We start from the raw sequence: 121,173 nt of genomic DNA, 5'->3' as shown, positions 1-121,173 counted from the left end.
AGACAAGAAATCTCCAACCTTTTAATTTTAAAAATTACACAACAGAAGGATTAAGGATTTTCTAACATATATCGAGGTTCTACATGTGAGTTTTTGCACCAGCCCGTGATGGGAGTAGTAATAAGTAGTAATAAGGCATGCGTACTCCCACCCCATGGCTTATGAGTGCAATACAAAGTGGAGGACTTGGAAAGACTAGTCAGCCCTCCTCATACTACAGTGTTCAGCCATGAAAAATACAAAAATGAACATTCTAAACATTTTTATTACAAATGGGATACCCAAATCTCCAAATGGAGAACACTCTCCTGAGAATGAATGTTTTCTAATAGTATATGGCTATTTGTGTGTATATGTAAGGCTATGTATGAGTGTGTATGTATATTATGTTCTGGGGTATATGTGTACTCTTGTGCAAGTATATGCACGTAGTTATTTATGAATGTTTATGGCCAGATATGGCCCTATATATGCATTATAAATTAACATGAACTTATGTAAGTAAGTTTTTTATAAGTAATATTTTTGTATACCCCCATCTCTCTCTCTCTCTCTCTCTCTCTCTCTGTGTGTGTGTGTGTGTGTGCGTGCATGCGTGCGTGCCTGTCTGTCTGTCTCTGTGTATATGTGTGTATGTTAGCGAGTGGGGACTGAAAACCCACTCTGAAGATGTGATTTTGGTGATACAGTTAACAAGTGTTTCAGAGGATCATATCTTGCCACACTTTGCTCAATAAATCCTCTTCGGTTTACAGTTTCACAAAGCTTACTGATTGGTTTGGTTTGGTTTGCTTGCTTCTGTTGTTTTGCTTTGTTGGCTGCCTATCTGCCCTCTGAACAAACTGGCAGGTGGGTGAGGCTGCTAGTACACTGGCAGCTGTTCAGTAGATAACTGCATATGTCACCAGTCCAAGGCGACAGCTACCACTGACTGGCAGCTCTCTTCCCAGGGAGCCAAAGAGTGTGTCTTGAGAAATTCTCTATGCCATTCCTCATGGAGACCTCCAGCTGGAGTAAGGAGCAGCGTCCTGCTGGAAAGCAGGCTGTCTTCACTCCTGTCTTCCTTGGGGAGAGAGAGGCTCCTCCTCGGTCACTGTTTCTTACCATGGTGACAAGGTGAAGGGCTGAATGACATCTTCTCAATCTCTGCTTCACTGCCTACAGCTATAACTGAACCCCTGAATATTAAGAATGTTTCCCTAAACCAAAAGCCAAAGAGAAATGTTTTAATCCATCTATGCTTTAATCATGAGTCAGAAGGTAGTAAGCCAGAGTTTATTGCAAATAGTACCAGCCAATCTGTCATGGCCATGACTCATTCTTTCTGTGGGGAGTTTTTTCCCTGTGATACAATCCATCTCCTAAAAATATCCAGTATTGACTGGCTGTGCTGTCACAGCTGGACCATCTGGCTGCTCCTCTGACATTATTATTAGGGAACTGATACAAGAATCTTCTAATTCAATCAGGGAGTAGTTTGAAGCAATGTCTATTGCCTGCCTTTCAGGGAATTAATAATCTTCAGAAGTTAATGTGAGAGATCTAAACAAACAATAAGCAAAATTAAATGGTAATAACAAAGACACACATGCACACACACACTCATGAGAAGGTACCAGTGTCCCAAATACAAAGAGTCATATGGCAGAGCAAAGTAAACAAGTCAGAATTATGTAGACAGTGATCCAGGTACAGGTAGCTGATGCATTGTCTGGAGACAATGAAAACAATAATAAAAACAGACTACCAGCCAGCCTGCTTCTTATTCTTCATTATATCAACCCCAAATAACTGCAGTGGTAAAACTGTCCTCCTTCCCAGAGGCATCATGTTTGCTTTGCCCTCATCACCATTTCTAAGCTTCCTGCCATGTTGGATAAGGTGTAGGAGAAACACAAATGAGTAACATGCATCAGCTACTATCACCTTTGCTCATCCGGCCAACCTAACTTTAAATGTTTATAGCATCTAATATCAACAAGGATGACAGCACATGGGCACACTCATACATTGTTGTTAAGGGCTGGGTCTTCTCTCTATTGCTTGTCCATTCCATATTCCTAAGCTGTTCATAATGTGTAAAACTGAAAATAACTTTGCATACAGTACATATATGGAATTTTCATTCCATCCTCAGAGGAATTCTTAACCTAGGATTTATTCAGTTTGAGTAGGACTGTCAATCACAAAGTCCCTCCCTCTCACCCATTCCCGGGAACAAGCAATGACTCACTCTGCCTCAGGGCCCTGGCTCCTGCAGCAGAAACACCTGACAGGGTGTTTCACTCAAAAATAGTGGTGACTGAATTCCTACAGGAAAGGTTCTGAAAAGCTCAGCTCGGGCTGGAGAGACGCCTTAGTTGTTAAGAGCACTTGCTGATCTTGCAGAAGGCCAGGGTTTGTTCCTAGCACCCATATGATGACTTACAACTGGCCATAACTCCAGTTACAAGGAATCTGGTACCTCATTTAGGCCTGCCACCCTGGCTGGCCCTTACATACACGCAGGCAAAACACTCTTAACTATATAATAAAAATAAACAAATCTTTTTTAAAGCTCAACACATTTGAAAAAGAAGCAGAAGGCTATTTGGTCTTTCCTGATAATGCATTGCTTTAAGATAACACATTGTTTTCATATAATCTTAAGTGATCCGGGGTTTGCAGGCACTTCAGTTAAGTATGCCTAAAGAGGCCAAGATTTCCATCTGTGCTACTTGTTGCTTCTTTCTGCAAAAAAATCTACCTGGCACTGGGTTAACCTGCAAGCAACATAAAATTGAAGAGAGGGGTAAGTGGAGCCGTAAGACCAGAGGAAGAGAAACGCAAAAGGGTCAGAGACAGGCCCCTTCTCCCACCATTAGTAGTTCCACAAGAACACCAAGCTACACAACCATAACATGTATGCAGAGGACCTATCACAGACCCACGAAGGCTGATTGTTGATTCAGCCTCTGTGAGCCCATGTGAGCCCTGCTTAGTTGATTCTAATGGTCGTGTTCTTGTGGAACTCCTAACCTCATCTGACTCCCACAATCAATCCTTCCATCTTCTGTTGGGTTCCCTGCCTCTTCTTAACCTTTAAAACTTGTCTTGCATAAGATAGGAATTTTTGATAAAAGTCTGATAACATAGGTGAAAACAGGCCTCTGTTTATTTATAATTTTAAGTGAAATTTTTTATTTTGCTATTAGATGGAATGTTTGATGTATAATTTACATAAATATTTTCTCTAAGATTAAGGATATAACTTCCTGTTCCTACTTTTTTTCTAGTATTTTTCATGATTAGATATGATTTTTTAAATCAAATATCTTTCTGCTTCCCTTCAATTACAACTGTTTTTATTTTTCTTCTGTGATATAGTCTAGTGACTGATTTCCAATTATTCATCTAATTTTACACTTTGGAATGACGTCAACATGGTTATAAAGTAATACCTCTTTTATGCAACTAGTTTGCTAATCTCTTGCTTAGCAACCTTGTATCTATGCTCATGGGAGATTACCTATAATTTTCTTTTCTTAGAATGCCTTTGTCATTACATGTTAGAAAGCATGCCTTTTTTTTGCATTTTAGAGGGAAAGTTTGTGTATGCTATGTGTTCCCTTATTTCTAAATATTTGGAGGAATTCTTTAGTCAAGCTATCTGGGCCTGGAGTATTGTAGAAAGGATTCAAACAAGGGATTTAGATTTCTAAAGGAAGCTTTACACTTTTTTTGTGTGTGAACCTTGTTATTTGTTGTATTTCTAAGGAAATTAATCCATTACATTTCAAAGTTCATGTTTATTAGCACAAATGGTTTGTTCTATGCTTTTAATTTTTAAAATTCTGTGTACCTACATTTGCCTCGTTTCATGCAGTAATGTTTGCCTCCTCCTCGTCTTTTATCACTATCAGATGATCAACAGCCATAGTACATTGTTCCCCCAAACAACCATTAACTGTTAGCTTTCTGTATTTCATTTCCTCTGTTGCACATTTGCTTTCTATCTCATCAATTTGTGTTTTATCTTGATGCGTAGCTTGTTTGGTTTTGTTTCTCAGTGCTAGGGAGTGAACCCAACATCTTCTACAAGATAGATGCAGGCTAGATGATAAGACACTATGACTAAGTTAGCTTACAGAAGAAAATAAATTATTGGGCGTATACAGTTTCAGAGGGCAAATCCATGACTACGGCAGCAGGCAGGCAGGCAGACATGGAGCTGTAGCAGTAGCTAAGAGCTTACAATTTAACCCACAAGCACAAGCCAGAGAAAGCCACAAGGGAATGGTGCGGGATTTTTAATCTCTGCCCCTAGCGATATACCTCTCCAGCAAGGACACATGTTCTAACCGTTCCCAGACAGTTTAGACAGGAGGACTAAGCTTTCAGACCTATGTGCCTATGGAGCCAGTCTCATTCTAACCACCACACTAGGGAAGTCTTTTCCCGCTGCACTAAATCCTCACTTCTGGTTTTTCCCCCTTTCTTCTTTCCTAGAACAGGTATTGAAGACTCCTAAAGAATGGTTTAAAGTATAACCCACCACTTCTAATCAATGTTATCACATCACTTCATTTAAATTCATAATCACATGATTTAAACCATGATTGATAAGTTTGCATTGAAATGATCATTTTATTATGTAATATCCTTTATTAATATTAGTAATGCTTGTTGCCTTAATGTCTACTTCATCTGATATAAATGTAAATAATGAGTTTCTTATAGTTAATACTTGCATGTGTTAATGCTTTCCATTCTTCTGCTTTTAATTTTCTGAATTCTTTTAATTTACAATGTAGAGTTCTATAAAACACAGAATTGAGTTTTATCCTTTTTTTGGTTTACCTTTATACAGTTCAACAATCTTTGTTTATCTGACTTTTTATCCATTTATACATAATATAACTAATATATATATTATATATGTGTGTGTAAATTACTAGCTTACTTATATTATAGCTGTCCCATCTATTTTGTGTTTCAACTTTCTTTATGTTCTTTTAAAACACCTTCCTATACTATTTTTATTGTCTTGCTCCTTCTCTGTTAACTATTTTTAGCAATAGATTTCCATTATGCTTTTGGGGTTACCATAGGGATTTCAACATTCATCTTTGACTTACTAATTGGCACACACCTTTAATCCCATCACTCAGGGCAGAGGCAGGTGGATCTCTGTGAGTCTGAGGCCAGCCTGGTCTACAGAGCGAGTCTGAGGATGGCCAGGGCTACACAGAAAAACCCTGTCTTAATGTTTAATGAACAGTGTCACCTTTGCAACTTTCTGTTCCAAATAAGGCCTCAGAGCATTTAAACTCCACTTAATACCTTTCTTCTATCTTCTGATTCATCATCCAATTAATTTAGGGCCCCTCATTCTTTAACTATTATCTAAGTCATTGTTATATAATCCTTTGAGCTCTTAATTTCATTTATCATAGTTTCCGGTTGTAGATATTCCACTTGACTTATGTTCTAGGTTTCTTGTCTAACTATCTGATTGAATGCACTAAGCACAATTATTTAAAAGCCATGACTAATTATTCTGATTGCTTGAGAAATTTTATGTTGGTTTTCAACAATTTTGCCTATAAGTATACCAGAAAAAAATTATTTGATTTCAGAGCTTTTTCCATTAAAAAAAAAAATCTTGGGGAGTGTGAACCAACAGACAACTAAGGTGAGCAGCTTACCCTGCCCAGTCATCTCAGAGCTGTCTGTCTCCTGTCCTGAACTCATTTTGGGATCCCAATTAAAAGCCTGGAATGTTGCTGTCTGGACCCTAAACCACTGGCTGTGTCTAGACTCCATTATTTTGTCCTTGGTGCTGCATGAAATTGTAGGAATCTTTGACGAGCTCCTTGACCTCTCAGTTCAGCAAAGGAGAGGGCTAGTCTGAAAATCAGTTCATTTCATTTTCTTCATCAACCACTTCCATCCATGCAAGAAGTAACCACAGAATCCCAAGTCAATATGTCTCCTTCTTTCTCTCCTTTCCTTCCTTCCTTCCTAAGACAGTGTTCCTGTGCTACTGTTTAGACTACTAAACTGGACTGGACCTTGCTGTGGAGACCAGGCTGCCCTCAGATTTATAGCTATCTTCCCAGTTGTGCCTTCCCAAGTGCTAAGATTACATGTGAGCACACCAAACCTGTCGCTTGAAGAGCCATTTCATCCTCCTAAAATTCTGATACTTCATCATGTTTTCTTTGAACTCAAATTAAATGGCTCCTCATTACACTGGCATGAATTCCTATTCTCTAAGAACCAACCAGGGTGCATGTATTTCACTGATTTAGCTAAGATTTTGATCTTTATTAGGACCTATTACAATGGAAATAACGTCATTACTGAAATCAAGCAATGAGTCTGAAGGCCCGGGTGGTTTAGAAGGAATGTGTACCATGATAAGTTAATACTGCCTATGATAAGGAGAAAAGTTGCAACAATATATATGCCAAGAATTTGTCCAACTCAATTGCAATAATTGACAAGTAGAGCATCTCAGCAATTCCTTTGTATTCACTTAAGTTTAAAGAAACATTTGTCAATAAGGCAGATAATTATTCCATAAACTAAGTGACTAGCAAAACCCAGATACCACTTATACTTTTCCATTACTTTATTTATGAGTTTGATAGAAGTTTGAATCAGAAAAAAAGAAAGCATACTGTTGATTGTTTTTGTCCCTTGGGGTACTGTAACAAAAATACCAGTGATTGTGTGTGGATTATAAACAAACAAAAAATATTGCTCACAGTTCTGAGGGCCAGAAAATCCACAGCTGATGTTCTGGAAGATTCATTGTCTGGTCAGGGTTACTTCTTCACCAACAGCCTTCTTCTTATTGTGATATCACACAGAAGAAAGGACAAGGGAGCTCAGAGGGGTCTCTTCAATAAGGATACTAGCCCCATGTATTAGGGCTCTGTCTTCATGATCTAACTCCTTCCCAAACACTCCATCCTCCTATACCATTATCTTGGAATAATATATTCCAATAATATAATATTCCAATAATAATAATAATAATATAAAAATTAGCAGTGAATCAAGCATTTAGTACATAACATCAATTGAGATGTGGCTGTCAGGAAAAACAGGATCTTAAGTGATAACATGCCAAGCAGAGACACTGACAGACAAGGCTTAATACCTTATACCAGAAAGAAAAATAAACACTAGAAATTAAAGTGACCAACAAGACAGAATTCTGAACCGATTCAAGACAGTCTAAAAGATTTTTTTCTAGCTTGATTCCAAGATGAGTCATAAGTAAACTGGCATTTTGATAAGATTTTTAAACTGAGGAGCCTGCCTGCTAGATCAGCTTCCCAGCCACTCCCCACCTGTCTGCAGGAAACCAGACATCTGATTTGTAACCTGCTTATTTTAGTCCCTTCAGGTCCCTTCCTGTTTTGACATCTCCAACCTCACTGTAGGACTCCAAGGCCCATCCTCTAAACCATCCTGCAAGCAGGGGCAGATAACAGTGCTTGCTGGCATCAGTGTGATGCCGCTTGCCTTATAAGGCTTCTCTGAGTTGCTTGCTTGCATTCCTGCCTGCCCAAACATAGTCTCTGCAAGGCGGCCACCTTCAGCACACAGAGAGAGCAGCAGTGCCACCTACTGAACCACTAGCGGCAGAACTGGGTTTGCAGCCAGCTCCAGAAAGATTGTCACTTAATCTGGCAGGACAACTGTACCTAGCAACAGGACTGAAACACAACTTTGTACAGCAATTAAGTAGGTCTTCTCTTCTGCCTGGGTCGTGAATTGTTTGATGCTGCCACACTGAAGAGGCCTGCAGGAAGGGTATTCCCCTCTGAACAAATGAAACCCAGTCATAGAATCTTGGGCAATATAGAGAAAAATATGCCCATATTCCAAAATATTGATTATAAATGCTTGTTTACACTTAAAGGGGGTATGATATAGATATGAATAATTTGCACTGGTATGGATGTTGTTTTATTGATACATATTTAAGGTCAATTTTGTTATATGTATATGTATTTCTGATCTTGATTAAGGTACTGTGTTTGTGCAGCTCATTTAAAAATGTATAATTAAAAAATATAAGTTAATAGATACTCATCTATGATAGTCAAGCTTGTAGTCATATTAGTTAGATTTTCTAAATGTATAGAGATATATTTTAGTTAGATAGTTATTTTTCAAATCTTTCAGAGACCTTCAGAATATGACATTTAAAATATTTTAATAACTTAGGACTTTTCATGACAATGAGACACATCTGTACCTGGAAGCACAAGCTACTTCAAGAGGATGATAGGCATCGAAGAGGCTCCTTATGGAGTTGGTTAGCCATATGGGCAAGAAATTGCTCTTGCCTGGACTTCTTCATAAGCAGAACATGCAGGACCCACAGAGAAATGACTGCTAAACTTTCCTAAAGGTGAGATGGTCCTTCAGGGTTCCTGCTTCATGAAAGACTCTGCTAGACATTCTTCAGGATACAGAAGAAAGTGAATGGCAAACTGCCAATACAAACAGAACTGTCTTTAAAATTTCTTATTTCATGGAAAAGTCTGCTGGATACTATGGGCATGTAGGCTGAAGATGAATGCCCCAATGGTACAGAAAAACTTTGGGTGACTGTCCAGGTAGAGAGATGTCTCTGTCAATTCTAGAGTTTTGAAAGTTGCTTATAATGCACTTGCTGTTTACTTAGGTAATATTACATCCTTCTGGAGTCTTTGATGGAGTTGAAAAATTTATAGTTAAAAAGTTTTCCTTAGTTATGAAAAAATAAAGTAGATATAAATATTGTAATTATAATTCTTGCTTGATACCTGTTTTGTTATATGTAATCTTATTATGTTAAAGTTAAAACCTTCCTTTTTGTTTAAAAAGAAAAGGGGAGGAGATGTGGGATTCCCCTCTGTATGCTGTGAATATCATTGGTTAATAAAGGAACTGCTTTGGGCCTATAGCAGAGCTATAGGGGAATAGAGTTAGGTGGGGAAAACTAAATGGAATTCTGGGAGAAAGGAGGCAGAATGACAGAAGCCATGACCCCGCTGGAGACCGACACTGATAACAACATCCATGTGGCCACACACAGATTAATAAAAATGAGTTAAATTAATATATAAGAGTTAGCTGTTGTAATATGAGCAGCTGGCTACCTCCTGCAGCCCAGCTCCCAGTAGCCTGGCTAGCTAGCTTATATCCCGAAATAACAACACACAAATTGTATTCATTTAAACACTGCATGGCCCATTATTTCTAGCCTCTTATTGGCTAACTCTCACATGTTGCTGTAACCCATATCTAATAATCTGTGTAACACCACGTGATTGTGGCTTACCGGGAGAGATTCAGCATGTCTGACCTGGCGGCTGACTCCATGGTGGCTCTCTCTCTCTCTCTGCCTCCTTTCTCACAGCATTCTTTTCTGTCTACTCCCCCTATCTAAGCTGCTGTCTTATCAAAAGGCCAGGCAGTTTTTTCATTTGACCAATGAAAGCAACACTTCGAAAGAAGACCCTCCTACACCAGTTAGTCAATAAGAAACTAGAGCTAATGGGTCCAAGTAGTGATTTAATGAATATAGTTTCTGAGTAATTATTTTGGGTCTAAGCTAGCTGGGAACCAACAAGTGGCCCTCCTCCAATACAATATTTCATCTCTCAGCAGCAAGACTTTGAATCAACATATATTTTTTAAGGATTCATTTTTATAAATGGACAACAAATGAGAACTTTTTTGTTGCCCAAATTCCAATAACAGTTTCAAAGTTGAGTTTTACCTGTGCTGAGGTCCAGATCACTACATTTGAAAGAGCAGAGTTAAAATATTTCCACAGAACTTTTTAGGGTGTCCTTAAATGACTATCAGAAGTCTGTTAAACACCTTTAGCCTACATGTGAGGAAAAGAGAATTATGAAAAGAGGTAACTTATATATGTATGGGTGCAAATACCCTGGATTGGAACAAAAAAAAGAAAAAATGAAATATCAGTCTTCTTACCTGAATGTCCTTGTTATGTATCCTTGTCTATGTAGACTTAAGGAAGCAGCTTCTCACACTTGCAGCCATACCATACCCTCTCTGTCATAATGAACTATGACATCAAACCATAAACCAAAATAAAATCCTTCTCCCTTAAACTGGGTATTTTGTCTTATTGATGAGAACTAATGCAGTATACCAGGGGTCAGTTCAGACTACCCTTAGTTTTTTAGCCTACGGGAAAAGCAAGCTCTCATTCATGCCAGAGACTCCACAGTTTGTAGTTACTGAGATGACTGAAGTTGAAGTCAAGGGTTCTCTCTCCAGTGTGGTGAGTATGGGAAAGACAGATTAATGCTGAGGTCTGTTACTGGAGGATGTCTCTTAATGCTTTTTGATCCTTTTACTACAGGAGGAAGGATTCTGTGGGGATTATATAATAAACTTGAGCTTTAGAGTTCTCAGTCCTGTTAGTAGCAAACCATATGAGTTACTGAGGAGTTTAAACAGTATCTTAGTTACTTTTCTATTGCTGTGATATAAAATCATGGTCAAGAAAACTTACAGAAGTAATCATTTACTTGGCTTACAGTTTCATCAGAGGGTCAGAATATGTACTGGCAGAGCAAAAGAATGGCACCTGAGAGCTCAAACCTTAAACTGCAAGGCAGAGGTCAATAGAGCACACTGGGAATGGTAAAAGTCTTTTAAAACCTCAAAGCCCACCTCCAGTGACATACCTCCTCCAACAAGGCCACACTTCCTAATCCTTCCCAAACAGTTCCATCAACTGGTAATCTAGTATTCAAACATACAAAGAATGGGGGCCACTATCATTCAAACCACTTCAAGCAGGTTGCTAACCCCTGACCCAGGGATATCAGTTTTCAAAGCAATTGTTCCTCTTCTCTGTCAAAGAGGGAGAAGCTACTGATCAATGATCCCTTACTACCCAACCTTCCTGTCATCAGAACTTTTCAAGTATTTACATTCAGCCCTTCCCCAAGTAGTGAATGCATCATGAAGTCACCTCTCAACCAGGGGTTGTGTCAGTTAATTTCAGACTCCCTAGCTTACGATTATTCCTTATCAAGTCCCCACAGTAGTTCAGTCTTAAACAAAAGGTTTCCTCTCAAATGGCAGGAAGCCATAGCCCTTTCACACAAGATGAGTACCAAAATGAACCTCTTCTCCATTGATGCCCATCACCAGAATTCCCAACAGGATTCTAACCTTAAAGAACTTTGAGCTTACCTCATTGGTAGGCTTACCATTGTCTTTTCACTAGGGCCTTTGGCTTACCTTTTGGATGAGAATTCAGATTCCTCTCCCACCAGAACAAAGCAGAGGCTGAGGCTAGGTGTCGCTTGTTGAGTTTTTTTGTTGCCTATTTCATGTTTTTAGCTGTCCAATCAAACCCTTTATAATTTAAAATATATTTGATTCTTTCTGTATTTGGAAGAATTCATTATTTGTTATACTAACTCTTGTCATTTACCATATCTCAACATTAATAGTTCCTAATCTGCATTTGACTCAGGAAGTCTTGGTCAAGTTTTATACTAATATAAACTAGTTATGCCTGAGAAACTTTTAAATGAAAATTTTATATTCTATGATGTCATTTTATAATCAAAATGAAACAAACAAAGCATGTCACTGTTGGAATCTTAAACAGCAGTTGTGATGTGGTCCCTATTGGAAAAGGTGGGTTACACTGAGAAAGACAAATCTGGTTTGCTTTGGCAGCCTCAGAATTAAGAAAAGGCTGACAGTTCTTTCTAATATGGTTATCCTGCATTAATTCCAAAATGTTTGAGTTAGTCAGTGCAAGGGAGTCATATTTTGTCTTGTATTTCTTCTCTCATGTACTAGGTAACAAATAAGTAAGCAGAAACAGGCAAACTAACAAAGTACTATGAGACCAGAAGAGAGGACGAAGGAAGAGTCAAGACAAACAGAATGTGATACACCAGAAGGACACAAGTGATAGGATATTCATGCTAGAGAAACAACATTTTAACAAGCTTAGTTAAATGAATTGATTGGCTTTTGTTTACAGCATATGAAACAGAGTGTGTCTCATTTAAAAACAGAAAAGTGCTAGACAGTACAGAACAGCAGCCTTTATAAAGGAGCTTGAGTGTGAACAAGAAAACAGCAATGGAAGCATTTCCCAGAGGCATTGCAGGTCCAGGTTCAGACAACTACAGTAAGGTACATGATATGATGAAGTGAGTCACATGCATTTCTTGGTTTCTCAATCTATAAAACAGTTTTATTTACTCTCTCATGTAACCCATTAAATGAACAATAACTTTGTATATTAAAAATGGACATAACGTATAAATATCATATGTGACAGAAAGACATAAGGTAAACATATACTACTGTAAAAAATGAAGGAGTAGACTTACATGATTCAGTTGCCCTTCAATATGAAAAAAAGAAAACTCTTAGGTATCAGAAAAAGAACTAAAGCACAATAAAGTAGGCTTGTACATAGAACAGACTTGTTGACACTGGGTTACCTTCCACATATGGATTGCAGCACAGAAGACATTTCTTGCTAGATGAAATTGGGAAATTTGGCTGTTGGCATACAAAAGAGTTCCAAAGAGTCTGGAATGGAGTAACAAAGGTTTATTTATATGGGGATAAACTCACAGAAAGAGTAGTGATCCACAGTCCTCTGGTGCACTGAGAATAGGAGCCAAAAGCAGCAGCCAAGAGGCCCATGCATGCTTTTCATTTGCATTTATTTATAGCACATGAGGCCACACCCAAAGTGGGCTGGTTCTGGGGAAGCACATTCTGCTCCTTCAGCCAACAGCATTCAAGGTGCTGTGGGAGTTCCTTCCACTCCTTCAGCCAATAGCCTTTAAGATAACAGCCCATTTGGGTATGGTCTCATACTATAAATGTAGCTGTAAAGCGTGTGCTCTCTTCCTTCTGGCTCTTGCTTCTGGCTGCTATGCTCTGTTCCTGTTTCCCGTTCATACAGAGGACTGTTATCTAGGACAGTGATCTATACGTCTCCTCTAAATAAATAGCCCTTTATTATTCATAATTCTGAACTAGTGTGGGATTATTTTGTGACTTCCTCCATCATCTGTGCCCCACTCTTAAAGGAGCTGCAGCATGCCACCAACAAACAGCAAGAAGCTGTGTTAAATTCTGTATTTTTGTGTCTAGAATTCCTTTCCAAGCCCTCTCAGGTTTTAAGTGGATTTTAGTCAACCACGTTGGGCACCAATTTGTAGAAGGAGGCTGCTTATTTATCCTATCCACCCAGAATCAAAATAACCCCACAGAAACTATACTAATTAAATCACTGCTTAGCCCATTAGCTCTAGCTTCTTATTGACTATTATATCAATTTAATATCTTTCTATTAACCTGTATATCACCATGGGGCTGTGGCTCACTGGATAAAGTTCCGGTATCTGTCTCCAGTGGAGCTATATGGCATCTCTCTGACTCTGCCCATCTTTCTCCCAACATACAGCCTAGCTTTTCCCACCTAGTTCTGTTCTTCCCTGCCATAGGCTCAAACAGTTCCTTATTCATTAACCAATGAAAGCAACACATAGACAGAAGGACTTCCCACACCAGGCTGGCATCTTAAATCCTATTAACTGAAAGAGTTTCCACAGTACCTCCTCCTTTTGTCTAAATAAGAGAGTTCTAAGTCTAAAACAAAACTATATACAATAAGAACAAATATCAAGTGTTGTCCTGGGAAAGAGGAGGCAAAAACATACACAAAAATTAGAATTACTAGCATGAACAACATCAAACATGAAACATATACTAAATGTTTCAATAGCTATACTATCCTAGGGAGGTTAAGTCTTATACTAAAAATGGCTTGACTAAGTCATGAAAGTAAAGTAACTATGACTATCTAGTCTTCAACCCCATCAAAGACCTGGGAAGGGAAATAATATTGCTTGAGTAAACAAGAAGTTCAATCAAACAACTTCCAAATGGTGTAAGAAATGACAGAGACAACTGACTACCTGGGCAATCACCCAAAGTCTCATTTGCAACATTTGGGAAACTAACTTTGTCTAAGGTCTACAGTATTTGACAGACCATTTTCAGAGGCAGGAAAATTTGGAAGACAGTCTTACCCTATCTTGGCAAGGTTTGATAGTCTTTTTGCTTGTATCCTGCTTGTCAAGACTGGACACCATGCATTTTGTTAGTCATTGAGGCAGGAGCAGTTCTTTACTCAAAGGCCAGTTTTGCCAAGAAGAAAACAAGCTCCAAGTGGAGTGTCTTCAGTTTCCAACATTCTTATGGAAATAGATTGGTGCTGCCAGGAGCAATCGTTTTTCATATCAACAAAATTCTAAGTTATGATAAAATCACCCAGCTCAGTCAGCTTGCAGGCTGGGACTGGGTGGGAAGTGCAACCTGGCAGGAGGGAGTGCCTGTGTTTCAATAGCCTGCCTGCCGGTGGTGAAAAGGTAGGCCCTGCATCAGCTCAGCAAGAATCCTGGCCACCAAGGAGCACTGATCCTCTTGCATAAGATTCATCATTGGGGTGAGTTTGCTCTGACCCACGGCAGAAGCCCGACAACGAGGAGCTCAGACATCCCCGGTCCCCCTTGACTCCCTGGCCACTCTGCAGGGCCTAAGTCCTCTCGCCTCCTAGCCCATCCCACCTTTGATCCACGAACCCCTTCCTTTATTCTTCCCTTCCTCATCGGGGCCATAAAATCACCCAGCTCAGGTGGCTTGCAGGCTGGGACTGGGCTGGAAGTGCAACCCTGCAGGAGGGAGTGCCTGTGTTTCAATAGCCTGCCTGCCGGTGGTGGAAAGGTAGGCCCTGCATCAGCTCAGCAAGAATCCTGGCCACCAAGGGGCACTGATCCTCTAGCAGAAGATTCATCAGAGGGGGGAACATGACCCAGTACCAGAAGATTCATTAGAGAACATTTGAAGGAAGAGATGGGCAGATGCCAAGGCAAGAATTCCTCCAACAATCTGAAAAACAACATGAAAACACCAGATCCCAGCGATCTTACTACAGAAGGACTTGAACATCCTGTTCCGGAAGAAGTGGAAAACAGTGTCATTATGAAAGCAATAGAGTCCCTTAAACAGGGTATGAATAACTCACTTAAAGAAGTGGAAGAAAAGTATAGCAAAAAGATTGAAGAAATGAGTAAAGAAATGGAAGAGAAATATAACAAAAGGTTTGAAGAAATGAGTAAATCCATAAATGACACCCTGGGAAACAAAGAAAAAACAATCAAACAGGTAATGGAAACAGTTCAAGAACTGAAAGCTGAAATGGAGGTAATGAAGAAAACACAAACCGAGAAACGGCTGGATATGGAAAATCAAGGTAAACAAACAGAGACTTAAGAAACAAGCATACCAATAGAATACAAGAGATAGAAGAACGAATCCCAGATTATGAAGACACCAGAGAGAAAATAAACGCTCTGACCAAAGAAAACAGCAAATACAACAAATACTCTTCACAAAACATTCAGGAAATCTGGGACACAATAAAAAAACCAAATCTAAGAATAATAGGGGTAGAAGAAGGAGAAGAATTGCAGATCAAAGGCTCAGAAAATATATTTAACAAAATTATAGAAGAAAACTTGCCCAATCTAAAGAACGATATTCCTATGAAGGTTTAAGAAGCATACAGAACGCCGAATAGACTGGATCAAAAAAAAAGTCCCCTCGCCATATAATAATCAAAACACAAAACATTCAGATTAAAGAAAGAATATTAAGAGCTGCAAAGGAAAAAGGTCAAGTGACTTATAAAGGTAAACTTATCAGACTTACACCAGACTTCTCTATGGAAACCATGAAAGCCAGAAGATCCTGGATAGAGGTACTGCAGAAACTAAGAGACCATGGATGAAAACCCAGACTACTATACCCAGCCAAGCTATCATTCACTATCAATGGAGAAAACAAAATATTCCAGGATAAAAACAAATTTAAACAATTCGTAGCCACAAATCCAGCCTTACAGAAAGTAATAGAAGGAAAATCACAACCCAAGGAATCCAACATTGCCATCACTGCCTACAATAACTCAGACAACTAGCGACCCTTCACAACCACAACTCAAAGAAGAGAAACACACAAACTCTACTACACACACACACACACACACACAAAATAATAAATGGAATCAACAACCACTGGTCATTAATATCACTTAATATTAATGGACTCAACTCACCTATAAAAAGGCACAGACTTAGAGACTTGATAAGAAAACAGGATCCATCATTCTGCTGTTTACAAGAAACACACCTCAACCACAAAGATAGACATCTACTCAGAGTAAAGGTGTGGGAAAAGATTTTCCAAGCGAACTGACCTAAGAAACAAGCGGGTGTGGCCATTCTAATATCTAACAAAATTGACTTCAAACTAAAATCAAACAGAAGAAATGGAGATGGACATTTCATACTCATAAAAGGAACAATTAATCAGGAGGAAGTCTCAATCCTGAATATCTACGCCCCTAATATAAAAGCACCCACTTATGTAAAAGAAAAACTTTTAGAACTCAAGACAGTCATCAAACCAAACACATTAATAGTAGGAGACTTCAACACACCTCTCTCATCAATGGACAGATCAATCAAACAGAAACTCAACAGAGAAATAAGAGAATTGCTAGAGGTAATGAATCAAATGGACTTAACAGATATCTATAGAACATTATACCCAAAAAGGAAAGAATATACCTTCTTCCCTGCAGCTCATGGAACCTTCTCGAAAATTGACCACATACTCGGTAACAAAGCAAACTTACACAGATACAAAAAAATATTAGTAATCACCTGTGTCTTGTCGGATCACCACGGAATAAAGTTAGAATTCAATAACAATTCGAATACCAGAAAACCTACAAACACGTGGAAGTTGAACAGTCAACTACTGAATCATCCTTGGGTCAAGGAAGAAATAAAGAAAGAAATTAAAGTCTTCCTTGAATTTAATGAAAATAAAGACACAACATACTCAAACCTATGGGACACAATGAAAGCAGTTCTAAGAGGAAGTTCATAGCACTAAGTGCCCATTTAAAGAAAACGGAGAAAGCACATATTGGAGACTTAACAGCACACCTAAAAGCTCTGGAAAAGAAAGAAGCAGACTCTCCCAGGACGAGTAGAAGATTGGAAATAATCAAACTGAGGGCTGAAATCAACAAAATAGAAACACAGAAAACAATTCAAAAAATCAACGAAACAAAAAGTTGGTTCTTGGAGAAAATCAACAAGATTGACAAACCCCTAGCCAAACTAATCAAACGGCAGAGAGAGAACACTCAAATTAATAAGATCAGAAATGAAAAAGGGACATAACCACAGACACAGAGGTAATTCAGAGAATCATTAGATCTTACTACGAGAGTTTATATGCCACAAAGTTGGAAAATGTACAAGAAATGGATTGGTTTTTAGATAAATACTATTTACCAAAGTTAAATCAAGACCAAGTGAACAATCTAAATAGATCTGTTAGTCGTGAAGAATTAGCAGCTGTTATCAAAAACCTCCCCACCAAAAAAAGCCCAGGACCAGATGGTTTCAATGCAGAATTCTACCAGAACTTCCAGGAAGAGCTAATACCTATACTCCTTAATGTATTTCACAATATAGAAACAGAAGAATCATTGCCAAACTCTTTTTATGAAGCTACAGTTACCCTGATACCAAAACCACACAAAGACACAACCAAGAAAGAGAATTACAGGCCAATCTCACTCATGAACATTGACGCTAAAATACTCAATAAAATACTGGCAAACCGAATCCAAGAATACATTAGAAAAATTATCCATTATGATCAAGTTGGCTTCATCCCAGAGATGCAAGGCTGGTTCAACATACGCAAATCTATCAATGTAATCCATCATATAAATAAACTGAAAGAAAAAAACCATATGATCATTTCAATGGATGCTGAAAAAGCATTTGACAAAATTCAACACCCCTTTATGATGAAGGTGTTGGAGAGATTGGGTATACGAGGATCATACCTAAATATAATAAAAGCAATATATGGTAAGCCGACAGCTAACATCAAATTGAACGGAGAGAAACTCAAAGCCATTCCACTAAAATCAGGAACACGACAAGGCTGTCCACTCTCTCCATACCTCTTCAATATAGTGCTCGAAGTTATAACAATAGCAATAAGACAACATAAGGGGATCAAGGGGATTCGAATTGGAAAGGATGTAGTTAAACTTTCGTTATTTGCAGACGATATGATAGTGTACATAAGCGACCCCAAAAACTCTACCAAAGAACTTCTACAACTGATAAACACCTTTAGTAATGTGGCAGGATACAAGATCAACTCCAAAAAATCGGTTGCCCTCCTATACACAAAGGATAAAGAAGCAGAGAGGGAAATCAGAGAAACATCACCTTTCATGATAGCCACAAATAGCATAAAATATCTTGGGGTAACTCTAACCAAGGAAGTGAAAGACCTATTTGACAAGAACTTTAAGTCCTTGAAGAAAGAAATTGAGGAGGATACCAGAAAATGGAAAGACCTCCCCTGCTCTTGGACGGGGAGAATCAACATAGTAAAATTGGCAATTCTACCAAAAGCAATCTATAGATTCAACACAATTCCCATCAAACTTCTTCACAGACCTTGAGAGAACAATAATCAAGTTTATATGGAAAAACAAAAAACCCAGGATAGCCAAAACAATCTTATACAATAAAGGAACTTCTGGAGGCATTACCATCCCTGACTTCAAACTCTATTACAGAGCAACAGTATTGAAAACAGCTTAGTATTGGCATAAGAACAGAGAAGTCGACCTATGGAATCGAATAGAAGACCAGGGTATTAACCCACAAACGTATGAACACCTGATATTTGACAAGGGAGCTAAAGGTATACAATGGAAGAAGGAAAGCATCTTTAACAAATGGTGCTGGCATAACTGGATGTCAACCTGTAGAAGAATGAAAATAGATCCATATCTATCACCATGCACAAAACTCAGGTCCAAATGGATTAAAGACATCAACATTAATCCGACCACTTTGAACCTGATAGAAGAGAAAGTGGGAAGTAGTCTACAAGATATAGGCACAGGAGACCAGTTCCTAAGCAGAACCCCAGGAGCTCAGACAATAAGAGAAGCAATGAATAAATGAGACCTACTGAAACTGAGAAGCTTCTGTAAAGCAAAGGACACTGTCAGTAAGACCAAAAGGCTACCTTCCAACTGGGAGAAGATCTTCACAAATCCCTCATCAGACAAAGATCTGATCTCCAAAATATACAAAGAACTCAAGAAACTAGACATTAAAACTCTAATTAACCCAATTTAAAAAATGGGGTACTGAACTGAACAGAGAATTCACAACAGATGAACTTCGAATGGCCAAAAGGCACTTAAGGTCATGCTCAACCTCCTTAGCGATCAGGGAAATGCAAATCAAAACAACTTTGAGATATCATCTTACACCTGTCAGAATAGCCAAACTCAAAAACACCAATGATAGCCTATGCTGGAGAGGATGTGGAGTGAGGGGAACACTCATCCATTGTTGGTGGGAATGCAAACTTGTGCAGCCACTGTGGAAATCAGTGTGGCGGTTTCTCAGGAAACTGGGAGTCATCCTCCCTCAGGACCCAGCAATTCCACTCTTGGGAATATACCCAAGAGATGCCCTATCATGCTACAAAAGTATTTGTTCAACTATGTTCATAGCAGCACTATTTGTAATAGCCAGAACCTGGAAACAACCTAGGTGCCCCTCAATAGAAGAATGGTTAATAAAGGTGTGGAACATATACACATTAGAGTTCTACTCAGTGGTAAAAAATAATGACATCTTGAAATTTGCATGCAAATGGATGGAAATAGAAAATGCTTTACTGAGTGAGGTAAGCCAGACCCAAAAAGAGGAATATGGTATGTATTCACTCATATGTGGATTCTAACCATAATTAAAGGTCTTTGAGCCTATTATTCGTGATCCTAGAGAAGCTAAATAAGAAGGTGAACCTGTTGAAAATCATGTAGCTATCTGCCTGGAGATTGGAAATAGACAAGAGTCCCAGGTAACCTCGGGTGCATGGGGGGGTGGGAGGGTTGTTGGAAGGGGAGAGGGTTAGAGAGAAGGGAGTAGGGGAGGAATGGGGAAAGCTAGGTGGACTGGGATGGGGGGAGGGAGGAAGGATGGATATGAGATCAGGGAAGAATATATTTCAACTAAGGGAGTCATTTTAGGGTTTACAGGAGACTTGATTATAAATGGGATCTCAGGTCCAAGGAGAGATCCCCAGACTGTTCTCTAGACAGAGGAGAGGGTGCCTGAACCGGCCTTGGCCTATAACCATACTGATGAAGATTTTGCTTATCACCATAGATCCTTCATCTGACGATGGATGGCGATACAGACGGAGACCCACATTGGAGCACCGGACTGAGCCCCCCATGGTCCAAATGAGGGGCAGAAGGAGGAAGAACATGAAAAAAACTCAGGACCGCGAGGGGTGCGATCACCCATTGATACAAGGGGACTGATCTAATGAGAGTTCACCAAGGCCAGTTGGACTGGGACTGAACGAGCATGTGATCCAACCAGATTTTCTGAATGTGGCCGGATTCTCTGAATGTGGCTGGCCCGGAGCCTTTCTGAAAAGCCACTGACAATGACACTGGGACTTGTTTCCTCTGTATATACTGGATTTTTGGGATCCAGTCTGTTCGGATACTCACCTTCCGGGACCTGGAAGGAGGGGGAAGGAACTTGAACTTCCCACAGGGCTGGAAGCCCTGACTGCTCTTAGGGATGGAGAGGGAGGAGGAGGGGGAGGGGGGAGCGGGAGGGTGTTGGGAGGAGGGGCGGAAATGGAAACTTTCATAATTTAATAAACTTTGAAAAAAAACTGTTTACAAATTATTTTTAACGGCTGTCTTACAAAATATTGGCACAGGGTGGAGCTATATACATTCCCTATGGGAGGACCCTTCATTGATAACTCTTAGTAGGCTGAGAATTATTATATGTAGACACTGTGAAGGCAAATTTTTTCTCTTTTTCTTATAAAGAAATAGTGAAGAAAGCAAAATTTAAAACAATAACTCTAAGAGGCCATCCTTTAGGCAATCGGGAAGGCAAAGGAATTCCATATTTTAGAAGACCCATTGGATGAATCACCCTATTAACACCTCTTAGATCTGTCACCATTCTCTATTTTTCAGATTTCTTTTTAATGACAAATACAGGAGAATTCCAAGGGTTGGTTGAATCTTCAATATGCTGAGCATCTAGCTGTTCCTGTACTAATTGTTCTAAAGCTTACAGTTCTCTTCTGATAAATGCCATTGTTTAACCCATATTGGTTCCCTAGTTAACCATTTTAAAGGTAGGGACATTGGTACCTCTGAAGGTTTACTAGTTGTTTTGTATTTTTGTACAGCCTGAATGGCTGGTGACTGTTTTTTTTATATTACCTTACAATATCCTTCCCAGAAATATGAGTTGGTTTATGTACAGCTTCTGAGATTGCGGAAATGTTAATCTGGGTATTCCATTGCTGCAGCAGATCATGACTCCATATATTCACTGCTATATTAGCCATATATGGCCTTAGCTTTTCTCTCTAGCCGTATGTATTCAACCCATCTCCTGCTTTGCTTTAGTTGAGAGAGGGTTCCAATTCCTAGGAATTGAACATCTGCCTCCTGAAGAGGTCAATTCGGATGCCAAGATTCTGGAGTAATAATAGTCACATCTGCACCTGTGTCCAGTAATCCTTCAATTATAACATTATTTATGCGTACTCTCAGTATTGGTCTTTGACTGTTTAAAGAAGTTTGTCAAAATATATGCTTCCTATTTTTTATTGGATTTTTAAATACATCCTCCATGATTATTCTATCATTCGGAGAAGTATTGTTTCTTACAACAGGCTCTGGATTTTTAAATTTTTCCTGGTGAGACATGTCCTCCACAGTGACAGGGAATGACTGGAACACGTTTGAGCTGGGGGGGGCTGCAAAAGCCCCTCAAGGAGCTTCCTGATGGTAATGGGTTGCCTTTTTTGTTTCTTGTTGATCTACATTCATTGGTCCAATGTCGTTTTTGCTACACCTTCTACATAATCCAGAAGGTTGAGACTTTCTAATTTGGCATTCCCAGAGGAAACATTATTTCGAGGAATGCCTTGTCTATAATACCTTTTCAGATATTCTATTCTACCACAATTGAAATATTTGGTATTTTGATGTCTCTTCATCCCTTTGAAAATTGCTTCTCCTACCCAGGCCTCAGTATTATAATCAAATGGTTCAACATTGACTGTTTGCAGGATCCATACAACCATTGGTGCTGATCTGACCTTTAAAGGCCTAAGTATCTTTTTGCATTCTAAGTAGGCATTTTCCAAAGCAAGAAATTCAATAAGCAAGCCAGGGACATCCACAGGAGCAGGCTCATGCCAGCGACCTCTGATGGAGCAGGCCTGAGTCAGTGACTGCTACCAGAGCAGTCTCGAGGCAGTGACCTCCATAGAGTAGATAAAAGGAAGCAACCACTGACAGAATAGACCTAAATCAGAGACCTCTGCAGGACTGGGCCTGAGCCAGGAATATCTTCAGGAACAGGCCTGAGCCAATGACTTCTGCTGAAGCCAGTCAGACCTAGCAATCTCCACAGGAGCAGATTCAAGCAAATGACCTCCACAGAAACAGGTACAATGAAGTGAGAGCAGAGAAAGCAAGCCTGAACCAGAGAGCTCCACCAAACTAGGTTCAAGCCAGGGACTAGGCCTGAGACAGGGACATCTGTAGGAACAGGCCTGAGCCAGCCACTTCCATGGGACCAGGCCTGAGCCAGTGACCTCAGCGAGAGTAGGCCCAAGCAAGTGACCTCTGTGGGAGCAGGCCTGAATGATCTCCATAATTGATGAGCAACACCCAGGAGGACCAAGCGACCTCTGGGGTGACTGGAACACCAAGTGACCTCTAGAAACCCAAGTGACCTCCGTGGCCCCAACTGTACCATGAGGAACAACTATAGGTCGGAGCCTGGGATCCACTGGCACCTAGAAGATTGATCACCAGAGACACAGCGTGAACTACACCAGTTAGAGATAAAGATGGGTAGACAAGGTAAGAACAAAGAGCAACATGACACCAATAAAAACCAGTGGCTCTATAACAGCAAGACTTGAACATCACAATATAAGTCAAACAGAAGAAAATGACCTAAGAAATTACTTTAGGAGAACGTTTCAGACCCTTAAAGAGGAAATGAAAAATTTCCTCAAAGAAATGGAGGAAAAGACAAACCAAAAAAAAAAAAATGGAAGAAATCAACAAATTCCTTAAAGAAAACCAAGAAAAAGCAAACAAACAGATGAAAGAAATGATTCAAGACTTGAAAACTGAAATAGAGACAATAAAGAAAACACAACCCGAGGGAATTCTGGAAACAAAAAATATGGGAGAATGATCAGGAACCACAAAAGCAAGCATAAACAGCAGAATACAAGAGATGGAAGAAAGAATTCAAGCACTGAAGGTACAATAGAGGAAATAGACTCACCAGTCAAAGAAAACATTAAATCTAACAAAAACTTAACCCAAAGTATCCAGGAAATATGGGACACCATAAGAAGTCCAAACCTAAGAATAATAGGGATAGAAGGAGAAGTTCAACTCAAAACGCAGAAAATATATTCAACAAAATCATAGAACAAACTTTCCCAACCTAAAGAAAAATATGCGTATGAAGATACAAGAAGCTTACAGAACATCAAATAGACTGGGTTTTTAAAAAGTCCCCTTGCCACATGATGATCAAAAGACTAAGCATACAGAATAAAGAAAGAATATTATGAGCTGCAAAAGAAAAAGGCCAAGAACATATAAAGGCAGGCCTATCAGAATTATACCTGAACTATCAACAGAAACAATAAAATTCAGAATGTCCTGGTCAAGTGTTATGCAGACACAAAGAGACCATGGATGGCAGCCCAGACTACTATATCCAGCAAAACTTTCAATCACCATAGATGATCAGAACAAGATATTCCATGACAGAACCAGATTTATCCAATACCTAGCTCAATACCCAACCCTACGTAAGTACTAGAAAAAAAACTCCAACCCAAGGATGTTAGTTACATCCACAAGAAGATAGACAACAGATGATCTCACAGCAGCAAATCCCAAAGGAAAAAAACACACAAAATAACATCAACAGCAACAACAAAAAAATTAAAATAATAGGAACTAGCAATCACTGGTCATTAATATGCCTTAATATAAATGGATTCAGCTCACCTATAAAAAGACACAGGCTAACAGACTGGATACAAAAATAGAATCTATCCTTCTGCTAAATACAAGAAATATACCTCAACCTCAAAGACAGACATTGCCACAGAGTAAATGTTAGAAAAAGATTTTCCAATCAAATGGATCTAAGAAATAAGCTTGTGTAGCTATCCTAATATCAAAAAAATAGACTTAAAACTAAAATCTATCAAAAGAGACAAAGAAGGACATTTCATATTAGTCACAGGAAAAACCCATCAAGAGGAAATCTCTATACTGAACATCTATGCTCCAAGTACAAGGGCACCCTCATATGTAAAAGAAACACTACTAAAGTTTAAATCACACATTAAAACCCACACACTAATACTGGGAGACTTAACTCTTACCACTGGTCAGGTCTGCCAGACAGAAATTTAACAGAGAAATAAGGGAACTAACAGATGGTAGGGCTCAAATGTACTAACAGATATCTACAGAACATTCCATCAAAACATAAAAGAATATACCTTCTTCTCAGCACCACATGGAACCTTCTCAAAAATTGACCACATACTAGGATACTAGGTAACAAAGCAAATCTCAGCAGAAATTAAAAAAAAATGGGAATAACCCCATGTGTCTTATCAGATCACGATGAATTAAAATTAGAATTCAATAGCAACATGGATTTCAGAAAGCCCACAAATACATGGAAATTAAACAATGCTCACCTGAATCACCAATAGGTCAAGGAAGAAATAAAGGAAGAAATTGAAAACTTTCTAAAATTCAATAAAAATGACCACACAACATACCCAAATTTATGGGACATAATGAAAGCAGTGCTAAAAGAAAAGTTCATAGTATTGAATGCCTACATAAAGAACATAGTGAGTTAACAGAATACCTGAAAACTATAGAACAAAAGAAGCAAACTCATCAGAAGAACTAGAAAGCAGGAAATACTCAAATTGAGAGCTGAAATCAACAAAATATAAACAAAGAATCAATGACACAAGGAGTTAGTTCTTTGAGAAAAATCAACAAAAGAGACATTTCCAAACTAATCAAAAGGCAGAGAGAGAATATCCAAATTAACAAAATCAGAAATGAAAAATGGTACACAGCAACAGAACAGAGAAAATCCAGAGAATCATCAGGTCATACTTTGAAAACCTGTACTCCACAAAATTAGAAAATATAAAGGAAACGGACAATTTTGAATAAATATCACTTACCAAAATTAAATGAAGACCAGATAAGCAAAATAAATAGAACTATAACTGCTAACGAAATAGAAACCATCATCAAAAGTCTCAAAAAAAAAAACCAAAAAAACAAAAAACAAAACCCAGGAACAGATGGTTTCATCACAGAATTCTATGAGATTTTCAAAGAAGAACTAATTCCAAGACTCCTCAAATTATTTCATACAATAGAAACAGAAGGAACATTGTCAAACTCTTTTTACAAGGCTACAATTACCCTAATACGCAAACCACAGAAAGACATTACTAAGAAAGAGAATTATAGACCAATCTCACTCATGAACATTGATGCAAAAATACTCAATAAAATATTGGCAAACTGAATCCAAGAACACATGAGAAAAATTATCCACCATGATCAAGGAAACCTCATCCCAGAGATGTAGAGATAGTTCAACATATGAAAATCTGTCAATGTAATTCATCATATAAACAAACTGAAAAAAGAAAACCACATGATCATCTTATTATATGCTGAAAAAGCCTTTGACAAAATATAACATCCCTTCACGATAAAGGTCTTGGAGAGAGTAAGGGATACAAGAAACATACCTAAACACAATGAAGGCAATATACAACAAGTCAACAGCCAAAATCAAACTAAATGGAAAGAAACTCAAAGCAATTCTACTGAAATCTGAAACAACACAAGTTTTCCACTCTCTTCATATCTATTCAATATAGTACTTGAGATTCTAGACAGAGCAATAAGACAACAAAAGAAGATCAAGGAGATACAAATCAGAAAAGAAGATGTCAAACTCTCACTATTTGCAGATGATATGATAGTTTACATAAGTGAGTGCAGAAAATTCTACAAAGAACTTCTACAACTAATAAACACCTTCGGTAATGTAACAGGATACAAGATTAACTCAATAAATAAATAAATAAATAAAACCAGCAGCCCTCATTTACACAGATGACAAATGGGCTGAGAAAGAAATCAGAGGAACATCACCCTTCACAATAGCCACGATTAACATAAAATATCTTGGAGTAACTCTAACCAAACAAGTAGAAGGCCTGTATGACAAGAAATTTCAGAAAATGGAAAGATTTCCCATGGGCTTGGATAAGTAAAAGTAACATAATAAAAACGGCAATCTTACCAAAAGCAATCTACAGATCCAATACAAATCCCAGCAAAATTCCAGCAAAATTCTTCCCAGACCTCAAAAGTACAATACTCAACTTCATATAAAAAGGCAAAAAACCCAGGATAGCCAAAACAGTCCTGTACAATAAAGAAACTTATGGGGGCAACAAAATCCTGACTTCAAACACTACTAAGAGGCTACAGTGCTGAAAACATCCTGGTATTGATATAAAAACAGACAGGAGGGCCAATGGAACCAAACAGAAGACCCGGATATCAATCCACACACCTACAAACATCTGAAATACCTGCGACTTAAATATACTAACTGTTAGTCTTCTGCTGTCACTTTAAGAACTAACCACGCCCACCCCAGCCACTTCTGACCCCACCTCCCCTCGCCGCCATCTTCTCTCTCTCTCTCTCTCTCTCTCTCTCTCTCTCTCTCTCTCTCTCTCTCGTGTGTGTGTGTGTGTGTGTGTGTGTGTGCGCGTGCGCGCGTGTGCTTGTTTCGTGTCATGTATACGTGTGTCTTTGTTCTCTCTATGTTTGTCTATGTCTCCCTTTCTTTAAGTAATAAATGTCTAGCTTTATGTATAGCCTTATGTCCATTTACCCTGCCATCCACCGCATCCAGCCGCCTGACTCTGCCGCTCGCCCGGGGACCCTGACTCCCCCGGCCGCATGGCGCTGCCACCCTGGAGATCTTGCGGGGACCCACAGCCACTAGCAGCTGCTCCGCGAGCTGCCCAGGACATCCCATCATCATATTATTTTTAAAAATAACAATACTAACAAATTTAGTTAATTACTTAAGTGCAGCACATTCACATATGGAGGTTTGAGTTAGCGGAATATCAAGGAAAGCAGTGTGTGTAGGCTGTCACGAGGTTACTGGCCTAAGCTTGAACCAGGCATTTGCAGATCTGAACTAGGAACACAAGTCTATGTCCCAGGTGCAAGATTAAAGACCCTGCTCCTGGAGTCAGAGTTCAGCCTGATCAGAGCAGACCTGGCAAATCCCAGAGAAGCTGTGGAGGAATTGCGGCATAAAGTAGCAGGCTGCAGTAACAGACTAGACCAAGTCACGCGAGCACAGACCCCGGTCAGCAGTAGGCAAGACCAAGCCACATAGTGTGGGCAAGCAGAAAATTGCTAAATCACTGCTGCAGGCCAGCCAATCCAAACCTTGTACAGCTGCTCAGAGGGGGAAGTTCAGCTGAGGAGAGGTAGTTCAGCTGTTTGAGGTGGGAGAAGGCAGTGAGGTCTTGGGCAGCATCCGGTAGTAGCATGGATTCAGATCACATTGGTGACCATTTGTTGGAATACAAAGAATACCACAATATCCCAGAATAGAGTATAACAAAGGTTTATTTATCTGGGGATAAACATGGAAAGAGTAGCCATCTGCAGTCCTCTGCGTTCGCTGGAAACTGGAACCAAATCTAGCAGCCAAGAGGCCCACACATGCTTTTCTTCTGCATTTACAGTACATGAGACAATGCCCAAAGTGGGCCTGTATCTTAAATGCTATTGGCTGAAGGAGTTCCCACAGCATTTGGCTATCATCTCCCTTTGATTTCTCAGAAGCTCAAACAGTTTCCACGCAATAACTTGGAGTTTAAGGAGGAGTGACTCCATTTAGTTTGATCTGTTCTATTAGGACATATTGTGAATGTCAAGTCCAAAACAATGACCTCCCTAAATTTCACTAGCAGAAGAAGTTGAACAATTCTTCAAAAATAAAAAAGACAGAATTAAGTCTAATTAAGAATTAGATACTATGGCATGTAGTAATTTGTGGCAATGAATCACAAGATTTTTATTTACTGAAAGTTATCTCCAGTGAGTGAGTGAAGAGACTGGTGGGTTATGTTTAAAGTGAACAGAAAGGAGTTAAAAACAAAGATAAAACTTGCTATGAAGACTAAGAGAAGAAAATGAATAAAAAAGAGTATAAATGAAGGAAAATGTGGTACAAACACAAAAATTTTGTTCAGTTATTAATAAAAACGAAATAATGATATCTGCAAGAAAATGGATTCAATTGGAGGTCATTATGTTAAATGAAATAAGCTAGACTCAAAGACAAATGACATTTTCTTTCATAAACAGACACAAGACATAATAGACACTTAAATCTATGTCAAGGTGTTCATGCATAAGTGTGCATGTATATATATGTGTGTGCAGATCATAAAAATAGAAGGACCATGATAGAGGAGGAGGATATCTCAAGGGAGAGAGAAGTGGAAGGAAAATAATGGAACATTTGTGACATGAAAGCAAAACAGGTATATATTTGAGTGGATGTAGAAGACCAGCAAGAGAATGATAGCGAGAAAGGACAGATTAATATCCACCACCACCACCACCAAATCCATTACTTTGTAAGTTAACTTAAACCAAACTTTTTTAAAAAGAATATGAAGTTGTAGACCAATTGAAACAGGACAGAGACAAGGAAGGTAATGTGGTCCCAAGAATCACAGTATGGTGCATTTCTCCTGCAGCCTCTACTCATGTCTATGTAGACACCAAGACAGTGGCCTAGGAATAGAGCACTGACACTTGTGTTACAATGAGTATTGTTAAGATAACAATTGAAGCACCAAGGTCATGTGGTCTATGTAAGATTAGATTAGAAGCCACTCAATACATTCTTTTGAACAAAGAAATCAAACAAAATCAGAAACTAGGAACTCAATAGAAACACCACCAATCTGCTCCCGAGCCTTAATGACTGGCTTACATCTTAAATATCTCTTCTCTCTGCATCTCTCATTTTTCTTATCTGATAATCAGCATTTCTTTACTTCTAGCAGATCTTCCTACAATTTTTCATCTGTTCTGAAACACCTAAGCCTCTGATGCCTTTGCTAGTTTTCAATCTTTCCATGCTGTGTCAGCATGTTAGCTAAGCATGGAAGTCTTTCAAATACACTGCACAGGATATGCTTCTTACTTCCCTTATTCTCCAGTACCACTTATCTAACATGCCCTAGTTAAAATGCCACTCTTAAAATACATTAGCCAGATCCTAGACACCAAAACATGATTAAATATTCAAGGATACTGCTAGAAAAAAATCTCAGCGAGAGAACATGAAGAGGGTGTCAGAAGAGACCAGAAGAACTGTCAGCATATGGCTGTCATCCCATGGCACAAGACTGGTTCCACGTGAAGGAAAGGGTGACAGAAGGTGAGTAAAAGTACCCAGAGATTTCACTAGGTCAAAGGAAAGTAAGATGAGGCCATAGGAAGTCCTTACAATAAAGATGACCATCCAATGAGTTCTTTGTCTTGTCTCTGCAGGATGAGCCTCCTTGGTAATGTCACTGACTGCAGCTGCTGTGCAAGCCTTACTGCAAACCGTTTGATTCTGCTAAAATAAAATAAAAAAAATGACAGTTTCTCCTACCAAGGCTTTTCGTGCTGCATCCCCTGCCAGGAAAACTCATTCAGATCCCATCTTTATCTTGACCTGTTATTGAACTCAGCCTTTAACTCATGTGTATGTGTTTGCTCAGTGCCTCTTCCAAGTTCCCTATCTATATTTTTCCCCACAGCTTATACTTTCTGGTCATTCCTTCATTTGGCACAAGGTCGCAGAAGTAAAGGCCTGCCTGGTGCCTGACTTCCTTAGCAAATGAGTTAGTGTCCTGACAATACAGACTCTTTTTTTTCTGAACTCTGGGGTCTAACACAGGGTGATGAGAGTAACAAAGAGTGGTAAATTTCACCAAACAAACTATATTATATGCATGTATGGAAACATCAGAATTAAACTCATTACACCTTAGACTCTACTGTTAATATACACTATTGCTGCTATTTTTTATGTTCTCATTTAACATTCAATAGCCTATTTTGACTGAGTCATAAAATGATATCAGATAGAAGAGGGTTGCTGGCAAGAAATTAGACTCTTAAGGTTAGAAATTAATAAGAAAATTTCCGAGAGACACCTAGAACAAGAGAGTTGGGCCTTTTTAAAAAAAAAAAAAAAAACATTTAATTTGCAGGAAAAAAGTTAAGGCAAAGATCATACTCAAAAAGTGATCTTTCTGTGAACTACATGTAAATCTAAAGTCTAAATATAGTTATTTTTCAAATCACTTGACTCCTGTAGTCTGTCACAGTTAAGATTAAATTTAGCACACAGCACAGAGAACCTAAATACAAAGCTCTATTGGTAGGGGATCCCAGCACGAAACACATGACACATTCAAAAGGATTTAACTAGAACAAAGTTTGAAGAGGCCACTATTTATAGATGTAGATGATGCAAAAGAAAGCAAGGCAGAGTGGTAAAGCTCCCTGGAGCTAACCAGCAGGAAGCGGTCGCCTCTCCTATCCAGACTGAAGGAACAGAAGGATAGCTTGACTGGAACCCATCATGAAATTTACTGACACAGAGATCTCCTGACCATAAAGGCTTCCCCAGGTGCTACTTAGATAAATGAGAAGCAAACAAACATCAACAGTCTTCATTTATTTTATTGTTATATTGAGAATGATCCAATTAGCATTGTAATCTATCAGAACCACTCAACAAGGAAAAATGACCTTGGATTAAGTTCAATAGGTACAAAAAGGACAACTTTAAAAAGACAGTAACATTATATTATTAAAAGTCAGATTAATGGTACGCTCAAATCTTTGTAGAAGAGGACAGATTGAGCAGTTTTAAAAGACCATATTGCACTAGGCGGTGGTAGTATATGCCTTAAATCCCAGCACTCGGGAGGCAGAGGTAGATAGATCTCTGTGAGTTCAAGTCCAGATTGGTCTACAAGAGCTAGTTCCTGGACAGGCTATAAAACTACGGGAAATCCTACCTCAGGAAAAAAAAAATACTATATAGCATGAGTTACTTTTGCCTATCACAGATCTGAAATTAACTTTGCATTTCTCATAAGGATGATAAGTTGTTCCTCAATTTCTTAGAATAATTTAGTATGATTGCTCACTTAAGGTCATTAATGTCTGAAACAACTGGACACCTTCATAAATGTTCTAGGACAACCATGATCTGTATATGTTTCCTTTCTATATATTATAGTAAAAAGATTGACAAAGGGTATCTTTAAGGTGTTTCTGATATTCCATAGTATCTTTACTCTTAACCAAGATTGATGTGGGAGTTCCCTCTGTGTGCTGTGATTACCATTAATGAATAAAGAAACTGCTTTGGACCTATAGCAGGGCAGAACTTAGGTAGGCAGGGAAAGTAGACTGAATGCTGGGAAAAAGAAGGGCCGAGTCAGAGAGAAGCATGCTGAAACTCTGCCGGTAAGCCACTGCCACGTGGTGATACACAAATTAATGGAGATGGGTTAAATTAATATGTAAGAGCTATTCAATAAGAAGCTAGAGCTAATGGGCCAATCAGTGATTTAAATAATACAGTTCCAGTGTGATTATTTCGGCTCTGGGTTGCCAGAATGAGTAAGTGGCCTTTCCAACACAAGATAACCCTATACAGAATTTAGATATTTGTGTACTTCTCAGATTCATATTTTGGAATCTGATCTCAATGATGATGGTATTAAGAGACTTCCCAGATATTAGAAAACAGAGGCAGAATGGACTGGAATTAGGGCCTTCACAATGAGGTTCATGGAAACTTGTGTACTTCTGTCATCTGTGAAGAAATGGTCCCTACCAAACATCGCATCTGATGGCAACCTGATCCTAGATTTAAGCTCTAGAATGTAAACAATAACTTTTGTTTATAGATCACACAATCCGAGTATGGAGAGATGGCTTAGCAGTTTAAAAAAAAAAAAACAGCAGTGAAAAGCATTTACTGTCATTCCAGAAGAGCCATGTTCAGTACCTAGCATCCACACATACAACTGTCTGTAACTCCAGTTCCAGGAACTCTGACACCCTCTTCTGGGCTTCATGAGCAAAGTGCACATACATACATACAAGCAAGCACTCTTACACATAAAACAATAAACAAGAAAAATTACAAAAGATCTTGTCTAGTACCTTGTCTAATACCAAGTTAATCACCCATTTTAACTGGGTAAGAGATGAAAGGATCTTTATCAATCTCCAAGAATAGTAGTTATTTTATTTTTATGATTCAGGTATTTTCTTTCCTGTTAGTAACATTTTGACATTGGGTTTTCTAAAAAAGATCCTGAAAGGATATTTTAATGGCACTGGTTTCCCACAGCTGTGAGAAAGACTGTGGGAAAGAATTGGCCTCAGTGGAGCTCTTTTCCTCCAGAAGACTCAAACCACTCCTAGAAAGGATGCCCCGCCCCCTGAAGGTAGAATGGGCCTTGCCTCTAGTAATGGTTGTGGTTGAAGACTAGAGCTGCTGAAAGTTTCCTGGTGGATCACCTTCAAGGAATTGCAGATAACCATTTAAGCCTCAGGTACTTCGATGAGACAAGGTGAATAAAGGCCTATCCAAGCCAGACTGAAAGAATTCACAAAGAATGCATGAATTTGGATGCAGCAGTGTATCAAATTCTCTGCATGCTACATGTAAGTGGCCTCATTCCCAACAAAATTGCAAAGACAGTACAGTTAGCCATCTATATCCATACATCCTACATCCATGGATTTGACCAGTCACATATTGAAAATATTCAGGACAAAAATGTTCTGTACTAAACTCATATATATTTGTCCCTTGTTATTATTACCTCAGTAATAAAGAATGACTTCTGTTTTCACAGCAGTTGTACTGAGCATGCTAAGTAACCAACAGTTTAAAATACGCTCAGCAGTTGAGTGCTTGTTGCTTCTTCAGAGGACCGGTTAGTTCCCAGATGTTTACAAAACCCTGCAACTCCAGCTACATAGGATCTTATGCCCTGTTCTGGCATTGACAGGCAATCAAAGCCCTGAGCAAATGTGTATAACAACAATGACCCCAATCCCTCAGAGTCATTGATACTGGTGTGTGAATATTGACAGCATATATAAGGGCTAGCAACTACAGCTCCTTCCTCCAAGATGACTATAACCTAAGATTGCTTCTCACACAGATTTCCTATGGGTCTAGCTAATTCCTTCTTGTATATAAGTAATAAACATGCTGTTTACAGGTTGCATGCTTGTGTGTCTACATAAGAATACATAAAGTCCACCCAATTCCAGCTTTTCTGTACATGACTGTGTATCTATCCTTTCTTCATTTCTTAATCACTCCAGTCCAGTTCCATGACTAAGCCATGCTAAACACAGTGCATACTTGGTGTGGGAGAATGGTCTGTATTCTGTCAAATAAATGCTGACTGACCAGTATCCAGGCAGGAAGTATATAGGTGGATCAATGAGAACAGGAGAATTCTTGGAAGAAGGAAGCACATTCCTCTGGAGTCCTGGCCTAGCCACAGAGGAAGCAAGATGTGACTACCTCACTGAAAAAGGTACCGAGCCATGTGGCTAACATAGGCAAAAATAATGGGCTAATATACGTTATAAGAGTTAATAAGAAGCCTGAGCTAATGGGTCAATCAGTTTATAACTAATGTATAACTTTGTGTGATTTCTTTGGGACCTATAGACGGCGGGAACCAGGCAGGACAGAAAACCTCAGACAACACATACTCATAAACTAACACATAATTTGAATAATAAATATGTAAAACAGGCAGAAGGAGCATGTGGATCACAGGCACATACTATGTGGTTTAATAAGAACTTGAGCTTCTGTGGGTTTGGGTATTCACAAGGAGTTCTGGAGCCAATTCACTATAATACAGAAGGAGGATGGTATTGTCTTCAAAGAGGTGAAATATACTTCTTCGAGCTAAAAAGAAATTTGATCTAAAAGTCTGTACTTTCCAGAGGCAACTCTAAACAAGCTGAGAATTACATTTCTTTCAAGACTTTTCTGATTTCCTTTCTTTGATGTCTAAAAGAAAAATTCAGAAATATTCAGATGTATTTTATTTAAAAATTGTATATAAACCAAAACTTGTTGCTAAAGTACTTGCTCCAACTCTAAGATAGAGGCAATGTTAATAAAAAAATCAATTTGACTATTTTAAGCATTATTCTTCTTAGAGAAAAATAGTCACTTTTGAATTTTAATGCTAAGCAATTTTGAATATACATTCTCACAGCATAAGATAACTTGTTAGTGTTATTTACTTAAAACTTTTAACCAATGCAACTCAAATGCACAGCATTAAACATATTAGGTTTAAAATAGATGATAGGTTTTAGCAACATAATATGTCTATCACCACCACTGCAACATTTTCACTGTGAAACCTAAAGTAAAACATTAACATTTCTTACATGAAATATCACATGAATGCTTAATGTTCAAACCTCAATTTCAGAAGAGTATTTGTATATTCTTCATGGCTCATGTTCCACCAACATAGAAGACCAGATTAAAGACATCTGGAAAATAATGGAGATTCCAACATCACTTTTCTCAAAGCTCTTACTTCCCTGCACAGAAAGCGCTACAACAAACCTACCATAAGGTAATTTAGAGATATATCAGAAACAAAATATTTTTCAGAAATTTTTCTTCTAAGAAAATTCTTAACCTAGAGGTACAAATCTTATAAGTGAAATTTTGGTGAGACTTCAAATAGTTTTTTTTTAAATGGATTTAATGAAAATTTTCTTTCAGCATGGAAAATCACACATGAGCACAGCAACTGACAGCAATAAATATGTTAACTCCATCCAAACACCCCTGGGAATCTTGACATCTTCTTTTTTTTAAAGAATTCAGCCATATCAAGACTAAAGTCCAACAAATTCAGGAAATGATTTTAAAGATACTAAAAATGACATTCTTAAAAAAGTCATAATGATGTATTTTAACTCTGACAACTACAATAGTATGTATATAATGAATTAAAATGCTGAATTGAACACCATTTGGATTGCTGAGTGTGACATGTAAAAAGAATAATTGGAAAGAAAACCACAGTTGTTTAAATGCAAAGACCAGAGGTATCTGAGCCATATGCTACTAAAAGAGAAATAAGGGGAGCAACTAAATTATTTGTTTTTATAAATCCATAGGTCTATTTCTCATAACAAGTTAATCAATTATTTTTGCCCATGTTTTATGACTCTAGCTAGGAACATCTATTCATCTCAAGATAGGGTAGCAACAACATACCAAAGAAACAATTCTACCCAAGCCTAGCTTGTTGAACTAGAGTTTTTTATTGATACTTTCAGGAGTACTAGTGAGTAATTCATTAATTAGAGATAACATGAGTGATTTAAAAGCAGATGCATCACTGAAATAGCATGGGTGACAAACCATGAGAGTTGAATCCTTGGAGCTGCATCTTTGGAACTCCTTGTATCACCTGCAGGTAGCTTAGCTGGTCTTAACATTTCCTCTTTTCATCAACTGTATTTCATAATCTTGAAGAGAGACCTTGTCAACTTATTGTTTCAGGAGCTTCCTGAACCTTGCCTTTTTATTTTTTGAGTCTTAAAGAGCCTTCCTCCTCCTCCTAAAAAAGAATACTTCAATGTCCCGTCACCTTTTTGCCAGCAAGAACGACGCAGGGCACTTAGGATACTTCTGCAGTAAAGCTTTAATGCGTCTTGAGAGGGAGAGCATCAGAAACTTATTGGTCACATTTATATATGTTGCAAAATTCAATGCAAGCAGATTTGATGTCTAGCAATGACACTCTCTCTCACATGTGGTGCATGCTTAGTTGTTTCCTCACATGGTAAAAGGGTTCCCTTTGAATCTCTTTTATAAAAACATTAATCCTATTGAGGGTTTTGTCCTCATGACCCAGTGGTGTGGGAGAATTGTCTGTATTCTGTCAATCATATTTTAATAAAATGCTGATTGGCCAGGCAGGCAGTATAGGGGGAAAGCCAGACAGGAAGTAGAGGTGGAGCAAAGAGACTGGGAGTATTCTGGCAAGCAGGAAGCTCCCTCCGCAGTTCTGCCCAGACCACCGGAGAGGAAAGATGTAAGCTGCCCAGCTGAGAAAGGTACTGAGCCGTGTGGCTAACGTAGATAAGGATAATGGGGTAACATAAGTTATAAGAACTAATAAGTAGCCTGACCTAATGGGCCAATCAGTTTATAATCTTATGAGTCTTTTGAGTCTTGTGAGTGATTTTCCTTGGGACTTGCCGGCTTGTTGGGGTACTAGGCGGGACAGAAACAAGCCAGCCGTCATGTTACAACCCAGTCACTTCTTAAAGAGCTCTACCTCTTAATAACATGACCTTGAAGGTTAGAAGTTCAACACATGAGTCTCTGAGGACCAAAGCCATATATGTAAGTAGAGGCAAGCTGAGTACTAATGGATGCCTCCCTGGCCATAATCTGCTTCGATCATATTCCAAGGCTTGAAGTTCATAAATGACTTTCACTATATTAAGTCAGAATATAATGACATCCTTAAGTCACACCTCAGATGAAAAAAAAAATCACTAGTAGTTCAGCTGAAGGGAAATGTTTGTTTTCACACCTTGGAAAAGAAATGGATTGTTTTCTAAGTCAAAAGCTAGTTTTGTGATGATAAATCATGGATTTTGTTTCACAACACTGGGGCTGTAACCTAGGGCCTCTTAATATTCTAGGAAAGGACTTTACCACTGAACTACCCAGTGTTAGTCTGACAACTATCCAAATGGAGCAAAACAAGTAGAACTTTCACAGAATTTCTTTCAGACATAGATTTTATCAGTCTGTGAGTCCTACAACCTTCTTCATCCACTTATTATGGAGTTCTCCATGGAAATGAGATTTGAACTCCATTTAACTACCCACTCATTTCAGACAAGGCTGCCCACAGAAGTAGCTGCCTTATGAGGCACCAGGCAACCTGCAGTTCCTCCACTGTTGTTAAGAAAACCCTTTGGAGAGCCGGGCGGTGGTGGCGCATGCCTTTAATCCCAGCACTAGGGAGGCAGAGGCAGGCGAATCCCTGTGAGTTTGAGGCCAGCCTGGTCTACAAGAGCTAGTTCCAGGACAGGCACCAAAAACTACAGTGAAACTCTGTCTCGAAAAATCAAAAAAAAAAAAGAAGAAAACCCTTTGGGTTTTCAAGACCCCTTGACAAGTAAGCATATGGGTAGATTTTTGTACCCTCTGAATGCACTCATCAGTTTTACTTTGAGTGGGTTATATTTATCTACTTTTAAGTTTTTACTAATTCCTTAAATTTTTCTGTCCAACTCACATCTGGTCTTGTATTTTGTACATCAGTTTTGTGAATAAATCCTTCCATTTTGGAAAGAAGCGTCTTAAAACAAGGATGTTAAAGGGAAGATGAATAGGGTATTTTAAGATAGTATGTTAAAACAGAGGTAAAACCAGTTGGATGTTCTAAGGATGAAGTGCCTTAAGACATGTATTAATTACAGAGAGGTAAAACAAGAGAATATTATAAGGTAGTAAGTAGTTCTTGGCCTGTCACAACTCCTTTGGGTCATATATCGGATATCCTGTCTATTAAATATTTACATTATGATTCCTAACAGTAGAAAATTGCAGTTATGAAGTAGCAATGTAGTAATTTTATGGCTGGAGGTTACCACAACATAAGGAATTATATTAAAGGGTCACATTAAGGGGGAGGTGAAACATTCCATCCTATAGGAAAGTTTCTTGAGATCAGAAGGCAAACTTAAAAGCTTCAGGAAATTCCTGAAACTGACCCAGATTTGTGGGGGTCTTCTTTTTCTTCTGGCTCGTTGGCTGCCACGTCAAGAGGGCAAGAGGCAGAAGTGATGACAGAAAGCTTTGTTTGTGGTCCATGAGCACAGAGATAGTCCTCCAGGAGACAGACTCTCATGAATCAGCTCAGCTTTATTACAGAGTATAAAGAATATGTAAGATTGGGGAGCCTGGAGACAAACCCTAATTTGCATTAAGCGGCACACTCCTATCATTAGGTTCTTAGTGTGTGCAGAAAAAAGGGCTTCTCACAGGAATCCATACCAGGGTTCAAGCTAAAGATAAGTCAAGCATCTAGTTTAGAGTCAGCTTTCAGATAAGGTCAGTCCTCCAGCCAGGCCCAGGTACATTCTCCAGATAAGGGCAGGTAGAGGCAGAAAGATCTGCAGGAGGGAGGGAGCCCCACTTTGCAGAACTATTGGGATAAGCTGTCAGGCCATGAGGAGATTGCAACCTCTACCAGTAAGCAAAAACCTTCTAATACAGGTTACCTAAGCCCTTCCATGCCCAGGCATATACAAGTAAGGACACTCTCAGACAAAACAAGTTGTTTAGAAGAAACAGAAACCAGCTGAGCAGTCTGAAAGGGACCCAGATAAACTCAACTACTTGGGGCAGATACTCTCCAACCCGTTGAAATGACTGCATATTGTGCCATGTGTTCTAGGTTTCCAGATTTTGTGAGCTGTTTCACCTATGCTGGGGTGAGCTTTCTGCTTTTGCTCCTGTAACAAAACTCATGGTGTTGGAGGAGGGCCCACTTGTTCATCCCGGCCGCTTGGATAGCTTAGCCCCAAAATAACTACACAGAAACTGTATTAAGTCACTGTTTGGCCCATTAGCTCTAACTTATTGGCTAACTCTTACATCTTAGTTTAACCCATTTCTTTTAATCTGTGTATCGCCGTGTGGCAGTGGTTTACTGGCTAAGTTTTGGCAGCATGTCTTACTCTGGCAGCAGATCCATGGCTTCTTTCCTACTCTGCTTTTTTCCTCCCAGAATTCAGTTCTGTCTTCTCCGCCTACCTAAGACCTTCCCTATCAAGCCAAGGAAGTTTCTTTATACATTAACCAATACAAGCAACACACAGAAAGGACTCCCACATCACCTCCCCTTTTCTGTTTAAACAAAAAGGAAGGTTTTAACTTTAGCATAGTAAAATTACATATAATATGTATTAAGCAAGAATTAGTTACAATATTTCTACTTATCTTTTATCATAACTAAGGAAAACTACAAGTATATCTACCTTTTAACTCCATCAAAGACTTCAGAAGGATATAGATTAGCTAAGTAAACAGAAAGTGCATTGTAAGCAACTTCCAAAACTCTAGAATTGACAGAGATATCTCACTGCCTGGACAGTCACCCAAAGTTCTTCTGTACTGTTGGGGCATCCAGTTTCATCCTACAGGCCCATTGTATCCAGCAGACTTTTCCACAAAGCAGGAAATTTCAAAGACAGTTCCACCTGTATTGGCAGTTTGCCAGTCGCTTTCTTTTGTGTCCTGTAGAATGTCTTGCAGACTCTTTCATGAAGCAGAAACCCCGAAGGATCATCTCACCTTTAGGCAAGTTTAGCAATCATTTTTCTGCAGGTCCTGCATGTCCAGTGAGGCAGTCCAAGCGAGAGCAGTTTTTTGCCCAAATGGCTCACCAACTCCATAAGGAGCCTCTTCAAATGCCCATCATCTTTGTGAAGTAGTTTCTACCAGGTGCTACCTGGTAGTTTCAAGTAGGTAGTTTCAAGTAGGTGCTACCAGGAGAAGTGTCTCATTGTTATAAAAAGTCTTAAGATCTTAAACATTTTTTTTTGTAATTTTATTAAATTATAAAAAGTTTCCATTTACGCCCCTCCTCCCAACACCCTCCCACTCCCCCCCCTCCCTCTCCTCCTCCCTCTTTGTCCCCAAGGGAAGTCAGGGTCTCCTGCCCTGTGGGAAGTCCAAGTTCCTCCCCCCTCACTCCAGGTCCAGGAAGGTGAGCATCCAAACAGACTGGATCCCAAAAATCCAGTATATGCAGAGGAAACAAGTCCCAGTGTCATTGTCAATGGCTTCTCGGAAAGACTGCAGGCCAGCCACATTCAGAAAAACCAGCCACATTCAGAGAATCTGGTTGGATCCCATGCTCGTTCAGTCACGGTCCATCTGACCTTGGTAAACTCTCATTAGATCCGACCCCTTGTATCAGTGGGTGATAGTATCCCTCGCAGTCCTTCGTCATTTTCTTCCTCCTTTTGCTCCTCGTTTGGATCTTGGGGGGCTCAGTTCGGTGCTCCAACGCGGGCCTCCATCTGATTCGTCATCCAACGCCAGATGAGGGATCTATGGTGATAAGCAAAATATTCATCAGTATGGTCACGGGCCAAGGCCGGTTCAGGCACCCCCTCCTCTGTCCAGAGAACAATCTGGGGATCTCTCCTTGGACCTGGGATCCCATATATAATCAAGTTTCCTGTAAACTCTAATATGACTCCCTTAGTTGAAATATATTCTTCCCTGATCCCACATTCATCCTTCCTCCCTTCCCCCCATCCCGGTCAACCGAGCTTTCTCCATTCCTCCCCTACTCCCTTCTCTCTAACCCTCTCCCCTTCCAACAACCCTCCCACCCCCCTCCCCCATGCACCCAAGATTACCTGGGACTCTTGACTATTTCCTACCTCCTGGCGGATAGGTAAATAATCTTCATCAGGTTCGTCTTCTTATTTAGCTTCTCTAGGATCACGAATAATAGGCTCAAAGACCTTTAATTATGGTTAGAATCCACTTATGAGTGAATACATACCGTGTTCCTCTTTTTGGGTCTGGCTTACCTCACTCAGTAAAGCGTTTTCTATGTCCATCCATTTGCATGCAAAATTCAAGATGTCATTATTTTTTACCGCTGAGTAAAACTCTAATGTGTATATGTTCCACACCTTTTTTAACCATTCTTCTATTGAGGGGCACCTAGGCTGTTTCCAGGTTCTGGCTATTACAAATAGTGCTGCTATGAACATAGTTGAACAAACGCTTTTGTAGTATGTTTGGGCATCTCTAGGGTATATTCCCAAGAGAGGAATTGCTGGGTCCTGAGGGAGGTTGACTCCCAGTTTCCTGAGAAACCGCCACACTGATTTCCAAAGTGGCTGCACAAGTTTGCATTCCCACCAACAATGGATGAGTGTTCCCCTCATTCCACATCCCCTCCAGCATAGGCTATCATTGGTGTTTTTAACTTTAGCTATTCTGACAGGTGTAAGATGGTATCTCAAAGTGGTTTTGATTTGCATTTCCCTGATCGCTAAGGAGGTTGAGCATGACCTTAAGTGTCTTCTGGCCATTCGAAGTTCATCTGTTGTGAATTCTCTGTTCAGATCAGTACCCCCATTTTTTAATTGGGTTAATTAGAGTTTTAGTGTCTAGTTTCTTGAGTTCTTTGTATATTCTGGAGATCAGACCTTTGTCTGATGAGGGGCTGGTGAAGATCTTCTCCCAGTCAGAAGGCAGCCTTTTTGTCTTACTGACAGTGTCCTTTGCTTTACAGAAGCTTCTCAGTTTCAGTAGATCCCATTTATTCATTGTTTCTCTTATTGTCTGTGCTGCTGGGGTCCTACTTAGGAAGAGGGCTCCTGTGCCTATATCTTGTAGACTACTTCCCACTTTCTCTTCTATCAGGTTCAAAGTGGACGGATTAATGTTGATGTCTTTAATCCATTTGGACTTGATTTTTGTGCATGGAGATAGATATGGATCTACTTTCATTTTTTTACAGGATGACATCCAGTTATGCCAGCACCATTTGTTAAAGATGCTTTCCTTCTTCCATTGTATACCTTTAGCTCCCTTGTCAAAAATTAGGTGCTCATAGGTTTGTGGGTTAATATCCGGGTCTTCTATTCGATTCCAAAGGTCGATTTCTCTGTTCTTATGCCAATACCAAGCTGTTTTCAATACTGTAGCTCTATAATAGAGTTTGAAGTCAGGGATGGTAATGCCTCCTGAAGTTCCTTTATTGTATAAGATTGTTTTGGCTATCCTGGGTTTTTTGTTTTGCCATATAAACTTGATTATTGTTCTCTCAAGGTCTGTGAAGAAGTTTGATGGGATTTTGATGGGGATTGCATTGAATCTATAGATTGCTTTTGGTAGAATTGCCATTTTTACTATGTTGATTCTCCCAATCCAAGAGCAGGGGAGGTCTTTCCATTTTCTGGTATCCTCCTCAATTTCTTTCTTCAAAGACTTAAAGTTTTTGTCAAATAGGTCTTTCACTTCCTTGGTTAGAGTAACCCCAAGATATTTTATGCTATTTGTGGCTATCATGAAAGGTGATGTTTCTCTGATTTCCCTCTCTGCTTCTTTATCCTTTGTGTATAGGAAGGCCACTGATTTTTTGGAGTTGATCTTGTATCCTGCCACGTTACTAAAGGTGTTTATCAGCTGTAGGAGTTCTTTGGTAGAGTTTTTGGGGTCACTTATGTAAACTATCATATCGTCAGCAAATAACGAAAGTTTGACTTCATCCTTTCCAATACGAATCCCCTTGATCTCCTTATGTTGTCTTATTGCTATTGCTAGAACTTCAAGCACTATATTGAAGAGGTATGGAGAGAGTGGACAGCCTTGTCGCGTTCCTGATTTTAGTGGAAAGGCTTTGAGTTTCTCTCCATTCAGATTGATGTTAGCTGTTGGCTTGCTGTATATTGCTTTTATTATATTTAGGTATGATCCTTGTATCCCCAGTCTCTCCAACACCTTTATCATAAATGGGTGTTGAATTTTGTCAAATGCTTTTTCAGCATCTAGTGAGATGATCATATGGTTTTTTTCTTTCAGTTTATTTATATGATGGATTACATTGATAGATTTGCGAATGTTGAACCAGCCCTGCATCTCTGGAATGAAGCCGACTTGATCATAATGGATAATTTTTCTAATGTGCTCTTGGATACGGTTTGCCAGTATTTTATTGAGAATTTTCGCGTCAATGTTCATGAGTGAGATTGGCCTGTAATTCTCTTTCTTGGTTGTGTCTTTGTGTGGTTTTGGTATTAGGGTAACTGTAGCTTCATAAAAGGAGTTAGGCAATGACTCTTCTGTTTCTATATTGTGGAATACGTTAAGGAGTATAGGTATTAGCTCTTCCTGGAAGTTCTGGTAGAATTCTGCATTGAAACCATCTGGTCCTGGGCTTTTTTTGGTAGGGAGATTTTTGATAGCAGCTTCTAATTCTTCGCGACTAACAGGTCTATTTAGATTGTTCACCTGTTCTTGGTTCAACTTTGGTATATGGTACTTATCTAAAAAAATGTCCATTTCTTTTACATTTTCCAACTTTGTGGCATATAAACTTTCGTAGTAAGATCTAATGATTCTCTGAATTTCCTCTGTGTCTGTGGTTATGTCCCCCTTTTCATTTCTGATCCTATTAATTTGCACGTTCTCTCTCTGCCGTTTGATTAGTTTGGATAGGGGTTTGTCAATCTTGTTGATTTTCTCCAAGAACCAGCTTTTTGATTCATTGATTCTTTGGATTGTTTTCTCTGTTTCTATTTTGTTGATTTCAGCCCTCAGTTTGATTATTTCCAGTCTTCTACTCCTCCTGGGTGAATCAGCTTCTTTTTTTTCTAGAGCTTTCAAGTGTGCTGTTAGGTCTCCAATGTGTGCTTTCTCCGTTTTCTTTATTTGGGCGCCTATTGCTATGAACTTTCCTCTTAGCACTGCTTTCATAGTGTCCCATAGGTTTGAGTATGTTGTGTCTTTGTTTTCATTAAATTCAAGGAAGTCTTTAATTTCTTTCTTAATTTCGTCCTTGACCCAGGGGTGATTTAGTAGTTGACTGTTCAACTTCCATGAGTTTGATGACTTCCTGGGGTTAGCATTGTTGTTGAATTCTAATTTTAATCCATGGTGATCTGACAAGACACAGGTGGTTACTAATATTTTTTTGTATCTGTGGAAGTTTGCTTTGTTACCGAGTATGTGGTCAATCTTCGAGAAGGTTCCATGAACTGCAGAGAAGAAGGTATATTCTTTCCTATTTGGGTGGAGTGTTCTATAGATGTCTGTTAAGTCCATTTGATTCAATACCTCCAATAAATCTCTTAATTCTCTGTTTGGTTTCTGTCTGATTGACCTGTCCATTGGTGAGAGAGGAGTGTTGAAGTCTCCTACTATTAGCGTGTGTGGTTTGATGACTGCCTTGAGTTCTAGAAGAGTTTCTTTTACATAAGTGGGTGCCTTTATATTAGGGGCATAGATATTCAGGATTGAGACTTCTTCCTGATGAGTTGTTCCTGTTATGAGTATGAAATGTCCATCTCCATCTCTTCTGATTGATTTTAGTTTGAAGTTGATTTTGTTAGATATTAGAATGGCCACACCCGCTTGTTTCTTAGGTCCATTTGCTTGGAAAACCTTTTCCCAACCCTTTACTCTGAGTAGGTGTCTGTCTTTTTGGTTGATGTGTGTTTCTTGTAAACAGCAGAATGTTGGATCCTGTTTTCGTATCCAATCTCTAAGTCTGTGCCTCTTTATAGGTGAATTGAGTCCATTGATATTAAGAGATATTAATGACCAGTGGTTGTTGACTCGAGTCATTTTTTTTGGGGGGGGGTAGTAGAGTGTATGTGTTTTCCTTCTTTGGGTTGTGCTAGTGAAGGGTCGCTAGATGTCTGAGTTATTGTAGGCAGTGTTGGCAATGTTGGATTCCTTGGGATGTAATTTTCCTTCTAATATTCTCTGTAAGGCTGGATTAGTAGTTACGTATTGTTTAAATTTGTTCTTATCCTGGAATATTTTGTTTTCTCCGTTGATAGTGAATGAAAGCTTGGCTGGGTATATTAATCTGGGCTTGCATCCATGGTCCCTTAGTTTCTGCAGTACCTCTATCCAGGACCTTCTGGCTTTCATGGTTTCTATAGAGAAGTCTGGTGTAAGTCTGATAGGTTTACCTTTATAGGTTACTTGACCTTTTTCCTTTGCAGCTCTTAATATCCTTTCTTTAATCTGAATGCTTTGTGTTTTGATTATTATATGGCGAGGGGATGTCTTTTTCTGATCCAGTCTATTCGGTGTTCTGTATGCTTCTTGCACCTTCATAGAAATATCACTCTTTAGGATGGGAAAGTTTTCTTCTATAATTTTGTTGAATATATTTTCTGGACCTTTGGTCTGCAATTCTTCTCCTTCTTCTACTCCTATTATTCTTAGATTTGGTTTTTTTATTATGTCCCATATTTCCTGAATGTTTTGTGATGAGAATTTGTTGGATTTGCTGTTTTCTTTGGTCAGGGCATTTATTTTCTCTATGGTGTCTTCATAATCTGAGATTCGTTCTTCTATCTCTTGTATTCTATTGGTTATGCTTGTTCCTGAAGTCTCTGTTTGTTTACCTAGATTTTCCATATCCAGCCGGTCCTCGGTTTGTGTTTTCTTCACTGCCTCAATTTCAGTTTTCAATTCTTGAACTGATTCCATTACCTGTTTGATTGTTTTTTCTTGGTTTCCCAGGGTATCATTTACGAATTTACTTATTTCTTCAAACTTCTTGTTATATTTGTCTTCCATTTCTTTACTCATTTCTTCCATCTTTTTGTTATATTTCTCTTCTATTTCTTTAAGTGAGTTATTCATACCCTGTTTAAGAGACTCTATTGCTTTTATAATGACACTGTTTTCCACTTCTTCCGGTATAGGGTGTTCAAGTCCTTCTGTCATAAGATCGCTGGGATCTGGTGTTTTCGTGTTGTTTTTCAGATTGTTGGAGGAATTCTTGCCTTGGCGCCTGCCCATCTCTTCCTTCAGATGTTCTCCAATGGCTCTTCCCTCCGCTGGGTCTTTTGCTACTGGATTAATGCCCCTTGCTATCCAGGAATCACTTTGCCTGCAGCCTTAGGTTGCTGCAGGCAGGCAATTAGAACAAAGGGATTTCCGTCCCTTTGCACTCACCACCTGTAAGTCCCGCGGTGCCCACCCCGGCTGAGATGGAGGAATTTAAGCCCCGAAAAAAGGAGAGGGGAGGGTATGGGTTCCAGGCAGAAAGCTGGGATGGCGTTGCAGGAGAGAGGGATTAGCTGGGGAAGCTGCCCCTTTGGAGTAGTCAGGGAGATAAGGGTGGCGGGAGTATTGTGTGTTCCCTAACCGGCCTTGTGTGGTGGTCAGGAACAATACACTTACCCCTCCACAGGATCAGAGCCCCTCGCTGGTCAGAGGTGCCCCTGCCTGCAGTCTTGGCTTGCTGCAGGCCGGCTTTTGGAACAAAGGGACTCCAGTCCCTTTGCACTCACCGCCTAACCTGGCCCGCAGTGCCCACCCCGGCTGAGATGGAGGAATTTAAGCCCCGAAAAAAGGAGAGGGGAGGGTATAGGTTCCAGGCAGAAAGCTGGGATGGCGTTGCAGGAGAGAGGGATTAGCTGGGGAAGCTGCCCCTTTGGAGTAGTCAGGGAGATAAGGGTGGCGGGAGTATTGTGTGTTCCCTAACCGGCCTTGTGTGGCGGTCAGGAACAATACACTTACCCCTCCACAGGATCAGAAACGAGGTGCCCCTGCCTGCAGTCTTGGCTTGCTGCAGGCCGGCTTTTGGAACAAAGGGACTCCAGTCCCTTTGCACTCACCGCCTAACCTGGCCCGGGGTGCCCACCCCGGCTGAGATGGAGGAATTTAAGCCCCGAAAAAAGGAGAGGGGAGGGTATGGGTTCCAGGCAGAAAGCTGGGATGGCGTTGCAGGAGAGAGGGATTAGCTGGGGAAGCTGCCCCTTTGGAGTAGTCAGGGAGATAAGGGTGGCGGGAGTATTGTGTGTTCCCTAACCGGCCTTGTGTGGCGGTCAGGAACAATACACTTACCCCTCCACAGGATCAGAAACGAGGTGCCCCTGCCTGCAGTCTTGGCTTGCTGCAGGCCGGCTTTTGGAACAAAGGGACTCCAGTCCCTTTGCACTCACCGCCTAACCTGGCCCGCGGTGCCCACCCCGGCTGAGATGGAGGAATTTAAGCCCCGAAAAAAGGAGAGGGGAGGGTATGGGTTCCAGGCAGAAAGCTGAGATGGCTATGCAGGAGAGGGGGATTAGCTGGGGAAGCTGCCCCTTTGGAGTAGTCAGGGAGATAAGGGTGGCGGGAGTATTGTGTGTTCCCTAACCGGCCTTGTGTGGCGGTCAGGAACAATACACTTACCCCTCCACAGGATCAGAAACGAGGTGCCCCTGCCTGCCGATCTTAAACATTTTTAATGCCATATTCTGAAATCTCCGCAAGATTTGAAGAATCCCTATCCATCTGAAACACTTCTCTGTACATTTAGAAAATCTAACATGACTACAAACTTGACTATTATAGATGACTCTCTATTAACCTATATTTTTAATATATTTAAAAATTGCATTTTTTAAATGAACTACACAAACACAATACCTTAATCAAGGGCAGAAATATATATATACAGTATAACAAAATTTACCTTAAATTTGTATCAATAAACCAAAATCCACACCAATGCAAATTATTCATATCTATACCATATTCCCCTTTAAAGGTAAACAAACAATGAGAGACAATATTTGGGAATATGAGCGTAATTTTGTCCATACATCCTGCTTTTTGGAGGCACTGTTAATCAGGCCTTTTATGGTGTATCCTGTGTGCTAGGTTCATCTCAGTCAGTAGTCGGGTGAAATAATTTTTTAAGGGTATTCACAGTGACCTTTTAGTGTTGCATGGTCTATCGAGTCATATTTTGTCTGTGAGTATTCCACAAGTTCTCATCTTCTGTGGAAACAAAAGAAAAACCTCTTTTCCCAAGCAACATGTTCTTAGACTCAAATTCTGAAGTCAAGATCCCTTTATAATATACATACACATTGGTTTAGCTTAGCAGCCCATACAACGAAATGTCTCTCCATACTTAGCTCCTTTACAGTCAAAAAATTTAAAGAACACACTCAGAGGGGTTTGCTAAGATGGACTATAGTGGTATCTGCCCTTTGGTAGTCACTGCTTCCCCATCTGGGGTGAGTAGTTGTATAATCATGTCTCTCCAGGAATTGTCACAAAACAGCTTATCTGGGAGCTTTTATCATATCCTGATGATTAGGAAACTTGATGCAACAAGAAAGTAAGGAGAAAAGACAGAAGATAGTAGATAAGGAAAACATATGATAAACATTTCAATAAATAAAAGGGATTAGAAAAAAGTGGAGACATATTAATGGCATTTGTCAATTCTACCATTGCCAAAAACTATCTTCCCACTCAATATATCAAGTTCATAATTTGAAAGGTCTACAAGACACTAATTATTAATAATTTATGTTCTTATATATTATCCATCAAAAGCACAAACTTCTACCAATGTTTCTCTACCACTGGAGACAGTCATAGTTGCTATAATCCTTGCACAAAATGACATGACCTTTCAGACATCCTGTGCAGGCTTGTGATAACCTTATCATTTCCACTAAGGTCTCTAAAATATTCACTTATCTCAGACTTTTTTCCAAATTACTCTTTTTAGATCCATAGGGTTCTGAGGCATCAAAGAAATGCTTACCTGTGGCCTTCCTCTGTCCTTATTTCCCTAATCAACATTATACCAGCGCTTCAGAAGTTAAATTAGTTAATGTGGATGAACAAAGATGTATAAAATTGATTGCCACCCTATAGTTCTGGAGTTACTAACACTATCGTCAATTATTCTCTAGTGGTTTGGATAAGAAATGTCTACCATAGGAACATGTATTCAAATGCTTATGGAACCTTTAGGGGATGCAGACATGGTGAGGGGCAGTGCATTACCACAGAAGAGGCAGACTTTGAGGATTTATCTCATCCTACTTCCTAATTGTTCTCTGCTTCCTGTCTGTGGACAAAAACATTACTAACTTCCTGCTCCTGTCAGCATGTCATGTCTTCTGTACCATTACGGATGCTAGGCCTTTGTAATCATAAACAAGAAATAAACTTTCTTCCTCAAGTTCTTTCAGCCATGGTTTTTTAACTACAGCAACAGAAAAGTAACTGATATAGTCCCCAAGGCATGAGAAATGTTAGCTAAAAAAATGTATAGAACAGTACTTTTACTCTAGTAAGACTCAAAGAGACTCAGATACAATGATCAAGTACAGTAACCCTCAAACTAGGATACCAGCATTTCAGACAAGATCATGAGAAACTGAAAATGGATTGTAAGATATAAAAACTGTCTAAAAAGTTAATCAAAAAGCAAAACCATGACCAAACTGGATATTATCAATGGTATATCAAACTTGACAGCTCGACATGTATGAATTCAAAAATAGCTCAAAGATCCCAAAAGGAATAAAATAGTTTTAAGAGTATATTGTTAAAATGTCACCTTCTAGCCAGTTTTCCTCCAGCAGTAATTTATCTTGAGATGAAAAAAGATGCTAACAAATTAATCATTGAAAAATAGGTAAAAGATACATCTCAAGTATTTTTCCCCTAAAACTACACATAGAATGTTTTCAAATGTTTGCTCTGTGAATTCATCAACTCAAATCTCTGTGTCAAATATTTCATCTTATGTACCACTGCTGGAAGGTGGGACTTACTTACCAAAACAATCCTATTGGGAAGACTTATGGGATTAACACTGCTTTCCATACAGTAGGCTCATTTTATTCAGTTTGGAGTTTCCCCATCTGGTTTTCAGCCTTGTGTTGGTCCAGTATTTTCTATGTTCCCTTTCCTCCCTTTTGGAATTCTGTACCATTGTATGTGATCTGCTTTTTCCTTCAGGGAATTACAGTTAAGAGATTGCCGTGAGTCTCAGAAGAGTCTTTGGACTTTCAAATAGTGTTGAGACTGTTATAGATCATGGGAACTTTTGAAGTTAGACTGAATACATTTTTGCATTATGATATGGCTACAAGTCTATGGGAACCAAGGAGTGGATTATGGTGGTTTGAACAGGAATGGCCTCACGCACGGCTCATATATTCATTTGAATGTTTGATCATGAGGAAGTGGAACTACTTGACAGATATTAGGAAATGTGGCTTTGTTGAAGGAAATGTGTTGCTGGGGTTGGGTTTCAGGGTTTCCAAAGCTCAAGTCAGGCTCACTGTCTCTTCCTGCTGCCTGTGGATCCAGTTACAGAAATCTTAACTTCTCCATTACTATGTCTTCCTGCTTGCTACCAGGTTCTCCACCATGACGACACTGGATCTCTGAAACTGTACTCAAGCACTGATTCAATTCTTTCTTTTATAAGAGTTGTCATGGTCATGGTGTATCTTCACAGTAATAGGATACTGTCATTCCTCTGGGTCCCAGATTGTTAACCTTGTCATCAGAAAATAACCTAATCCACCAAGATATAACAAAGGCAATACAAATCAGAAGCAAAATAAAGAAAATTCTCATTCTACAAAGTCTTTTGTCAGGCAGTAGATGTCAATACTATACCGAAGGAAGTTTATAAATGGTTACAGAAAACAAGAGGCAAAATAGAAAAAGTCCTATAAGCTGGATATGCCATCTAGCCTATATCAATTTTAAAATTCTTTGGGCCTCCACACATCTTTAAAATGAAACACAGGCAACATCATTTAATAAACAGTGACCACATGAGTAAAATGAAAAGCACAGCCCTTGTTGTAAACTCACACATCTCTAAATTCTATCATTTCTACAGTTATTGACTTTTCCACATCTGTAGTAATTGGGCTTACAAATATAATTACACAGTTCTAAACTTTATTTTATGGCATTGTCAAGTATTATCAACATTTTAAGCCAGTATTATCACAACACTTGACATGATACTCATAAAGAAATGGGGCCATAAACACCAATTCCATTAACAGTTGTTAAGTGTGACCAATTTTCTACTGGACTCCATAAATCAAAGTCCTTTATTCTTTTTTGCTATTCTCATGGCTTGGCAAAACCAGCTCAAGTCTATAAAATTAGCACAAGTATACATTAAAATAATTTCAAATATTACATCTACATAGTACTCTCTTTATGCACATTTCACATTCATCAGCATCCCCTACCCCCAGTGTGAAAAGCTGAGAGAACAGTAAAAGAACAAATGTTTAAGTTTTTTCCTTCCAAAATTTATTTATTAAACCACCCATAAAACCAATCAAATTACTTATAGAATTTGTCAAGTTTAAATCAAGACAGCAGGCAAGATTTAAGCTGGAAACCACTGAGGGCAACCACTGGCGTTAAGAGCAGAGCTTTCCCACGCTGCAATGGCACTTTGCTGACAGCAGTTCCACGCAGTAGAAATCACAGCACCTGAAACCTACAAAGGCTCAAAGGGGAAGTGTGGGAAGGCTACTCAAAGCCATCAGCAGCATCTTTCACAGAGCATAAGGATTTTGCCGTCTTGTATTACTGGCTGTTACACATTCTTTCTGAGACTTCTGGGTTAATCTCATCAAATCATGCTGATGAAGACATAAAGCATGTTTTGTAGTTAGAACTAGCATTCTGGAAAAACCAAGAGAACTTTAAGTTTTGACTACATATCTGTGGTGATGTGAAAAAGAATGGTATCCATAGGCTCATATATTTAAATGATTAGTCATCAGAGAGTAGACCTGTTTGAAAGAAACAGAAGGATTAGAAGTGTGGCCCTGTTGGAGGAACAACAGTGTCACTAGGGGTGGACTTTGAGGTTTCAAAAGTCCATGCCAGGCCCAGTCTTAGCTCTTTCTTTCTCCCTGCCTGCAGGCAGATAAGGCTGTAAAGCTCTCAGCTACAGTTCTAGTGCCTGCCTGCCTGCCTGCCTGCCTGCCTGCCTGCCTTCCTGCCTGCCTGCAATTATGCCCCCCATGATGATAATGGAGTAAATCTCTGAAGCTGTAAACCAGCCCCAATTAAATGCTTTCCTTTATAAAAGTTGCCTTGGTCATGGTTCCTCTTCACAGCAACAGAACACTAAGACAGTATCTATGGATATGGAGTGCATCAAAGCCATACTCTTTCAATTTTTTAACACTCTCTACACCACAAAATTCTTTGTAAACAGAACAATAATTTTATATTGCCCACATGAAACAAAGGGAAGGCTGATTTGCTATTATTGTGTTGCAAAGGAAACTTACATGCGATATACACTTGTAAGCAGTGAAGAACCTGTAATTGTGGTTCCCCCCCCCCTTTTTTTACATTTATCTACCACATGTGTGCATGCACAACAACATACATGTTCTGGTAAGAGGACAACTTTTTGGAGTTCATCTCTCCTTCCACCATGTGGGTTCTGGGGATAAAACTCAGGTTGTTAAATTTGGTAGTGGGTACCTTTACCTGATGTGGGAGTCTCTGTGTGCTGTCATTATAATTAATGAATAAAGAAACTTCCTTGGCCTGTTGATAGGGCAGAACTTGGATAGACAGGGAAGACAGAACTGAATGCTGAGAGAAAGAAGGGCAGAGCAGGGGAGACACCATGGAGCCGCCAGAGTCCTACATGCCGAATCTTTGCCAGTAAGTCACTGCAACATGACAATATACAGATTAATAGAAATGGGTTAAATATAAGAGTTAGCCAGTAAGAAGATAGAGCTAATGGGCCAACTACTGTTTTAATAAATACAATTTCTGTGGTTATTTCGGGGCTAAGCTAGCTGGATGGCTGGGACTAACAAGCAGGCCCTCCTCCTACATTTACCTGCTGAGCCACCTCACTAGCCCAGAATTTATAGTTTTTATTAGTTGCAGTAGTACTTTGGAATGGCTTTCTAGATATAAATACATATATATATATATGTATATATATATTAAGTATATATATATATTAAATCTTGAGACTATTCCTACTTCTCTACTATCTTTTCTTATCAAAAACCCCATTTTTCAAAAATTCCAACAAAATCTAGTAACACATTAAAGTTCAACATTTCTAAAATTTTATTATTCTTAATACATACCTTTCACATACAGAAACCCTTTAACACCACACAATTCCATAACCCAAATGCTTCAATTTTATCAACATTCTTTAAGTATTTACACTGGCTTCCCTCAAAAGTGCAATCCAAACATTTTGACAAAAAAGTCTTTACAGACAACATATTTTTGAGCTGGTTTTCATGGTGTCCATTCATTATATTTTCTTTTCATTACCTGGAAAAATAATAAAGTCAACAAGTATGACGATGAACTGAGCTAGGCAGCATTCTGTTATGGGACTCACACCCTAAACAAAAGTGCTTTCTCCTCACCTCTTCCCTGATCTTTCAACTGAAACTACTCAATAAGTGCTTCAAAAGATTAAAAAGAAAACAAAACAAGTTAGAAAACAGGCACAGTGCAGACTACACAGTTAGCACTGGTACTGTAAGATAATATGAAGGACTCAGGAAGGTAGTCTAGCAAGTTATGAATCAATATGTTAAGTTTTAGCATTTAAACATATAATATTCTTCTGTCATAAGTTAATTTTTTCCCAAAAAGGTATGAAAATTTTCTTTACTTAGAAAAATGAACCCATTTTTACAAAAATTGGAAATTAAAGAATGCTGAAAAAAGTCCTTTGTAAATCAGAAAACAATTCACTCATCCCTTCATTTCATGGAATAAAGTCTACCTTTAAAGATATAAAATCACTGTTACCAAGTGTTTTTGATGTGACTGTGTGATCAGATGAAAAAGGAGAGTTGAGAAGGCCTGAAGAGAAAATGATCAGAAATTAGCTTCTCTCAAAACGGAAGCAGACAAGTTTTAGTTGTTCAAAGTATGGAACTCTTTAAAAATAAATGACTCGAAGTGTTAAATTAGATAAAAATCACTTTAGATTATTAGTCAATCTCAAAACTACAAATTACTAGACACTACTCATGAGAAAAACAGAAGTTAGATCTCCTGGATGACTGAATGCTGTGGAACAATGGCCATTTATCCTGTCATTTGTATTATTTTTAATAAAATGCTGATTGGCCAGTAGCCAGGCAGGAAGTATAGGCAGGGCGACCAGGCAGGAAATAGAGGTGGGACAATGAGAACAGGAGAATTCTGGGAAGAGGGAAGCTCAGTCTCCAGTCATGACCCAGCCGCAGAGAAAGCCAGATGTTACTGCCTCGCGAAAAAGGTACCAAGGCACATGGCCCACACAGACAAAAATTATGGGTTAATATAAATTATAAGGATTAGTTAATAAGTAGAGCCTGAGATACTGGGCCAATTAGCTTATAATTGATGTAGACCTCTGTGTGATTCTTTGGGAATGAATAACTGCAGAATTAGGCAGGACAGAAACCTCAGACAACAACTGAAGCCCTTTAATATTGCAACTACAACAAAAATGGTGGTGATCTTTCTTGACACATTCCAATTCTAACCAATGTATTCTGGCAAAGTTTGGTGAAAACATTAAGGTCAGCAGATTTCCAAAGTAAAATTTACCTACAAAGCAAGGATTGTACAGTCAACTTTATTTTACTCTTTAAATCAGCCAAATTTTCCTTTTCAGACAAAATTATAATTAATCAACAATATAGCAAATGAAAAGTATTAGAGTATGGGGCTTATGTTTCTCTTTGTATATAACTACACACATCTATAGTCCTCGTTTTATTATCAACATAACATCAAAAGCAAATGTTATCCAATTATAGTGAAACTTCTTTATGTAGGGGTCAGAAAACAAACTAAGGAGCAAGAATAAAATGTGGCTTACAGTTCCACAGTTTTGGTTTTTTGTTTGTTTTTTCAAACTAAAGAACTCACTGGGTGCAAAACACAGGTTGACTTCAGAACAATAATGTAGTTTTACTAGAAAATGTCAATAGGTTAAAGAACAGCATTACAAGTATTTTATTTATTCTAAAAATCAGGAACAAACATGAAGACAAATACGGAATTTGAATAGAAACTTACCAAAGTTTTAAACTTGAGTGTACAACAGATTCATAGGAAGACAGCTAACTCATAATTACAGCTTTGTGAATCAAAGACAAATTTGCAAATATTATGTCCTATAGATCTAACGTAGTTGTATTAAACACCATCTGATCGATAATGACTATTGTTTGTCCTATGCAACTTGAGCATTTCTTGCAGATTATGAAACTTTTCAGATCATCAAACACAAAGCCAGAAGTAACAAACCAACTAACAAAAAATCTTAGTTTAGCATAGGTTCTTAAATGCTCTTGTTTAAAATTAAACACCAAGACTTCTGTAGAATGTAAAACTCATTGGCAATAATGTTTAGACAATTATGAAAAGAAAATCCCCTGGGATGGCATAAACCAAGTGATATAAAATATTTACACGAACCCCAAATTTGCCTATCCAGAAGACAATTATTTTAGTACTCTTTCAATGTATATTTCTGTATCATACTTGAAATCACCAAATTCCTTCATGAGAAGTAATTCTCTAATTCTAATTCTATGAGGAATATCTTCACATTTAAGTATCCAAGTTCCAGTGAATTCCGGAATACCTGGTGTTCCGTATGCAACTTTTCTTTTTAAGGAACAGTGAGGAATCATGGAAATCTTTAGGATGATCTATTTTCAAATATGCTCTTTGCATTACTGCTACCAAAATGAAAACATACTTTTAAAAGAATAAAAACTGTTCTTCATCATTCTAACCAATTTCCCCTTCCTTCCTAGGTCAACTCTGATTTTGAGAACTCAGTATTAAATGGGCTAATGTGGCAGTAGATACAATGAGAAGTGTAGCATGACTGGTTCTGGAGCACAGCAGTTAGGCTAGAAGTTTGCCTCTGAGAAGATCTGGATATCAAGCAACTGCTTCAGCAATGCAATCTCTAAACAATGCCCACCAAACCTACAGCATGTGCAAATTTTCTGTAGGTTCTCTGACCAGCTTCTAGAGGCACGATCCAAAAAACCACGTTCTGCCTTTCTGCCCTCCTTAATTCAGTGTGCATCATTTCCAATTTCACTTCACAAGACCTGTTATATTCAGCTCACCTAAAACATTTACAACAGCAACAGTTTTCAAGTGTCATATAATTTGGATATTATTTCCGGTATGAAAACTGTTAAATTATACAAATTGTCAAAGAAAGCACTCAGAACTATTCTCAAATCGCCTATCAGTGGGAGTAAACTGCACCTCAACCTGAACTGAAGAACAGAGTTCAGGTAGCCTAATGCAGTACTGGCTGTCCAGGTTCAGACTTACATTCATTTGTCACTTATTTCTCCCAAGGCCCAAACATCTGACAGAGGGTAACTCAAGAGAGCTAACATTAGAAAAAGCTTCCTCCCAACTCCCACCACACCATCAGTTTCATCACAGAATCCCACACCTAAATGGCACCCATCCTTCCTACTACCTTAGTACTGCATCAGAGATTCTGCAGGAGACTGAAATCCTACCAACCAAAATCTGCCCAATTTCCCATTTGCACTCCAGTCTTAACCACACACCAACATTTGGGAATTAAGACAGGACAAGGGGCAGCCCTCATTTTAGTGGCACAAATATACAAAGTAAACTCTGTTTTAAATTAGAAAAGAAATTAATGTCACAGAATGCTCCCCTATAAAAGATATGTAGTAAAGTAATAATATCAATAAAATAGCTATTACTAAAGCAAAGCTTTCATCAATAAGCTTCAAGAACTTTGAAGGAGGAGAATGGCTTCACAAAATGGTAGTCCAGGTTCCCACAGTGTGGACACTGCTGGACATTGCTGTACTCAGAGAAGTACTGCATTCCGATCCGTACGTCGATCACAGGCTTGCCACAGTGCTTGCAGTTCAGACGGGCCTGGAGAAACAGACATCATGAATCACAGTGTCACTGGCTTCACAATACTCGTCTAAAACCATCTGATCAAAGTGCTGGGAACTGACTGAAATTCAGAGAAGCATCTCCATTATTAACAGAATCCAGGGTATGCACATCTAAGATACACATTCTGGTGTTTATTATCATTCTTCTAAAGATGACAGTCTCCCAGGTTCTCTATTAATATGAGGTGCCTATCAACGAGAGACTACCTGATCATCTCCACCAGTTACCTAACAGCAACCACCAATCCCCTGGATTTTAAGCAAATGGCTGAAACTGGCTCCCTGAACTCAAACCTACAATGAAAACTTTCCTGAAGAGTTCAGGTTTATTTCAAAAGCTCATATACACTTTCATTTGACTCCAGGTAACATTGCTTTATTTTATATAAAAATAAAATTTCTCAAAAATATCCAATCAAAATTGGCAATCTAGGCAGGAGTGCTCTGTATATCTTGAGACTGCTGGAACTCACTAGCATGCGACATCTTCACCTAGGCCTGGGCCTCTAACAGCACAATCCTGAGCCCTTCATAATAGATCTGGGAGTGAAATGGATAGGCAGAAATTACAGATCAAACAATCTTAATTTAGATCCTTCCTAAAAATGTGCTAACAAATTTGTCCTCAAAGCATTCCCGTGAGGGAGTATAATCTGCATTTCAGATGACGAAAAGGGGCACACAGTGATAAATACCATGCCCAAGAAAACAGAAAGCAGAACAGAACAGCTGGGATTTAAACTAAATGTGTTCCACAGCGCACATTTCAGCAATACACGGACTATCTTTCTGCAACCTAAAATGAACTCCCGTTTAGCTACTTCATTCCTCTCTGAGTCTTGAGTATAATGTTCTCTTTAACCTGTTATTCCTTTCTTCCTTTCTGATAACCAATTATTGTTATTTTTGCCTCAGACTCACCTGGAATCTTTGTAGCGCCTACTAGTATATCCACACAGTGAATACTTTCAAATGATTAATAATAAAGAGTAATCAAACAGGTTTTCCATTTCCATTTCAGTTAGGGGGACCAGAAAATATAGTCTTGGCATATATCAGCTTATATTTAATGAGTAAATATGCAGTATATACTGTAGTGGTGGGAGCGGCGGGCTGCAGCCCGGCTCCTAGCTAGCTTTACCCAAAATAATTACATGGAAACTGTATTCTTTTAAACACTGTCTGGCCCATTACCTCCAGCCTCTTATTGGCTAACTCTCACATCTTGATTAACCCATTTCTAATAATCTGTGTAGCACAATGAGGTGGTGGCTTACCAGGAAGGATCTTAACCTGCGTCCATCTTGGAGAGAAAAGCTATAGTGTCTGCCTCATTGCCTTTCTACCAGCATTCTGTTCTGTCTACTCCACCCACCTATGTTCTGACCTATCAGGTCAAGCACTTTCTTTATTAATTAACCAATGAAAGCAACAGAAATACAGAAGACCCACCTACACCATTTCCCCTCTTTCTGTTTAAACAAAAAAAGAAAGGCTTTCACTTTAACATAGTAAAATTACATACAACAAAACAGTTGTCAAGCAAGAATTACAGTTACAATATTTATATCTATTTCATCTTTTATCATAATTAAGGAAAACTATAATTATAACTAACCATTCTTCAACTCCATCAAAGACTCCAGAAGGATATAATACTACCTAAGTAAACAAGAAATAAGCAACTTCCAAACTCTAGAAATAAAAGAGACATCTTGCTGTCTGGACACAGCGAAAGTCACCCAAAGTTTTTTTGTACCGTTGGGGCATCCATCTTCAGCCTTCAGGCCCATAGTTTCCAGCAGACATTTCCATGAAGCAGGAAATTTCAAAGGCAGTTCAGTCACTATCTGCTGTGTAGTTACCCTCTACATTATTTAGACTCCTTAGTAAAACTTTTGTTATATGTTTCTGGCTTAATATTGTTTGTTATATTTGGTATCTGTTCCTACTGTATATAGTTGTATTGGATTTAGTTCAAGTCTTGTTTAGACAAAGGGGGAGATGATGGGGAACCTCAGCCAATCACATTCTGCTTAGGGTGTGTCCCCCTGGGGCCACACAAAACAAAAGATCTAAGTGTGCTTGCCGCTTCCTTTTTGCCACCTGCATTCTCGGATCCTTGGAACCCTGGTTTTGTAAGTTTTTCGTTCTTCTGTTTATTAAAGCTAAATCTTTTCTATTAAGCTAGTCTGGTTAATTTTTAACTACCGATCGACCACACCCCTTCAATAATACTAGAGGACTGGTGGGCGGGATGTCATTGCATATTTCTATTTGAAGATATGAAAATCCCATGGCCTTTCAACATATAGTAGAAAGAAGATCAGAATAGGAATCACAGGTTTTAGTCACAGCTGTGACACAAGTTATGATCTGGGCAAAACAATCAAAAATTTGAGTCATCCATTATAAGCAACAACTCAGAAGGCTGGGTGAGCTCAGCAAGGTCCCATGCAACACTAAGGTGCCATGAGTTTTGTTCACTTCCTTCCTGCTACATCACAGATATGTAGAGAAAGGTGACACTTCTTTTAGTTTCATCTTAGGAGAGGGCACTAAGACACAGCAGTAACCATAAAACATGACAGTGATTAACTAGAAGATTACGGTAACTCATTTTCAAAGATAACCTTGAGTCTGAAAATGTAGTCAGTATACCACAAGAGCAGAAAACTAGTCAGCCTTTATCCAAAATAAACAAACAAACAAACAGTTGAACTACTATCTCTGCCAGCCTGTGAACTCAACAGAAACTGGTATCTACTGAAAAAAAGTGGTCATAGGAGAAAATGTCCCTGCTACCCAGGTACGCCTACCAGGGAATTATGTAATAAGTTCTTCCTCAAGCATGAGGAATAATAAATTCAGGTATTCCTGGGGATTTTTGTCTTCTTAGTTTCTTATTTAATAAGGTTTGTGTCAACCCGTTCCTCCTTTCCTTCTGACAGTTATTCCACAGGTGCTCCTAAGAGTCAGAGAAGAATGCTGCTTTTCTAGCACTTTAAGAATTATAAATTTTTCTGGCAATCTCACAAAACTCAAGAATGAGAGGGTTGGGTTTTGCCAACTCTCACAGAAAGTAAGCAAGAGGAAAATTTGGTCTGTTGTAAAAAGTAAAACTTTCTTTTTCAGTGTAAATTATAACCTTTTGATGCAAATGTAATACAAATTACTCACACAAAATGAGAAAATTACAAGCAAGCAAACAAAAAGAAAACTAAAGAAACCATGCACAGAAATCTAATCCCCAGGCCACCTGAGCAGCTGCAGAGCTCAGCAGAGACTTAATGCTTAGTTAGAAATGGAAGCAAGATCCACAGCTAGAACTGGGCTGAGCTCCTTGAGTTCACTCAAAGAGAGGGAGGATCAATAATACAAGAAAAGGGGTCAAGACTATGATGTGGATACCCACAGAAATACTTGACCTGAGCTAGTGGGAGCTCCCTGACTCCAAACAGACAGTGAGGCAACTTGTGTAGGACCAAAATAAGCCCTCTGAATATGGGTGACAGCTGTGTGGCTTGGCAGTCTGTAGGGCCACTGGCAGTGGGACCAAAATTTATCCCTAGTGCTTGAACTGGCTTTTTGGAGCTCATTCTCTTTGGAGGGATACCACACTCAGTCTAGATACAGGGGTGAGGGCCTTGGCCCTGCCTCAAAGTGATGGGACAGACTTTGTTGACTCCCCATGGTAGTAAGTCTTACACTCTCTCAGGAATGGATGGGTGGCAGGTATGGGGACAGGAGGGAGAGGCAACTGAGATTAATATGAAAAGTGGGAAAAGATTGTTTTAAAAAATAAATAAGAGTTATTTATTTATTATTATCTATCTATATTTATTTATTATTATTTTAAAAAATAAAAAATAGGAGCAAGGTAAGTTTTGTAACATTTTTTTCTGACATAACAGATGGAAAATACTCCAAGTCTATTACTGTGCATATCTCTCTGACTACATAATATTCTACACGATAACAACTAAGGCACTTGAATTATTCTTCACACTTAGAAGTACCTTCTCCAAGCCCTCACATCTTCCTCAAAGTAACCACCAGGCAGCCTTTAACTCTCTAAAGTACCTTGGTGGCAGAAGGCCAGTGTCAACCACTGCACCCTCACTTCCCAGTTGATACCAACCTGACAGCAGGGAGAGGCAGCCAGGATGTCGTAGGTGTACATGGTGCCCAGCTGGTGCCAGCTGCCATCCCACCGGGACTTGCATTTGATGCAGATGATCTTGTGAACCCCTTCCAGACAGTCTACACACACTGCATACAGATGCATGAGTCTCCCTGCACACAGAAAGCACAGGCTGAAGGTGGCTATAGCAGAAAGCATCTTCATCTCCAGTGGCCATACAAATGCCCTCATAAAAAATAAAAAGCAAACATTTTATCATTTGAATAAATATGAAAAGTAAGGCAGATGGTTTCATCATATATCCTTAAGCAGTCCTGTTAGGGTAACAGTGAATTATTGCTATCAAGATCACAAATTCAAATTTATTCAAAATAGACACTTGCTTTAATTTACTTTTCTAAAATGTGCTTACATTGTCTGTCCATCCAAATACAAACAATAAATTCACATGCTTATAACCAGCCTGGAATCACCAGGCTTCTCCAGAGTCTAAGTGCAGCATACAATGAACCAACACCACTGGCCTGATGAGTTGTAAGCCACAAAATATTCATTGAAAAACATCTGACTTTGTATTGTCAGCCCAGAATTTTACCATAACCATAATTACTATGTTAACTGTCCTCATTTCCAAAACTGCCCAGCTATCACCGCAGTTAATTTAGGAACTAGAATTACATATTATTTGTGATACGTTAGAAGTCCAAAGTCTACTGGACTTTTAAAGTCACAACTTCATTCCTTCATTGTTCATCAAGGACCTGGAGTCCAAAATATTATTTACTGGGTTTTTGAAAGTCATAGCTTCATTCCTTCACTAGGACTTAATGTTTATAAAGGGAACAGGCCATCCAATTATATGAAAAAGGTAAAGGTTCAGATAATTAGTCAGCATGTCCAGGATCTTCCTTGGGCAATATGTAACAGCAACACTGCTGAAAACAGAGAGCACTTCAGAACACAGCTGAGAACAGAGAGCACTCTAGAACACGGCTGAGAACAGAGAGCACTCTAGAACATGGCTGAGAACAGGGAGCACTTCAGAACACGGTTGAGAACAGAGAGCACTCTAGAACATGGATGAGAACAGAGAGCACTCTAGAACATGGCTGAGAACAGAGAGCACTCTAGAACACGGCTGGGAACATAGAGCACTCCAGAACACGGCTGAGAACAGAGAGCACTCTAGAACATGGATGAGAACAAAGAGCACTCCAGAACACGGCTGAGAACAGAGAGCACTCCAGAATACAGCTGAGAACAGAGAGAACTCTAGAACACGGCTGAGAACAGAGAGAACTCTAGAACATGGATGAGAACAGGGAATAGCACCCCAGAATACTGCACAGTGGACCTTACTCAGAATGTGCTGTTCACTACCAACAGTAAGACCTTCTACTTGCAAAGAGCAGCTCTCCTCGTTTTTTACTGCAAGGACACCTAGTGGTCCATAAAGGGAAGCTTTCCATTGCATTTGCAATGATTGCTATTATCATTTCAAACAGGAGAGACAGAAGAGTAAAGAGCCTGGGTAGCTTGTGAAAGCTTACAATGAAAATAAGGAGCCAGCTCTTAGGAAACCTGAGTCAAAACTTAGTTTCTGGATTTATTTTCCATTACCATTCCACCAAGTCCTATCCAGAGAATTTCTGAACCATAGGAAAGATTATGTAAGCAGAGTCCTAATGGGACAACGACATATGATACAAAAACTAGACCATCTTACTTATGAAGACCAAACAAAACCATTTCCTGAATCAGAGAGAAGGGGTTGGAAGCAGAGCTGGGGAGGACCAGAAGGAGTAAAGGGCAGAGCAAGGGAATAACAATCTAGTGAACACAGTAAACATCTCAGCAACATATAATTAACTGAACTGAGGAATTCCATGCCCAAGAATGTGGTCATTCTGCTGGAACTGAAAATGCTTTAAAAGCGTGGTTGGGATAAGAGCTTGCTATAAATAAGATCACTCAGACTTCTGAGGTACAGCAACAGAAACACCGACCCATGCTAATATATATATATATATATATATATATATATATATATATATATATATATATATGGTGTGTTACTGGTGACTTCTCTAGTATTCATTAAACTCCGACTACAGATTTGAAAACCAGAAGTTTGTCAGTACCCTGTAGAGTGCACTGACCACCACCATTATCTCTGTGTATACCAGTGTGCATACTGACAGGCTGGCCTATCTAATTTTTGCCTTTCTCCATCCCCTCCCTGATCAACGCCCTCAGGATTTAGTCTTGAGCTTTATCATAGTCACTTCCTCTTTCCTTTTCACTGAGGACTTTTATTGCCAAGATTTAGCCACCGATGTTAAAAATAAGCTCACACGTGTTCACCCCAAATGCTTGTTTCTAACAGTGCTTGCTAGATATCGCCACAGAAAATTAACTAAACATGTTGAAATACTCTCCCCTTCTTTTCCATTAAAATGGGCCTTTCCCCAATCTTACCTACTCCTGCCTGTGAAAGCAACATTTATCTGGTCTGGAATCAAGGTGAACTAAAGAAGAGCCTTTTTTTTTTTTTTATAGTCAAGACACTCCAAACCAGCGATTTCCCTAAAAAGCCTCCTGCAGCTATCTCTTCTTTCTAATTCTATCTCAGACAGTAGCTTCTCATCTTTATGCATATAGATGTGACAAAGTTTCAACCCTGACTATAGGTCCCAAACCTTTTGAGCAACATTTTTGGGGTATATTATTAAAGGTTTGTTTTTTTAAATGCTGAAAAAGCTCTCAATTCATAATCACATGGCAAAGGGTTTCTACAATAGCTTGAAAGGAATGCTCCTGCCTCACCCCAGCCTGCTCTCCACATCTCCTACTCATTTTTTACTCTATAACATTTCCAACCAAACAGTTCTCTTCATCTCCTGATCACAACCTAATTGGTTTTCTTTTAGCCACCATCCCTCACACTGCCTTCATACTGCCTCCTGAAGATCCAAACCCAAGTGGCCCTTTCTTCCTTGGAAATCTCAGAATGCTCAATGTAAAGGATTACACAATGTGTATGGCTAGTTACTAATTCCATGTGTGATGCTATTAGTCAGAGCCTCGGGTTTAGGACAGTCAGCTACATTTTATAAAATCATTTTATATACCAAGATTACACACTGATGACTTCATCTAGTACATCTGCTAAGTATGACTGACAAACATATACTTGGTGGACATAAAAATAAGTATGTCCATCATAAGTACCCTAATTCATTTTTATAAAGTATGGCCCAAGTTTTAAGGTGTGGAAATAAAAGTGTTTCTACCCATTTCTCCCTAAAATTACTAGCAGTTGTGCTCAATAAACACAAAAACACAAATTCCACCTCTATAAAACAGGAAGAAATCTAACTCCCATATAACTGTGTTTGTCAATGACCATTCTTTCTTACCCTGCGAATGGTGTCCCCTACTCTTTCCAGTCTTAGCAGAGCACTATTCAGTACTATAGTTTTGAAATCAGTTGGTTTTGAGTTTACAGCTGAATGAGATCATATGGATCGTATGGTTTTTGTCTTTCTGTGCTTGGCTTATTTCATTTAATTATGTCTTCCAGCGTCATCCATTTGAGTAAGTTCATGGTGAATCCTCACCCACTACCAATGGGATGTAGTACAATCATGACAGAAAACAGCAGAACTCCCTTAAAAAATTAAAATTTGAGCCAGGCATAGTAGCTCACATCTTTAACTCCAGCACTCTGGAGGCAGAGCTAGGCTAATATCTCTGAGGTCGAGGCGAGCCTGATCTATAGAGCCAGTTCCAGCCAGCCAAGGCTACATACATAGTAAGATCATCTTTCAAAAATAAATAAACAAAAATATGAGTTACCTAACAATAACAATAGAATATGTAAATAATTTTAATTAGAATACCATATGATCCAGAAATTAGACTACGGGTATTCAGCCAAAGGAAATGAAATCAGTATGTCAGAAGTACTTGGACTCCCACAGTCATTGCAGCAATACTCATAACAGCTATGGACTCAAACTCAGAGTCCATCAAATGAGCAGAGAAAATACTCTTGTATGTATACATATATACACATATTTAGCCATAAAAGAAATTTAATCATTGTTGGGAATATTATTTTCAGGTGTGATTTTTGTTTATGCTGCATTTCTTTAATTCTGTGAAGCTGTGTTATTGTGCCTGTCTAAATCACTTGATAGTCCTAATAAAGAGATGAACGGTCACTAGCGAGGCAGGAACAAGGATAGGTGGGGCTAGCAAGCAGAGAATATAAATACTCTCTGAAAAAGAGCAATGAGAGAACCAGAAAAGGAGGACATCAGGGGCCAACCACCTAGCTACACAGCAAGTCACGGAGAAAGAAACAAAGTAAGATATACCAAATGAAGAAAGAGAAAAGCCCAGAGGCAAAAGGTAAGTCAGAATAATTGTTAAGAAAAGCTGGCAAAAAAAAAAAGAAGAAGAGGAGGAGGAAGAGGAGAAGCCAAGCTAAGGCCAGGAATTCAAAACTAATAAGACTCCATGTGATTTATTTGAGAGTTGTGTGGTAAGCACCACCAAAAGAGTAAAAAGCCACACAACAAGTCATACTGCCATAAAATGGATAAACCTGTACATTGTGTTAAGTAATAAAAATATTCCAAGGTCAGACTAATATCATGTGATTCACATAGTTGTGGCTGTAAAGGTACTGATAGGAGTAAAGAAGTAAGAACAATGGCTACCTAAGGCTAGGAAAGGGAGGGAGGATGAGGTGAGTGAGAAAAAGCTGGTTAAAGGACACACAACTACTTACAGTTAGGAGTAAAAGTTTTAATGTCTCACTGTACTGTAGCAACTATAAGTCAACAGAATTATGTAGTGGTTTTCAAAATAACTAGGGTTTTGAATGTCTTGCCAGAGACTATATATGAAGGCAGGAGGGGCTGAGGAGCCACATGATGGTGGGATTTCAGAACACTATGGTCCTGAGTGCTCCAGGCAGAATAGAGATGTTTACAGAAGAAAAAAATTTCAAAAATTATGTTAAGTGTGTAGAAGTGGTTTACAAAGCTGCTGAAAGAGAGCAACCTTCCAAAGTTAAAACAAAACAAAAAATAAAACCACCACTCTCAGGCACTTGACCCTTCAGATTCTACACCAACAGTTAGCTCTTAATGCATCAGTTCTCAGGGAACTATGATTCTGCAGCCATCCTGGGCTACACAGCAAGATCTTTGCCTCCCAAAACAAAATTAAAAATTTAAGGCAGTGGAAACATGAAGAAAAGAACTTTCATTTAAAACAGTGCCCTTGACAAGACTGTTTCTATAATGGGAGTATATATCTTGGTTCAACACCACTAACAGCATAAACACTAGGGATCTATCCTGAGGGAGATATGTAGTCATCCACCTTAAACCCAGTATAGGCAGAAGACAGTATCTAAAACTGGAAAATGAAAATAACTATTTAAAATCCTGATGTCAAAAGCCTTGAAGAATCAGTTAGCATTTCTAAGTGTTTGGCTCTGGGGGTGGAAACAGCAGGGTTTAAAGGGAAGAAGGCAGGAGTCGTTTTTATCTGACTCTGTAGCATTCTGTTAAAGTTATAAACTCATATTATCATGCATTTCTTCCTTTTGGAAGTTTTAATTTCACACCTATACTGACCAACTCTTTGCCATTCAATTTATAACTAAAATGTGCTCAAGTCTTTGTCAAACATATAAGCTAACCACTACACTCCCTTAACCAAGGTCATGCCTGGACTTTCAATCATCCCCCGTTTTCCTTTTGATGCTATCAATAGTCTTATCTTTCACATTTTTAAAATTAATTCAATTAAGAAGTCATTCGGGCCCTTCTTGTTTCCCGCTTCCCCAGTTTACAAGGATCACAGCCTGCTAGGCACATTAAAGAATTCAAACCATTTCACAGCAAAGAGAATAATGTAATTCCTTCTCTAAATTTTTACTTTGTTGTGAAAAGCTAAATATTAGTGGTCCTTTCTTCAAATTAGCACACAACAAAGACATAAAATTACCCAACAGACCACCTGTACCCAGTACAGTGACATCAGAGTACAAAAACCACCAACCCACTGGGTGAAGCTGAAATATTCATGTTACCTAGCCCTTGGCTAGAACAAAAATATGTCAGTTGTAATTAAATTTTAAAAAATGCAATTCCATTTTGTTTGCTTTTTGGGTGTTAACAAACAGAAAGCAGGCAAGGTGAATCAACACCTATACCTTGAAGGTGACAAGGAACATCATATTCAATCTCATCATGTCTTGAGGGGCTTAAGAACAGAGTTCCATCCACTAGTGGGAACTGTTCAAACACAGGAAGTGCCCGGTGGCACAAAGCGCAGTTTACAACATTTCTGTGGCTGGCACTGAGGGCTGCAAGAATGAACTTCCGTAGATCCTCGCCTTGGCCCACTTGGGCGTCATCTTCCATCCGAACATGGAAAGTGTTCAGCTTATGCCTGGGGATGTGAGCAAGGAGTTCAGAGAGGTCTAATCGCCGCAGGAACTGTACAGGGGTGTCAAAGTGTCCTCCTCTGTGTACAGACAGCCCAGCCGAACTGTAATCAAAGTGGGCATTTCTGAACACATGGCTCCCAGGCATGGTCTTTTTGTGAGGCTCAAGATGAATGGCATTCTTTAAGAATTCCCCAAGGTATCTGGAGGAGCGGGGACCACTAAAGTGGGCTGGGGAGAGGATAGAGTAACCAGAGGGTGGGGATTGGCCAGGGGAGCCACAGGGGGAGCGGGCCCCATAGGCTGCAGCATTAACTGTTTTTTCCTGGGAGTTCTGCCTGTCCATGGAATGCCGCCGGGGAAGGTCATGGTTCAGGCCTTTCTGGGACTTGTTCAAGGGTCTGCACTTTTTTGCCTCCTCCCCAGCCTCCCCTGGAGGCCTTGTTGAGTTCTTCTCTGACCCAGACTTCTTCTTTTTTTCATCTTGCATCCGCTTTACCTGGTACCAGTCTGTGTCCTTTTTTAAGTGGCCCTGCCCACAGCGGCAGGAGCAGAAGCGGAAAGCCAGGTCGTAGCCTTTCTTGGTCCACATGTTCTGGCGGCACTGCTTCTCATTCCAGCTGCGGGCCCTGCCAATGCAGTTGAACTGCACCAGGATGCTGCTCTCCCACTCATAGAAGCACTGCAGGTGCATCCAAGTGCTGCATGGGCAGTGCTCGTTGTTACACACCACCTTCTGGTAGTCATCCTTTTCCAGGTCCACTGGCCTCCCAAAGCTGCAGATCAGGGGCGTGGCACAAGGAGCTTCTAAAAGAAGAATAAAGGAGAGTCAGTACATAGAATATGAAGACGCCAATCTATCACTGTTGGCCAATTCATGTCAGTTATAACTACTAGAACAAACACCAGGCAGATTCAGAAACATTCATCACTTTCTTCTAATATGATGCTGTCTCAAAGGAATTTATTTTCTATTATTGAATATCTGCTGAAAAACATACTGGTAAGTTTCAAGAAACTCAAATCCTTCATAGATCAACTGTGTTCCAGGCCTTCTGACAGTGCAGTATAAAGTTTTCTCAAGATGTGGGTATAATAACAGGCAGTTCCACAGTTCATTTAAAAATGAGTCACTACAGTACAGATAGGAATTAATATGAAGCTACTAAACCAACCAGTTCTGGCGGTGTCTCTAAATGCTTTATCAGGGGTTTTAGATTGTCCTGAACAGCAAATAGCATTGAGAAAATAAACTAGTCTCATCTCAACTTTTCTTCTATAGTCATCAGATACTAATGGCAGGATGTCTGAGCAAACTAACTATTGGCCTAAACAGAATTCCACTGTCCAGATGTGAAAAAAAAAAAAAAACCATATTCTCCCCCCTCCTCTTTTTTTTTTTAATATTTGAGACAGGGCTTCTCTGTAGCTTTGGAACCTGTCCTGGAACTGGCTCTTGTAGATCAGGCTGGTCTGGAACTCAGAGGTCCACTTGCCTCTGCCTCCCGAGTGCTAGAATTAAAGGTGTGCACCACCACTACCTGGCTGAAAACAATCATTCTCTTATAGTATTCAGACAGAAAGCAACAGAGAAGTACTTCTGCAGTCTTACACACATTACCCATGCAGAGTCCAAACAGCTAGCAGGTTCCCAGAAGTGAAGAAAACATAGTAACAAAGCAGGACCATTTCTTAAGAGGTATATGTTGGCATGGAGACTGACAGACACCAGATTCCTACAGCTTCTCAACAACTACCTAGCACCTGGACTTAGAATATGCCTTTTAAAATCATCAAGACCACCTGTGACGAAGACATTAACAAGATCGGGGTCACCAGAGAAGAGGAGAAGGATGAAAGTGTTTCTAGGACAGTGCAGCTACTCTGTTACGATATACCGCGACAGAAACTGTGTATCATTGTACCCTTATCAAAATCCACAGCACACAAACACCAGCAGTGAACCCTAAAACCTAGCTTTAGAACTGAGTGCTGCTATGTATCAACAGAGGCTCAAGACACAGTTTGTGTGCAAAAACTGACGGTGGGGCGAGAGGCTCAATTTAGGGGTGAAAATAGAAAGTACATGCACATTAACTGTATTTTCAATTTTGTTCCAATCTGCCCTAAAAAATAATATTTATTTTTTAAAGTGGGGAAAGAGACAAATGGGTAAGTCTCAATTCCAAAGAATACTAGCCCCAAGAAAGTGGGATGGTATACTTTTAAAAATGTGTATATTGTGTGTGTGTGTGTGTTTAAATTTATATAACACAGGCTATAGTTTTTAGTGAGAACTAATGCTTAGAGAGTTCACAGTACCTAGCATATAAAGCTTACTACTGTTATTACCATGAATGGAAATCTTTCTATACAGTTATGGCATTTTTATTTGTCAAAGAAGTTTTTTAAGGTGTTAGCTGAAGCTCTAAAGCAAGAGGTAGTAAAATTAGCAAAACATGTTTCCAAAGTGGGAAATTAAGAATCTAGCAAGGCAAGAACTGAATAGACATAGTTCTGGCCATGCCAAGGAAGAAGACATGATGCCACAGGCCCACACTAGCAGCTGCCAGTTATGTGTGCAGAGGCTAAGTGTGATTACCTGCCCAGAAAAGACTAGCACACCAAACAACAAAGCAACAGGCTAGCCCAAGTGGTCTCTTTGCACTTCTACAGTTTTTAACATAATTTATTAATTCCCCTTAAGTTCCAGTCTGTATTTCCATGCTGTTCCTCTTTAGTCTCCTGCCAGGATTAGTGCTCAGCATTTCTCTCTTCACTTCCCTAAGTAAAACTAAAAGCAAAATTTACTATTGCTTAACAAGGGCACTACTGGCATCTGGACACTTCTTTATAGAGTATATTACGTGTCCTGAGCATTTGACCTGTATAACCCCACCCACCTCAACTTCCTATGATCTGGGGATGGTCTATTGGGGCTGGATTCCAGGCCTTGCTCCATATTAGGTACGTGCTCTACCAGTGTGCTGCACCCCCAGGTCTACCCAACTGGAAATCATTGGGCTTGATCCAAAAGGGTCCAAGTGCTATACAGAGGTATTTAAAACACATCTGCTGTAAATATGATGCAAGGAAGCACTATGAGACTTAAAAGTTGTTTTAGATTCCAGACCTTCAGTGGTGGTACTGTGGTACTTGGGGCAGACAGAAAGAAGTGCGTTGATCAGGTAAAAGCCTGAACTTAGGGAGCAGTGTCACATATCTGTCAGTGCAGGAAACACAGAAGAGCAATGATCTGACTGACTTCCCTATTTGGGACCTGATGAGCAGGAAGTACCTGTGTAATGGGTATGACCAGAGTCCAGGTGAGTTCAAAAATTGAGTACAGATGGAATCACACATTCAGAGATGCAGGTTAAATTCCTGAGACCCAAGAAACATGGAAAGAGAGTATGAAGCATAAACATAAAAAATGGATTGGGAAGAGAATTGTGACAAGCAAGTCTGCTACAGAGAACAGTAAAGCAGAAACAGAATTTACTGTAAGACAAGTCAAGAGAAAATTATGTCAAATCAGTCATGGAAAATACTTAAGAACGGAGATTAGTGTTATATCCTTGAACAAGACCAGTATTTCAGAGCATCTGCAGTACTGACAATTTGGGAACTAGATAATTCCTGAGGTAGGAGCTACCCTGTGCTATAAGGTATTTAGCTACATTCTTCTCACCTCTAATGCCTCTCACCTCATTGTTACCAGTAACATTTCTTCCCTCCATTTTAAAGCTCAGAATGTCTTCAGACATTTCCAGATAGTCCCTGGAGGGAAAAATGACTGGTTGAGAAAAGATAAGGTAAAGTCAGAAGCTCATAGAAGGAGTAGGGAACCAAGCACTGCCATTCCTGAGATAACTATCCTTGTAGTGTCTAGAAGCATGTGTAAGAGAAAAATGGTGGGCAAGACACAAGTGTAGTGACTGTGTGCAGATAAATCTCCAGGAAACTTGAGTGTAGACACAAGGGGAAGAAAAGAGAATGGGAATGGAACAGAGGGCAATGAAGGCTGAGGACCAAGCATTTTCAGGAACTCAGAACTCAGCAGCTTGAAAACCTAACACAGGGAACAAGCAATGAGAACTCATACCTCCTCAGAAACCTTTGCAAGCTCACCACTGCCCACTGAGTAACCAATACACCACCCGACAAAATACAGCAGCACAGGTAGATAGACCCTTAAAGCCTGTCTGTGCAAATACTAGCTATGACTCCTGCATTCCAATTACCTCCTTCAGTGTGGGATGGCAGGGCCTCAGAAAAAAATAGTTCTAAATGACTACTGTGGTTTCTCCAGCTGCCTCCGAGGACTCTAAATCTTAATCTTCATTCGTCTATATCTCATTTTGTACAAGAGAGCAAGTCATAGTATTAATTCTGCCACCAGAATGCCTGCATCTCTAAATGCCAGTAGCATTTCTAACCTTCCTAATACTATGACCCTTTAATACAGTTCCTCAAGCTGTGGTGACCCCCAACCATAAAATCATTTTCATTGCTACTTCATAACTGTAATTTTGCTACTCATTTACAATCAGGGACTGAATAAAGTTTCATTAAAAGAAAATGGCATGTACACTCACACATGACAAAAGCAGAAAGGCTGTGATCCTATATGGAAAAAGAGCCAAATATACTAGAGCACAATGAAAAAATTACAAGAATGGTTCCTATTGAGTAATCTAAGTCACATGGACTGTGTCCTTAAAAAATGTTAGTCAACTAAACAAAATTCAGTTGGTTTGAACTTTAATTCTTCATATCTCTGAAACAGAATAGTACTAACCTAGATATATGTACTCAGAATTAACTAAGGGTGGCTATTGATTTCTTAATTCACAATATTCAGAATGCTACCTTAAAAAAACAGACTAATAAGGGGCAATTATATTTATATCATTCCAAACAGCAGATAGATATACTTAAATCTGAGCATCAAGCACCTCCTACATAACAGATCTTTGAAGTCAGAAGAGTCAGAAACTTGTACAAAGAGCTCAATACACACAGACTGAAGTCCACAGCTCTGCCTACACATCCTGTCTCTCTAACACCATCTCTCATCACAGTTAGTCTCACCTGCTTTTTACCTTCAAGTTTCTAAGCTGAAAGTCCCTGCTATAGTGTGGACATAGTTGGGTGCTTGGTTCCCATTACAACAACATGAGAGAATATGGTATCAATAAGAGGTGGGGCCTAATGGGAACTATGTCCTTGGAAGAAACTCTGGTCTCTGAAGCAAGCGTATGGTCACTGGGTTGCTCTCTTTCTTGATGTTATCTTCAGTTAGGAATAACTCTGAAATGTTAATTACAGTAACCTAAGTGAGTAATGACCTGTTCCTGTACTATCTATTCCATTTTCATATACTATAATGTGATACAGCCATAAGGACCCTGCACAGAACTAGGCCCATGCAGATACTGTGCCTGGAACCCCCAAATATGTAAGTTAAATAAACAAAATCTTCCTAAGTAGCCTGCCTTAGGTATTTAACTAGGGCAATGAGAAGCTAATATAGTCACCCCTCCTTCTCGTCAGTCCTGCATGTCTGCATATCACTGAAATGTGGCCTTGTAGCTAGACTGCAAAAACAAAGTCAAGAGCCTGCTTGACATTGAGTAATACATTCAGCAGACACCTCACTCTATGACATACCTCTAAATTCAGAGTGAAGACTGAAGGAAGGCAGGAGGTTAAGCAATAAGGTGACTTAGAAATAGTAAAAGGAAGAACACATCAGGAACAGCCCAGAGACTCACATTTGTGCCCTCACCTCTCATGTAGTCTCCTCTTTCCCTGTTCCCCCCAGACAGGCAACAGAAAAAAGTATGAAAGATAAAGTACATGTGGTAATTCTTCTGAGCCTACAGCAAGCCATTTTCCATCTGTGAATATAAAAATAGCTGCCTATTCAACTCAGATGTATGTAGTAAACTTTATAAACTGCGAAGTTCCATTATATTGTGTATTATTTTCTATTATTTCTACCATAATTTTATACATGTGTGGCTAGTTCCCCAACTAAATGCAAACTGTCAAACTGTATTTCCCATTTTTTCTATTTTGGATTTAGGATATAGTAAGTGCTTAGAAATTAAATAAGTGGGTGATGCCACACTATTTCCTAACAAAAACATCTAGGAAAAGATTATGTGACGTGAAGAAAACAGCACCAATAGCATCCTAAATCATATCTACAATTAGTTACATCATTAAATCCCTTTTTTTGTTGTCTTGAGACAGGGTCTCACTATGTAGCCCTGGTTATCTAGGAACTTGATACACAGACCAAGGCAGGCCTCAAACTTAAGAGATAAGCCTGCTTCTGTAGGTGCTGACATTAAAGGCATGTGCCACTTAAAACCCCTAATTCTTTTTTTTATTTTAAAACAGTCTTTTCTCATTTTACATACCAATTTCTGTTACCACTCCCTCCTCTCCTCCTGCTCCCCCGACCTTCCTCCACCCCACCTCCCATTCACTCCTCAGAGTGGGTAAGGCTTCCCATGGGGAGTCAACAAAGTCTGTCACAACACTATGAAGCAGAACCAAGGCCCTCCCCACTGTATCTAGACTGAGCAAGGTATCCCTCCAAAGAGAATGGGCTTCAAAATGCCAATCCAAGCACTAGGGTGGCGCGGGACAATCATATTCTGTCAATTATATCTTAAATAAACGTTGATTGGCTGATAGCCAGGCAGGAAGTATAGGCAGAAAAACCAGACAGGAAGTAGAGGTGGGGCAATGAGAATAGGAGTATTCCAGGAAGGAAGCTCTTTCCCCAGTCCTGCCCAGACCACGGAAGAAGTAAAATGGGAAATGCCCCACTGAAAAAGGTACCGAGCCATGTGGCTAACATATACTAGAATAATGGGCTAATAGAAGTTACAAGAGTTAACGAGAAGCTTGAGCTAATGGGCCAATCAGTTTATAACTTATGGAGACCTCTGTATGATTTTCTTTGGCGTTAAACAGCTATAGGACCTGGTGGGAGGCCAGAAACCCCAACAAGCAGGCCCTCATGTTACACTAGAATAAGTCCTCGTCCCAAAGCTACTAGTGTGCCCGAGACACACAACCGTCACCACATTCAGAGGGCGTATAGTTTGGTCCTATGCAGGTTGCCCTGCTGTCAGTCCAAAGTCAGTGAGCTCCAACTAGCTCAGGTCAGGTGTTTTTGTGGGTTTCCCCTTCATGATCTTGACCTCTTTGCTCATATTATGGCTCCTCCCTCTCTTTGACTGGACTCTGGGAGCTCAGCTCAGAGTTTAGCTGTGTATCTCTACATCTGCTTCCATCAGTTGCTAGATGAAGGTTCTATGATGACAATATAGTTATCAATCTGTAAAATCCCTAATTCATAAGAATAGCAGTCCCACAAAGATATAAATGGGATGAACTAACCAGACACAGCTAAAAACCTTTAGTAAAGAAGAGTGATCCTACATTCAATAAGAACATGTGTCACAACCATCTCTTGGGACATAAATCATAATAACCTAACAAGTGGTATGACAATGTCCTTTTACATGATCAGCAATGTTAAGGAAAAAATATGTACATCTATAGAGCTCAGGAAACAGCACAGCTAGTAAAGTGTTTACTGCCACTCATGAGTGCGTGAGTTCAAATCCCTAGAACCATCATACTAACCAGGTGCTGTGGTCCTCATCTGTAACCCCAGTACTGGAGGAAGGAGGTAGACAGGTAGATCCTTAGAGCTTGCTGGCTAGTCAGTCTAGCCAATCAGAGAGCTCTGTGCTTAGTGGGACACTATCTTAAAAAATAAAGTGGAGTCTGATAAATGGTTCCAGGGTCAATTTCTGATTTCCACATGTACACAGGCGCAACACACAAACTTGTATACACACATATCACAAACACCACACATCACATATACTACCTCTCCCCATACACACACCAAAAACACATATATAACCTTCCAGGGTCTGTTTCACAGGTTTATCATCAAGTATTCGGGACCCAGTTTCTATTTCTCCCTGCTCAACAGAAAACATGCAAAGGTCAGATCATTCTGGGCAAAACCCTCAAGAAGTTTCTAGTCTTTACAATAGTAACAGGGCTACTCTGTCTTCTCTCCCTAAACTCTTCACCTTATACACTGCCCCTACTTCAGGCCTAGCAACCTTTAAAAAGGTCTGGTAAACTAGTCAAAATGCAGAGAAAGGCTGACTGTGTGACGCCCACCCCCAATTAATACATCTACAACACAACTCCTACATCTAAGAGTTGGGAGTATTATGGAAAATAGGGGCAGAAGAGCTAATGAACCAGGACGTCTGCTGTGAGATAATGTCTTCTATTCTTTACAAAGAAGCTGCATCCATGAAATCTCAACAATATGATCACCTAAACAAAACCTACATTGACGCAACACTAGCTGACATGCCAATATGGGTGGGAAAAATTTCATAAGACCCCCACCCTCAAATGAAGGACTACAGGCAATCAATGGCTGTTAGGAGTGAGAGAATCAGTCTTCTCCAGGCACAAGCCTCCTGATAGATTTATCAAATCCCAAATGGTCAGCCCTAAATACATATGAACAGGAATAACACTAAATGGACTCAGTAGTGTGTATGTATATACACACACGTTACACACATAAACACACACATATATATAAAACAATAATTAAACAGGTGGTTAAGAATTTGAGAGAGAGTAGGAGGTACACAGAAGGGGCTGGGGGGGAGAGAGACCAGGATAGAAAAGACATAGTATTTATATATGAAACTTTCCAAAGTAAAAACAAATTTAAAAATAAGGCAGTAAGTAGTAGTCATTTACTGCTCACTTATAAACACCATCTGACAAGATCTTAATGCTCCCATTCACAGAAACTGTGCCACAAATAAGGTACTGCTGCTTTCAGGGTTTACCTATAAAACTGAGTTCACTCCACCACTCTGAAAACAATTTCAAGCACCCTAAACAGACAGAGAGCTAGGTGGGGTTGGGTCAGGAAGATCATCTGAAGTCATAAACACATTCTAGAACCTTAAAGTCTATAGTGGAGACAAAGTCTTACATAACCTTGTATACCTGTGACTAGGAAACTGTAGTTGCTATGTAATTAAAGTTTTGCTGATGACAGGAATAGACCAAGCAGATGCAGTACTTGGGAGGGAGCAGTTGAAGCCCTGGCGAACAGAGACAGAAAGGTGAGAACAGGTATGTATATGTACACCCAGATCTTTTTTGTCACTTCACCTCCTCAAACTACAACTATGTACTCAGGACACCAAATGTGAATTTCAGGATTTCTGAACAACTCCATGGCAAAGTAGTTTCTCTCACAATATGAAACTCCTGGTAACTGTTTTCATCTTCTAGTCAGCCTATGTAGCTGTGACACTCAGCTTTCAATTAATTAGTCTTCAGGCCTTGGCCAAGACACTTAAGTGCCCCATGCCACTGTTTTCTTACCTGTAAAATGGTAGAAATAACAGTGCTTACCTCAAAGGGTCACTGTGAGTAATAGAAGAGTTACTGAAATAGTTCGGATAGAGCTTAGCTTTTATTCATTAAACTATAAACAATTACTGCCAAAAAGCTTAAAAAAAAATCAAGAAACTGAGCTTGTAACCACAGCTACACAAAGGTAACCAACCTTCCTTCCACATAGGCAGCCTGTCAAGACACATGGTTGTAAAAGGAGTAGTGGGCTGCTTTTCATTCCACCCACTCCTGGCTGCCTGGCTAGTTTTACCTGAAATAATTACATGGAAACTGTATTCATTTAAACACTGTGTGGCCCATTAGTTCTAGCCTCTTATTGGCTAACTCTCACATCCTGATTAACCCATATCTAATAATCTATATGTCACCATAAGGTCGTGGCTTACCGGCAAAGATTCAGCATGTCTGACCTGGAGGCTGGCTCCATGGCATCTGCCTGACTCTGCTTCTTTCTCCCAGCATTCTGTTCTGTCTACTCTGCCTATCTAAGCTGCTGTCCTATCAAAGGCCAAGGCAGTCTCTTTATTTGACCAATGAAAGTAACACATAGACAGAAGACCCACCTACATCACATGGGATGCACATGCTTCAAGCAGTGCACATTAGCCCTTCTCACTTATCCCTTCACTACACACAAGTACACACCTCCTCTTTCTCACCTGGGTCCTCTCGGCTTTCTCTTCACCTCAAATTCTATCCACAAACTCCTAGACCAAAGAAGCTCCTGTCTCCAGCCTACATCATCTCTCTACAGTGAGCCTCCAAGCACACATTAAAAGTTCCCTGTCAAAATGCTACCATTATCTTGCCTGCACTATTCTCAACATAATTCTTTATTGATCATGACTTCTCATGTGTGTTTTAAGTTATAAAGTGGTAGTGTTGTATTTTTCCTTACAACAAACAAAGCAGGGTGGCATACTTGAAACATTTCACTAACTGACTTGTTTTTAACACCTTAAAGATGTTCTCAATATCAGAAAAAAATAAGTACTTTACTATACATTTTCTCCAACCTAAGCCCTCTTATTCCAGGCTTGGGTATCAGGGATTCATAAAGCACAAAACTAAATTTTATTCATGAAAATGGTCCTAAAGACTTGTCCCAACAAAAAACAACCACCTAAGTCTGGGACCAATATGGGGGAGACATGTTCAAACACAAATATGCAATCACGGTGTTGTATTTGGATTCAAAGGTAGATTAAATTTTATAAGCTTTATCTCAACTACTCAGTTTATCTCATAAATTAACAGTGTGATACATCATGGTATTTTCCACCCCATTTCAGTTCTCTTTCATAGTTACAAACTTTCACAATGATTTAAATACTAGTAACAATTCGCCCAAATACTTTAAAGGGTATAGAATTTTAAATTATAACAGTGAACATCAAAAAATTAAAACCGTGACACAATGTTACCCAGATCTTTGAAGATATTTTATTTAAGTTAAGAATTCACATAATAACAATGTCAAAAGTTAGCAGTTCTAAGATAAAGCAGGACCACCAAGTAACAAATTTTAGAACTCAATGACCTGCCAGTTTTAGAAATATGAGACGGTTTAATACATAAATTGGAGGAATGTGTTCACTAAAACTCTGTGCATAATATAAAACTTTTATTAATATCATTTGTCATTATTTGAAATTTTTACAGTGAGATTTATATAATAGGGTCACAGTGTTGTAAACAATAAATTTGCAGTCTACTTTTTCTTTTACTTGGCTCAGATTGTGAACTTAAGGACACTGGAGAACTGTGGTCCTCTAGCATCTAAGTGCACTACTAGTACTCCTCTGAAGAAAAAGTGGGACAAGTTCTCTAAACTGCATTATGAAACCAGGTGTTTGCATGCATGTACATACATGTAGATTATCTGCAGAGACTGTTGTTAAATGTTGCAGCTCATTTGTACAGACTTCATACCATTTCTTAGCACTGTACTCCATTCTTAAAGCCTTTTGGTTGTTAAAAAAAACAGGCTTGGTTTCAATAATCTTTGTCAATATTCTCTTTAGACAGTAACAAATAGTCAAAATTTGGCCAAAAATCAAATGTCTTTATTTGACATATTCCCATTTACCATGTAAGTTATAGTTCAGGACCTCATAATGTACTTCTCTCTTGATGAGTCCCCACATGGTGTCTGAAGGACAAAGCCCAAAGTAGGGTCCCTGCCCTACCCCACCTCTGCAATTCTTATGGCTGAAGATGCAAAGAGGTTTCTACCTCTTCTCTAGGCTGTTCAACAGATAAAGCGTGATTGTCTGATGATCTGACAATGTGGGCTGTAAAGACCAGCTTCATATCCAAAAATACAACCAATTTTCTCTACTGTTCAATATTTTCTAAAAGCTTAACTGAGAAGCAATTTCATAGATATTAGTCATATTTCATAGATATGATAATCACAGTAACTAAAACAAGGACATATGGAAAAAAGCATACTATATTTCCCAAATGCTTATCTTAGGGTTCTTATTGCTGTGATGTAAAAACACCACGACCAAAAGCAACTTCAGGAGCAAAAGGTTTACTTCAGCTCACAACTCTCAGTTCGCACTCTGTCACTGACGGAAGTCAAGAAAAGAATTCAAGGCAGGAACCTGAAGGCAGAAACTGAAGCTGAGAGGTCATAGAGAAATATTGCTTACTGGCTTACTCACCCAAGGCTGCTCAGTCTGCTTTCTTATCAACTCAGACCCACCTGCCCAGGGTTGGTACCATCCACAGTGAGCTAGGCCCTCCCATATCAATCACTAATCAAAAAAAAACAAAAACAAAAAACAAAAAAACAATGCCCTACAGGCTTGCCTATAAGCCAATCTTTTGGGGGCATTTTCACAATTGAGGTTCCTCTTCCCAGATGACTACAGCTTATGACAAGTTGACAAAAAAAAAACACTAACAAGTATGAATTGTTCAAATTGTAAACTTCACATAGGAAATAACTTCAGAGAACTCTAAGTAAGCTTTTTAACAAGTCTGTTATAGACAAATGCATAAAAATTCTTCAGAGTTCTCCAATAGGCAGTCTGCCCTACAGTATGTCATTTTAAATCAGTCCTGGGTTTTTCTTATGGAATGTGGACACTAGAGAAATCATAGTGTGAGACTTCTATGCAAAATAAAATAGATCTCTCAAGCTAGTGGCTAAAAGTTGGTTTAGGGACCATACAGTTCCACCCTTGGACAATGTGATTTTAATAATGAGAGCAGAAAAAATAAATGTGGTTTATTTACAAACAAGATATTGTCCTTAACACTGTTTATTGTTTATTGTTTTAAAAGGCCTTATAGTTAAGTTTTTGTTTTTTAATCTAATAAAGACTAGGGTATATCACTACTACTTCTGTTTGCCTCCTCCCCTTGTGCTAGAAATATGAACACTAAATTTGTGATTTACCTCTTCTAATGGAGTTGGAGGAAGGCCACTTGTTGGTTCCCAGCTGCTAAGCCCCGAAATAATCACACAGAAACTATATTATTTGCAGTACTGTTTGGCCAATAGCTTAAGCATATTGTTAGCTAGCTTTTACATCTAGAATTAACCTATCTCCATTATTTTATATTTCACCATGAGGTTTGTGGCCTACCAGCAAGGTTCCAACATCTTTCTTGGGCAGGGCTACATTGTTTCTTTCTTACTCTGCCTTCTTCCTCCCAGTTCTGTTCCCCTATAGCTCTGCTACAGGCCCAAAGCAGTTCCTTTATTAACTAATGATATTCACAGCATATAGAGGGAATCCCACATCACCTCCCCCTTTCTGTTTAAATGAAAATGTTTTTAACTTTAATATAGTAAATTACACATAACAAAACAGGTATCAAGAAAGAATTACAGTTACAATATTTATATCTACTTTCTATCTATTCTTCAATTCCATCAAAGACGCCAGAAGGATACAATATTACCTAAGGAAACAGGAAGTTCATTGTAAGCAACTTCCAAAACTCTAGAGTTGACAGAGACATCCCCCTACCTGGACAGTCACCCAAAGTTCTTCTGTACCATTGGGGCATCTATCTTCAGCCTACAGGCCCATGGTGTCCAGTAGACTTTTCCATGAAGCAGGAAATTTCAAAGACAGTTCAGCCTATATTGGCAGTTTGTTAGTCACATTTTTCTGTGTCCTGTAGAATGTCTAGTAGACTCTTTCATGAAGCAGGAACCCCAAAGGACAGTCTCACCTCTAGACAACTTTAGCAGTCATTTCTCTGTGGGTCCTGCATATCCAGTTCATATCGTATACTGTCAAGCAGTCGAGGCAAGAGCAGCTTCTTGCCCAAATGGCTAACAAATTCCATGAGGAGCCTCTTCAATGCCCATCTTCCTCTTGAAGTAGATTGGTGCTGCTAGGAGCAGAAGTGTCTCATTGTCAATAAAAGTCCTAAATTCTTAAAAAAAAATTTAAATGCCATATTCTGTAGTCTTTGAAAGATTTGAGGAATATCTATCTAACAGAAATATATTTCTATATATCAAGAAAATCTAACATGACTATAAGCTTGACTATTATAGATGATTATATATTAACCTGTATTTTTATTATACACTACATTTTTAAATGAGCTGCACAAACACAATACCTTAATCAAGATCAGAAATACATACACATATAACAAAATTGACCTTAAATTTGAATCAATAAACCAATGCAAATCTCTATAGCATATTCCTCTTTAAATGTAAATAAGAATTTATAAACAATATTTGAGAATATGGGCATAGTTCTCCAAACTGCTTTCTGCTATTCATTGGGCAAAGCAATTTTGGGGGGAGTTCAAGGTGACCTTTCAGGGGCTCTTGGTCCATCAAACCACATTAGCCTGGAATGAATCCACAGGTTCTCATCCTCTGTAAGAAGAACCTCTTTTCCAAAGCAGCATATCCTTAGGTTTAAATTTTGAACATAAAACACCTTTAAAGTATATATGTTGGTTACTTAGTTCCTTCACAGTCAAAACATTCAAAGAAAACACAGTAATATATATAATCCAGTCTTCCTGTGTAGTATTCCATTTTATGTGGTTTATTATTTTTTTCCTCCTTTAATCTATGACTGTCTGTACTGTCTCTTTAAAGACTACCTTTTTAAATACCATTTACATATTTTATAACTGTCTATATATTTTTCTTCTCTCTCCCAAGCCCTACATACATTTATCCATCACTGTGATCCATTTAGAAATCTTTTATGTCTGAATATGTCCTATTGTGTATCTGTAATTTTTTACTGTCCAGGAGCACTTCTTAAAATGCTAAGCACTTCTTAAAAACCTAAGCTGCAGCACTACTAGGGGATATACAGCACTTCCTGCTTGCTCTGCAGAGTCCAACATGGTAGAAGTCAGTTGACTTGCCTCTGTGAGCCATGCACATTGCCCCAGTTCCAAATATGCAGCTGGTCTATGTTGAGCAATTAAGCAGTTTGTAACATGCTGTTTACAAACCCTATTTAAATGCTCGATAGCCAGACCCTGTCAGAGTTTGCACTGGCAGCACAGCCAAGAAAGCCGGCATTTCAAAACATCAACTTTTTTTCTGCTACTGCTGAATCAGGAAAACCTCTCTTAAAGGAGCCATGTTCTAGCAAACAGAGCCCAGTCAAGAAAATGCCACTACCAAACCATGCTTAACTCTGTTCTTTTGTGTCTGGGATTCCTTTTTAAGCTTCCTGAGGTTTAACAGCCACATTGGCGCCAATTTGTTGGAGGAGGGTCGCTTGTTGGTTCCTGGCTGCTTAGCCCCAAAATAATCACACAGAAACTATATTATTTGCAATACTGTTTGGCCAATAGCTTAAGCATATTGCTAGCTAGCTCTTACATCTAGAATTAACCCATCTCCATTATTTTATATTTCACCATGAGGTTTGTGGCCTGCTGTCAAGGTTTCAGCATCTGTCTTGGCAGGGCTACATTGTTTCTCTCTTACTCTGCCTTCTTCCTCCCAGCTTTCAGTTTAGTTTTCCCCACCTAGCTCTGTTCCCCTATAGCTTTGCTATAGGCCCAAATCAGTTCCTTTTTTAACTAATGATATTCACAGAATACAGAGGGGAATCCCACATCATACTGACTTATGAAAAGCACTATCTTACCTACTATTAAGTATGTCTCCTATTACTCATTCTCTCTATAATTATTTACCTTACACTATGTTATTTTTTGAAGGCCAATTTAAATTAATTATGGAAAAGGAGCACATAACTAAGACAAGTCTCTTCAACACCTGCTTTCATAACTTGTATTCAGTTTACTCAAATACGAATGAATGAAAGTCTGTCCTTGATAGGTACAAAAGTTCTAGCTCTCATTTTTCAATGTCAGCCTGAGAAGCGTTCGACCTGCTGGCCTCAATACAAGCTCAATGAGTATCCTCTCCTTTCCAGTAACATATGACTTCAAACCCTGCCAGTCCAGTAGATTTACTTTATCTTTTTTTATTGAAACAAAATAGTACGGAAAACAGAAAAACCAAACACAAATGAGTATTTGGAAATATTGATAACACATTGTGTGGTAATACTCTGACCTCAGAGCTTCCCACTTTCCCCCTTTTTTGTTTTCTTCTTTTCTCCTTTCCCTTTTCCCTTCCTTTTATTTACTTCTTTGCTGGGGAAGCTTAGGAGGTGGCACAGCTAGATGTGGCCTCTCCCACTGAACTTAACTTCCAAATAATTTTTTGGGAGAAGGGGAGGGCAGTTTGAGACAGTGTCTCACTATGTAGCACAGGTTGTCCATGAACACAAAATCCTTAGCCTATCAAGAGCTGGGTTTACTAGTGTGTGACACCATGCTTGACTCTTTAGTGCAGGTAGACTTTTTGGTTGGTTCGTTGGCTGGTTTTGGTAGGATGTAGTACACTTGTTCAACTCAGGTCAACAACTTCAGTGTGTACTGTATTTTTAATCTGGAATCCAAGAGTCCCTGTGTTAAAGGCCTGATGCTCGGTCTGGTTAACAGGATGTGGGGAACACTGAGAAGCAGGAGACTAATGGAAGGCTTTCAGGTCACTGGGAGTGTTCCAGTGGAGACATGTGGGATACCAGATGTTTCCTCTCTTTCTCACTTTCTAACCATTATATGAGTGGTTTGGGTCTACCACATTTTGAAAATGTACAGTTGTAGAGAGAGAGGAACAATTAATTTCAATTTCTACAATCATAAGCCAAAATAAACCTTTTTTATATACAAAAAATACAGTCTATGTATCCTAAAACTGCAAGTCACACAAACAAGTTGGCCTCGAATTCAGAGATCTACCTGCCTCTGTCTTCTGAGTGCTGCGATTAAACTCATATGCCACCACACCAAGCAGCCTTCTCTTCTTATAAGCAGATTATTAAATATCCAACACAATGACAAAACATGATTACAAAGAAAACATATGACATCTTTGAAAATACTCTAATTCCTATCAGCTGCTGAAGAGGTAGGTCCATTCAAGAAAGGCTTTAAATAACTTATATATATCCAGTGTGGTTTGTAATGGGGGTTGAATATCGTAAAAATAATAGTAAGTCATATTTTCTTCTTTTTCTTTCTTTATTAAAATTTCCACCTCCTCCCTGCCTCCCTTTTTCCTCTCCCTCCACACCGCCCCCTCCCTCTCTAGTCCTAAGAGAAGTCAGGGTTCCCTGCCCCGTGGGAAGTCCAAGGTCCTCCCTTCTCCATACAGGTCTATAAAGGTGAGCATCCAAACAAACCAGGCTCTCACAAAGTCAGTCCATGAAGTAGAATCAAAGCCCAATGCCATTGTCCTTAGCTTCTCAGTCAGCCTTCATTGCCAGCCACATTCAGAGTGTCCAATTTGATCACATGATCCATCACTCCCAGTCCAACTGGCCTTGGTGAGCTCCCATTAGATCAGTCCCACCGTCTCAGTGGGTAGATGCACCCCTCGTGGTCCTGACTTCCTTGTTCATGTTCTCCCTCCTTCTGCTCTTCAGTTGGATCTTAGGAGCTTAGTCCAGTGCTCCAATGTGGGTCTCTGTCTCTATCTCCATCCATCTCCAGATGAAGGTTCTATGGTGATATGCAAGATATTCATCAGTGTGGCTATTGGACAAGGTCAGTTCAGGCACCCTCTCCTCTGTTGCCCAAGGAACAATCTAGGGACCTCTCCTTGGACCTGGGAACCTCACTAGAGTCAACTCTCTTGTAAACCCTAAATGGCTCCCTTAATTAAGATATTTACTTCCCTGTTCCCATATCCACCCTTCCTTCATCCCACCCATCCCATTCCCCCAAGCTCTCCCGAATCCCCCCCTTCTCCCTTCTCTCTACCAATTTCCCCTTACATCCATCCCCCACATCCCCGTGCACCCAAGTTTTGCCTGGCAATCATGTCTACTTCCAATATCCAGGAGGATAACTATATGATTTTCTCTGGGTTCACCTTCTTATTTAGCTTCTCTAGGATCACGAATTACAGGTTCAATGTCCTTTAATTAAGGCTAGAATCCTCTTGTGAGTGAGTACAAACCATATTCCTCTTTTTGGGTCTGTTACCTCACTCAGTAAAGCGTTTTCTATTTCCATCCATTTGCATGAAAAATTCAAGATGTCATTGTTTTTTACTGCTGAGTAAAACTCCAATGTGTATATGTTCCACACCTTCTTTAACCATTCTTCTGTTGAGGGGCACCTAGGTTGTTTCCAGGTTCTGGCTATTACAAATAGTGCAGCTAAGAACATAGTTGAACAAATGCTTTTGTAGTATGATAGGGCATCTCTTGAGTATATTCCCAAGAGTGGAATTGCTGGGTCCTGAGGGAGTTTGACTCCCAGTTTCCTGAGAAACCGCCACACTGATTTCCACAGTGGCTGCACAAGTTTGCATTCCCACCAACAATGGATGAGTGTTCCCCTCACTCCACATCCTCTCCAGCATAGGCTATCATTGGTGTTTTTGAGTTTGGCTATTCTGACAGGTGTAAGATGGTATTTCAAAGTTGTTTTGATTTGCATTTCCCTGATCGCTAAGGAGGTTGAGCATGACCTTAAGTGTCTTCTGGCCATTCGAAGTTCATCTGTTGTGAATTCTCTGTTCAGTTCAGTATCCCATTTTTTAATTGGGTTAATTAGAGTTTTAGTGTCTAGTTTCTTGAGTTCTTTGTATATTTTGGAGATCAGACCTTTGTCTAATGAGGGGTTGGTGAAGATCTTCTCCCAGTCGGAAGGCAGCCTTTTTGTCTTACTGACAGTGTCCTTTGCTTTACAGAAGCTTCTCAGTTTCAGTAGGTCCCATTTATTCATTGTTGCTCTTATTGTCTGTGCTACTAGGGTTCTACCTAGGAAGTGGTCTCCTGTGCCCATATCTTGTAGACTACTTCTCACTTTCTCTTCTATCAGGTTCAATGTGGTCAGATAATATTGAGGTCTTTACTTCATTTGGACTTGAGTTTTGTGCATGGTGATAGATATGGATCTATTTTCATTCTTCTACAGGTTGACATCCAGTTATGCCAGCACCATTTGTTAAAGATGCTTTCTTTCTTCCATTGTATAGTTTTAGCTCCTTTGTCAAAAATCAGGTATTCATAGGTTTGTGGATTAAGATCTGGGTCTTCGATTCGATTCCATTGGTCAACTACTCTGTTTTTGTGCCAATACCAAGCAGTTTTCATTACTGTAGCTCTGTAATAGAGTTTGAAGTCAGGGATGGTAATGCCTCCAGAAGTACTTTTATTGTATAGGATTGTTTTGGCTATCCTGGGTTTTTTTGTTTTGCCATATAAACTTGATTATTGTTCTCTCAAGGTCTGTGAAGAATTTTGTTGGGATTTTGATGGGGATTGCATTGAATCTATAGACTGCTTTTGGTAGAATTGCCATTTTTACTATGTTGATCCTCCCAATCCAAGAGCATGGGAGATTCTTCCATTTTCTAGTATCCTCTTCACTTTCTTTCTTCAAAACCTTAAAGTTCTTGTCAAATAGATCTTTCACTTCCTTGGTTAGAGTTACCTCAAGATACTTTACGCTATTTGTGGCTATCGTGAAAGGTGATGTTTCTGATTTCCCTCTCTGTACCTTTGTTCTTTGTGTATAGGATGGCAACTGATTTTTTGGAGTTGATCTTGTATCCTGCCACAGTACTAAAGGTGTTGATCAGCTGTAGGAGTTCTCTGGTAGAGTTTTTGGGGTCACTTATGTACACTATCATATCATCTGCATATAATGAAAGTTTGATTTCTTCCTTTCCAATTTGAATCCCCTTGATCTCTTTATGCTGTCTTATTGCTATTGCTAGAACTTCAAGCACTATATTGAAGAGGCATGGAGAGAGTGGACAGCCTTGTCTTGTTCCTGATTTTAGTGGAAAGGCTTTGAGTTTCTCTCCATTCAATTTAATGTTAGCTGTTGGCTTGCTATATATTGCTTTTATTATATTTAGGAATGAACCTTGTATCCCTAATCTCTCCAAGACCTTTATCATAAAGGGGTGTTGAATTTTGTCAAATGCTTTTTCAGCATCTAATGAAATGATCATATGGTTTTTTTTTCCTTCAGTTTATTTATATGATGGATTACGTTGATAGATTTTCATATGTGGAACCAGTCCTGCCTCTCTGGGATGAAGCCTACTTGATCATAATGAATAAATTTTTGGATGTGTTCTTGGATTCTGTTTGCCAGTACTTTATTGAGAATTTTTGCATCGATGTTCATGAGTGAGATTGGTCTGTAATTCTCTTTCTTGGTTAAGTCTTTGTGTGGTTTTAATATCAGGGTGACTGTAGCTTCATAAAAGGAGTTAGGCAATGACTCTTCTGTTTCTATTTTGTGAATCACATTAAAGAGTATAGGTATTAACTCTACTTGGAAATTCTGATAGAATTTTGCATTGAAACCATCTGGTCCAGCGCTTTTTTTCGTAGGGAGGTTTCTGATGACATCTTCTATTTCCTCATGACTTACAGGTCTATTTAAACTGCTCACCTGGTCTTGACTTAATTTTGGTATGTGGTATTTATCTAAAAACGTGTCCATTTCTTCCACATTTTCCAATTTTGTGGCATACAGGCCTTTGTAGTAAGATCTAATGATTCTCTGAATTTCCTCTGTGTCTGTGGTTATGTCCTCCTTTTCATTTCTGTCTTATTAATTTGCGTGTTCTCTCTCTGCCGTTTGATTAGTTTGGATAGGGGTTTGTCAATCTTGTTGATTTTCTCCAAGAACCAGCTTTTTGTCTCACTGATTCTTTGGATTGTTTTCTGTGTTTCAATTTTGTTGATTTCAGCCCTCAGTTTGATTATTTCCAGTCTTCTACTCCTCCTGGGTGAGTCTGCTTCTTTTTTTTTCTAGAGCTTTCAGGTTTGCTGTTAAGTCTCTATTGTGAACTTTCTCCATTTCCTTTAAGTGGGCACTTAGTGCTATGAACTTTCCTCTTAGCACTGCTTTCATAGTGTCCCATATGTTTGGGTATGTTGTGCCTTTATTTTTGCTAAATTCAAGGAAGACTTTAATTTCTCTCTTTTATTTCTTCCTTGACCCAGGGATGGTTCAGTACTTGACTGTTCAGTTTCCATGAGTTTGTAGGCTTTCTGGGGTTAGAATTGTTGTGAATTCTAACTTTATTCCATGGTGATCTGATAGTACACAGGTGATTACTACAATTTCTTTATATCTATGGATATTTACTTTGTTACCCATTATGTGATCAATTTTTGAGAAGGTTCCATGAGATGCTGAGAAGAAGGTATATTCTTTTCTGTTTGGATGAAATGTTCTATAGATGTCTGTTAGGTCCATTTGGTTCATTACACCTGTTAGTTCTCTTATTTCTTTGTTAAGTTTCTGTCTGGTTGACCTGTCCATTGGTTAGAGAGGAGTGTTGAAATCACCCACTATTAGAGTGTGGGGTTTGATGTATGTTCTGCTTAAATACATGAAAATGACAATGTTTAAACTAGAAACTGTTCTTTCATCTATTTAAACTTCTCAAAAACTGAGTATGACAACTTAAATGCATAAAAAGAGAGATACACAACTAAACTTTGTTTACTGTTTTCATATTAGCATTCTCAAATTGGGCTATAAGCATGTCACACACATTTAGAAATCCAAGAAGCTCAGACTAAAACCAGAAGTCCTTAGATTTTATGCAAAGACCTCTACAACTAGGCATCTACCAAAGTTTTCCATTTGTCAGATCACCTACCAGGTGAAGGGAAATGTACCAGCCTCTCAAAGATCATTGGCTGAAGGAGGTTCCCACCAACAGGTAATAAGCAAAGCTCTGCTTCTGGCTTGGCCCCTGTGACTGACAGTAGCAACTAGATAAACACAGACACTGCAAACAGGAGCTCACTGAAGCCCACTAGCATACCTCAAACTTACTGAGTGTTTAAAGGCTATTTCTTTATTAACTAGTGCTTTTTTAAAGTGAAAGCTTAAAACTATTTAATTTTTTTCAAAATAAGTGAGTAATTTTTCTCCACTTAAAAATAAAATACTAAACTTTACACATAAAGGAAAACTAGTATTTAAAAATATTTTGTTAATTGTTTCAATTAGTTCAGGGACTACTATAAGACTATTTAAACAACCTGTGTTAGCTTCTGGTTAAGTTTAACCTCTCATTCTACTGGGACTGTTACTAAGTTGGTAGCAAAATGAATATATAAAATTATGTTCTGATAACCATGTTTTTTGCTTAGATTTATACAAGGTTAGTACTCAAGCAACCAATTTTACACAAATAAACATGGAAGTTTCACACTCCAAACAAACAGAAACAAGAAACCCGAGGCCAAACACATCTTCAACTGTATTTAACATCATAGATTTTTAATGTTATCTCGCTATACTCATTCTATTCTAGGTACAGGCCTACTCTTCTCTTAAATTCAATTAAAACCTAAAAGTCAACCTAGTTTCAAATTCAAACTAAACACAGAAAGGTATTTTACCCATTTTAAAATTTCCATTTGGGCTCCAACATGCTGACATCAGAAAAAAAGACATATCAATAACCTCCCTAAGGTGGAAAACCCCTATTTTCATTTTCTAATAAAAGTCATGTCAAGACCCAATTGCACAGAGACCCAAAGGCTGCTTTAGTCTGACTTCAGAATAGAGAAAATGATCCATGTTTTTTTTTTGAATGTTTCTTTAAAAATAACATAGTTCCGGGGGCTGGAGAGATGGCTCAGAGGTTAAGAGCATCGCCTGCTCTTCCAAAGGTCCTGAGTTCAATTCCCAGCAACCACATGGTGGCTCACAACCATCTGTAATGAGGTCTGGTGCCCTCTTCTGGCCTGCAGGCACACACACAAACAGAATATTGTATACATAATAAATAAATAAATAAATTTTTTTTTAAAAAAAAAAAAGCACAGTTCCAAAGAATAGAAACAAGGAGATCCCTTTGTGCAGAGTCTACAACCAATTCCTGAACACAAACTGGGTCCTTCCATCACATACTCGAGAGCATTCAGCTTCTCAGTGGCCTTCCTTCTTCCAACCGCACACATCAGCACACAGATTGATAAAGAACTGGGCTGGGGATGTGGCTCAGTGGTAAAATACTTGCCTGCCATGCTCTTGGCCCTGGTTTGAATTCTCAGCACCACTTAAAGAGCACAGAGACAGTGACCAGTAAGACTATGGTACTTAAAGTTCTGTAACTAAAAACAGTCTATTCAAGATATTCACTGCTCATACTTAACACCCAAAACTCACTTAACTTCTAAACTAACACATGTTAAATTAGTATTTAAACCCAATTAAAGCATAAATGCTCCCTGACTCTAATCTTTCAATTTATATAAGCAAAGACATGAAGTAAATCAAATCTACTTCAGTTAATAAAGCTGTTAACCTCAAGACAAGTGAAAAAGTCCCAAACAATGGCTCACTTGTCATTCAATAGAGAGAAAAATCAATTTTCCTCAATAGAGACTAAGTTCAGCCTCTTTACGGTGTATCTGGTTGAGCTGGCACAACAACTCTAAAATGGATCTGAATTTAAACCGATACAATCTTATCACAAAATAGCTAATTTCCTTCCTCTACACTTTACCCATATCCTAAATTAAACAATTTTATTTATTTACTTATTTTACTGAGCTGAAAGCACCAAAATAATATACTTTCTTCTCCCATTTTTCCTCCAAAATAATCTGGTAAGACACTTTCTAGCTATCACCCTAAGAGTCATTCTATTAAGATACAAGAGAAGACAAGCCTTTGCCTAGAGCCAAACTGAATAGAACAGTTCTCAAATGCTCCATCAGCAACCAAAAGGACTGAGGAATCTGTTACAACAAGGAAAGGCTTGTAGACTGAGAGGGTGTGTCTAAGTTATATGCATACTTCTGTGAGTGTGAAAACAACCCAAGAATCAGTCATGACAATGTTTTCTTGGCCTAGCAGTTTACCACACACATATACACTCAATACGGCCTGCTATGATATAACCCTGTAAGAACAGCCATAAAATGTTCTAAGGAAAACTAAAAGTACCAGCTTATAGACTCTCACTGATTGTTTTAACCTAGGGAGGCCACAACAACTAAACATTTTCTAACTTCTGTGGAGCAGGTAGAGTTTGGTATTATGATCATTCTCCAACATTCAAGACATTCATTTCAAAATTGAAGGGGAAAATGAAGTATCATTTATAAACTAACAAAAAAAATCTAGAAATTAAATTATACCATAAAGCCAAGCCTTTTGCAGAACTTCTAGAAAGACTCTCTCAAGTAACCTGGTTTTGCCTAAGACCAACCAGAAGGTTCTCTAGTGAAATCTACAGTGAGAGCTCTCATATCCAAAATCTGTAGAGAAACAACAGTCCCCTCCAACAAAGGCAACACATGAATTTTGGAAGATTAGCATTCACTGTGAACTCCCTGGAAGAAGGCCAAGGTCTATCCTGGATCCTTCCAACAAATCAGGGTATGCATTCATCACGAGTTGGAAAGCGGCCATCCTCCTTCACAAACTAAGAAGGAAAAACCCATCTAGAAGCACTAAAACCTCCAGATCATGGCATGACAAATTGCTTTTTCAAACAGCTTTACGGTTTGCAGAGGGCTCATCACAAGCAGTATCACATTACCCTCACTTTCTCTACATAAAATTCAGGTTTAGGGCCAGTAAGATGGCTCTGTGGGTAAAGGTGTTGTCACCCAATAATGCAAGCCTGACAATCCGAGTCTGATCCGAGAAACCCATACAAAGGCAAGAGAGAACCCACTCCACAGAGTTGTCCTGACCTATACTTACTATAGAACAATGTACAACACATAACGCCACATCAGAAGACACAATGTCTCTCTCATTCATGCGCACACACACGTGTGTGTGTGTGTGTGTGTGTGTGTGTGAGAGAGAGAGAGAGAGACAGACAGACAGACAGACAGACAGACAGAGAGAGAGAGAGAAGCATGCACAACTTTTTAAAAAAGTAGGATTGGAAAGGTTTAGTAATCTTGCAAAGTGGCAAGGCCAATGTACAGCTCTAACCTGTACTCTCAATCTCACATTCTTTAGAATACATGGTGAATCTGGGAGTCTTCTCCAAATCACTGACATTTAAGAAGGTGTAGGACTGTCTGGATCATGCACAATGTATGAATAAACTCTTAATTCAAATGAGCACATGCTCTTATTTTATTAACATACACATGATATTTCAGTTCAAGTACCTGAATGAGAAAAATGAAATCTTTCTTCTGACTGTGAATTTAAGTTCATTATCATAACCAAGAACACGCAATTTGGCCTTAAGAGGCCTCAGTTTGCAACCTGGTTCATGAGAAGAGGGAATAGGAGCCTTATCTACCAGCTGCAGCATGCTACTTAGATGGCATAGAACTGTAAAGAATATGAGCACTGAGCTCAGCAGTCCAATAGACTGTAGTGGCCAGGAATGAAGAGAGTAACAGGACGGCAGTAGGAACTGCAGTCAGATCAGTAGAGTTGACAAACCCAAAGTATTTGAGAAGTTCATGAACTTAAAGGTATTAGTGCAACCAGTATCCAGAGGTCTCAAGAATCATTAACTTTATGCCAGGCACAAACTTTTAAAATTTTCCCTGCTTTGTCTCTATATAAATAGTATATAACCATACAAAACATGCTTAGCTAGAACAGACCAACTTATTGAAAGACAAATTGTAAAATAGAACAGATGCAAAATAAAATTCTGAATATATAAAGACTGTGAAAAATCAATAAAACACAAAAATTTGTATAGACAAAAAAACAGAAAAACAGAAATGAGCAATATACAGAAAATATATTACTCTCTGACAATCCTACAAATGCAAATGAGATGTAATTTTCTTTCATTTATGTAACTGCCAAAGATGAAAATAGTGTTCAAATCTTGCTATTAAATTTCCCAACTATGAATATGGAATGTCATTCCATTTACTTATCTTCCTTACCCTTTTGTAGCAGTATTTTGTGACTTTCAGGCTTTAAGCTTTTATTCTCCTTGGTTAAACTTATTTCTAAATACTGAAATCTTTTTATGGTATTATAAATGGATTTTTCCCTTAATTTCCTTTTTAGTTTGTTCATTGCTAGTGTGTAAAATTGCTAGTACTCTATGTGTTGATCTTACATCTGGTAACTTTGCTGAGTTCATTTACTATTTTAATTTTTGGTGTATAGTCATTAGGATTTTTAGATAAACAAGGTCATGTTATCAATGTTCAGGGATCATTTTCCCTTTCTTCCCAATTTGGATGACTGTTCTTTCTCATCTCAAAGGGGTTGGAATTCCATGTCAATGTTGAAAAGTGGTGAAATTTTTTTAAAAAATATTTTCAAAATTCACACAAGGCAATACCAAGAAATAAATACTCCACAGGCTAGAGTACAGCTCAGTGGTGTATGGTTACCTTGAAAGTATGAGGAGTCATTGGGTTTAATTCCCAGTAGGAGAGGAGGGAAAGAAGAGTAGAGAAAGAGGAGGAGAAAAGACAAGAGACTTTTTTCTCTTGATCTTTGTTATTTTCCACATATTGTAAGAGTTCATTTGTCATTCCATTAAGCTTGGCCATTAAGCTTCTCCTTAATGGGCCATTACTGCCGCTTTATCATAAGCACTGCAGGGTAAGAACACATAGATGGAAGAAGAATTTTGAGCTGCCCCACTGAACACCACTGAAGGACACTTCTGCTTCTCAGTGTCAGGCTCTCTCCGTGACTTCTGGTGTAACTGCTCTAGACTCACCATATTTGCTCACTAACAACTGCTGCCAACTCTCCCAGGCTCAGTGTCTCAGATTACAGGCCACATCTGCTGCCAATACAAAACAGCTAGAACTTAATTCTGTAAATTGCCCAGTTTCCATTTCTGTCCAGACACTGTGTTAGTCATAACAAGTAGTAAGTTTTGTTTTGTTACAATCGAATTCTATGAAATATCACATCAAATGATCTTCACACTCAGAAATGCTCACTAAGTAATGTCAAACAGAGCTTGTGATTCCATCTCAACCAGAAAGGCCTTCCTGATATGCTCTTACAACTTGAAGGGATATGATCTAAAGTATAACCAAGCCTATACTCACTTGTAGGGAAAAACATAAAGTATGACTGCCTTAATTTACAGAGCAAGAATGCATCCTCTTGATTAGTTTTATACAGGCTTATTTAAGGCATTCTGCGCCTAGTGAATTGTCAATGAAATGAAAAAAATAAAAATTCTGAATTATGACATGCGGGTTACCCTTTACTCTCTATAACTGCTCTTTGCAGGTGTGTGTGTGTGTGTGTGTGTGTGTGTGTAAGAGAGAGAGAGAGAGACAGAAAATTTCAGTGCCAATATATTCTGAAAGTCCAGAATATATTATTATGGTCCAAAAAAAAAAAACTTTTCTTTCCAAAAGTATTTGGAGTTGAAAGCTTTCAGTTTTGGAAGTCTCTTATCTGCCTAACAGTAAAGCAAATACCACCAAAATACCTCAATTACCAACAATCTCCTTACTGAGGCTAATTCTACTAGACTCTTACTACCACACAAAAGAGACACCATCACAAATCTTTGTTATTTTCCACATATTGTAAGAGTTCATTTGTCATTCCACAAAAGTAATAAATGACTTTCCCCGGAAGTGCCCCTTCCCCACTTACTCCTTACCATTTAATTGGTTAGCCTCAAATTCTATGCACGACTTTATTCCTCACATTTCTATGACAATCTCATTTGCAGTCCCCTCAAGGCCTGAAACTAAGGTAGAGGAAATGCTTATCCTCCCTGACAATTTCACCATGAACTGCACTTTATTGACTATATTTCAGAACCATGCTAAATTATCAAATGCAGTCTAAGCAATTATGATTAACATTTCATTTTCTCATTATGTCATCTTAAAGCTCCCTCTTAATATATTTTTCTTAGATTATTCTCAAGTTTTATCTTCCTAAGTATAGCAGTACAAATAATTTACTTCCCCTTTGCACATATGATAAATTACAACATAATTTATAAATGCTAGAAACACTACTCACTTTTTACAAGCTTAAAAAAAGTTCTCAAGAATAATCAAGCTAACACAGAGATAAGATAAAGCAAGTTGCTATTCTACTAAACACTGAGAAATGGAAGCTTCTGTAATAAAGTTAAAACACATACACAAACACACAAAATCACTCTTTACAAAACGGTGGCACTGACTCACACCAGAATTTACTATTTTAGAACTAATAAGATAATAAGAATAAAATGACAAATTAACCCAACCATATACAAAGATAGCCATCTTCTATGAAGGTGGGGGAAAAAATTTCGACAGAAGGACAAACCCCTGCCCTGGGGTACAAGAAGGTCCTAGGCATTCTGCCCTTGGCATTTAATTCCGGCGTTAACCTCAACTAGCTAACCTTTCATGGGTCAAAGAACACAGGGATGTCACATGCCTATTGTCATTCTGAAAAAAATCACAAAGTGCCATGGCAGATTTGATTTCCAAATCCTAACTTGCTATATCCAAAGATATATTTGGATATACTTGCTATATCCAAAGATATATTTCTTGTCAAACTATACAATTACTTGACAAGCTTATCAATGACCTATGGTTATGCCTTTCTACAGCTGTCCCTAGTTAAAATCTTTGGTAGATGGTAGTTAGTTCACTGGCTAGCAAACAACCAAATTGACTATTCAGCCCTATCCTAGTACAGCCACATCAAGTGACAGCCAACAAAACTCAAGGCCTTTCTCACTTCCTCCTACTTGGAGCATCTTTAAGAGGGTGGATTCTGGTGCTCCCAAGTATAATTCATGTGTATACTTCCTGTCTTAGAACACAATAAATGTCTAGTAGATGGGGGAATGAATAAATCAATGAACATACTAATGGAATGAACTCTGGTTGTTGCCTAAATAGATCAATCTTCATCAACTCCACGTGCTCCTTTCACCTCTTCATCTTCCCCTCCATTTCCTACAGTTAAAGCAATACTATACTACACATGCACCGCTCTTTATTTCACAGCCGCTGCTGTAGTAGTATAATGCAATAACTTATGTTTATTTTTGCATAAGGAAGATATAACTGTTTCACACCTTGTTTTTTCCTAAGTCATCTGATCTGTTTTCAATTAAACTGGAAATGACGACAGAAGGAAAAATTATTTATAGTCAAAGCATTGCCTAAATAAAGACCCATATAATGCCAAAGTCATCCTCAACGTTAACACTGGAATGGTGCAAGACAGAATGTCAACGTGCATGCTTGCATCTTCATTATCACTGGTGACTAACTCGTTATCTGCTATTAGTATATAATTTGCTGAAACCCTATTAGCTACCAAATCCTCAACCTCCCCTAAGCACAACAGCACCGGCTCTAAGCACTGAATCCAAACAGCACTCTCCTGTTGTTGAGACCTTTAGGGGCATGAAAAATACTCCAGCATGTTTGTAAAACTAAGAACCTGGGACAAGAAAGGCCCTGGAGAAAAGATACCATGCAGAACAATATCAAACCGGCAAAAGTTTTCTATGGCACACTCTGTGTATTAAAAATTCATTAAAAATAAGCTTTTTTTTTTTAAAGGCAGGGTCTCACTCTATAGCCTGGACTGGCCTTAAAGTCACAGAGATCTGTTTATCTCTGCTTTCTGAGTGTTGAGATTAAAGGTGTGCACCAACATACCTGAATGACTATCTTTTGACATATCAAGTTCAAAACTAAACCAGAACTTCCCTAAAACTTTTGTTCAAATTAAATTCCCAACACACCAGCATTAAGAGGCTAATGCTTAGGAGGTAATTAACCACATGATGGGATTCATATCCTTAGAAAAACGACTTAGTAAGTGTACCCTGTCTCTCTTTTCTGCCCTTTGAGGATACTTTGACTTAAATAAATAAATAAATAAAAAGAACTGGACCTTGGGGGCTCAGTCCAGTGCTCCGATGTGGGTCTCTGTCTCTATCTCCATCCATCTCTGGACAAAGGTTCTAGGGTGATAGTCAAGATATTCATCAGTGTGACTAGGGGATAAGGCCAGTTCAGGCACCCTCTCCTCTGCTGCCCAAGGACCTAGCTGGGGATGTCCTCGTGGACACCTGGGAACCCCTCTAGAGCCAAGTCTCTCGCCGACCCTAAAATGGCTCCCTTAATTAAGATATCTTCTTCCCTGCTCCCATATTTGTCCTTCCTCCATCTCAACCATCCCATTCCCCCAAACTCTCCCCAATTCTCCCCTCTCTCTTCCCCTTTCCCCCTTTCCCCCACCCCACCCTCACCCCCATGCTCCCAACTTTTGCCAGGCGATCTTATCTGCTTCCAATTTCCAAGAGGATCTATATATGGTTTTCTTTGGGTTCACTTTATTATTTAGCTTCTCTAGGATCGTGAACTATAGGCCCAATGTCCTTTGTTTACGGCTAGAATCCACTAATGAGTGAATACATACCATATTCATCTTTTTGGGTCTGGGTTGGGAGGGAGAAGATGAGCAAGGAAGTCAGGACCGCAAGGGGTTGGTCCACCCACTATGACAGTGTGCCTAACTAATGGGAACTCACCAAGGCCAGCTGGACTGGGACTGAAGGAGCATGAGATCAAACCGGACTCTCTGAATGTGGCTGACAATTGGGGCAGACAGAGAAACCAATGATAATGGCACTGGGATTTGTTTCTACTGCATGTACTGGCTTTAGGGATCCTAGTCTGTTTGGATGCACACCTCCTAGGCCTGGATGGAGGGGGGAGGGCCTTGGACTTCCAACAGGGCAGGGTACCCTGCCCTCTCTTAGGACTGGAGGAAGAAGAGGAAGGGTGAGTGGGGGAGCAGGAGGGAAATGAGAGGAGGGGAGGAAGTGGAAATTTTGAATGGCCGTATTTATAAAGCAATAAAATTTTTTTAAAATGTATATAAAAAAAAGAAGTCTCACGATGAGAAAAAAATAAAAATAAAAAACATAATCCATAGAGCAGGCCCTGACCAGGAAGTGTCCAGGAGGGTTTCCAAATATTACAAACTATTGCTATTGCCATTGGTTAATCCTAGAGGTAGAAGTAGGTAAGTTCCTATTACTGGAAACACCATGTACTTCTAACACAGGACCCAGAGGCTCCTGGGCTGGAAATGACCTGAATGCTTCTTCCCTGAGGACTAATACCAGAAATCACCATGAAAGCTTCCAAAGGAGGTAAGCAAACAACAGTTCTAACCAGCCATGACAATTATGAATGACATCAACAACCAATATGGCATGATAATCCTAAGGGTCAGTAGTGCCACTCATCTCTTGGCAGTAACCAACAGTTCTGCAATTGGACTTAAGACTTGTTCAACAAGAGTGAAATCATGCTTGGTACTGGAAACCTAGCCAAGTACTTGGGGCTAGAGAAGTCATGGATCTTGGAAAAGAACCTATAACCATCACTTTACTTAACCAGCATAATCTCTAACCACATTCTAAATACTTGTCCTTATACCCACAGGCAAGTGTAGTGTTTACTCCTCATCAGGAAACTTTTGTTGTAGTAGACGAAGACCATTACAAAAGACCACAACCAAAGTGCAGTTGTGGGGTCCAGTTCCAATGGATAGATCAAGAAAACAAGTCCCCACACCTAAGTCTCAAGGGCCCTTGGAGAAGATGGAGAAAAAAGACTTTAAGAGCCAGAGGATTAGAAAGTTTGCTGTGAGATCATGTCTCCTAGTAATGTCAGAAACTACACCCATAGAATCTCACCAACATGAGCTGAACATGGACAACAAAAGATATACCACAGTGGATGGGGGAAGGGTGAGGGTTGATTATAGGCCTCAACCCTACATAAAGAACTAAGGAAAGCTTAAAGTGGGAGGAAACAGTCTTTCTCAGGGAAGAGTACACCAACTGGTTATCCAATTCCAGATGGTCGGTCCAGAAAAGACACATACAACTAACATTGTATTGTTGACTGAGAAGGTTATATTTAGGAATATATATATGTATACACATACATAAATGCAACAACAATTAATGAAAAAGCAGCCATGAATTTGAAAGAGAGCAAGGGAAGGTGTATGGAAAGGTTTGGAGCAAGGAGGAAAGGGGAAATGATGTAATCCTCACATAAGAGATTTAAAAAGAATGTCAATGCAAAGGATCAGTGCCTCCTAACTCAAACAACTGTCATCACTGACTCCTATTTGTTGACCTTGATGATTTATAAAATATACCCTCAGTAAGCCGTTGTTCAAAGCAAAGTACAAATCACTGACAATATGGCCTTGCGATGAACTTAATCTTCAGCTTTAGACAGGTAAAGTTAAGGTGTTAAGAACTCCATCTGACTAAAAAGAATAGAGATATATGTGCATGTCTGTATAAATTTATTTATACTATACCCTACTTATTATTTATTAGTACTGGTTTATTTTAATTATGTATTATTTTCATATATTACATTGTTAGAACGTAGACTCTATACATTGGCCAATATCATTAGATATATTTATTAATAAATGAGCATTTTTACTAAGCTCAAGTGACTAGAACCTGATGGCTGTACTACTACTTTGAAGAATACACAACTATGCAGCACAAAGTTAATGTGGTAATTACAGTCTGGGTAAATCTGGCTTTCAGAATAAAATTAGGAACAGTAAATAAACTACATACACAAAAGCTCTTATTTTGCTTACAGTAGGGACACATAAGGGTTACTCTGCTGAAGGTAAAATTTAATAATTTTCCTTCGATGAACTAAAAAAGAAAGCAGAATACTAGCCCTAACCAACAGTATTGTGTACTTAATGACCTTCACCAACTACTTATTAATAGTTCTTAATCCTGTAATATATTTTCTTATGAATTAAACACTTTATGCCATCACAAACATATTTTGCTTCACAAATTTTAAAAAAAATGTGGGAGATGGAGAAATGGCTCAGCAGTTAAGAGTGCCAGCTGCTCTTCCAGAGGACCCAGATTTGATTCCTAGCACCCACATGGCAGCTCACAACTGTTCTTAAACTCCAGTGCCAATGACTTTTTTTGGCTTCTGCAGACATCAGGCATACAAGTGGTACACAAACATAATATAAACAAAACATCCATATATGTAAGCTAAACTTTAAATTAAAAATAAAAGAATTATGGTCAAATCTTGGGGAGAGGATTGCAGTTGAACATAGACTTATTTTTTTAAATGAATGTATAAACCTGAATCTTTTATTACTGTATTTTTCTTTCCCATGTATTTAATTTATGTATTAATCTCCCTGGTTCTTCTAATTCTAAAGCTATTTTTATAATTCAGATACGGGATTAAAATGTGTTTTTGAAAAATCTTTAAGCAAAAACTTAAATAGCTCTTCCTACGGAAAAGTCTTATGAAAAAAATCTTAAGCTTGCAAGGTATGTGAAAATACTAACACTTGGGATCTCTCAGTGGTGGGATTATATGTTTGTCTAGAGATGTGAAAAGAATTTGGAGTATTACAACTCTTTTTTTCTTAAAGTTTTTTTAGATTTATATATTTTTAGTGTTTGTATATGGGTGTTTTGCTGGTATGTATGTCTGTGTACCACATCTACAGAATGTCTACAGAAACCAGAAGAGGGTGTCAGATCTCTGGAACTGGAGTTACAGACAGTTAGTTATGAGCCACCATGTGCCTGCTGAGAACCAAAGTCTAACCCTTTCCAAGAACAACTTAACCACTAAGCCTTCTCTCCAAATTCTCTTTTCTTTCTTTCACCCCTGCCCCTTCCACAGGCATTCTATCACTGAGCTACATCTCCAAGCTAACACAGTATTTTAAATCAGCGGTTCTTTGTGGGGTAAGGGTTAGACAACCCTTTCACAGGGGTCACATATCAAATATTCTGCATATTATTACACTTCATAACAGCTATGTGGTTTCTTTTGTTTGTTTGTTTGTTTTGAGACAGGGTTTCTCAGTAGCTTTGGGGCCTGTCCTGAAACTAGCTCTGGTAGGCCAGGCTGGCCTTGAACTCACAGAGAGCCTCCCCAGTGCTGAGATTAAAGGTGTGCGTCACCACCGCCTGGCCCACATTTCTGGCCCACATTTCGTAACAGTTATGAAGTAGCAAAAAAAAAAAAAATGGTTGGAGGTCAAGGAACTGTATTAAAAGGTCACAGCATTAAGAAGGTTGAGAACCGCTATTTTAAACAAATCTCTTCAGAATGTATGGGAAATGGTCACTCCCCCTCTTTTAATATATCCTTCGGTTACCTTCATGTTCTTAAATTCACTGCACACAACTAAAAGCTTGAAGTAAATTCATAAGAAGACTAAGCTACAAGGTAACTGCCAGTTTTGTCTCCTGGTTATGGTTTGGTTTATGGTTTTGAGATAGATTCTTGTGTAGCTCAGGCTGGCTAGAATTCTCTCTCCAGCCTCCTTTGTGCTAGGACTGGTGACACATATACATCTTGTCATCTGTCTTCAGTTCTCTGAGGAATATTTTATATTCTTAGATTTATAGGAAATCTGACAAAGTTTAATCTCTATAATTTAATCACTGATCCTGTAAGAAGCACAGAGAGAAGCACTACTGGATGTGTGAAGCAAAATTCCACCATTCCTATTGAAAAGGCGAACATGGAAAGGCAATGTCCAGCCAGGTGTTGAGGTCGTGCCTGTTACTCAAACACTCGGGAACTCAGGAGGCAAAAGCAAGGAAATCAGATCTGAGGGAAGAAAGCCTGGGCTAAAAGCAAAACTGTCTCAGAAAAAAATAAAATAAAAGTGGTGGGTGGGGGAAAAACAAAAGAAAAACAAGCAAATATTTCTTAGTTTCCTTCTGATTCATACAAGTAATTTACAACATATGATTGTATAAATAAATGTATAAATGAATAAATGTATAAAATAAATGTCTAAAATATTTAAACATATTTAACAACAGATTTAAAATATACTACAAACCTGGCTATAAGGTATGTTTATTTACTGATCAAAAAATAAAGCAAAATACAAATGCTGTGCATAGAAAATAGGTGGAACTCAAAAATAAGTGTACTTATAAACTGATGCATGACTCAAAACCTACCTTCCCATCAAAATAATGCTATACAGTGATTATCCCTCAGTCTGGCCCACAAAACCTGTTTAGCAGTTAGTGAGGCATGTTTATTTATCCCACACTACCCTCTGTGAATGACACTGGTAGTCAAAAGGAAGAACCTGGTAAATGTAAGGAAAACAAGTTCCTCTCCATGTAAGTTTTCCAGCAGAGAGGCCACCCCAAGGTCTACCATCTCCAGGGGAGCAACTTAAGTCCAAATACCCAACAATACGTGAGTGAGTGAGTGAGTGAGTGAGTGAGTGAGCGACTAAGACAGACAGACAAACAGACAGAGACAGAGGGGAGGCCCTGCCTTCACAGCTCATGGTTTAAATACACTGAAAAGCCTTTATCTCAGGTGCACCTACAACACATGTCAACTCTCTCCTCTGACAAATCCTGCCTCCTTCCTTCTCCCACAAAGAGCACTCCACAAGAAACTTCTTGCCCATAAATTTCTTTCGAGAGACTATTTTCCAGTATCTAAGACAAATAACCAACACTATAAACTCCTTTGAACTGTTCTAATATACTCTCTTTAACATATAATAGCTATCTTGCTTCATATTTATGGTAGGTATGATAATCTCATTTTACCTATGCAGAAACTAGGCTTAGAGAACTTAAATAACTTGCTCAAAGAAATCTGAGAAACTGATTTAAAATGGGTCCAAAAATGCAAAGCAAATACTATCTACATCTACACAGAGCTGTTAAGTGACTTAAGGTAGAATTAGTTCAAAGGTTGTGTTCAAAATGAATTGTCTGGTGAACCTTGTTCAGTCATGAAACAGGACTTTATAAAGGTATGCACAATTCAGGCTCACTGAAAATTGGATATACCATGATCAAGGTTTCAAATATTTTTAGAGCTGAAGAAAAAAGGCTGAGGCCTAATGGAGTCGAAATTTCAGAATGAAACCAGTTGTAATCTACTGCCTGATTACTAGATTCTAAAAATAGTGAATGACAAATCTTGTCCACCTACAAACATAATAATGTTCCAGTATATGCACACAGATGTTTACTATGTAGGAAGATGATGGCACTTCTTCACATTAGCTTGTTTCCTCCAGTCCTTGCAAAAGGCTTCCAAAATTAGTATCTAAAGAATAGAATGCAATATCCTTTGCATTCTTATTCAAATGCACAACAGCAACCAGTTCGATTGCCTCCACTCCAGCCATACTATAGTTTCCCCAAGCTTCCCCTGGCTAGCAATCTTCTCTATAGAATGATGAGTTATTTATACGTAGAATGGACAGTTAAGAGCTAATATTACCCTGCTCTGGTGACTACAATGTCCTACACCTACAGGACATAAAATCACTCTATAAATTTGAAACTACTAGTTTTAACTGGCCATTAAGTTTACGTGCAAATATAGATTAAAAACTGACTTGATCAAAACAAACCATCTAAAATTTTAACAGATATGAAACCTATTCAAGACCACCCTGAAAGCTATATGTAGCTAAGACTTTGTCTCAACAAAAGGCTGTAAATAGCTTGTAAGTGCTTTGAAAAATGTATAATGATGAAACCTAGTAATATAAGTAAAAACTTGAAATAGAAATAATAAAGTGGTCTAAATAATGTAATTTTAAAATTTAAAAATAATTAAGTCTTGAGGCAGTGAGATGGCTCAGTAAGAGCACTTACCACTAAGCCTTACAACCTGAGTTCAATAACCAAAATCCACATGGTGGAAGGAGAGAATCAACTCCAGAAAATTGTTTTCTGATCTGGACAGGTATCTCGGTCTCTCTCTCTCTCTCTCTCTCTCTCTCTCTCTCTCTCTCTCTCTCTCTCACACACACACACACACACACACAGTATGTGTATATATGTGTATTTATACATATATGTATAGTGTATATACATACATATACACACACACTATATATATATAGTGTGTGTGCACATGTATGCTCTGTATCTACAAGACATAAAACCACTCTATACATTTGAAACAACTACTAGTTTTAACAGGTCATTATATATATAATATACATTATACATACAATTACATATATATAATTTCAAAAGCATTTACAATTTCCTTATTCATTTTTGTGTAGGCTTCAGAACCCATGTTAACACTGTCCTCAGAAGCATGGAGATGGTTCTTTCACTTAAGGTGAACTATTCACCAAGGCATCACCCATATCAGAACCAACGATGTGTGCCATAAAACTCAGCTCACTGCTCCTCATCCAAAGCTTCTGAGATTCTGGTTATGGAAATGCGGGGGCCCATTTCGTCCTTTTTCCGTCTAATAAAGTCCTAATCAGAAACACACAGTTTTACACAGGTATGCACAGTATTGCTAAATCTACCAGTGTACTCCTTCAAATGAATAACGGGCATCATAACTGGCTTAATGTTTTCAAGGAGGCACCATCTGCCAAAGGAAAACTTCCTCAAGCACTTTAAAATACTCAGATCTTTCAGAGTGTGGCAAACCAGTACAAGAACGAAGGCTTCATGAGAACCAAGGATGTCTCAACTTGTAATCACCTGCATAGTCCCTATTTAATATGCAGTGCTATTAACACAAGCGATTAAAAGTTCTAAATGAATAACTAACAGCTATTATTCATCAATCATCTATTATTTGCAATGAGCTTTGCTGCCCTTTACTTAATAAGTCTTTAAAGTAATAAGGACCAGGAACTTGATAGTCAAGGGTCTCGATGGTTCCCTCAGAATAACAATCTACCCCACGGTCAAAGTAAACTGAGGTTCAAAAAAATCTGGCCTTTCTCCAGATATCAAAGATCTAAATGGTTAAAGCAGAGTCGAGAGTATCCAGAGTCTAAATACCTTCCTCTCTGCACAAGGCTAGAGCTAGGAAAGCAAGAACATGCACAGGCTAGCCAAGAGTATTATCAAACATTCACAAACATGGAACTTTGCGTCTGGTGATAGATAAATAAATAAAACCTCCTATTTCAAAACTGCAGAGGCACGGCCAGTGGAGCTCCTTTCCAAACAGCCTGCCGCCTCCTCCCATGGAAGCACTGTTCTTCTAAGGGCTGGACCCTATTTAAAGGGAGACCATCTCCATAGAGAACAGCTTCGGCACTGACAACTGCGGAACCATTGCAACCATTCTTAACTCGTGTTAAGGTGGCCACTCTCTCCCCTGGAAAACTGCCCGACAAGGAAAAGTTTAAAAACCGTCCAAATAAATGCCAAGCACCTGGTCACGAAAATCGTGCCTCCCTATGAGAAAATCCTGCCGCGTCTTAGCTATCACCTACATGGCCCCCTCTCAAGGATCACTCAGGTGCTCAGAGGACTATCAGGCTTCTTTCGGAAAAACAAATGTGAAACAATTATACAGGGCACTGTTTTTATTTTTTTAAACTCCAGGCTGGGAACGGAAGTCAAGTTCAGATTCTCTTCCTTCCTCGAGCGAGACTGAGAATTAAAAGAACACACACACACACACACACACACAGAAAGAGAGAGAAAGAGAGAGAGAGAGAGAGAGAGAGAGAGAGAGAGAGAGAGAGAGAGAGAGAAGCACACTTCTTGCAGCCAAGCCCTGGCCTCTCCACCTGTGGCAATCATCAAGGCGGCAGGCCTAGATCTATCGGGAATTAAGGCTCTTTGGGAGCAAAGGCGGCTGGGTCAGGGGTGAGCAGGGAAGTTTGCGATCCGATCACCCTAACTTGGGCACCTTTACTTGCCCGCCCGCCGGCTCGCACTAGCCCGGGACACTCCCGGACTCTGCCAGCGCAGACACCACGGGAAACAGCCACTAACCGGAGCTCGGTCCGCAGAGCCCCGGGCGCCCCTCCGAACCCTGATCCCGGCGGGGTCCCCTGCCCGGCCCCACGCCGCTCCGCGTGGGGGACCGCGAAGAGACAGCCACGGCGGGGCGGAGGGGCGGGGCGAGCACTTCCTGACTCGCATTGTCCACGCGCCGCCCGCGCCACCCAGGGCCCCCGCCACCGCGCCCGCCCGTCGGGGAGGAAGTTGGCGCTCGCCCCGCCGCTGTAGTCTTACCGTTCTTGGCGTCTCCCGCGCCTGCAGCCCCCGCAGCGCCGGCGGCGTTGGCGGCGCCCGCGCCCGCACCTCCCGGGCCCGCCGCGCCGCCGGTGCCCACCGCGCCCGGTGACACCGCCCCGCAGCCCGCTGCTGCCGCTGCCAAGGCCCCTCCGGCCGCCGCGCCTGTCGCACCCGCCGCCGCCAAGGCCCCGGCTCCATTTTCCTGCTCGTCCCCGCTGCTGTTGGCGCGCTTGTTTTTGCGGCCGCCTTTGCTGTTCTTGGGGTTGGGCATCTCCCCGGCCCGCTCGAGGGGATCCCGGTGCCCGGCGCCCACGGAGGCTGTTCCCCGCGGCGCCGGGGCGGCTGTGGAGAGCGCGGGGCCGTCCGCTCTCCTCAGGCGCCCGCCCCGCCGTGCGGCCCGAGCCACGCCATCCCGGCCGCCGCGCCCTCTCCGGCTTCCTGGAGCCGGCGCGGGCGGCCACGCGCGGCCACCCGAGGCTCGCAGCCGCGCGAGCGCAACGGGCCCGCGAGCGGAGCAAGACGCTCTGGAGCCTGAGGGAAAAGGCGGGTCTCGGGCTTGTTTTGATTCGGCTGCGCTGACACGCTAGAGGCCCGCCCCCGCCCGTGACGACACTGGGGCTCTGGGCCCGGCCCCACCCACCGGGTGACCTCACGGCCGGTCGGTCCGCCCCCGTGACGTCACGCCCCGCGCACTGCCCGCCGCCCGGTGACGTCATCCAGGCGCTTGGAGCGGGCGGGGGGGGGGGGGCGTGGAGGGGAGCTGCCCAGGTTCCCGAGTGTGCCTACGGCCCTGTCTGAGACGTGCTGGGTGGAGTGTTGGTGAAGTGATCAGGTGACCTTGTGACCTTCCTGGAACTCAGGGTGACCACACGGTCTGGAAAAATAAACAGGTGACCAGAAAGGAAAGGCAAAAGCCTTTCGGATTCATAAAGCGTTCAATGGCTCTGCGGTTCAGTCATGATGCGGTGCGGGGAGTTCCCGGGCAAGGCAGTGAGCTCCTGCGTGGGGATTCCTCGGGTGTGTGGTGGGAAGCTCATTTCACGCAGAGTGTTCTGTCAGAAGCAGAGCCAGGCTGGAGGAGCCAGGCCACACACTAACCGAGTTGTCTTGAGAGAGTGGGCCCATTGTGAGGAGGAAGACATTGAAAGATGAAGATGTGAGGGCCGGCCATGCCCAGCCGTAGAAGGTCACCACAAAGCAAACGCAATGGGATCTTTGCAGGATATTTGTCTCATCATGTTTTGTCTGGGTTCTTTTTTTCAAACCTTACAGGCCCTTTGTGTGTATATCACGGCTTCCGGTTTTCTGTTTTTATGGGATTCTTTATTATATGAGTGTGTGTGTGTGTGTGAGAGAGAGAGAGAGAGAGAGAGAGAGAGAGAGACTAAATGTGTTTCTCTCTTTTTTTATTGGCTCTTTTTTCTTTTGTTTGTTTTGTCCTGTTTGTTTTTACTTTATCCTATTTTATTTTATTATTATCTGGATGCAAGTTTGTTTCCTAACTAGAGAGAAAAAGGGCGTGGATTTGGCTGGGAGGGAAAATGGTGAGGATCTTGAAGGAAATGCAGGAGAAGCCATATTAGAGTATATTGTAAGAAAAAATAATCTATTTTCAGTAGAAGAAAAGTAGAAAAAGATGTGAGGGCAGAGGCTCCTGGAAAGAGTGTGACGTGGTCTCCCCTTCTGCAGCGCTGTTGACTGGCTCCTGTCCATCCTTCAGGTCACAGGGCAGATGCCTCACTTCCTCCCACGTGATCTCACAGGGTCACTTTCTCAGAAAAGCTGTCCGAGCATTGCCGTTGTTTCTCTTGTCCACATCTGATTGTATTGGTAATGTGTGTGCTTATTCCTTGACTGTCTGCCTCACATAAAACTGCTATAGATAGGCGGTTATGTTGTGAGTGCCCTAAGAGACAAGTGACGTAACTTGTTGAATGTATAAATAAGGTTCTTGATCCATGACGACAGAAGAAAGACCATTATCTGACAGTGTCCTCTTCCTATAGTGTGATCTTTAATTAACTCACTGCTGTCACTGTGGCTGTGTTGAGAAGCCTAGCGAAGCAGTTCTGAACCTGTGGGTCACAACCCCTCTGGGGGGTCAAACGACCCTTTCACAAGAGCTGCCTAAGACCATCAGAAAATACAGATATTTGCATTACTAATAGTAGCAAAGCTACAGTTATGAACTAGCAACAAAAATAATTTTATGGTTGGGGGTCACCACAACATGAGGAACTGTATGAAAGGGCAAAGCATTTGGGAGGTTGGGACCCGCTGTTCTAGAGAGACAGCCAAGGAAGTGCTGAGAGAAGGGCCGGGGTTTCCTAGCCAGCATTCTGGCAGCCTGAGCCTTAGCAACAGTAATAGCCCTGTAGACTTCAGAGAAATTGCTAGTTGGGCTTTTGTTTCGTTTTATTTTTTGAGACAGTTTCTCTGCATAGCCCTGGCTGTCCTGAACTCACTATGTAGACCAGGCTGGCCTCGAACTTGGAGATTCGCCTGCCTCTGCCTCCTAAGTGCTGGGAAGAAAGATACCACTACTGCCTGACAACTTTTTGAACTTTTTCAATAGGAAAATTATATATAGTTTAGTTCTCAATGCACTGTATGTTGAAGAAAAATAATCCTTTAGAAGGCCCAAATGATAGCTAAGATAACAGGTAGGTGGGTAGATAGATAGATAGATAGATAGATAGATAGATAGATAGATAGATAGATAGATAAGTAGATAGGTAGGTAGGTGGGTGGGTGGGTGGGTGGGTAGGTAGGTAGACAGGTAGATAGGTAGATAGAGATGTGTGTGTGCCAGAGATTGACCTCAGGTGTCCTCCTTTATTCCTCTCCACCTTATATTTTGAGACAGGGTCTTCTGTTGAACCTGGAGCTCACTGACTGGATGGTCAGCCAGCGAGTGCCAGGGATCCACCTGTTTCTGCCTCCCCAGCTCTGGAACTACAAATATGTGTCTATGTGTCCAGTTTTTACATGGGTGCTGGAGATCGAATTCAGGTTCTCATGCTGGTACAGCAAGTTCATGCTAATTTAGGTATCTCCCCAGCTAGAGAATAGGTATTTTGTGCTTATATTTTTATGTTACACATTCACACATCACATACATACACAGGAATATCCCATAAGTACCAGTAGAGCAGGGCAGAGTGTCTTTCTAACTCTATAGTCTAATATAAAGCCTTCTCCATAGTTGTGTCCGGTTAAAAAAATGTATGAAATACAAATTTAAAACTTCTATGAAATAGAAGGACTCTTCTGCCTATATTTTTTCTGAATATGTGCACTCAACTATTAATAACCTACTAACTCTTCTCTGGTAACCCAAACTAGACTTGTCTCCATGGACTCCCTCTACCTTGTTCACCAGAATGGCTCACACATTTGGTACAAAATTGTTTATTCTCTTGCCTCCTGTTGGAACTTCGCTATAACAGCAGTGGTTGTGTCTGCCTTACTCCCTGAGTGCACTCTGCTTGCCACAGTGTATCATACATGGTCCATGACAAGAAAAATTAAATGACTACAGTACAGATGACTTAGATGCAGAAAGATTTGGTAGCCACTTAAAATTGGGGGTTAAGGAGTGCAGTCGAAGCGGTCTAAAAACTGAAGGAAATTATGATATAATAAAGCGGAGGACAGCAGAAATGTAGATAAATGCTTCTCTAGCAGTGTAGAGTTCACAGTATTTAGTGACATTGCGTTTGGCCTGTTTTTGTTTGTTTGTTTTAATAGGTGAAGATGAAGTTTTAAGCTAGAGTACAAGAAATTTGGGTAAACTAATTTCTTAACTTTACCATGCCATGTTGATCAGCGTTAGCACGTGCATGCCCTGCAGACAGGCATCCACAGCAGCTGCCTGCCACCTCATCATAACTGAGACATAAGAATTGGATACTTCTCACAGAAATAGAGTTGGCTCAAAGCACACAGACACCCAGCCAGTTGCAGCTCTGATTGTGTGAGCCACCTTGTCGTCATTCAAACTGCAAGAAAATGAGGAGAAAGGAGAAGCTGGGCAGTTCCATGTTCAACCTTCATATCTAATTTTAGTCTTAGTCAAATTTGACACGGAGTCTCTAGTTCCAGTTTTATTGCTACAAAGGTAAGGCACTATAATCAAGATGTTCAAAACAAAATTCAGGTTTTGTTAAATGACCCTGTTTGTTGCATTCCATATTCTGTGGAATTTCACCAGACGTCTGACATTCCAACCTTTTCCCTTTTACCCGTCCTGCCTAGGAATGAGGGTTGCATACAGAAGGAGAAAGAATGAGGCAAATCCCTCCCTTTAGAAACTGAAAGCTACTCAGTGTGCTGTATACATTGCACTTGACATTTTAATCTTTAACTTCCCTGATCAACTCATGTGCTCTGAAATATACTTCAAAAAATATTACTCCATTCCACTCAGTTTTCTTTCCCCTTGAATATCATGAGCCTATCATACAGTTTTCTGCAAATATTTTTTTCAAAAAACAGCAATAAATCAAGTCCTTTTAAAAAATAAGCAATTTCTACCTTTGAGAAAAAGACTGAACAAATATGTGGGACTAGGCTGGAATAAAAAGTCATTGTTTCCATGTTTCATTTTGTTGAGCTTTAGTGTCTGTCTTTTAAGCTCTCAGCATTAGCCAGTGTTGGGGTAGGGTTAGACTACAGAAAAGTGTGTTAAGAATATTTATAAATAGAACATGAGATAAAGAAGTTGAGTATTTAAAAAGAAAAGCAGCTTGGTCCAAAAGAGTGTAGAGGGATTCAGAATTCTATGGATGTGCAGCAGTATACACAAAAGTCAAGGTGCTACAGTGATCTGTGAAAAGTCACTTCAGATGAACATGCCTTGAATATTGTATAAGATCTGTGACCAGTGCCTTATGGAGAAAACCTCTTCTGTGCCTGCAGGTTTTCTTTGAAGGATATTGACTATCGTGTTTTGTTTTTTAATTAAGGCTTGTGTGTTGTATTTGGTTGTTAATTTTTTTAACTCTTCTCTGTTAGCCCTTTTGGAGGCCTGCCCCCCAACTTCTAAATAAATATGCACAGAGAGATTTATTATTACTTATAAATGCCTGACCTCAGCTTGGCTTATTTCCTGCCAACTTTTTTTTTTATTTTTATTGAGATATACGTTTTTCCCACTCCCTTTATTTCCTTCCCTCTCCCCTTCTACCCTTCTACCCTCTTCCCTCCCCCCACCACGCTCCCAATTTACTCAGGAGATCTTGTCTCTTTTTCCTTCCTATGTAGATCCATGTGTGTCTCTCTTAGGGTCCTCTTTGTTGTCTCGGTTCTCTGGGGTTGTGGACTGCAGGCCGGTTATCCTTCGCTTTATCTAATATCTGCTTATGAGTGAATACATATTATATTTGTCTTTCTGGGTCTCGGTTAGCTCACTCATTATGGCTTTTTTCTAATTCCATCCATTTGCCTGGAAATGTCAAGATGCATTATTTTTTTACTGCTGAGTAGTACTTCATTGTGTAAATGTACATTTTGGTTATCCATTCTTCAGCTGAGGGGCATCTGTTTTCTGGTTCTGGCTATTACAAATAAACCTGCTATGTGTGGAGACACAGAACTGGCTTAGAGTGCAGGCACCTCCTGGGACAAATGAGACGAAGTTGGGAAACGGTTGCTTGACAAACCAAGCATAGATGAGAGCAAACTCTCTGCCCGTTTCTCAAACATTCTGTCAGAATCTCTACCCTGGATAGGAAAGTGGCCTTTGAGCTCAGTTCTTCACGCTCTACCAGTTACAAAGGAGTGCTTTGCTTTTGTATACTTTTTGTCTTGTTTCTATGTACTTGTTTTCATTTTTATTACTGTTATTAGTTGAGGTATTGTTTCTTGCAAGGTGAAGCTAGAGTTTCTCATGATCATGTATGTGGGTGGGGGGGGGGGTTCAGAGTTGAGGTTAATGCTTTTCAGTCTGTATAAAAAGCCATACAAAATAAAGCTTGTTATGCAGTTGTTCACACTCTGCATCCCCTGTGTCCTGATTTGCATGAGACCCTTACCCAGGGACCCCAACGCACTAGACATTGGCAGCTATGAACACAGTTGAGCAAATGTCCTTGTGGTATGATTGAGAATCCTCTGGGTATATGCCCAAAAGTGAGTATTGCTGGGTCTTGAGGTAGATTGAAACCTAATTTTCTGAGAAACTGCCATACTGATTTCCAAAGCAGCTGTACAAGTTTGTATTCCCACCATCAATGGAGGAATGTACCCCTTACTTCATATCCTCTCCAGCATAAGCTGTCATCACTGTTTTTGATCTTGGCCATTTTGACATGTGTAAGTTGAAATCTCAGAGTTGTTTTGATTTGCATTCTTCTGATGGCTAAGGATGTTGAACATTTCTTTAGGTGTCTTTCGGCCATTTGAGTTTCCTCTGTTGAGAGCTCTCTGTTTAGGTTTATATCCCATTTTTATTGGATTTTTTTTTTGATATCCAGTTTCTTGAGTTCTTTGTGTATTTTAGACATCAGTCCTCTGTCAGATGTGGGGTTAGTGAAGATCTTTTCACATTCTGTAGGCTACAATTTTGTCTTGTTGACCGTGTCCTTTGCTTTACAGAAACTTCTCAGTTTTAGGTGGTCTCATTTATCAATTGTTGCTCTTATTGTCTGTGCTACTAGAGATAAATTTAGAAAGTGGTCTCCTGTGCCAATGTGTTCAGGTTTCTTCCCACTTTCTCTTCTGTAAAGTTCAGTAAGGTTAGTTTTATGTTGAGGTCTTTAATCCATTTAGACTTGAGTTTTGTGCATGGCGATAATTATGAATCTATTTCTACATGTTGACATCTAGTTATGCCAGCACCATTTGTTGAAAATTTTTTCTTTTTCCATTTTATAATTTTAGCTTCTTTGTCAAGATTCAGGTGTTCATTGGTATATGGATTGATATCCAGGTCTTCTATTTAATTCTATTGGTCCACTTCTCTGTTCTTATGCCATTGCCAAGCTGTTTTCATTACTGTAGCTCTATAGTAAAGTTTGTACTCAGGGATGGTGATGCCTCCAGAAGGTCCTTTATTATATAAAATTATTTTGGCTGCCTTTGTTTTTTGTTTGTTTGTTTGTTTTGTTTTGTTTTTATATGAAGTCGAGCATTTTTTTTTTTTAGTTCTGTGAAGAATTTTGCTGGGTATTGCATTGAATTTTTTTAGACTGCTTTTGGTAAGATTGCCATTTTTACTATGTTAAGCTTACCTATCCAAGAACATGGGAGATATTTTTATTTTCTGATGTCTTCTTTACTTTCCTTCTTCAAAGATTTAGCGTTCTTGTCATACAGGTCCTTCACTTGTTTGATTAGTTACCCCAAGATATTTTATTTTATTTGTGGCTATTATAAGGGATGATGTTTCTCTTATTTCTTTTTCAGCCCTTTTATCACTTGTATATAGGAGAGCTACTGATTTTTTTTTTTAGTTAAATCATGTATCCTGCCACATTACTGAAGGTATTTATCAGTTGTAAGAGATCCATGGTAGAAATTTGGGGGTTACTTATGTGATGTGGGATTCCCTTCTGTATGCTGTGAATATGTTTTATTTCTATTGGTTAATAAAGAAGCTACTTTGGCCTATGGCAGGGCAGAATATAGCAAGGCAGGAAATCCAGGCAGAGATAGAGCAGGAAAGAAGGCGGAGTCAGGGAGACTCCATGTAGCTATCCAAGAAGGAAGAAGTAACAAACTATGAGCCTTGTGGTAAAACATAAAATAATATAAATGGGTTAATTTAAGATGAAAGAGCTATTTAGGAATATGCCTAAGCTGTTGGCAAAACAGTGTTATAATTAATATAGTTTTGTGTAGTTAATTATTCAGGTTTGGGTGGCCGGAAAATGAAAAAACAGTCTCTGCTTACACTTAAATATACTTTCATATCATCAGCAAATAGTGAAAGTTTGACTTCTTCTTTTCCAAGACGTATCCTCTTGTCTCCTTTTGTTGTCTTATTGCTCTAGTAGGACTTCAAGTACTATATTAAATTGATATAGGGAGAGTTGATAGCCTTGTCTTGTTCCTGATTTCAATGGGATCACTTTGAGCTTCTTTCCATTTAGTTTGATGTTGGCTGTTGGCTTGCTGTATATTGCCTTTATAATGTTTAGGTATGTACTTTATATCCCTACTCTCTCCAAGACCTTTATCATGAAGGTGTGTTGAATTTTTTCAAAGGCTTTTTCAGCAACTTATGAGATGATCTTGTGCCTTTTTTTTTCTCTCATTTGTTTTTGTGGTGGATTACATTGATGGATTTTCATATGTTGAACCATCCCTGCATCTCTGGGATGAGGCCTATTTGGTCAAGGTGGATGATTTTTTTGATGTGTTCTTGGATTCAGTTTGCCAGTATTTTATTGGGTATTTTTTTGCATCAAACTTCATGATGACGATTAGTCTGTAATTCTCTTTCTTAGTTGTCTCTTTGTGTGATTTGGGTAGCTGTAGCCTCATAAAAAGAGTTTGGCAATGTTTCTTGTGTTTCTATTGTGTGGGACAATTTGAGGAGAATCAGTATTAGTTCTTATTTGAAATTCTGGTAGAATTCTGTACTGAAACCATCTGGTCCTGGGCTTTTTTTGGTTGGCAGACTTTTGATGACTATTTCTATTTCTTAGCAGTTTTAGGTTATTTAACTTGCTTACCTGGTCTTGATTTAATTTTTTTATTTGGTACTTATCTAGAAAATTGTCCATTTTCCTTTAAGTTTTCCAATTTCATGGAATACAGGTTTTTGAAGTATGACTCTATGATTCTCTGGATTACCTTCATGTCTGTTGTTACATCCCATTTTTCATTTCTGATTTTGTTAATTTGGATATTCTCTCTCTGCCTTTTGGTTAGTTTGGATAAAAGTTTGTCTATCTTGTTGATTTTTCTCAAATAATCAACTTCTTGTCTCATTGATTCTTTGTATTGTTTCCTTTGTTTCTATTTTGTTGATTTCAACTCACAATTTGGTTATTTCTTGTCATCTAGTCCTTCTGCGTGAATCTGCTTCTTTTTATTCTAGAGCTTTCAGGTGTTCTGTTAATTTGCTACTATGAGATTTTTTCATCTTCATTATGTAGGCATTTAGAGCTATGAACTTTCCTTTTAGCACTACTTTCATTGTGTCCCATAGGTTTGGGTATGTTGTGCAGTCATTTTCATTGACTTTTAGGAAATCGTTAATTTCTTTCTTTATTTTTCCCTTGACCCAGTGGTGATTCTGTAGAACATTCATTGTTCAGCTTCCTTGAGCTTGTAGGTTTTCTGCCGTTAATGTTGTTCAATTCTAACTTTAAGCCATGATGATCAAATAAGACACAAGAAGTTGTTCCAAATTTTTCTATCTGTTGAGATTTGCTTTGTTACCAAGTACATGGTTGATTTTACAGAAGGATCCATGAGGTACTGATAAGAAGGTATTTTCTTTTGTGTTATGGTGAAATGTTCTATAGATGTCTGTTAATTCCTTCTGAGTCATGACATCTGTTAGGTTTTTTTTATTTCTCTGTTAAGTTTTTGTATGAAAGACCTGTCCAGTGGTGAGAGTAGGGTGTTGAAGTCTCCCACTATTAGTGTGTAGGGTTTAATGTGTGATTTAAGCTTTAGTAATATTTGTTTTACAAATGAGGATGCCCTTGTGTTTGGGGCATGTATGTTCAAAATTGAGACTACATCTTAATGGATTTTTTTCCTGTCATGAATATGAAATGGCCTTCTTTATCTCTTTTGACTAATTTTCATTTGAGGTCTTTTTTGTTAGATATTAGGATAGCTATGCAGCTTGTTCCTTAGGTCCATTTGATTGAAAAACCTTTTTCCTACCCTTAACTCTGAGGTAATAGCTGTCTTTGTAGTTGAGGTGTGTTTCTTGTATGCAGCAAAAAGATAGATTCTATTTTTGCAACCAATCTGTTAGCCTGTGTCTTTCTATAGGTGAATTAAGTCCATTGATATTAGGGGATATTAATGACCAGTGATTGCTAATTCCTGTTATTTTTAATTTTTGTTGTTGTCGGTGTTATTGTGTGTGTGTTTCTCTTCTTTTGGATTTGCTGGTGTGTGATTAACTATTGCCTGTGTTTTTGTGGATGAAGCCAACTTCTTAGGTTGGAGTTTTCCTTCTAGTACTTTGTGTAGGGCTGGATTTGTAGATAGGTATTGATTAAATCTGGTTATATCATGGAATATCTTGTTTTCTTCATCTATGATTGAAAGCATTCCTGGATATAGTAGTCTGGGCTAGCATCTGTGGTCTCTTAGTGTCTGCATAGCACCTGATCAAGATCTTTTAACTTTCATTGTTTCTGTTAAGAAGTCGGGTGTGATTCTGAAAGGTATATCTTTATATGTTACTTGGCCTTTTTCCTTTGCAGCTCTTAATATTCTTTCTTTATTCTGCATGTTTGGTATTTCTATTATTTTTATTATTATGTGCCAAAGGGACTTTTTTTGGGTCTAATCTGTTTGGTATTCTGTAAACTAAGCTTCTCATATTTTCATAGGTATGCCCCTCTTTAGGTTGGGAAAGTTTTTGTCTATAATTATATTGAATATATTTTCTGTGCCTTTGAGCTGGACTTCTCCTTCTTCAATTCCAATTAACCTTAGGTTTGGTCTTTTCATGGTGTCCCAGATTTCCTGGATATTTTGTGTTAAGAATTTGTTGGAGTTGATATTTTCTTTGACCAATAAATCTATTTCCTCTATCGTATCTTCAATGCCTAAGATTCTGTCTTCCATTTCTTATATCTTGTTTTTCATGCTTGCTTCTGTAGTTTCTGATCATTTACCCTGATTTTCCATTTCCAGATTTCCCTCATTTTTTGTTTTCTTAATTGCCTCTATTTCAGTTTTCAAGTCTTGAACCATTTCTTTCACCTGTTTGATTGCTTTTTCTTGGTTTTCTTTAAGGGGTTTGTTGATTTCTTTCAATTTTTTGTTTGTCTTTTTCTCTACTTCTTTAAGGGAATTTTTTATTTCCTCTTTAAGGGCTCCATTCATCTTCATAAAGTTGCTTTTAAGGGAACTGGGTTGTGGTGGCATGTGCCTTTAATCCCAGCACTCTAGAGGGCATAGGCAGGAGGATCTATGTGAGTTCTAGACCAGCCTGGTCTACAGAACAAGTTCCAGGACAGGCTTCCAAAGCTACAGAGAAATCCTGTCTTGAAAAAAAACAAAAAACAAACAAACTTATTTTTAAGGTTGTTTCCTTCTGCTTCATCTGCATTACGATGTTCAGGTCTTGCTGTTGTAGGACCACTAGGTTCTGGTGGTGCCATGTTGCTCTTTATGTTGTTGAGTGTATTCTTGCACTGTTGTCTACCCATCTCTCCTTCCAATTGGAACAGGTGGAGCCTGTGCTTCAGGGGTCCCTCCCCTCCAATTGGTGCAGTTGGGGGCTATGGCTCCATTGAACACTCCTTCAGGTGTAAGCAGAGCAGAGCCTCCATGATCTTTCCTCCAGGTGTCTACCGGCTCAAGGCTCAGATAGGTTTGACATAAAAAACAGCCTCCAGATTTTTGAAAACTGTCAGAGCAACATTATCACAGTGACCATATAGCAGGGGAATTATGAGTAGTAAAGCTAGTGGGAACCTGCTAGCTAGCTACGGGGCGTCTAAAACTGATGAGCCAAGTAAGTGACTAAAAATATGATGTAACCTTGGTATTTCAGTCGTTTTTCAGGCCAGGCATTATTGGCCTTCTCTGAATACTTTCTGAATACTGCAGTAGTCATTGTCTATTGATACTCAGGTAAAGGCCCCTGCAGCTCACTAGCTAAAAACAACTGTTTTTCTCCATTTCTGGGAGTCAGTTACCTAGGTGTGGCTTAGCTGTACCCTCTAACCTCAGGGTCTCGCCAAGGACTGTCACCTGGGTGAGGAGCACTTTCACACTCATTCTAGGGACTGTGGCTTCAACCCTCCAGAGGTGCTGACCAGCAATTCTCTCAATTCCTTGCCAACTGACCTGAAGTGCATAACAAGGAGACAGCATGCAAGAGATTAAGTGAGGAGAAATCAGCCAGAAGTCAACTGGGAGGCATCATATGCTTGCTTCAGCACAAGTGTGGATGTCAGAGGACAACTCATGGAAGTCAGTTCTCTCCTGTGGGTCCTGGGGATTAATCAGACTTGGGTCTTTAGCCTTGGTGACAAGCACCTTTGCCTGATTTATCCCCCTGGCCCCAAAGTCAAGTCTCTGAGGTAACCTAATGTTGGAAGCAGCATCCATTGCTTTCTTATTACTTTCCTTTTTTTCAAAGTAAGTGATTAGGTTTAGTCTAAATTCAAAGGGAAATTATATGAGGACATGAATACTATGAGATGTAGACCATTAAAACTTAGAAGCTATCTACCATAAACATGCTAATACTACCTATAATCTAAATTGTGCTTTTTAAGATTCACATCTTAAATTTCCCCCTAGAGACTCATAATGCTTAAAGTTTAAATCATGAACCTGTAGCTCTGTTGGGAGGTGGTGGAATATTAGAGTATAGAGTCTAACAGACGGAAGTTAGTGGCAGTGTCCCCCAGAAGGAGAAACTACGGCATCTCATTCATTCTCTCTCTCTTCCAGAGGATGAACAGTATGCCCCAAAACACTCTCCCTACCATGACACGCTACCCAATCACAGGCCCCAAATCAACAGAGCAAAGTAACACTACAGGTGGCTACCTTTGCAACTACAAGCCAAAGCAAAATTTCCCTCCTTCTCAGTGATTTATCATGGCAATAGAAAGCTGAGCAATACACTAATTTCCAAGGACTTTAAGCTTAGTTTGGGGAGGAAAATAAAAAGAAATTTTTCTGGTCCTTTACTTTGAAATTGTAACCATCACTGATGGTTTGAGATAACTAAATCTCAAGAATTATTAACTGTTATAAAAGATCTTTGAAGTGTTTTAAGCCTATGTATTCAAAGTACTTTTGACTTTTAAAATAATCACAGTGTGCACAGTGTTGGGTCTGAAGGTCTGCTCCAAGGTCTGCTTAGCTTGTTTCTGGAATTCATTTTGATTGGCATGACTAGAATTGAATTAACTGTCAAGAACACTTTTTCTTCTTTGTTTCCATTTGGAACAATTTCTATGAGAAGTAGCTTAGGGATACTAATTATAGAAGAGATCCTTCCCTTTATGCGGCTAAATAAATCTAAAAGCACTGTGTATTTTAAGAGTTACAATATACATTAGTATAGTAATCAGGGTCCCTGGTTAATAGCATTCCTTTAATAGCATTCCTGGTTGGCCATGGTGTGTACTCTTATTGTGGCTAATACTAGCCTAGCAACCCAAGGAGCCATTGAATTCCAGTTTTGCTATTGGCTTGCATGAGCCTGTGGGAGTAGGTTTCACTGTACTAGCCTAGAAAACATTTGGAAAAATTCAGATACATTGTTATTTTACATTTGAAACTCTAGGCATGGATATTTTCTGTGTTCTGTTGAGCTTCTGGTTGGTTCTCTACTTATATATTGTGGTAGCATTTTATTGGAAGCTTCCCTTTTAAGTGCTGAGAGACATTGTTCTCATGAACTTTCTGGCTTGGGCCATAATTTTAAAGCACTGAAATCTTCAAGTTTGGTTTATTTAAGACATTCCCAAGAGGATCATAGCAAGTACTCCTCTCCTCACTAATTCTACAACTTTCAAATGTATATTAGTGAAATTAATGATCTGCCTTGAGATAAAATGTTACCCTGTGGAGGGCCGGACCACATTCTCCATTGCTTCTAGGAACAAAGGTAGAGATTGACCTCTGTGACCTCAAGGTGTGGCGGTACACGCCTTTAGTCCTGATGCCTGGGCGGCAGAGGCAGATTGATCTCTGTGACCTCAAGGCGTGGTAGTACACACCTTTGGTCCCAATGCCTGGGAAGCAGAGACAGGCAGATCTCTGTGAGTTCAAGGTGATGTAGCACACGCCTTTAATCCCAGCGCATGTGCTTGTTAACTCTCTACCGCTGCGTCCCTGCCTACTCCCGAGGCATCATCTGGGATAATGGGCAGCGGACCAATCCAAGAGTGACACGTCAGAAGCAAGGACTGTTTCCTTTATAAGGGCTGGGTTCCCCTCATTCTGGGTCTCCGCCATGTTGGCTGATGCTCGCTCTCCCAAGGGGCATTAAAGCTTTACTGCAGAAGTATCCTAAGTGCCCCGCGTCGTTCTTGCTGGCGAGGCCGAGCGCGGGGCATTACCCTATTAATCTGTAAGAAGTTTTCTTTGTAAAGTGGACCAATTGAGAAGGAGCTAGCTAGTAGCGTGTCTCCTCTATTATGTTTGGGCTAGAATAACACTCTGTTTAGAAAAAAGCAATTCCTTTCAAATAGAGGGAATTCCTTCTTGTACATTAGTCCGGAACAGTCTTGTTTATTCCCTAGAACACTGGTTCTCATCCTTCCTAATACTGTAACTCTTTAATACAGTTCATCATGTTGTGG

The 121,173-nt window shown here is 39.4% G+C and overlaps 1 protein-coding gene and 1 long non-coding RNA gene across 3 annotated transcripts; one reads left to right on the top strand and one right to left on the bottom strand.

Annotated features, from left to right (window-relative positions):
* Nucleotides 1-53,153: 53,153 nt before the first annotated feature.
* Heca (HECA ribonucleoprotein granule regulator) lies at nt 53,154-107,098 on the bottom strand. 2 transcript variants are annotated; one of them, XM_085688769.2, is made up of 4 exons: nt 106,700-107,098; nt 67,426-68,466; nt 61,188-61,342; nt 53,154-57,020 (listed from the first exon to the last, which is right to left on the bottom strand). In XM_085688769.2, exons 1-4 carry the CDS (start codon nt 106,971-106,973, stop codon nt 56,856-56,858), a joined length of 1,635 nt encoding a protein of 544 aa, XP_085544895.1. In that variant the 5' UTR covers nt 106,974-107,098; the 3' UTR covers nt 53,154-56,855. The 2 variants fall into 2 exon arrangements, with proteins under 2 accessions (XP_085544895.1, XP_085544897.1); XM_085688771.2 differs by lacking the exon at nt 106,700-107,098 and adding an exon at nt 81,150-81,204.
* On the top strand, nt 76,712-102,444 carry LOC125394570 (uncharacterized). Its single transcript, XR_007230268.3, has 3 exons — nt 76,712-76,872; nt 98,716-98,803; nt 102,150-102,444. It is a non-coding gene; the product is annotated as an uncharacterized LOC125394570 (long non-coding RNA).
* Nucleotides 107,099-121,173: the final 14,075 nt, after the last annotated feature.

This window comes from Myodes glareolus, chromosome 1, assembly GCF_982192425.1.
Source record: "Myodes glareolus chromosome 1, mMyoGla1.1, whole genome shotgun sequence".
Classification (NCBI taxonomy): Eukaryota; Metazoa; Chordata; class Mammalia; order Rodentia; family Cricetidae; genus Myodes; species Myodes glareolus.
This window is presented reverse-complemented; position numbering and strand designations above follow the sequence as displayed.

Bases quoted from the DNA above. Each gene is read 5' to 3' on its own strand.
- Heca (XM_085688769.2), bottom strand. From the start codon at position 106,973: ATGCCCAACCCCAAGAACAGCAAAGGCGGCCGCAAAAACAAGCGCGCC. The intron at 61,343-67,425 runs GTATAGGTGTTG...TTCTGTGTGCAG, and splicing joins TGTTCCTTGTCACCTTCAAG to GGAGACTCATGCATCTGTAT. The intron at 57,021-61,187 runs GTTGGTATCAAC...CTGTTTCTCCAG, and splicing joins CTGCCTCTCCCTGCTGTCAG to GCCCGTCTGAACTGCAAGCA.